Source organism: Monodelphis domestica, chromosome 7, assembly GCF_027887165.1.
Source record: "Monodelphis domestica isolate mMonDom1 chromosome 7, mMonDom1.pri, whole genome shotgun sequence".
In the NCBI taxonomy this organism is placed as follows: domain Eukaryota; kingdom Metazoa; phylum Chordata; class Mammalia; order Didelphimorphia; family Didelphidae; genus Monodelphis; species Monodelphis domestica.
In genome coordinates this window covers 265,741,240-265,885,418 of record NC_077233.1, presented here as the reverse complement: position 1 = coordinate 265,885,418, position 144,179 = coordinate 265,741,240, and the positions used below count along the sequence as shown (strand labels likewise).

The 144,179-nt window shown below is 35.7% G+C and overlaps 2 protein-coding genes across 9 annotated transcripts; one reads left to right on the top strand and one right to left on the bottom strand.

The window, feature by feature from the left end:
• Window positions 1-27,561: 27,561 nt before the first annotated feature.
• On the bottom strand, window positions 27,562-27,946 carry LOC100619033 (thymosin beta-4). Its single transcript, XM_016423787.2, has one exon. It carries the CDS (start codon window positions 27,862-27,864, stop codon window positions 27,730-27,732), a length of 135 nt encoding a protein of 44 aa, XP_016279273.1. The 5' UTR covers window positions 27,865-27,946; the 3' UTR covers window positions 27,562-27,729.
• A 17,638-nt stretch (window positions 27,947-45,584) lies between these two features.
• On the top strand, window positions 45,585-136,324 carry PRPSAP2 (phosphoribosyl pyrophosphate synthetase associated protein 2). Of its 8 annotated transcripts, none has more exons than XM_007497951.3 (13): window positions 45,585-45,846; window positions 67,784-67,939; window positions 74,207-74,325; window positions 74,514-74,665; window positions 75,065-75,117; window positions 77,517-77,583; window positions 81,802-81,974; window positions 87,057-87,172; window positions 97,927-97,982; window positions 108,896-109,044; window positions 117,811-117,881; window positions 132,814-132,960; window positions 135,597-136,324. In XM_007497951.3, exons 4-13 carry the CDS (start codon window positions 74,547-74,549, stop codon window positions 135,753-135,755), a joined length of 1,110 nt encoding a protein of 369 aa, XP_007498013.1. In that variant the 5' UTR covers window positions 45,585-45,846; window positions 67,784-67,939; window positions 74,207-74,325; window positions 74,514-74,546; the 3' UTR covers window positions 135,756-136,324. The 8 variants fall into 8 exon arrangements, with proteins under 8 accessions (XP_007498013.1, XP_007498014.1, XP_007498015.1 ...); XM_007497952.3 differs by having other exon boundaries at window positions 45,658-45,870; XM_007497953.3 differs by having other exon boundaries at window positions 45,670-45,846; window positions 67,784-67,935.
• The last annotated feature ends 7,855 nt before the right edge of the window (window positions 136,325-144,179 follow it).

The window sequence follows — 144,179 nt, the reverse complement described above, 5'->3', positions numbered from 1 at the left end:
AAAGTGTTTTAGTTTCCAAAGCCAAAGTAACTCCCAGACCTCAGTACATCTTACTGGCTGGGAACTTTTGTCTTTTTATTAGAGGCTTTGAAAAGATAAAAGTACCTTCTTTATATAAAAACAAAAACACCTTTCCAAAGGCATTTGAATTCCTAGTTTGTTGAAGATTCACCTTCTTGGTTATGAAGTAATAGAGGAGGAGTTGAGATCTTTAAGTCTACCTCCTCTTTTAAAATATCCTCCAATTAGGAATTTCAGGGGACATCCAAATAACACTGTTAGGCCAATCAGAAAGAGAGCACACTCACTATAAGAGACCATGTCTATAACTTAAAAGGCAGAAGCAATGGACCCATCTTTTATTAATAGATCACATGTCCCTGTTAGTAAATGATGTTATTCTCTGGGAAATGGCCTTATATTATTTATTAGTTAAAATTGCAGGCACTATAGATTAAAATCTTCATATCCTTTGAACCAGAGATTTCATTACCGGGATTATACCCCAAAAAGAGGCCATTGATAAGAAAAAAGGCCCTATAAACTCCAAAATATTTGTAGCATTACTTTTTATGATCACTAAGAACTGGAAACAAAATAGATACCTATCATTTGAAGAATGGTTAAACAAACTATAGTGCATGAATATAATGGAATATTACTACGCTGGAAGAAATAATATGTGTGATGAATACAAAGAAGCACAGAAAAATCAAAATGAAGTAATGTAGAGTGAAGTAAACTGAGCAAGAAAACAAAATACACAGTAACTTCAACAATGTAAATGTAAAGAACAACCCACCAAAATATCAAAAGTAAATGTAACAAAAGTTTATAGATCAAATAGAACTTTAATGAAGAGATACAAGACATCATTCCCAACCTACTCTTTTCATGGAAGTAGGAGAACCACAAGTATCACACATTGCATATTTTCATACTTTTTCAATTTGTTGATAAGTTATGCTGAATTTTTTTTCCTTTCTGCAAAAAAATATTGTCATATGGAATGGTTTTCTAAGAGGAGCTAGAAAAGTGTTACATGTGATAACTATGATGATATAAGAAAAAGAAAATATCAATTAAAATTATTTTTAAAAAACAAGCTTATCAAGCTCTAAATAGTTGAGTTTAGTGTTTCTTCTTTGCCTTCTATGTTCATTGATCCACTTTTCTACTTTTCAAACAATAACAGATGGTTTTGGTTATTGCTGCTTTATAACATATTTGAGATCTGAAATCTATAATATATTTGACATCTATTCCCCCTTCATTCCTTTTTTAATTTGATTTTTGTCAACAAATTAATTTTCTCTTCCTCCTCCCTCCCTCATATTTAAAAGACAAACTTTTGTAACAAATATGGATAGACAAAAGGGGGGGAAATCATTTTATATATCCTGAGGGTATTATGTCTCTATTAGGAAGTATTATGCTTCTTTATTGTTGGAGTGAAAGATGATGGTTGTATTAGAATTATTAAGTCTTTCAAAGTTGTTTTTACAAAGTTGCTTGTTATTGTTTAAATTTTCCTCCTAATTCTGCTTATTTCACTTTGTATTAGTTCATACAAGTCTCCCTTGGATTTCTAAAACCATTACTTTCATCAGTCCTTATAGCATAAGAATATTCTATCACATATTTATAATTTATTCAGTCATTTCCCAGTTGATCAGCACCTCCTTAATTTCCAGTTCTTTGCCTCTACAAAAAGAACCCCTATAGAAAAATGCTTGTACAAAAATATAGCCACTCTCTTTGTGGTGGCAAAAAAAAATGAAAAATAAGGGGATGCCCTTTGATTGGGGAATGGCTGAACACATTGTGGTAAATGTTGGTGATGGAATAATGAACTGGAGCAATTCCATGTGAACTGAAATGACCTCCAGGAATTGATGCAGAGTGAGAGGATTAGAACCAGGAGAACATTGTACACAGAGACTGATACACTGTGGCACAATTGAATGTAATGGACTTCTCTACTAGCAACAATGCAATGATCCAGGACAATTCTGAGGGACTTAGGAGAAAGAATGCTATCCACATCCAGAGAAAGAACTGTGGGGGGGTAGTAACACAAAAGAAAAACAACTGCTTGATCACATGGTTCGATGGTATTATGATTGGGATAGGCTCTTGAGCAATCACCCTAGTGCAAATATTAATAATATGGAAGTAGGTCTTGATCAATGACACATGTAAAACCCACTGGAATTGTTCATTGGCTCTGGGAGGGGGGTGGGAAGAGGGGAGGAAAATCCTTCACCTCCTTTCTCTTGAGAGGTCAAACCCAAGAGAGCCAGTTAACTTCCAACATACCCACCAAAGGATCATTGAAAATTCTCTTAAAGAACCTCCATGAAAATTCCAGTTTGGTGTTAAGATAACCTCTTCCATACCTCTTTCTCTAGCTGGAGACCTTCTTATAACCAAGCTTATTTACTAATAAATCCAATTATCCTAATAGTAGCTAAGGTCCTTGGGTTTATCAAATAGAATACTATAATGTTCATTTACTTATGTATATTCTATTCTAATCCATTCTACTTACAGATTTCTCTATTTCTTAACCAAAACATTTTGATGATTATTTCTTTGTAGTATAGAGCAATAACTGATACTACTAGCCCCCCTTTCTTTGCATTTTTTTCGTTAAGCAAAAGCTTGAGATTCTTAATCTTTTGGTCCTCTAAATAAATTTTGTTACCTTTTTCTAATTACATAAAGAAAACCTTTGGTAACTTGATTGATATGGCCCTAAATATGTAAGTCAATTTGGCAGTATTGCCATTTTTATTATATTGTCTCACCATCCCCGCAAGCAATTAAGGTTCTTCAAAATATTTAGATATGTTTTTATTACTATAAGGAATGTTTTGTAGTTATATTCATTTAATTCCTCTGATTGCTTTGATAGGTCAACTCACAGTATTTTATGCATTCTGTAGTTGTTTTAAAAGGAATTTCTCTATCCCTTCTTACTGAGTTTTGTTGATAATACATGGAAATATCAATGGTGTAGATGGATTTATTTTATATGCATCAATTTTGTAGAAATTATTGTTTCAATTATTTTTATTATAAGGTTTTCTAAGTAAACCATATGTCATGCAAAAAGTGTCAATTTTTTTCTTCTTTGCCCAGTTGTATTCTTATCTGTACTTATTTCTTTTCTTATCTTCTTGCTATAGCTAGCATTTCAAGAACAATATTAAAGTATTATTGGTGATAATGAACATCATTGCCTTATCCTTAATCTTATTACAAATATTTCTAGTCTATTTCCTCCTTTCATTACTATCTTTTTTCATTATTTAACTTTTCAGGGTTCCTGTCTAAATATTCCTCTCTTCCTTTTAGAGACAATTTTGCATTTCCCCTTATCCTTTATCTCTCTATTCCTACATTCCTCCATCTATTTAAGTTTCTCTTTATTTCTTTAATTAGCATTTTGTAATTGAATCTATATGGGCATTGACAGCTCTTTGATAGGTTGATTCCTAAATATTTTTGGTGTTTTGTAAAATTTTAATGAGACTTTACAATTTTATTTTCAGTTCCAAATTCTCTCCCTCTTCCTCTCACTCACTGAGATAACAAGATAAGTAGAACCTATTACAAATATATATATATAATCATGCAAAACAAATTTCTGCATTAGCCATGCCCCAATTACAAAAAAGCAAGAAAAAGAAAAACAGAAGAAAATATTTTAAAACCTGTATTTCAAGTTTATTGAATATTTTCAGCCCATCTGACATAAAATAAAGAGGCAAATCACCAGGCTAATATTGTGAGAAACCAGTATTTCTCAGCAAAGCTGGGTCATTTGATTTTCCTCCCAACCCAACACCCTTGAATGAGGGTTTTCCCCCTTTTTATACCTTAACATTGCATCATTCAAGATCCCACCCCCATAGTCAACCACCAATCCTAGGATATTTGGAAAATAAAAGATATGTCTACCAGACATCTTTCCATCAAGATAACTTTCCACCCCACATATCTGTATGTACCATACATGGTCAAGCCTTCTGCTCAGAGGGCACAACCTACAGACCTTCTGCTTAGAATGCCTGGACCTCTGAGCTATTCCTTATTGCAAAATACTGGTTTGCTGACTTATAGGAAATTACAGTACATTATTACAGAAATGACAGCTAATGTGATGTTATAGTTAAATATATTCAGTTTGCTCAATAACCTTATAAAACATAGTTACTATAATTTTATTAATTTTTAGTCACTCATTATCCCTAATTAATCATTTCCTTTGGCTAAATAGTGGTCAATTCTATCAACTTGAATCTATACAATATTACCGTTACCGTATAAGTTGTTTTTCTGGTTTTGCTCACTTTACTTTGCATCTGTTCATATGAATCTTTCAAGTTTTTTCCCAAAACTTTTTTTCATCATTTCCTACAATACCATAAGGTTCCATTTTATTCATATATCATTATTTGTTTAACCATTTCCCAATTGATAAATAGTCAAAGACTATGAATAGGCAGTTTTCAGAGGAAAAATCAAAGCTATTAATTGCTGTATTAAAAAATATCCTTAATCACTAATAATTAGAGAAATACAAATTAAGACAACTCCAAAGTATCACTTCATACCCAACAGATTGGCTAATATGACAAAAACAATTATATGACAAACACAGAAGGGAAAAGAGGTATACTAATACACTATTAGTAGAGTTCTTAGAGTGATAATAGGAAAATAGGTACACTAATTCATTGTTGGTGGAGTACATGTGGAGTCAAAGTCAGAATAGTCCAATTATTCAGAAAAGCAATTTGGGACTATGTCCAAAGACTGTGTACACCCAATATACCACTTTAATCCAGTGAGAGCACTACTAATTAGTCAAAGAAAGAAGATCAAAAAGATCAAAGAAAGAAGAAAAGGATCCATATATAAAAATATTTTTTATGGCAACTCTTTTTGTGGTAGCAAAGAATTACAAATATTTTGTAATTATTTTGAGCAGGATTTTACTATTTATTATCACTTAGATTTTTGTTATCTAAGATTGTTCCAGTCACTAAAATGCCTTATTCTAAATCTGTGAGAATAATTTGTCTATTATAGGTATTAATTTTTCTTTAAAATATTGGGTTAGAACTGTAAACCTCAAAATTCCTTAGACTTATAAATGTTGGAAATTTCACCATTGGGATATTTCATACTTGGAAAATTTCTTACTGATAGTCTATTGGAATGGGAACTCCATTGGCATGGGAGGTTCCTTCTCTTCCCTTCTTAAGATTACTTTAGGACAGAAACCCTTTGCTGAACAATGGAAAGGACTTTGACCTATGCTTAAGCATAGAACAGGAATTTCTTTGAGTCTTGATTGATTTAGAATTGATACAATGGAGATACTTGGAATAAATCTCCACCCTATTCAGTCCTAATAGGATTGAGTAAGGGCTGCAGCCTAGATCAAAATTTAATTATTCCAATCTCTACCATACTCAAGTTAACAGGATTTAGAAAGGGCTGGAACAAAGGAGTAAAGATTTAATCATTTGAAAAATATGACCTTCAACAGACATGTGCAAAAGCCAGAGACCTCTGGGCGGTCCTGGGTTAAGCGAGAGCCTCCATTGACAGGGAAATTGATGAAGAGTGATTGGTAGATGTGAGGACTGAGGGGAGGCAACTTGGATGGTTTCCTTAAAGATAGGAGGGTCTGGAGACTCGAGAGGGGGGTTGTTGAGTTTTTGGGTCGGTGTGGTTCCTGGGCTCTGAGGAAGCTTGCTCTGAAGGAAGCTGAAGGTGGGGGCCTCTGAGACTGTTTCTCCATTTTGGACACGTGAGTAATAGGGACTGATCTCTTTTCTTTGCCCCAGCTATCTAAGGGCTTGGGCCTTTTGGCCCAGCCTAAACAGAAGGGGTATTTAAGCCCTATTCCCTTCTCTCCCCTTTCTCTCTCTATATATATCTCTAATTCCTTTCTTGCTCCTATTGTAATTAAACCCCAAAAAAGGCTGACGGCTGACTTGAGTTTTTCATTTAGGAATTACATAGCTGATTCCTTGGCGACCTTAAATTAATATATATCAGTCTTTTAAAGTGATTCCCTTGTAACATTGTGGCTGACCACACGGGAGTCTAAAGAATCCTCTCAATAAAACTTTTTCCTTGCCTTTTTACTATACTGTTTCACCACTTAGTCCTTTTTAAAAAAAAAAAAAAAAACTTGGCTTAAAGACACAGCTGCTAGAACACGTGAGTATAAAAAACTTTTTCTCTTTTCTCCTTAAGTTAAATTGGAATCAGGAGTTTTTTCTTTTTCTTCCCTTTAATCTTAAGGGACAGCTGGGTAGCTCAGCGGATTGAGAGCCAGCCCTAGAGGCAGAAGGTCCTGGGTTCAAATTGGACCTCAGATACTTCCCAGCTGTGTGACTCTGATAGACAGAAAACAGCTGTTTTTAAATCTCAGCAACAGGACTCTAAAGTCCTGGCTGGAAGAACTGTTTCTAAATATCCTTTCCCTTAAGGAACAACTTCCTGGATTAAAAAAAAAAAAAAACCCTGTGGAAAGTTTGTTGCTTTGCCCTGCTCCCCACGTGTTTTGTAAAATTACAAAATATACATATAAAAATGAGTACTACATTCTTTGACAATTATATGGCAGCTGAAGAAGTAGGGGCATTGAGGAATGAAGGATACCTCCAAATTTTTATATTAATAGGTACTGTCATTTTTGTACTCCTCAATACTATATTTAGAGATGAAAAAATAAAAAATATTGAGGATAAAATAAAACAAAATGAGGATAAAATAAAACAAAATGAGGATAAAATAGAAAATATTGAGGATAAAATAGAAAATGTTGAGGATAAAATAGAAAAAAATGAGGATAAAATAGAAAATATTGAGGATAAAATAGAAAAAATTGAGGATACAATAGAAAAAATTGAGGATACAATAGAAAAAATTGAGGATAAAATAGGAAATATTGAGAATAAAATAGAAAAACTTGAGGATAAAATAGGAAATATTGAGAATAAAATAGGAAATATTGAGGATAAAATGGGAGATATGGAAGATAAAATAGGAAAAATTGAGGAAAAAATGCAAGCCCAATTAGAAGATCTAAAATGTTTCTTACAGGATCAATGGGCAAACACCCACTCTACCAGAAACAGACCTGTTTCTGAACCTTTGAATGAGGAAATTTCCTTCCCTGAAATAGAGATGGAAAATACCTTCCCTATAGCCCAGTTAACAGACTGCTTCTCTCGTGCAGTGCAAATCTTGTCTGAATTTAATCCCCAAAACCCTTCCCCTGCAATCCCAGCTTCTCATGTTCCTTCTCCTACAGAAAACCAAATTCCAATGCAAGGGAGATCTTGTCCTCCTAGAGAAACCTGTCCTTGTCAAACTGACCCACAGGTGCAAAATTCAACTAGAGGCCTGTTTCCTCTAAGAGAAGTACCTGAAATAGGACGAAATGGGGATGTGGTGACTTTAAGACATAGGATACCGTTTACTCCCCAAGAAATAAATGAATTTACACGAAATATCCCCACATATGAACAAGATCCTTTTCTAGTAACAAAAAAGATGGGAGACATATTTTTTCAATATAATCCGTCTTACAAGGACGTTGAGAGCTTACTACAGGCTTTTTTAAGTGAACGTGAAAAAAATAAAATAATTGCTCATGTCAACAAAACCCGGGGGCGTAATGCAGCACATTGGCCATCTCAGGATCCCGAATGGGACTATAATAATCCTGAGGACTATCTACAACTATACCGTTGTAGAGAGGCCATCCTCACAGCCATGAAGGAATGTGCGGACAGTACAGATAAGTGGATGGAACTGGAAAAAATTAAGCAAAAGGAAAACGAAACACCCTCCAGATTTATGGACAGAATTATCGAGTTTGGGGACAGATACTTAGATTGGGACTTAAATAAAGAGAATAGTTTAAGACAAGTTAGAAGAATCTTTGTAAATAATTCATGCAAAGTAATTAAAAATTATTTTAAAACACAATGCCCAAGATGGTCAGATATGGACCTTGAAGAATTGCGAAAAACAGCTATATATGTTTTTAAGGGAAACGAAGAAAAGGAGAAAGAGAATAATGATGACATGGAGGAAATGAAGAAAAAAATGAGATGTGTAATAGATAGGATAACTAAATTAGAAAGTGGGCATGATAATGAACCAACGACAATTGCCCCTCTCCAGAAATCCAATTATCAATCCATTACTTGCCACTTCTGTGAGAAGAAGGGCCACAAAATGATGGAATGTAGAACCTTTCTTAAGATGTTTGGAAGGAATACACAGTTTAATAATGGTTTTAGAAATAATAACTATAGAAATTATGATAATGGTTATAGAAACCAAAATTCTAGAAATTATAATAATGACTATGGAAATAACTATAATGAATATAGAAATAAGAGCTTTAGAAACCAGAATTATAGAAATAGGAATTGGGAATTTAATGACAATGCTCAAATTGAAGAAAATTTTAATGATTATACTCAACAATATATGAGAAATGGCGCTCGTCCAAAAATTACTCGAGGTACTAATGACCCTCAGAGAGGTGCCCTTCAGGGGGGTGCCCAAGGAATATCCCAAACACAATGATGGTGCCCGGGGGGGGCTGGGGCACAGGAATCAGAGGATACAACCTTTGATTTCCCAGACCCTGATGTCCTACTACCCGTTGTCCCTATCCACTGCCCTCCCCATACTAATGAACCCCATGTTACCTTAAAAGTGGGTAACACCTATTATGATTGTCTATTAGACACCGGAGCTTCCTGGTCTGTATTAAAGAGAACACCTGATTTACAATGTTATTCTATTGGCTCAGAGAATGTAATGGGAGTATCAGGAATAACCCAAAGAGTTAAAAGACTTCCTCCTAGAATGGTGTCTGTAGGACCCCTGGAGGTACAACACTCCTTCCTTTTGATGCCTGACTCCCCTTTAAATTTGCTGGGGAGGGACCTTCTATGCAAACTCAGAGCCACAATAACCTGCTCCCCAGATGGCTCATTATCATTAGAAGTACCAGAGGAATCTTTAAATTTACTCCCTGTACTTCTCTCTGAAAACCAGGAGGCAAAAGAACCTTCCATTTTTGAAATACCTAAAGATATACCGGAGTCCCTTTGGGCCACATCTTCTTCTGATGTAGGTTTACTTAAATCTGCTGTTCCTGTGCAGATAAAAACTAAATCTAGCCCACCTCCTTCTATCCCTCAGTATCCCCTCTCAAAGGAGGCAATTGAGGGTATTACACCAGTTATTAACTCATTAATAGAACAGGGAATAATAATCCCTTGCAAATCTGAATACAACACGCCCATCCTGCCAATTAAAAAACCAAAAAAAGGACCCGATGGCAAACACATCTATAGATTCGTACAGGATCTAAGGGCAGTGAATAATCATGTTATAAAGAGACACTCCGTAGTTTCTAACATACATACTATTATTTCATCTATTCCTAGCACAGCTACATACTTTACAGTAGTAGACTTGTGTTCAGCTTTCTTTTCCATACCAATACATGAAAACTCCAGGCATATTTTTGCTTTCACCTGGAAGGGCTCACAATATACCTGGTGTCGGCTGCCACAGGGTTATGTCGAAAGTCCGAGCTTATTTGAGCAAATTTTGAGCCAAGACACAGACAATATAACATTTAAAAATAGCAAATTAATCAAATATGTAGATGATCTACTCTTGGCTTCAACAGATGCAGAAACATGTCAAGAAGATAGCAAACACCTTCTTTTGGAATTGCACAAAAGAGGACATAAAATCTCTAAGGATAAAGTTCAATGGTGTCTCCAAAAAGTAGAATATTTGGGATTCATCTTGACTGCGGGTGCTCGTTATATTTCTCCAAAACGAATTGAGAACATTCAAAAATTGAGTGCTCCTACCACTAAGAAACAGCTGAGAGCAATTTTAGGAGCAACAGGGTTTTGTAGACAATGGATTCCTTGCTATGGGGAAATCACTAAACCCCTTATAGCATTAACAAAGGATTCAGTTCCTGAACCCCTCAAATTAGAGCCTGAACACTTGTCAGCTCTAACAGATCTGAAAAAGGCTATCATGTCTGCCCCTGCTCTAGGCATCCCAGATTACAACAAGCCATTTACTTTATATGTGCATGAGCGAAGAGGAGTAGCCTCTGGTGTGTTAACTCAGACTTTGGGACCTTCTCAGCGCCCAATTGCTTATTATTCTGCCCAACTAGACCCAGTAGCAGCAGGAGCACCACCATGCCTTAGAGGAGTAGCTGCTACAGCCTTACTAGTAACAAAAACCGTTGATTTAGTATTGGGATGTCCATTAACAATAATGTGCCCACATGAGATTGAAGCATTATTGGTAAAACATAGAACACAGGCATTCTCGGATCAGAGAATTACAAGGTATGAAATAACCTTATTAAATAGTGAAAATATTACCTTGAAACGCTGTTCAACTCTTAACCCTGCCACCTTGCTTCCAGATTTACCCACTTCAGGAGAACCACTACATAACTGTGAAACATTAGTGTCCATGGCAGAAAAGCCTCGAGATAATCTCTTGGACACTCCCTTAGACAATGCAGATCTGATTTTATTTACCGATGGTTCCTCTTTTATGAGGGATGGCATACGTTACACTGGAGCTGCCGTAGTCTCAGAATTTGCCACTGAATGGTCAGCTTCACTACCTTCTAACATTAGCGCTCAAGGAGCAGAACTCATAGCTCTAAAACAAGCTTGTATAATTGCCAAGGATAAAAAGGCAACTATTTATACAGATTCTAGATATGCTTTCGGCATTTGTCACTCAGTCGGGATGCTATGGCTCCAAAGAGGATTTTTAACCTCAGCTGGAAAATCCATAGCTAATGCAGAAATTATTAATGAAGTTCTTTCTGCTCTCAAACTGCCTAAAGCCCTAGCTGTAGTTCATTGCTCTGCCCATACAGGTGGCTCTGACCCTGTCTCTAGAGGAAATGACCGAGCAGATGCCGCTGCAAAACTAGCAGCCATAGAAGGACCTGGATTAATTTTAACATTAACAACCACTGATAATTTAAATTTATCACTCTCCTATAATGAAAAGGAAGTGGAAAAATGGAAACAAAAATTTAAAGCAAAACAAATTAATGGAGTATGGGTGTCATCTGAAGGAAAACCCCTGCTCCCTAGAAGTTTCTATAACCAAATTTGCCAATCTATTCATAAAAATGGTCATTTTGGCACCCAGGGCATCGTGGACTCTGTCAAGAGAGTATGGATAGCCCCTGGTATAACTACTGTAGCCTCTAAAGTATGTTCAGCCTGCCCTATTTGCCAGGCATATAACCAACATGCATATCGTGGAAAAGCCTTTGGGGGACGTCCTCTGGCTTACACACCTTTTGAACATCTACAGATAGATTTCATTACAATGCCAAAAGCTGGACGTTATAAATTTTGTCTAGTAATTGTAGATCAACTAACCAGATGGCCGGAAGCATTTCCTACGACCCGAGCCACAGCAGATTTTGTTGCAAAGATACTTTTAAAAGAAATTATTCCTCGTTTTGGCCTACCAGCACGTATTGACTCCGATAGAGGGAGTCATTTTACCGATTCTGTCTTAAATCAAATATATTCTTGCTTGGGGATAACTCCAAAATTCCATGTTCCATATCACCCCCAGAGCTCAGGCCAAGTGGAGAGGATGAATAAAGAACTTAAGACTATGATTGGCAAATTATGCACTGAGACCCATTTAAAATGGCCTGAAATTCTCCCTCTGGCCCTATTTTATCTTAGAAGCAGGCCTAGAGGAGACTTACATATTTCACCATTTGAGATGCTTTTTGGACATCCGCCTATACAGGCTAAGCCTTTCTCCCCGGCTTATACATCGCTATTAGGGGGAGATATTACTATTGCTTCCTATATACAGGAGTTACAGCACAAACTACGTGAACTTCATGAATCTGGAGCTGCAGTACAAGCTGGACCATTAGACTTTTCTCTGCATGACCTGAACCCAGGAGATAAAGTTTATATCAAGAATTTCAAGCGAACTGGAGCAACTGAACCTTCCTGGGAAGGACCATTCCAAATATTATTAACTACTCCAACATCTATAAAGATTGGAGAAAGAGACTCTTGGATTCACTGCTCACATGTGAAGAAAGCATCTTCTGCTGAGACTGATTGACTCTATCCTATCATATGAATTGTGACTCTATCTTATCATATGAATTGGAGATAATAATCCATAGACAAATGGATGTTTTTTTTTCAAGAATATATTGAATTACTGATTTTTTTCCTTATTTTTTCTTATTTCTTTTTATTTTTTGATCAGAATATTTGATTTTTTTTCTCATTTTTTTGTACTGAAGGTACACATAATTAATATTAATATTATTTTTTTCCCTGCAGTAATACAAGTTAATATATATACTCTTGCTATAATATCAATATATGCCTAAAAGCTTTAAACTATGGGAACCTGCCATTTATTGATAAAATATTATAGGACTGTGATTAATGTTTGTGTCTGATTCCAGGAAAAGGGATAAAAACAAGGAGCACAGACTAAACCTCAATAGTGCCAATAGAGCACACATGAAATATTAAAGTGAGACTCAAGGTTGCGACGCTTAACTTATGTTTAAGTCGTAGGACTTCCTTGTATCTACACTCCTTTCGAAGTACTCAAACAAGTACAAAGCTTGACTATCATGCTGGCTCCCTATATCTCTGAAGGAAAAAAAATCAGACAAGGGAATGACATTTCCCCATCAAAATAGAATTCTAATTCTTTTCTTCTTATATTATGGCAACTTCCTGTAGTCTTGGCTACAAATGGCTAAGTGAAATATTACTGCATTCTGTCCTACATACTTGTGGGATAGAAATTACTTTAAACTGGACCTATACAAGGTCTATTTTGAGTTTTTCTCATGTTTTTGATTATTTTTTCTATTCTTTTGATAATTGACACATACAACCCCATAACTGAACATTGCATTCTGAGCTAAACTTGATATTTTTTTTTTAATACTTACTTCAGGGGGGATTGTATTTTAATTTAAAATCTAAGAATTTTTGAATTTTTTTGTTTGAGATTTTATTTTTATAAAAATCCAAGACTTTTGTTTAAGATTTTACTTTTATAAAAAATTCAAAGATTTTGATTTTGTTCAAGAAAAGATCTTCAAGAAAGAAGCTTGAAACTTTTATATCCAGAGAATGAACTGTTGCAGAAAGATGCCAAAAACCTACACTTCATCAAGAAGATCAAGAATGAACTTTGGATGTGATTGATTGGACTGAACTTTTGATTGAACATTTATTGTAACATTTATGCCAAAAGGGACTGCCCCTAATTTGGCTTTCTGTCAATGCGCCTAGCAAACATTGGTTTTGCTTTCTTTTCTTTTCTATTTCCTCTCTCACTATTCTAATTTCTCTTAGAAAATTGAATATTGTGTATATCTTTAGTTAGAAGTGAATTTAGAACTACAAAATGATTATGTTAAATGATCAATGGGGAGACTAGTCTCCCAATGATCATCAGGGGGGATTGTAAACCTCAAAATTCCTTAGACTTATAAATGTTGGAAATTTCACCATTGGGATATTTCATACTTGGAAAATTTCTTACTGATAGTCTATTGGAATGGGAACTCCATTGGCATGGGAGGTTCCTTCTCTTCCCTTCTTAAGATTACTTTAGGACAGAAACCCTTTGCTGAACAATGGAAAGGACTTTGACCTATGCTTAAGCATAGAACAGGAATTTCTTTGAGTCTTGATTGATTTAGAATTGATACAATGGAGATACTTGGAATAAATCTCCACCCTATTCAGTCCTAATAGGATTGAGTAAGGGCTGCAGCCTAGATCAAAATTTAATTATTCCAATCTCTACCATACTCAAGTTAACAGGATTTAGAAAGGGCTGGAACAAAGGAGTAAAGATTTAATCATTTGAAAAATATGACCTTCAACAGACATGTGCAAAAGCCAGAGACCTCTGGGCGGTCCTGGGTTAAGCGAGAGCCTCCATTGACAGGGAAATTGATGAAGAGTGATTGGTAGATGTGAGGACTGAGGGGAGGCAACTTGGATGGTTTCCTTAAAGATAGGAGGGTCTGGAGACTCGAGAGGGGGGTTGTTGAGTTTTTGGGTCGGTGTGGTTCCTGGGCTCTGAGGAAGCTTGCTCTGAAGGAAGCTGAAGGTGGGGGCCTCTGAGACTGTTTCTCCATTTTGGACACGTGAGTAATAGGGACTGATCTCTTTTCTTTGCCCCAGCTATCTAAGGGCTTGGGCCTTTTGGCCCAGCCTAAACAGAAGGGGTATTTAAGCCCTATTCCCTTCTCTCCCCTTTCTCTCTCTATATATATCTCTAATTCCTTTCTTGCTCCTATTGTAATTAAACCCCAAAAAAGGCTGACGGCTGACTTGAGTTTTTCATTTAGGAATTACATAGCTGATTCCTTGGCGACCTTAAATTAATATATATCAGTCTTTTAAAGTGATTCCCTTGTAACAGAACCCTGTCTTTCTCCTCTAGATCAAGATCCTCACTTGACTTCCTGAACATCTTTAAACCCTATCTTCTGCTCTACAACCATAATTCTTTTTTTGTTTTTAACCCTTACTTTCCATCTTGGAGTTAATACTGTGTATTGGCTGTGTATTGGCAGAAGAGCGGGAAGGGCTAGGCAATGGGGGTTAAGTGACTTGCCCAGGGTCACACAACTAGGAAGTATCTGAGGCCAAATTTGAACCCAAGACCTCCCATCTCTAGGCCTGGCTCTCAATCCACTGAGCTACCCAGCTGCCCCTTCCAACCATCATTCTTATCTCCTCCCCACAGTAATTTTGAACTCTACCCTTAGAACAATCCTCGCCTCTGATAGGTAGTTTTTCACCTTATTTGCATAGATCCAAGCAGCTACTTTATTTCTAGGACAACTTCAATCCATGCTGCCTCCCCTACCTCTACCTTCAAACCTTCTTCTCAGCTCTCCTTTGTCACAGATTTTCACCTACTGGACTAAACTTCCATGAGAATAAGGACTGTCTTGCTTGCTTTTATTTTTATTACCAATGCTTAATATAATGTCTAATGTCTATTAAGTACTTAATAAATATTCTATCAGATATTTATTTAACTACTAGCTGCCTCTCTGTACCCTGTTATAGCTTTTAATAGTTTGGTTTATTGTGTGCAAGAATGTGCTGGAGCCAACTTAAGAGACTATGGTTAAATTCCAGTGTGACCATTTACACCTCAGAAATCTTCAAATAGTCCAAATCAGGCTTTGTTTTATTTTTTGTTGATTATGTAGGTTTAAGAAGATGGTGGAGAAAATGTTAATAATGCAGATTAAGCTTAAAAGTATACTATATAGTTTTTCCCTCCAAAGTACCAGTAATTAAACATGTTCCAGCATATGACTACTTGAATGTGATATTGATGCTGTTTTCCCTTAAAAGTCTGTTTGGGTTTGTTTTTGCTTTTTTTTTTTAAGAAGTAAATTTTAATTATCTTGCATCTCTTCTATAGCCTATCTTTTACCTGGAAAAGAAGAAAAGAGTTTTATATTGTTAGGATAAGAATTTATTTAGGTTATTCTGTCTAGTTAGAAGCAAAGTTTTCAGTTCAGAAGTAAGGATGTTTGCACTTTTGTGCTGTCCCCTTTAACTGAGGAGAAAGGTAATTGTCCATGGATCCTTTAAGGGTAAAGCATAAATTCTAGTGCAGGGAAGATTCTGGGCTTCTGTTGCTCTGGCAGCCTGGGAGAACAGAAGTGATTTTGATCTCTGGGTCTGGGAGACAGTTAATGACAGTTGAAGAGAAAAAAAAAAGAAACTTAAGGAGAAGAAAGAAGAAACTGATTTTAGTGTATTGAAACCCTGTTGTTGAGAGCTGAGATCAGAAGGTAGTATCAGAAAGCTCCTGTTTCTCTGGAAGTCAAAGAGAACAGAGGTCGCTAGACTAAGCTTTCTGGACTCTGACAGTTGGTTGCAGCTAAAGGAAAAAAGATTCAAGAAAGCTGAAGAAGAGAACTTACTATTTGTGACTAAAATGCTTAGTGACTGTGGATGTTTCTTCTCTTGCATTCTGAGAGAAGGGGTCCAGCTGTTGGGTCTATTCATGACAGGAACCACAGGGGATGCTGAAGAGCAAGAGAGCTGGTCTATGAAAAACTGTCACAGGCAGCAGTATTCTGAGAACTTGAGTGAGAAAGGGGTGCTGCATTTTGACTTGTGAAGAGTTTTATATATATATATAAAGGATTAAAAAGCTTTATTAATTAGTTTAAGTAAGTAATTCAGAATTTAATCTTTAGTCAGTTGAGAGTAGATAAGTGTAGGTTCACCTCAGTGAACAAGAAGAACTCCTGTGAGGGACAGTTGGTTCGGTTGGTTATTTAGTAAAATATTAGTGCTAGAAATTTATATAAGAGATTTTTCATTTAGTTTCCTATTTCCTACTTTTACTCTCCCTACTCTAAAAGAAAATAAATAGCATTGCCTCCAGCCAGTTCATCTACCACCTGAACCAGCTTGGCCTTTAAAGCCTTAACATTTATTATACCAATTCAATATACTAGATTTATATTAATCCATTACCAATACTAGTTTACTATTAACTATTACATTGGGCAAACCCAGTTTAATATTCCTTATTACATTTGGCCAGCCAACCAGATTGCCTCATATTAGAATTAATTATACAGTTTTAATTTACATTATTAAATATCAAGATAATAGATTTCTTTTCCATTTTCTATACAAATTTATTTAACTAACAGAATCCTATGATATAGTGTTTACATTGCAAACTTGTTTTTACATTGTAAACATTTGTGAACTTTACAAGAAGCACATTTGAGGCAGGCAGATACACACAGAGTAAAGGTAAGGGATTGGAGCAGAATCTATTGGGCTTTCATTGAGGTTAAATAAAAGCAGGCATAGCAATCATGATCTCAGAAAAAGCTAAAGCAAAATTATATCTACTTAAAAAAGATGAGGAAGAAAATTATATCTTCATAAACAATGAAGCAACAGCAATACTTAACAAATATGCACCAAATGGTATACCCTCCAGATTTTTAAAGAAGAAAGTGAATGAGCTTAAGGTAGAACCTTAAGTAGGAGACTTCAAACTTCCTCTCTCAAGACTAGATCAATCTAATAAAAGATATAAACAAGGAAGAAATAAAGGAAATGAATGAGATTTTAGAAAACTTAGATTTACTAGATCACTGGAGAAATTGAATGGGAATAAAAAGGAATATACCTCCTACTGTAAATCTTGAAATTTCTCAGACTTGTGAATGTTAAAAATTTCCACATTGAGGAATCCTCCATTGGAACAAATTCTCTACTGGGAAACATTCCCCATTTTTATGTGAGAACTTGCCAGGATCAGAAATGGGAGGACCTCTACTCCACCTGTACTTAAGACTGCTTTAGGGGAGAAAACTCCTTGCTAAACAATGAAAGTACTTGGACCCATGCTTATAATAAGGCAAGGAGTTCTTTGAGCCATGCCTGTTTTTTAGAATTGATACAATGAGATGCTAGGTACCTAAAAGGGTTGGGCAAGTTTTCTCTTAATGAGATTTGTTGACTCATCTGTGTTTTCACTGGTTCAGACTTACTGAGGAGATTAGTCGACTTAGCAGGAATTCAGATGGGCAGTCCTTTGGAAAACGTCTACAGTGATTGGTAGATGTAAGGACTTAGGGGAGGTGACATAGGAGAAAAACTCCTATATAAGAAAAAGCAGAATCTCTTGAGGAAATCCTTTTGGAGGATCTCTGATGAGGATCGCTAGGGAAGAATCTCTTGAGAGAGGCTCTGGAGAAGGGAAGCTCTTGGAGGACAATCTCTAAGGATGTCTCACTGGAGCTCCTCTGAGGGGACTCTGTCCCTCTGGAGGCTCTGGAGAGAGGCCCTTTGAAACAGTCTCTGGCTGGAAGGCTCTTTAAGGAGGACTCTGGCTGGAACTCTCTCTGGTGAAGTCAGCTGAGATGGAGCTGGCCTGCTGTCACTAGAATCCTTGCTTAGACAGACCTTGTGGTGAGTGTTAAAAGACTGACTGACTGATCTCTCTCTCTTAAGACTCAGGTCTAGGCCATGTTGGCTTAAGGCCCTTCATACTTATTTCCTTTTTCTCTCTTTCTCTCTTTTCTTTAATTCCACATTTGTATTAATTAAAATCTCTATAAAACCCAGTTGACTTGGGTATTTGAATAATTGGGAATATTTCCCTGGCAACCACCTTATATTTGATTTAAAAACCAAGACACTGTAGTGAAACATATTTTCTGCGGTCAAATTTACTCACCCTCTCTTATATCTATCACAATTTATATCTTCCACCATTTTAACTCACTACAGTTTACAACATCACTCTTTTAACTGTTACAGTTTAAGAACATCAACCATTTTAAATCTAACACTACTCAGGGTGGGTGAAAGAACAATATATAGAAATAATCAGTGATTTCATTAAAGAGAATGACAATGAGGAGACAACATCAAAATATATGGGATATAACCAAAGCAGTACTTAGGGGAAAATTTATATCTCTGAATGCTTATATAAATAAAAATAGAGAAAAAGCAGATTAATGACCTGAGCATGAAGCTTAAAAAAAAAACTAGAAAAGAACAAATTAAAAATCCCCAAGTAAAGATTAAATTGGAAATCTTAAAAATCAAAGGAGAAATTTAAAAAATTGAAAGTAAGAGAACTATTGAACTAATAATAAATACAATTAGGAGTTGTTTTTATGGAAAAATAAGCAAAATAGAGCATTGGCTAATTTGATTTTAAAAAGGAAAGTATAAAATATTAGCAGTATCAAAAACGAAAAGGGTAAATTCACCACCAATGAAGAGGAAAGTAAAGGAATCATTAGGAGCTATTTTACCCAATTATATGACAATAAATCTGAAAATGTAGGTAAAATGGATGAATATTATAAAAATATATAAATTACCCAGATTTTAAAAAGTGGAAATAGAATACTTAAATACTCCTATCTCAGAAAAAAAATTGAATAAGCCATCATTGTCTTCCCCCCAAAAACTCCCCAGGGCAAGATGAATTCACAAGTGAATTCTATCAAACATTCAAAAAACAATTAATCCCAATATTGTATAAACTATCTGGCAAAATAGCCAAAGAAGTTCTGCCAAACTCTCTTATTGACACAAATATTATGCTAAAACTGTTACAATTATAATTTAGAGGGAAAGGGAAAAGTTTATACGAAGGGAGAACACACAGTTAAATAAATAAGTTAATTAACAAGTGGGAATGATGGGGAAAGAAAGGGAATAATGTGCCAGCTTACTATTAGCCCCAGATACTAAATCTACTATAGTTATTTTCTAAACTTAACCTTGTCTAAACTAAACTAAAGTTAACTAATAATAAGTCCAAACAGGGAGCCCAGATTCTCACATAGAGTCCTTGGTGGGTCAGGCAGCAAAAATACAGCTGTAGAGTCCTTAGAAGCTCCAAGGAAGGGAGAAATTCATTTCCAAAATCACTCTGCCCACCAGAATGAGTGGAAAACTTCTCAACCTTATCTTGAGATTATTCTAAGGCAGGCTGTGCAAAGATTGGATTTAGCTATTTCCTGTTTGTAACAATGAAGATACTTAGTTTAACAAAATCAGGACTGTCTTGGGAACTCTAAATTACTCTACCCTACTTTGACTGTACTTTAGGGGAAGATAAAGTTGTAATCTCCTGATCGAACAATGAAGGTACTTAGTTCTCACTTTATAGTGAAGCCAGAACTTTAAGCTACATCAATTTTTAGATCTTAATACCAAAAGGTGTTAAGTAACTATAAAGGTTAAATTAATCACAAAAAGGTCAAGAACCTCACAAAAGGTAAACTTAACAAAGACGTGTTAAGTAACTCTAAAGCTATAATTAAATCAAAGAAGATGAGAACTAAAAGTATGGGCAGTCCTGGTGAAAAGCCTTTGATATGATTGGTAGATGTGAAAATTAGAGGAGACACAAGGATAAATAGTCTATATATTTGGGATTTTTGCTCTCTCCGGCACCTTATTGGTGGTGGAGACTTAGCTGAGATTAGCGTGCTGAGCCTCCCGGCATCTTAGCCTGGCTACAAGCTATTTGTATGGTTTGGTGGTGAGTTTTCTGGCTGAGTTTCCTCTTTTACTTTTCCAACTTTATCCCCTTAGAAGCCTCTAATCTTCTTCAGAGACCTAGAGGCAGGAATTTTAAACTCCCCCTGGCCCAGGCCAGGCAGTAGGAATCTTATATCCTCTTCTCTCCTTCTCCTTAAATTCCTTCCCCCTATATTAATTAAATTTCCATAAATTTCCAGACTGACTTGGGTATTTTATTTGGGATTTTCCCTGGCGACCAATTAACTCTAGATTTTAAGTCACAACCCTAAAATTATGTTTACAGCTGCTTGAAAGATGGATTTGTGCAGGGAGAATCCCAGAGTCATACCTTCAGTCTTGATCTCCAGGTTCAGACTCACAGTTGAAAAACTGTTTTCTCAACAGCTTAGAATTTTGACCCAACCATATCAGAATCCAGGCTTGTCAATCATTCTTTGCAATCCACTTTGCACTTTCCCTTACTACAATACCTAAGCCAGGAAGATCAAAAACAGAGAAGGAAAGTTATAGGCCAATTTACTTAATGACTATTGGTTTAAAACTCTTAAATAAAATACTAGCAAAGAGACTATATCAACATATCATAAAAATTATTTGCTATGACTAGGTAGGATTTGTACCAGGAATTCAAGTCTTGTTTAATATTAGGAAAACTATCAGTATAACTGACCATATCAATAGCAAAACCAAAATGAATCACATGATTATCTCAACAGATGTAGAAAGAACCTTCAACAAAAATACAATGCCCATTCCTATTATAAACACTATCAAATCTGGTCTCAGACACTTCCCAGTTGTGTTACCCTGGGCAAGTCACTTAACCCCCATTGCCTAGCCCTTACCACTCTTCTACCGTGGAACCAATATCCAGTATTGATTCTAAGACAGAAGATAAGGGTTTTTTAAAACGTAGGAATAAATGGACCTTTCCTTAAAATATTTAGTAAGTCTATATAAAACCATCAGCAAGTATCATCTGCAATGGGGATAAGTCAGAATCCTTCTCAATAAGATCAAGACGGAAGCAAGGATGCCCATTATAGCCATTATTATTATTTAATGTTGTACCAGAAATGCTAGATTAAGCAATAAGAGAAGAAAAAAATTAAGGGAATTAAAACAGGAAATAAGGATACTAACCTATCAATCTTTGCAGATGATATGATGGTATACTTAGAGAATCAATTGAAAAACTAGGGGAAACAATTATCAAATTGTAATCAACTTTGTCAAAGTTGAAGGATACAAAATAAACACACATAAATCACCAACATTTCCTTACATTTCCAACATAGTCCAGCAGCAAGAGATAAAAAGAAATTTCACTTAAAATCACTCTAGACAATATAAAATACTTGGGAATCTATTTGCCAAGACAAACACATGAATCATATAAACACAATTACAAAACACTTTTCACAGAGTTAGATCTAAGCAATCAGAAAAGCATTAATGACTTATGAGTAGGCCAAGCTAATATTTAAAATATGACATTCTACCTAAATTAATTTACTTATTCAGTGCCATATCAAACTACCAAAAAACTATTTTATGCAACTTGAAAAAATAACTACAGAATTTATCTGGAAGAACAAAGATGAAGAATATCAAGGGAATTAATGGGGAAAAAATGAAGGATAGTGGCCTAGGAGTACCAGATCTTAAACTACTATAAAGCATTAATTAGCAAAACAATCCGGTACTGGATAAGAAGTAAAAGGGTGAATCAATGGAATAGATTAGGGATAAATGACTTTAGCAATCTCATGTTTGATAAATCCAAAGATCCCAGTTTTGGGAATAAGAACTCACTATTTGGCTAAAACTGCTGGGAAAACTGGAAAACAATATGGAAAAAATTAGATATAGACCAATATCTTACACCCTTTACCAAGATAAGGTCAAAATGGGTATATGATTTAGACATAAAGGGTGATACTATAAGTAAATTAGGGTAACAGAATAGTTTACCTGTCAGCTCTATGGAAAAGGGAAGAATTTATGACCAAACAAGAGATAGAGATCATTACAAGATATAAAATGAATAATTTTGACTATATAAAATTTAAAAGGTCTTATAGACAAAATCAGTGCAATCAAGATTAGAGGGAAAACAACAAACTGGGGGAAAAGATATCATTTCTCATATCTATAGAGAACTAAGTCAAATGTATGAGAAATAACCATTCACCAACTGACAAAGGGTATGAATAAGCAGTTTTCAGATGAAGAAATCAAAACTATCAATATTCATATAAAAATGTTATGAAACCCTGTTGATTAGAGAAGTGCAAATTAAAACAACTCTGAGGTACCATCTCATACCTATCAGATTGATCAATATGACAGTAAAGGAAAATGATAATTTTTGGAGGGGATATGACAAAGTTGGCACACTAATGAATTGCTGGTGGAGTTGTGAACTGATCCAACCATTCTATAAGGCAATTTGGAATTCTGTCCAAAGTGCTATAGAATTATATATAACCCTTTGATCCAAAAATACCACTACTAGGTCTGCATCCCAAAGAGATTTATAAAAAGGGAGTGGGATGGCAGCAAAGGAAAGTGATAAATGTTGAAGAACATGTGGCAAAGTTGGGACACTAATACACTGCTGGTGGAGTTGTGAATTAATCCAATCATTTTGGAGAGCAATTTGGAATTATGTGCAAAGGGCTTTAAAAGACTGTCTGTCCTTTGATCCAGCCATACCACTGCTGGGTTTGTACCCCAAAGAGGAAAAAGACTTGTACAAAAATTATGTATAGCCACACTCTTTGTGGTAGCAAAAAATTGGAAAATTATGGGGTATCCATCAATTAGGGAACAATTAAACAAATTATGGTATGTGATGGTGATAGAATACTATTATTCTTTAAGAAATGATGAACAGGATGATTTCAGAAAGATCTAGAAAGACCTCCATGAACTGATACAGAGTGAAATAAACCAAACCAGGAAAACATTGTATGCAATAACAGCAATATTGTGAATGATAAATTGTAATAGACTTAGCTACTCTCAGCAATATAATATCCAGGACAATTCTGAGGTATTTATGAAAAAGAATGTTGTCTACCCCCAGAGAAAGAACTGTTGGAGTTGTAATGCAGATCAAAGCAGACAATTTTTCATTTTAGTTTATTTGGGGTTTTAGTTTTAAATTAATATATTCTTTTATAAAAATGAACAAAATGGAAATATGTTTTATGTGATAATACATGTGTAACCCAGATCAAATTGCTTGCTGGCTCCAGGAATGGGGCGGAAAGGAAAGGAGAGAGAAAATTTAGATCATATAACTTGAGAAAAACTTGTGTGGCAATTTGTTATTACATGTAATTGGTAAAATAAAGAAAAAATAAATGAATATATTTAACTATAACCATATCCTTAATCTATGTTACCTAAGACTAAAGCCTAAACAAATTGTAGACTCCTCCAAATTATAAAATGTGAACAACCTAATTAAGTCATTACATTAAAAATTATTAGAATGAGGGGGCAGCTGGGTAGCTCAGTGGATTGAGAGCCAGGCCTAGAGATGGGAGGTCCTAGGTTCAAATCTGGCCTCAGCCACTTCCTAGCTATGTGACCCTGGGCAAGTCACTTGACCCCCATTGCCTAGCCCTTACCACTCTTCTGCCTTGGAGCCAATACACAGTATTGACTCCAAGATGGAAGGCAAGGGTTTAAAAAAAAAATTATTAGAATGTATAGATTACTAGATTTTTTTGTTGTATCAAACTCTGCGACTGACACAGTATAAATGAATTATTTCATTTTTAAGGAAATAATTTAAATTGTCTTCATACTTAATTACTGAAAAATTCCACTAGGTGGAAGTATAGTTTCAAATAGAGCAAAAAATGTTTCTCCAGTGGGAGAAAAACACAGCCTTTCAAATGTAGCACCAAAAAAAGCATTTTGAATAATTTGCACTTGTAAGAGAAATGCAGCGCTCAGATCTAATATGTGGTCCTTTGCCCCAATTAATATAATTACAGAAGGCCTAGAGACTCTGTTAAATCACTCAGACAAGTAAACAAGATAGTAAGAAGTTCTTTATTTCAAAAGAATGAAGTATTGTAATTATTTGATGAAATTAAGGGAATCCACGCAGGAAATGTGTTGGGATTATTTGAAAACATTAGGAACACTACTGAGCCCATGTTTTTTAAAAAATATTATGAACTTAAGCTTCCCAAAAAAGATCATTTCTATATATCCAATGCAATGCAAAAAGAGAATTATCAATGAAAACACATCTTTCCATTTCATTCTGCTTGCTGTCTTTATGTATGTATGTGTTAAAACTGAATTAAACTCTAGTCCTGAATTTCAACAGTTTATTGATATTTACTGAAATAAGAGAAGACAGAGAGAGATTGAAGTCTTTTCTCAAACTAGCCATGTAGGTGTTTCATGGTTCTCCCTCAGCCACCGTCCTTTCACCATACTTTAAGGCTACTCCAGGCATTCTGAGCCAAAAATTAGTAGCCACTCTTTGGAGACCTGGTCTATTAATTCCTGTGGGAACTGAAGAAATAAATAGCTGCTGAGGAAGTGCTATGTTAAGATTATAAAGATGATTACATTCTTTATTTAAAACCTTCTTTCATGCTATTGATTGCGTAACGGAGATATAATCAAGGAATCCCTCAGATCTGCTGTAATGGAACTATCCCATAGAATATGTGTGGAGATGGGCCTATACCCTAGACCCTTTCTAAAAGATATTCAAGACTACAGGCTCCTAAATGGTCCCCATATAGTTCCATAATTGGACAGTGAATCATTAAGGATTATCCACTGGGGCAGAAAGTGGAGCCTACTTAAAATCCCTCCCCCTTTTTTTTTTAACCTAACAGACTTTTAGAATAGTGGTTCTGGCTTTCTCTAACTTCACTTTTCCCTTTTTTCTCTTCTCTCCTTCCTTCTTTTCTACCTTTCCTCCACCCTTCTCCTCCCCTTGCCTATTTTTCCTGGCTCTCACTATCCTTTCTTTTTTCTCATTTCCTTGACTTAAAATGATGCTGTGATGAAGATAGCCAAAGAGTCCACTAAACCTTTTGCAGCTGACATCAGGGGTTAGGCCAGGACATGTTCTCCAAAACAACCTTCGAAGCCAACAGCTATAGTGAAAACTACAAAATTCTGGAAAATATGAATAAATTAACCAGCTTGAAGAATTGAGAAATGAAAAATATTAGAGTACACATTGGTAGAAATCTGAAAGACAAGCCAGATTTGCACATTTCAGTCTAATCTAGATCAGATCACTTTAACTGAGGAACCTATAATAATTATTTAGCAGACAGTCTACAAATGGAATACTCAAAGAAGATAAAAGTCAAGTAGAAAAAATAGAGACAATATGAAAGAATTAATTAAATGTATTTTCTTTTTTTGTTTTTTACCAAAAAGATTTTCTTTACTTTCATTATTATTGTATAAGAGATTAAATGTGATATGGAATTTATCAAATTTGTGCTTCAAGTGCATAAAAAGAAGCAATGCAGTTAATCCAAGGAATATCCCAGGCTCTGAGCTTTGGATATTATGATTATTATTGCCTTTTTGGTATGTCCCTAAAACTTTTTCCTTCTGAACATTAAAATTTCCTGACTTTCTCTTATGTACTTTACTATAAGCCCTAAATAGAAGCTCAGACTCTAGTATCCACTCATTTCTGGAGTATACAAAGATAAGAGGATGTGAGTCTTCTTGTCTCTGGCTATAGCAGAATATTCCTTTCTTTTTCTGCTCTTCTGAGTGGACCTTTGACCAACTGCCCTATCTTCATGCTTCTGTTTGTATTTTTAGCACTCTGAGCCAGGGAGAGGATAAGAACTTCATAAAAGTTCTATCTAAGGGCAGCTGGGTAGCTCAGTGGATTAAGAGTCAGGCCTAGAGATGGGAGGTCCTGGGTTCAAATCTGACCTCCAATACTTCCTAGCTGTGTGACCCTGGGCAAGTCACGTAACCTCCATTGTCTAGCCCTTACTACTCTTCTGCCTTGGAACCAATACACAATACTGATCCCAAGATGGAAGGTGAGGGTTTAAAAAAATTAATCAAATACATGTTCTATCTAACTGTCTATCTAATATTGACTTATTTTGGGTGCTAGTCTCTGAGTTGTTATAATTAAAAAGTTACCATCCAGGAATTAACCTCTTAATAAGCCCCTCCAAACTTAGCTAGTCTGATCCTTGGACAAGATTCCCACAGTCCATCAATGAGACTCTATCTGAAGCTTTAAGTACTCAGTAGGAACTGCTATAATTTGAGCATCTATAATATAATCTTCAAGAATACAGGGACACCACAATGAAGCATTGGTGTAGGAATTTAGGAGGTTATAACTCTCCATGTAGCAAAAGTACTACTCTGATTCCCAATTGTTGCATGGAAGTGGTTCTGACTTCTTTTTTTTTTTTACTTTTAGTCCATCAAGGTTTATTATGCAAATTAATACAAGATGGTACAATGAATTGTCAAAATCACAATTGTTATTGAAAAAAAGATAATGTTCAGTTCACTTTACCATTCAATAGAAATCAAGCCATCAAACAATAAGGTGAAAGCACATGTACAATTCCCCTGCGACTAAGTATGAAATTCCCAATTCTTTTAACAGGCTGTATTTGCACCAATGCCATTAATTGGATAATTTTGCTTGGTGCTAGATGAAGGTACCAAGTTGCAAACCGATCTGTGATTAAGTCACACAAAAAGAATCCCAAAATGTGGAGAGAGCAGTTTCCACAATACTTAACAAGTACAGATATCCAGATTACAGGTAAATAAGGCAAATTCTAATATTAAGTAAATCTAAAAAAATGAGGTCATGGATAACCAGTACAGAATGCTAGTCATATATACAGATATTTTACATAATTGGGGATGGATGGAAATTCTTATCCTACAATAGGATTTACCTAACACACAAAAACCATGATTTTTGGCATTTATTGCTTTTTTTCCAAACAAATCCCAACCCACTTTTTTCTTCCTGCAACATCTATCTTCCAAACATACCACAGCAATACCAGCCAGGTTTTAAAACTTTTTATTTGCATATTAAAAAAATTGTGCATTCCAATAATTACAATCATTTGAACAAAAAAAAAATGGCACTCTGATTAACTGCATTTTACAGCTTGCCAGGACCTTGGTACAGCTTTGCATTTTACTGTTAACTAGATTTACTGTAGTCCCACCCGGGTTCTTCTTTTCACCAACATGCAAGCTTTTTTTAAAAATTTTTTTTTAATGCCACCAGGACCCAAATTAGCCAGGACAGGCAGATGGAAAGAGGCAGCCGGCTGGGCCTTCATTCAATTCAATGTCAGTAGTTCTTTATTCTTTTGATGTTGAAAGGGGCAGCACAGTCATTTAAACTTTATCCAACCTCTTTGCATCTTACAAAGTTAAACAGCTAAAAGTAAAATTAAGAAGGCAATGCTTGTGGAATGTACAGTGCATATTGGCCGGGCAGATTTCATTACGATTCACCCGCTTGCTTCTCCTGTTCAATTGTTTCTTTTGAAGGCAGTGGGTTTTTCTCTTGTGTTTCTGTCTTCTTCAATTTAGACTTATCGAATTTCTGAATCTCAGCCATATCTGGCTTGTCAGACATTTTTGCAGATTAAGCAGTGATGGGCGGGGCGCACGAGTAAGTCAGATCTCCGAGGTGGCAGCTCCGAACTGTAGTTCTGACTTCTTAAAGGATAAGTTAACAGAGCTCACCCTCTGGCAGTTTCTACCATACCAGAAAAGTTTCAAGAATATTCCCCCAACAATTTATATCTACTTTTCAAGGACAAGCCTAGATAAGTGAGGAGAAACTTAGAACCAATAAGCAGACCATTTCGTTTGATATAAGGTTTTTTGTATCATATGATACAAATTTTATAGAGAAAATGGAGAGATACTAATTAGACAATAATATAGGAATGCATAGCTGGTTGGATCGCCAGACTCAAAAAGTAGCTGTTTATGATTCAATATAAACACAGAAAAATATTTACAACTTAAGGATCAATGCCTATTCCTATGTTATTTAACATTTGTCATCAATGACTTGAATAAAGACATAGATGATATGTTCCTCCTCAAATTTGCAGATGATATAAAATAGAGAAGCAAAGCTAAGAATCCAGATGACAGCCACGACCTAAAAGTGTCTTGTCAATTTAGAATATGAGACTGAATCTACCAAGATGAAATTCCACAGGGTAAAATGTAAATTCTTGCTTTTGGGTAGAAAAAGATCAACTCTACTATTGCAAGATGAGTTGTTCTAAAAAGAATATGTGAGTTTTAGTGAACTGCAAGCTCAATATGAATAAGTAGTATAATATGGAAGTCAATAAAAGTAATGTAATCTTGGTCTACATCGATTGTTCCCAGGAATGGGGAAGTGTTAATACTACTGCATTCTGCTCTCATTAGACTCCTCGGTAGTATTGTGTTGTTTTGAGTGCTACTGTTTCAAAGACATTCATATGCTAGAAATTTTCCAAAAGAAAGCAACCAGTACCATACTGGGTCTTGGAGTCCATAAAGATCATTTGAAGGACCTGGAGAAGAAAACTCAGGAAGGACACGACAATTGCAGGTAATTATTTGAAGACTGTCATGTAGAAAAAGGATAAGACAATCTGTTTGACCACAAAGGACATGGCCAAGAACATTTACAGGAAGTTGTAAAAAAGTCAATTTGGTCTCGATGTCAGGAGAAACTTCCTAATAATTAAAGCTGTCCAAAAGTAGAATGAGCTGCACAGATTTGATAGACTCCTCTTCCTTGGGTATCTTCAGAAAGATACAATGCCACCATTTCTCAAATATTATGGTAGGAATTCTTTCACGTATTTATGCACAAAATAGCTACTGTGGTCCTTTCCAACTTTAAAACTCTTTGATTCTGTGATTCAATGGTGAAAGTGTTTGCTAAAGTCATGGTGGATGTTCACTGCAAAGTTCAAATGGAAGAAGGATTCTCTTTACACAATGAAGCTCTCCATATGTTCCTTTTTTTGTGAATAACATTGAGTTGCTTGCATCAAGACTCAGGATACTAGAGAGTTACTTCAAAGAGATACACAATCATCCAAAATATTTCAGCCTAACCATCTTCACAGGAAAAAAGAGCTGGATAAAGGCTGCCTATTCTCCGGACTACATAGGTTGAACGGACAATCACAGAGTATATATACATATCAATAAATATATGCATATTACATAAATGAGGGAAAGTATGTGTGCATGTGTATAGAAACAGAGACATACATTTTAGTGTCTGGTCAAGATAAACATTCAATGTCTATATAGGCATACATATATATGTGTTTAGACATGCGTATTTGTGAAATAAATATATTTCATATACACATACACGCATATATTTTATGTACAGGCATGTAAAGCATGTATGCACATGTGTATAAAAGAAGCCCTGAAATGGGACAATGAAGTGGATCTAGAATTGAATATCATGGTGAATGAAGGCTGGATTGCCTGTAAGAAACTATAAAGTAATAATAAAAAAAAGAAACAAATCCTTTTAATGACTATCCCCTTCACCTCTATCTCCCAGTTTCTTCCTGAAACAAAAGATAATCCTTTAACAACAACAACAACAGCAATAGTCCTCACAAGTCTACGAGTTCCCTAAGAATGCTTAGTGCCTGGGACATACTAGGTCAGTGATGGCAAACCTTTTAGAGAGGGAGTGCTGGTCACTGCCCCCACCCCACCTCCCAGACTAAGTGCTATACCCATCTCCCTCCAGAGACCTCATGCTGTGCCCCTCCTCCCCACACATGCTGAGTATACCCCCTACGCTTTACCCCACACAGGAGAGGGAGAAAGCACTACTGTTGGGCTGTGGGACAGAGGGGTAGGTGAAGTGAGCAATGTCCTCAGCAAACACAGAAAAGTGAAGGGAAGTGGCCCAAGTTCTCTGCTCCCCTCCAGCTATGCTGCCTGTGAGCCACTCAGCTTATCCCCTGTGTGCTCCCATTGGGCTGCTGGGCAGAGAGGCAGGGGAGCAGCTCCATCCAAGTCCCTCTGCCTTTCTAGCAACAAACTCTGGGTGTTTGGGGTGGGGAGAGAGGCTGGCTGAATGCCACTGAGAGTGTTCTGTGTGCAATCTTTGGCACTCATGCCAAGGGTTCACCATCACTGTACTAGGTGCTTAATAAATACATGTTGACTTGATTTGATTTGGTTTCTCATGAAGTTGTAAGGCTATGAGTTATGTGAATTTTAGATTTACTCCACCCACCCTGCCTAGTCTTTAGAATTTTAGCAACCAAGGAATGTATACACCCCCACTTAAGAATTAACTGTAGAGGAAGATGGCCTATGGCCAGCATGTGCTAGCAAGTAACAAATCAGAAACAACTGACTGAGCCCCTGGGCTGTCCTAAGCCAAGCTTAAGTCACCATTGGTACATGTGAGATAAGGAAGTGATGTAAAGAACTGCCTATATATTTTGCATCACTTCCTGTGATCATCTCTCACTGGCGTTGGGAACTCTTGGCGGGTTTTGATGTTCTTGTGGCTTTGGTGGACTTTGGCAGGGGAGGTCACTGGGAGGAGCTCTGTAAGTGTGGTTTAGGTGAGGCGTCTTCCCTGAATTGACCTTGGTGAGTGATAAGGCTGACTCCCCCATTCCTTTACCTCCTGAAGGCATCTCCAAGAGAGTGAATTTAACAGAGGACATGGACAAAAGTTACATAAAATGCACAGGCACAGTGGAATCTTAGTCTGCATTATTGGAAAGATGAGATCACAGCTCCATCAAGGTATCAAAAATTACTTAAAGATGACTGAGATTGACTATTCTATATAGGAATCAGATTAACTCCTCTTTTGCTCCAAAATGTGTTCAACCATTCTCCAACTGGATAGAAATTCTAGGTTCTTTCAATGTATTTTAAACCATAGGGGATTCTATAGCCAAATCAGTTTGGTGAAAAAGGACAGGTTGGAGGAACATTTTGGAGGAGGGAGACCAGAGTAGAGGGTTCATAAAAATAGGGAAGCATTTTTAAAAAGGGAGAAAAGCACCAAAAACAAATTTTATCTACTTTGGAATTTTACCCATGTTGCTATTACTCAGTCTGCCACTGAAAATCAATTCATATGCTGACCTTAGCATTCTTACTGTAGACTATTGATTCATACCTTACATGAATAGACATTTCACAAATAATAACTTAATATAGCTAACATGGGGTTAAAATGCTAAGAAACAAAAAAATAATTTCCCTTAAATAATATCCTCACAATTTAATGTACTTCCCCTGATTCGTGTAATAATCTCTTCATATCTTACAAATTTTGTATTAGTTCATTTGTATACCTTGAAAAATCTATCATTTTAATCTTGGATGGGATAAAAAAGGATATCAAGTTGTGGAAAGGAAAACTGAGACTGAGGAACTATTTTTAGAATGTTGGCAGGGGGGAGGGTGGCAGTTGGAGGAGCAGAAAGGGCTTGTGGGGTTGAGAGCTTGGAAAGGGGTCTTTGCCCTGTGCACTCTTGAGAGACAAGAACTAAGGACCAGAGCTCGGGACCCTAACCTGTGATGCCAGAGCCTTGCCTCCATTGCCCTTGCCTGAAGACAAAAGATCTCTGACATCTTTAGATCATCAATTAAAGAAAGCAAAAGAATAACAACTGCTGCTGAAGGGTGCTGATCCCTCGAACCTCCTAGGGGTCACCCCAAAGACTTTCCCATTACCTTCCCAAGAAGGATGCTAGTGACCTGTTTAGAGTAGGATAGTGAAGTGATTAGAGAGGAAGGAGGAACAGAGATGCTGAAGCAGGAAGTGACAACCTATAGGGTTTCCTATTCCCTCTGACCTAATCTCCACCCCCACACCCCTTGTTACTTGAACTATTAAATCAGTCTTGTTCTGAAGAAAACTGCAATCAGATCTAAATCATTACAGAAGTTGAGGAAGAGAGTCAGGAGAAAGAGAGGGTGTTGGGGTAGGCAGGCCATTTAGCCTTGGCTAAACAACAAAAGAGCAAACAGGGACATTCAGCCTGCCTGACAAGTAAGGCTTCTAGGGGCTTGGGCACCAGCCAAGTCCTGAGATCAAGTGAACTCCATATTCCCCCAGAAGCCTACTTATTGAGACACAGCCCCTGTTCATCCTTGCCACAACATTAGTTCAGGGGTACCCCTGTTGTATGTTTGAAGTGTGAGGGAAAGGGAGAATTATACAGATCATCTCAGCCCCAGTGGTTCTCTCTCCTCTACCACACCAACCCTACTATCCCTTCACCTCCTCCATCCCTGCACCTACCCAACCATCTTCCCTTTTACAATCATAACAAAGTCATTGGAAGATAACTTTGACTTGCTTTATTTCCTAAATAAAATCTATACAGTTCTATTTTAGCCTCATTGTATATTAACAACTTTAATGCTCTGGGGGTTTTATTTTGATGTTCAAACTTTCCTGACAATCTGTAACTAATTCTTAATGAAATTCAATTTGATTATAACTAATAAGACAATTTAAATCAGTCCACAAATACTTATAGCATCTACATGAACAAAAATATAAAAATCCCAGAAAAACAAATATATTTCTTAATCACAATTCATGTACAATTTTAAACATATCACTGTAGTGTATCAGTCAAGTCTTCCCTTGTAGCACAGGTGTGAGTGACAGGGCTACAAGAACCACAAAGAGCACAATTCCTCTCCTCCACCTTCTTTCTTTCATCTTTGGCTTTGGAGCTGGCAAAAATATATGCATGTATATGTGTGTATACATGCAAACACACATATATATGCATGTACATATAATATACATATACAGTCTAGGATAAAGTATCTACATTTTTTTGTGTCATGGATCCTCTTGGAAATTTCATGAAGTCTATGCACCTATTTTCATGAAAATGTTTTTTTTTATTAAACATTTTATCTATGGTTACATGATTCATATTGTCTCTGTCCCCTCTTCCCTTCCCTCTCCCAAAGTTCCACTGGGTTATACATATATTATCATGAAAGTGTTTTTAAATATATAAAACATAAAGGAAGCCAGTTATAGTAACATACATGTAGTGAGGCTATGCTTTCTGCAGCTTTACTTCACCTAACATGGAAGCACCTACATGGGAAACACCAGACTTGCTTCTGACAGGAGTAATTTTGAACTCCTCTCTACCATGTGGCTTGAAGAAGGAAATGACAAACTACTCTAGTGCTTTTGCCAAGAAAACCCCAAATGGAGTCACAAAGAGTCAGGCGCAACTGAAAAAGACTGAGCAACAACAAACTGCGTGGCTAGGAACAACCTCTTTCCATGGGCTTAGTAGCTGGACTAAGTTCTGTCTTTAAAATGACCAGACTGGGACTAAATAGCTCTCTCTTTCCAGTGATATCTGGAGGTGGATAGAGGAAGGAAGGATAACTATCCAGTTTTACCTGACTGACGCATTGGCATTATGAACTGACCTGGGTGGTTCAGTTAGTCTCTGTGGTACCAAGAAACATGAGGTTTGATCTATTTCCATTGTCCTTTTCAGTTCTAGGTGAAGATTGTGGAGTTCCTGGAAAAGAATTAAAATTTATGGCAACCTAGGAGGCAAGATTCCAGGCTGGATGTGACTACCAGCCTAAAAGAGAAATCCTGGAAAAACAGAATGTCTGGGAACCACAACCAAAGAGGATTTTGGATTTGTAATTTAGTGGGTCTGTGCTATATATGTGCATATATATATAAGCTAAGCTGGGAACCTAATCCTCTTGCCTTCCCCAGGGCCTGAAGTAGTGTAAAATGGGAATTAAGTCTCCTAGGTACTGGAGGTGGGGAAGCAATGTTTACAAATTTTTTCTTGCTAAATCTTTGAAATAAATATTCTTTTATAAAAGTTGATCCAACTGTTAGGTGGTTAAATGAAATTAGGATTCAAGGGACCCCCTAAAACTGAGAGAACACAATCAATGGAGGTTATAGTCAATGGCAGAGAGACTGCCCTCCTCCCCAACCTCCTTAAGGTTACTAAAGAGCCCTGGGGGTGAAGGGTGAAATAACATAGTTGGTCTTCAGATATTAGGGGCCAGTGAAGACACTGTTACAAAAATGATCAAAATATTAGAAAACCAAGTTCTCATGCTCCTTTGAAATCTACTTAAGGACCCCTAGTCTATGGGAATAAAAGTCAAGATTAAAATCTTTCTGTCTCCCAACTCTTTTATTCTCCTTGCCTATTACCTTGAGCTGCATAATGGCTACTGCACTAAGGAATGCTACCAGGTAGTATTTGGAAAGGTGAGATAGAGGGGGGGCATCATACTTCAGGGAGACTAGAATCAATATCACTTTTTTAAATTAAAAATTTTCATCTATCCTCACTTTTTCCACCATTACTTTAAATTCCCCAAGCATTAGGGTATGGGGTGTTTTTATTTTGAGGTTCTTGTAAAGTAAATACTTTGTAGAATAAGCTACAATCGTTTTCATGGTGGACTTTTGGCAAATACTTCTTATTAGTATCATAACACATGACTAAATATCCTAAGAAATATTTCTAATTGCCTCTAAACATAAAATAGAATGCCTTTCTTTGCTTTTCTAAGATGTATCTATTTCAACTTCATTCTTTATTCTGGTTTATTTTTCAGTAAGAATGTCAAATAGATGCATAATATTCAACTTCTCCAGTAAAATACCTACCACCTAACAATCACCAAGTTTCTCAACTTGGATATCATCTTTGACTCCTCAATCTCTTACCTCTCCCCCCATATCAAATCATTTGCCAGGGGCCTACCTTAGTAATTGTCTTTGTAACATCTCATATATTCTATTCTCTCTTCTGACACTACTATTACCTTAATGCAGACCCTCATTACCTCACAGCCCATTTAGTGCAATAGCCTATTTTTTTTGCCTCCCTCCTTCAAGTCTTTCCCCATTCTGGTATATATATACACCTCTCAACTGTCAGAATGATCATCCTAAAGCACAAGTTTGACCATGTCAAATGCCCACTGAACACAATCTGAGGAGATGGTCTTGGAGAAGATAGTCTGAAGTGATTGCCTTTTGGAGATAGTCTTCTGACTAGGGAAGAGTCTTCGAGAGAGCTTTGCTGGAGACTGAAGCTTGGATCATAGGCTTGGAGCTTCAGCTTAGATTCTGACTCCTGAACTACTTTGTTGGGTGAGTGAAAAGGGCTGACTCCTTTCCTAATTTCATAAGAGACTAGCTTCCAAAATAGAGGGGAAACAATAAAGTAGAGAAAAGGGAGTCCTCCTGGCTGAGGACTAATATAGGTATTTTCCCTAACCTATCTCACTTTTTTCTACTTTATTGTTTCCCCTCTATTTTGGTAAATAAGCTTCTGAATTGAGATCTAATAATTTTGGCGACCACATTATTTCATATAATTTAAGTCCAAACACTAAATTTAACCTTCACATTAAGCTATATCTAAATTAATTTCTCTATTCTAGGGACTTGAACAAAGGAAAGAAAGGGAAAGGAAAGGGACTTACAAAAAGTTGTTACAAAGTTCAAACTCAACACAATATTTGCAAGCTCTAAACAAATCAGAAATGTGAATATAACCTACCAATAATACAAAATGCAATTAAATTAAAAAGTTAAACATTCCAATAAAACTCTTCAAAACCAATTTGCTATCAAAATCTTTTAATGCTAAACTAATACAACAAACACTTCTACCTAAAAAAATAAAAATGTATAAAACTAGAAAATAGATAAAATTATAATAAACACAACCAAACATAAGCTTTTACAAAAAACACAATCTAACTAAAAAATGAACTTATGGAGCTTAGTTAGAGACTTCTGGTCAAGATGGCAGCTTAGAAGCTGCGAAAGTTCAGACCTCAGAAACCCTTCCTTACCGATCGCAAACTGAGAGCTCCTAGGACACAGAAATTCAAGCTGAACAACAGTACAGACCCGGGGAACCCTCCTCCCGGACCTGGATCAAAAGGTACGGCCCCCAAAATCCCAAATCCTAGATCACTCAGATCTAAGGGGCAAGCAGAAGGAAGGTCCCAGGACCCATCCCTCCAACCCAGAGTGCTGAGCCCAGGGCAGCAGCGGGAATTTCAGGGTCGGCAAAAGGGCCCCAGGGCTGGCTATTTTGAAGGACTCACCTTGAAAGCAACCTGAGCCAGTCTCTGGGACACCCAACACAGATTGCAGGGAAACATAGAGAGAAGGGGGAAGCCTGTAGCCCCCTGGCTGGGTCCTTCCAACTGAGTCTCAAGGGAGGTCCCAGCTTTAGGGCACCAGCTGAACCCAATCCCATCAGGAGCCCTCAGAGCTACTGAAAGGAGAGACACCTTAGGGCTGGCAAAGGGGTTGCTCCAAAGAGCTTACCTTGAAAGTAACCTGGGCCAGTCTCCAGGCATTCAACACACATTGTGGAGGAGGAGGTTTTTTTTTTCTTTTTTTCTTTTTGGCTCAGGGATCATTTGGCCCACACCAGCTGAACCTAATCCCATCAGGAGCCCTCAGAGCCCAGGGAGGCCTCAACCCCTCCCCCCTTAGAGAACAGAGTCTTCTGAAAGAACCAGCTGAATCTAATCCCATCAAAAGTCTCCAGAACAGAGGGAAGCCCAGGCTCCCCATCCACCTTATTGACTGCTGGTCTTTAAGCCAATCAAAAGCCTCCAGAGGACAGGGAAGCTCAAACCCCAAATAACTCTCCCCCAGAGACTACACCAAGAGATCTTCTGTTAAAGCTCCAAGAGGGGAGACTGATAGAAGTCCCCAAAAAACAAAGAAAATGAGAGGAACAAGAGCACAGACAAATACGGGGAGGAAAGAAGGGGTGAATTTGAGCAAACAACAGAAAAAGAAGAAAGAAACTACAATAGATAGCTATTACTCAGCAAATGTAACAGAGGGGGAGAGATCAGCAAACGATAAACCAGAAATCCCAGCGAATTGGACACAGGCTTTGGAAGAACTCAAAACACAACTAAGAGAGGCTGAAGACAATTGGGAAAAGAACTTAAAAATTAAGATAAGTCATCTGGAAACAGAGGCACTTGAACTAAAACAAGAAAATAGTGTCTTGAAAGCCAAAATCAACCAGCTGGAAAATGAGGCAAAGGAGATGAAAGATGAGGCAAAGGAGATGAAAGATGAGGTAAAGAGGATGAAGGACGATCTTCAAAGAAAATCAGACCAGAAGGAAAAAGACGACCAAAAAGCCAGAGATGAAATCCAATCTTTAAGAACCAGAATACAACAACTAGAATCAAGTGACCTCACAAGGCAGCAGGACACTATAAAACAAAACAAAAAGAACGAAAAAATTGAGGAAAATGTGAAGTATCTCATCCACAAAACAGACGATTTAGAAAATCGTTCAAGAAGAGACAATTTAAGAATAATTGGAGTACCAGAAGACCACAAAAAAAGAAAAAGCCTGGACATAATACTAGAGGAAATTATCCAGGAAAACTGTCCCGAGATCCTAGAACAAGAGGGGAAAGTGGAGATTGAAAGAATCCACAGATCACCCCCTGTATTTATTCTGACAACTGACAACTGACAACTGACAACACCAAGAAATGTTATAGCCAAATTCAAAAACAATCAGATGAAAGAAAAGATATTACAAGCTGCCAAGAAGAAGCCATTCAGATACCATGGAAACACAGTGAGGTTAACACAGGATCTGGCTGCATCCACACTGAAGGACCGAAAGGCATGGAATAAGATATTCCAGAAAGCAAGAGAACTAGGTCTACAACCAAGAATAAAATACCCATCAAAACTGACTATATTCTTACAGGGGAAAGTATGGTCATTTAACACAACAGAAGAGTTCCAAGCATTCATAAATAAAAGACCAGACCTGAAGAGAAAATTTGATGTCCAACCACAGAACTCAAGAGAATCATCAAAAGGTAATTAAAAACGAGGGGGAAAAAACAAACAAAACAACAACAAAAATTTTATAAGAGACTCAATAAGTTAAAATGATATGTATCCCTATAAGAAAAGAAGTCATTGGTAACTCTTAAAAACTGTTGCTATCACCTGAGCAGCTAGAAGAATTACACTCAGAGGGAACAGTGACAAACTGTATAGGATGAAAGGACAAGACATAAATAGATATATAGATATATGCATACATAAATACATATACATGTGTATGTGTACATATATATATACATATATATATATATGACTAGAGCTAAAAAAGAAAAGAGGTTATGACTAAAAGAAATGGGAAAAGAAACAAATGGGGATAAATTAATATGTCACAAAGAATCTCATGGTGGGAGGGGGGAGAACATAGATACACTGGAAGGGTAAAGAGGTTGGAGACAGGAAATACTCAACTCTCACGTACTTTGAAACTGACCCAAAGAGGGAAGAACAACCCAACCCACTGGAGAAGAGAATAGATTTGCGCCCTATAGGGGAGTAGAAGGGTAAAAAACGGACTGGTGGGGAGGAAAGCAGTACAAGGGAAGGAGAGGGTGGGGGGGAAATTTTAAAAAGACTTCAGGGGAAAATAAGTGAGGGGAGTCGAAAGGGAAGTAAAATAAGGGAGGGAACGGGGAGGGGGGGCTGACTATAAACAAACATTGGTATAGAAGGAAATAGTGAAAGAAGAAAAGGCAGGACCAGGAGTAGAAATCAAAATGCTGGGAAATACACAGCTAGTAATCACAACTCTGAATGTGAATGGAATGAACTCACCCATAAAACGCAAGCGAATAGCAGAGTGGATTAGAATCCAAAATCCTACCATATGCTGTCTGCAAGAAACACACATGAGGAAGGTAGATAAGCATAGGGTGAAAGTAAGAGGATGGAGCCAAACCTATTGGGCATCAAATGATAAAAAGAAGGCAGGAGTAGCAATCATGATATTGGACAAAGCCAAAGTAAAAATAAATCTAGTTAAAAGAGATAGGGAAGGTAATTACAATCTGATAAAGGGCAGTATTGACAACGAGAAAATATCTGTAATCAATATGTATTCACCAAATGGCAGAGCATCCAAATTTTTAAAGGAGAAACTAGAGGAGCTCAAGGATGAAATAGATAGAAAAACTATACTAGTGGGAGATCTGAACCTTCTCCTATCCAAACTAGATAAATCAAATCAAAAAATAAATAAGAAAGAGGTGAGAGAAGCAAATGAAATCTTAGAAAAATTAGAGTTAGTAGACATATGGAGAAAAATAAATAGGGACAAAAAGGAATATACCTTCTTTTCAGCAGTACATGGTACATTCACAAAAATTGACCATGTACTAGGGCACAAAATCATTGTAACCAAGTGCAAAAGGGCAGAAATAATAAATGCAACCTTCTCAGACCACAGTGCAATAAAAATAATAATTAGCAAGGGTACATGGATAGATAAATCAAAAATTAATTGGAAATTAAACAATATGATTCTCCAAAACCAGCTAGTTAAAGAACAAATCGTAGAAGCAAGAACTTCATTGAAGAAAATGACAATGGTGAGACATCCTTTCAAAACCTATGGGATGCAGCCAAAGCAGTACTCAGGGGAAAATTTATATCCTTGAGTTCATATATAAACAAATTAAGAAGGGCAGAGGTCAATGAATTGGGCATGCAAATTAAAAAACTAGAAAGTGATCAAATTAAAAATCCTCAGATGAGACTAAATTAGAGATCCTAAAAATCAAAGGAGAAATTAATAAAATTGAAAGTCAAAGAACTATTGATTTAATAAATTAGACTAGAAGCTGGTACTTTGAAAAAACAAATAAAATTGACAAAGTACTAGTCAGTCTAATCAAAAAAAGGAAAGAAAAAAACCAAATTGACAGTATCCAAGATGAAAAGGGAGACCTCACCTCTAATGAAGAGGAAATTAGGGCTATCATTAAAAACTACTATGCCCAATTATATGGCAAAAAATATGGCAATCTAAGTGATATGGATGAATACTTACAAAAATATAAATTGACTAGACTAAAAGAAGAAGAAATAAATTACCTAAACAACCCCATATCAGAAAAAGAAATTGAACAAGCCATCAAAGAACTCCCTAAGAAAAAATCCCCAGGTCCAGACAGATTCACAAATGAATTCTATCAAACATTCAAAGAACACCTAACCCCTATACTATACAAACTATTTGACAGAATAAGCCAAGAAGGGGTTCTACCAAATTCTTTTTATGACACAAACATGGTAATGATCCCAAAGCCAGGCAGGTTAAAAACAGAGAAAGAAAACTATAGGCCAATCTCCCTAATGAATATAGATGCAAAAATCTTAAATAGGATACTAGCAAAAAGACTCCAGCAAGTCATCACAAAGGTTATCCACTACGATCAGGTAGGATTCATTCCAGGAATGCAAGGATGGTTCAATATTAGGAAAACCATCCACATAATTGACCATATAAACAAGCAAACCGACAAAAATCACATGATTATTTCAATAGATGCAGAAAAAGCCTTTGACAAAATACAACACCCATACCTATTGGAAACACTAGAAAGTATAGGAATAGAAGGGCCTTTCCTAAAAATAATAAACAGTATATACCTAAAACCATCAGCAAACATCATCTGCAATGGGGAAAAACTCAAAGCCTTCCCAATAAGATCAGGAGTCAAACAAGGATGCCCATTATCACCTTTATTATTTAATATTGTACTAGAAATACTAGCAGTAGCAATTAGAGAAGAAAAAGAAATTGAAGGTATTAAAATTGTCAGTGAGGAGACCAAGCTGTCACTCTTTGTGGATGATATGATGATTTACTTAAAGAATCCCAGGGAATCAACCAAAAAGCTAATCGAAATAATCAACAACTTTAGCAAAGTTGCAGGATACAAAATAAACCCACATAAGTCATCAGCATTTCTATATATCTCCAACGCAGTTCAGCAGCAAGAATTAGAAAGAGAAATTCCATTTAAAATCACCTTAGACAATATAAAATACTTAAAATCTATCTGCCGAGACAAACACAGGAACTATATGAGCACAACTACAAAACACTCTCCACACAATTAAAACTAGATCTAAACAATTGGAAAAACATTGATTGCTCATGGGTGGGATGAGCTAACATAGTAAAAATGACCATCCTACCCAAACTTATCTATCTATTTAGTGCCATACCCATTGAACTACCAAAAAACTATTTTACTGAATTAGAGAAAACCATAACAAAGTTCATTTGGAAGAATAAAGGATCAAGGATATCCAGGGAAATAATGAAAAAAAAAATACAAAGGAAGGTGGCCTTGTAGTCCCAGATCTCAAACTATATTACAAAGCAGCAGTCATCAAAACAATCTGGTACTGGCTAAGAGACTGAAAGGAGGATCAGTGGAATAGACTTGGGGCAAATGACCTCAGTAAGACAGTCTTTGACAAACCCAAAGACCTCAGCTTTTGGGACAAAAATCCAGTATTTGATAAAAACTGCTGGGAAAATTGGAAGACAGTGTGGGAAAGATTAGGTTTGGATCAACACCTCACACCCTACACCAAGATAAACTCAGAATGGATGAATGACTTGAATATAAAGAAGGAAACTATAAGCAAATTAGGTGAACACAGAATAGTATACATGTCAGAACTTTGGGAAGGGAAAGATTTTAAAACCAAGCAAGACTTAGAAAGAGTCAAAAAATGCAAAATAAATAATTTTGACTACATCAAATTAAAAAGGTTTTGTACAAACAAAACCAATGTAACTAAAATTAGAAGGAAAGCAACAAATTGGGAAACAATCTTCATAACAAAAACCTCTGACAAAGGTCTAATTACTCAAATCTATAAAGAGCTAAACCAGTTGTACAAAAAATCAAGCCATTCTCCAATTAAAGAATGGGCAAAGGACATGAATAGGCAATTTTCAGTTAAAGAAATCAAGACTATTAATAAGCACATGAAAAAGTGCTCTAGATCTCTTATAATCAGAGAGATGCAAATCAAAACAACTCTGAGGTATCACCTCACACCTAGCAGATTGTTCAACATGACAGCAAAGGAAAGTAATGAATGCTTGAGGGGATGTGGCAAAGTAGGGACATTAATACATTGCTGGTGGAGTTGTGAATTGATCCAACCATTCTGGAGGGCAATTTTGAACTATGCCCGAAGGGCTATAAAAGACTGTCTGCCCTTTGATCCAGCCATAGCACTGCTGGGTTTGTACCCCAAAGAGATAATGGACAAAAAGACTTGTGCAAGAATATTCATAGCTGCACTCTTTGTGGTAGCCAAAAATTGGAAAATGAGGGGATGCCCTTCAATTGGGGAATGGCTGAACAAATTGTGGTATATGTTGGTGATGGAATACTATTGTGCTAAAAGGAATAATAAAGTGGAGGAACTCCATGGAGACTGTAACAACCTCCAGGAAGTGATGCAGAGTGAGAGGAGCAGAACCAGGAGAACATTGTACACAGAGACGGACACATTGTGGTACAAGAGAACGTAATAGACTTCTCCAGTAATGGCTTTACGATGTCCCTGAACAACCTGCAGCGATCTATGAGAAAAAAAAAACAAAAGAAAAAAAAACTATCCTCAAGCAGAGGACAAGCTGAGGGAGTAAAAACACCGAGGAAAAGCAACTGCTTGACTACAGAGATTGAGGGGACATGATGGAGGAGATACGCTAAATGAGCGCCCTAATGCAAATACCAACAACAAGGAAATTGGTTCAGAGCAAGGACACGTGATATCCAGACAAATTGCGGGAACCTAGGGAAGGGGTGGGGGGTGGGGGGGTTTGGGGGGGTAGGAAAAGAAAATGATCTGTTTCCAATGAACAATGTATGAAAATGACCAAATAAAATAATGTTAAAAAAATTAAAAAAAAAGAAAGCATCTTAATAAAAAAAAATGAACTGATGCAAATGCATTAAAAAAATCTAATCTAAACAATTCAAAACAAAGTCTTTTTATTCTAAATACTATTGCTGATAGTTCTTGTGGATTCCTTATGTTTTAGTTCCTTTTGTATCCCCAGTGCACATAGTAGGCACTTAATAAATGTTTATTGATTGCTAATTAATTGATTTAAGTTTAGAGATGAAAGGGACTTGCTTTCATTTAATCCGGGTGTTTTCAAATATATTTTGCTTAGAGTACAATATTCTTTGCTGTGAGCAACTGAGGTACACTGAACCTTTAAGTTGACAATAAAGGATAGTAGTCGGGCCTCCAGAACTATTACCTGGGTCTTGGGATTGTTTTTCTTTTTTTTTTTTCCCTCTTCTGTCACTTACTCTTTCTTTTCTTCTCTAGGGCTCCCATTAGGGGAAGTCACTTTGCCTGACCAAGCTGGGAAGAACAGACAGCAAGTTGATTTAGTTTTGTTTTTGCTCAGATGGTTCATAACAGTAATGATAAGCTCAGACCACATTGAATTGATGGTGGAGGTCAAAGTAGGTAGTTTATAGTTGATGTTTTAAATAGATATGTGGAGAGCAGAATTTAGCTGTACATCTTTTGAAATTCACTGAGGCATACTTTGAGAAAGAACAACTGGTTTGTCTAACTGCCAGAAGATATTTTATAAAAGCAGAAATAGACCCAGAGGTTAAATGACTTGTTCAAGGTTATCGATAGAACAAGTGGCAAAGCCAGAATTTGAACATAAGCTCCTTTAATTCCAAATCTAGTACTCTGACTATTCCCAGTTTCTCTAGGAAATTATCATCACCACAGTCAACAGAGGATGAATATGCCTTGCTTTTTACAATAGGGGAATGTAAAAGGGTACTAAAGGTTCCATTTATGGTCTTGTCTCTATTACTATTAGATCCAAATAGTTGTAGAACCCTGTTCAGAGGTAAAGAAACAGGCTAACCCTTAATCTTAAGGAGCAGGAAAAGATAACATGTTCTCACACACACATACTGGGTAGAGCAGAGGTAAAGGAAAAGTCTACCCAAAGTACTATATAAGAGATTTAAAAGAGGTTACTTAGTATTTGTTCTTTTTCTGTTTTCCCTTTTACTTTTAGTATTACTTTAAAACATTCCCTTATTTAACATTATTTTTCAAGTGTTTTGAGTTTTCCATTGGGGGGAGGGGGGCTGTATCACTAAATGATCTATCTTATTAATGTTGAACTTCAGAAAAGATCATGCCATCTTGTTGATTTCCACTCTCTCATGAGAATCAAATGAAAGAAGTAGTAAATGCACAGGTTGGAATACAGGAGGAAAAAGATGAAGCAGAGATCTAAATAGAATGAATTTGTTGACCACAGATGCAGTGATATAGAATACCAGACCCTTGGTCAAATCTACCTGAAGTCTTGGGAAATTATCATTATCTGCTTTCTGTCCGATATAGAATTTTAGCCACCATTTTACTTCTCCCAGCCAAAGAGCTTTCCACATTTTAAAGCTATTAATCCTAAGAATCATGAAAACCCAAGTAAAACAAAATGCATTTTGCTGCTTGCTCTTCCCAGCTTAGTTTACCCATTTGACCCTAGAGATATTGAGGACCAATTGCTTTCTTTGTGGTTCTTTGTAGGACTTGCATAACAAATCACTTACTTTTGGGGGTTGAGGGAGAGGGAACCAACAGAACTCTAAGGAAGAAAAAGTCTGTAAGAGGAGTTCTTAACATTTTTGCATGTCATGGACTCCCCAAAATGAAAAAAAAATTAAGGAAATGCTAAATTTTATTTAGAGGTTAATGAAAATAGTCCCCCCCCCCCCATCCAAGTTAACAGATTGAAATTTATACATGACCTCCTTGGGGGTCAACTGATCTAGAAAGCCTAGTTACTATTGTACTTTGTTCATTTTGGTCTTGCATTTTAGCCAATTCCCCTTCACTCATTCTCTAGTCCAGAACAAGGTAGTATTAACCATACTATATTAGAGTGTGGTATTATTCAATTCAAGCCCATCTCCAGATTCTCCACCTTTCCTAAACTCCTTCTCCCATTCAACTTTCAGCGTCCCTGCTCCTCATTTCTTTCCCTTTGCTTTTCCTATGAAGCTTCCTATCTTCCTTCTGTCTCCTGTCATTCCTCCAGTACCCTCGTCCTTCCTTCCGTTCCTTCTTTCCTTCAGTTCCCATTCTCCTCTCTCAGGCTCACTACCTCCTCCTTCCTTCAGGCCATCTTTGCTTCCCCCTAGCCCTCATGAGCCTTCTTCCTCCATCATAGCTCTCTCTCTCTCCCACCCATGAGCCCTCTTCGCTCCCCCTCCAGGTTCCTTCTTTTCCCGCGTCTTTCCCTAACTCTCTCCTCTTCTTAAACGCCCTCTTCTTCGTGGGGGGCCCCCCTCCCCCTTCCCAAGTGTTTTCTCCACTCCCCTTCCCACCAACCCCAGGCTCGCGGACTGTCTAGGGCCGGCGTTGGGGGCGGAGCCCCCTCGCTCCCTGGCCCCGCCCCCGGGTCTCCGCTAGCTGAGCCAGCGCCGCTCACGCACACGGATCCGCCATTTTGCTGTGAGAGTCGCCAACTGGGGACCCGGTGCTTTCTCGCTCGGGTGGTGGCTGCGCCAGTGGCAGCATCTGGCAACTGGGCCGGCTGGGGGTACGGCGCGAGGCGAGGCTCAGCGGAGGCAGCGCGGGAAGGACCGTCCGGGAGGACAGGTGACTGGCCAGGGACTGGGACAGGTGCGAGGCTGAGGCGCTCCTCACTTCCTAAGATGACTGAAGCCGGGGCTGCGGCCGCACCCCCTCCCCTTCTTCCCGGGCTGGGCCGAGCCTTGGGGCAGGGGCTGCTCTGGTCTCTCCATTCCCTGGAAACTGAAACTAAGAAGAGGAAGGGAGTGAGGGTCCAATTTACTATTCTAGGAGAGACAGCCGTCCTTCCTGTTCCTAAAGAATGTGGGTAGGGGTCCCCTTTGCCGAAATGCCCCACCCCCGAACCTCCTGGAATAGTAATAGCTGGTATTTGTATGGTTCATTCAGCGCTTTCCTGGGGGCTGGATGAGTGTGTGTGGGAGTTTCTTCCTCTGGACACTTCCTCATTTTTGGAAGGTCCCTGATACTCTAGGGGGGGTTAGGCTATCCTTGGGAGAAAAACGCACATTTATCTAGGAATTTGAGCAGATTCTCTTGGAAGATAAACTCCAGCATGGCTAGGAAATCGATTCACTTATGTATTTTGTATCCCCAGGCCTTGCTCTTAATAAATACTTGTAGATCGATTGACTTATTAGAAGATTCTAGGTCTGGGGTTCTTAACCTTTTGAAGTTGTTTACCTCTTTGGCAGTCTCAAAAATTTTGGATTCCCAAATAATGATTTTAAATTAAATGTATAAAATAAAGTATATAGTATTAAAAAGACATTTTAAGATTTACAAAATACTTGATACAAAGCATCCTATTTGGTCCCCGAAACTACCCCGGAAGGTAGATTCTATTATTCCTATTTTTACAGATAATAAAATAAGTGTCTGAAGCCAAATAGGAAGTCAAAATCCAGTCAGTGCCCTATGAACTGGGCCCACCTACTGGGTGGGCTTTGAAAATAGTTTCATTGAAATAGTTAACAAAATATATTTTTTTAAATAGTTCACAGGGCCTCAGGTTCCGGGTAACATCTTGAAAGTGTGAAGATAAGTGATGCTCCCTGAGCTTTGCTCTACATTTTACCCTTGCTGTTGCTTCCTTTAAGCCTGGTTTCAGGTTTGTTTTTGAACCTCAGCATCTTTCTGCAATGGTTAGCTAAGTAGACAGTGGTTAGTGCTGGAGCTCAAATCAGACTCATCTTACTGAGTTCAACTCTGGTCTCAGATACATATTAGCTTTGTGATTCTGGGCAAGTTATTTAACCCTGTTTGCTTCTCAGTTCCTCATCTGTAAAATGAACGAGAAGGAAATGGCAAACCACTCCACTATCTTTGCCATGAAAACCCTAGAGGGGCTCATGAAGCATAGGGGCATGACTGACTGAACAACAGATCTTTCTGGGAGTCTTTGGGGTCACTCAGAGTATTAGTAGCTTATGTTTTGTGGGCTCCTTGAGTGAAATTCTCAAGGGAATTGTCCATGAAGTGTGAGGCATTGGGAAAAAAAAAAAGATGTTGATATATGAACCAGACTGAGTCTTCATTTGCTATTGACTATAACATTTTTTATACTACAATTTTTACTATATAATTTATATAATATAATTTTTACTATGTAACTATAATTTACTGTAATTTTAAAATTTAGCCCTGGTCTTTCTATGAGAGCTCAAAAGCATTCTCTCTTGAACTGAAAATGAATCAGCTTGGGGAGACAAGGACTGAAAACAAAAACAAAAGCAACTCTTAATTTTAATTCTCTGACCATACCACAAGTGGTATTTTATGTTAACTTGAAAAAACATGTTTTTGTTTTCCTCTTAACACTGTTCTCTTGCATCATTTAGATGACATCCATGATAATGGTCGAAATGGCCAAAGGATTCTCTAAATGGCCAGTTTGCTAGAAATGAGCTGCTCTTTATATAACTAGTGAGGTACTTAGTATTCATAATCAGTTACCTGGAACATTTGAAGTCTTTCTAACTAGGTATAAACTGCCACAGACTATTCTTTCATGACAATAGCCTTTGAGAACGCAGGAATTAGAATAGTACTTTGTGGAGAAAGTTTCATAATAATGAGTGGTAATTCTGTTTAGCAAATAAACATTTTACAAAATATTTTCTCCCACATCCTTGTGAAGTAGGTAGTACAACTCTTTCTGTATTACAGATGAGTTATGTGACTTGCTTATGGTCACAGTAAATACTAGAACTATAATTCAAATCCAATTCAAATTAGCATTTTTTCCAGGATGCTTTACTTGTGTTTTAATACTAGATATTACTCTTAAATTACTTTAAAATTATTTTATTAGGTTTTTATATTTTAGTTAGAAACTTTAATAAGTACCTGTTTACTTATCCAGTGGTGAGAAAAAAGAATTTCTTACAGCTAAGAGTTTACATTGTATCAGGGAAACATTATATACTCCTATAAAAAATACAAACTATATACAAAACAAAATAGAAAGTAATTTGAAGGTATACTAGCAGCAGGGAAGGATCAGGAAAGCCTTCATGTATAAGTTGGTGTGTGAGCTGAATATCGATAGGAGCTTTCTTTTTATTAGTGCCTTTTTTTTTAATATCACATATTTCAGATATATGACCCTTTTTCCATGACTCATATATCTAAATTTTTGTTCTTTTATTACCACTAGTAGACTTCAGTAAAGATGAATATGAAAATATACAAAGAACAAAAAGGATAATTGAAACTGAACTTTTGTATATTCTTTTTCTTTATACCACAAACAGCTTTTTTGGGAAGTATAATTCGAATTTAACATTTAACATCGAATTAACCCATAATTGCTTTGCCTGATGGTGCCTCTTCAAAATGAACTTTTCTTCTGCTTACTTTTAAATTCATTTATTTATTTATTTATTTTTATAAAAACCCTTACCTTCCACCTTAGAATCAGTACTGGATTCTAAGGCTGAAGAGTGATAAGGACTAGGCCAGGGGTCCCCAAACATGTGGCCCCCTGAGGCCATTTATCCCCAACCACACTTACTGAAGGGAGACCTTTTTCGTTGGTGGTCAGTGTAACTGAATGAGAATGAGGTGCTGCCCAAAGAATTATATAGCTGCACAATGGAATGGTGAGTGGTGATCTGGAGGAGGGGATTCCCCACTGTGTATACTGCTGCCCAGTATAGTGGTGTCAGTGATGGGCCTGTGCAGGGTGTAACAGGCCCATCCCAGCCTAGAACTGCAGCCTCCGCTATCCCAGACAGTGGTATACCGATTTGTTCATAGTTTTTTTAATAGTCCAGCCCTCCAATGGTCTGAGGGACAGTGAACTGGCCCCCTGTGTAAAAAGTTTGGGACCCCTGGACTAGGCAGTGGGGGGTCAAATGACTTGTCCAGGGTCACACAACTAGGTAGTGTTTGAGGCCAGATTTGAACACAGGACCTCCAGTCTCTGGGCCTGGCTCTCAATCCACTGAGCCACCCAGCTGCCCCTTGCTTACTTTTCTTTTAATAATTTATTGATGATCTCTTTTTAAAAACTCAGGTCTGGCACTCTATCCACTATGCTACCTAGCTATCCCAGATCTTTTCTTTTTTTTTTAAGGTATTGCTGTCACTCCTTTCACTCTTCCACAAATTCCTCTCTTCCCTCCCAAGAAAAACTAAAAATCCTCCCTTTATAGCACAGGAATAGTCATTCAGAACAAATACATGCATTATCTGTGTCCAAAAATGAATCTCTGTAATCCGTTGCTTCTCTGCCAAAATGTGAGAAGCATAATTCATCATCTTTCTTCTGGAGTAGTAATTGGTCATTATGTTGAACAAAATTCTTGTCTTTTAAATTATTTTTCTTTATACTATTGTAGATCTTGTATAAATTGATCTCTTGGTTCTTGAGCCATCCCTTATACAAGATTTTTAAAAATAGATGACAAAGCAGTTTACCAAAATTAACCAACATTTTGACTATGTGACAGTTTACATAGTACTTCACACCCAAATGAACCTCCTCATTTCAAGGGAAAGGAGAGGGGCACATTTTCTTAGCTCTTTTTCAAGACGAACTTAAGTAATGTTTAGTTTTGATTATTTTTTCTATTTACATTGTTCCAGTCATTCAGTTTTCTTTTGCTCTGCATCAGTTTGTCTTTCTATGCTTCTCTGAACATTGAGTATATACGTTGTTTCTTTTGATCCAGTGATATTACATTTTTGTATCTCAATTTGTTTAGCTGTTTCCTGATTAATAGGCAGATACTTTGTTTCTAGTACTTTACTACCCTCCTATAAGTGACATAGATTTTGAGAACCTAGCTATAATTGTTTTTGTATAAATGGTACTTTTCTTTCATTGACCTTTGAGTATATGCCTAAAAATGGGATCCCTAGGTCAAAGGACGAGGTATGGACAGAGTGCATTCTAGGCATGGCAGAATAGTAGATGGAATGTTGACTGGAACAGAGAAAGAAGGTTGTAATATGTAACAATCCTGGGATGGAGCTAGATTTTGAAGGGTTTTAAATACTTAACAAGGGCATTTGTATTTTAGTCTTAAAGTAGTAAGGGAACCAGTGAAACATTTTGAGCAAAAGAAGTGATATGGTGAGACTTGTTTTAGGAATTTCACTGGCAATTGTCTTGTATAAAGGATAGATTGGTGAGGTAGAAGATAATGTAGGAAACCAGTTTGGAAGCTATTAGAATGGTCCTATTTAGAAGTGATGAATACTTGAGCAACTGGTTGCTGTGTGAATATATTGGAAAATGGGGTAAAGTGGGTGGGGGTTGGGAAGAAGTGTTAGATTTGGCATCTGAGGACCTGGGTTCACATTTCAGTCCTGGCTCTTCCTGTCTGAATGACCTTGAGCGATGACTTCTTTGGGTCTCAGTTTCTTCATCTGTAAAATGAGAGGGCAGGATTAAATGGCTTACACTTCCAGGTCCAAGCCATAACCAAGGACAGAGGTATTCATTACAGAAAAAGAGATGTAGGTTGTTGGAGAAAAGACTTGAGTTCTGTTTTAGATGTGTTACTTGTTGAGTTTGAGATGCCAGAAAGAGAATTCAATTTAAAGAATTCAAAAGGCAATTTGATGTGGAATTGCACCTCAGGAGAAGTGACTCAGTATAGAGATATATAGGTGAGTCATCTGCAGAGAGATAATAATTGAATCCAAATAATTGTATCCAAAAGGACTCTTGAGATTAACCAAAAATTGTAGTGAGAGAAGAGAGAAATGAGCCCCAGACATAGAATCTTTGGGTACAAACACTCTTGGAATACGGATATTGATAGAGAAAAGGAAATGAAGAACTGAGTAGTTAGAAAGGTAGGAGCATCAAGCCAAAGCCCTATGAAGAAAATGCAGAGAGGAGAGAGTATCCAGAAGGAAGATGATTAATGATGTTAAATGCTGCATTAAGAAGTTAAGAAAGGTAAAGACAGAGAAAAGGCCATTGAATTTGGCAATTATTGGTTTTGTAGAGAGCAGTTTTATTTGAATGGTAAGGTCAGAAGTCTTGATTAAAAGAGATTGGATGGGATGTCTATGCTCAAAGAGCATAGACAGCTTTCTGAAGAATTTATGAAAGGGAGGAGTAGCAGGCCAATAATTTGAGAGGGATGGTAGAATCAAATGTAGGGTTGTTTTTTTTTTTGAGATTTTAGAAATTGATATGGAGAGATTACTGTTTTAAGAGAAGATAAGGACAGAGAGCACTGGAGTTAGGCAATCTATTGAAGATTTAGGAAGAGATCAAAGGTAAAAAATTGAGAGACTGACCTAGGAGACATGAGGCCATTTTGCTTGGAGCATAGAGTGTGGGGAGGAGTAATGTTATTCTCCCCCCCCATCCCAATTCTACCAAGTCCATTCTGTAACCATAGCTCCTTTCATATTTGCCCCCGCCTCTCAGTTCACATAATTTGATCCTTATCACTTCTGTCCAGATTTCTTATTATCTTTTTAGTGTAGTGAAAAAAACGCAGTGGCTCAGGAGTCAAGAGGACCTGGGTTGAAATCTTATCTTTGGTGCTTACTATATATGTGACCATGAGCAAGTCCTTTGGACTCCCTAAACCTCAGTTTTCTCACATGTAAAATGAGGAGTTGGACTAGGTGTCTTCAGAAGTTCTTCTCAGTTTTATAATCCTGTGATATTCCTCCTCTCCTTTGTTTCAGTCTTTGAGGATAAAGTCACTCTCCTTGTCTTTGATAAGATTTCCACTAAAGTAGAGCATGAGGCCTGGAGTCAGGAAAAATAGAATTCAAATCCAGCCTCAAGACTTACTAAACAGTATGACCCTGAACATATCACTTAGCTCTATCTGTCTCACTTTCTTCAACTGTAAAATTATAATGATAGCATTTCCTTATAGAATTGTTGTGAGAATCAAATGAAAGAATATTCATAAAGTGCTTAGCACAGTTCATGGCATATCTTTGGCATTTAAATAGTTGATCAAAATCATTAAGACCAAATCCACATGATGGCCATATCAAAAAATGTATGTCTCTGCCATGTGTGTCCATTATCATTCTTTCAGAAGGTTGGTGACGTTTCAACACTGGTCCTCTGGAGACATGGTTGGTCATTTCATTGGTCAGAGGCTGTGTTTTTAATACTTTCAAAGTAGTTTGTATTTGTAATATTGTTGTCCTTGCATAAATTATTTTGGTTTTCCTAACTTAATTTTGCATCAGTTCCTACTACCTAGGTTTCTATGAAGTTTCATTAAAGCACAGTAATCTTCCATTACATTTAAATGCCATATGGATTAAGCCATTCTTTTATTGTTGAAGAAGTGTCAAGGCACCCCCTTAGAGTCTAGTTCTTGCTCCCCTTTCATTCTTCAGAATCATGAAGTTTGTTTTGTTTATAACTGTTTCTTCCTAGGAATTATTCTCCTTTAAAAGCCCCATCTTTATTCCTGGTTGTTTCCTTGTTAAAGTTTATGTTTTTTTGTCACCAAATTGTGCCTTTTCAACTCTTCTTTGTACATTTTGGATGAATTGGTGAGTCATTTTCAATTGTGTCAGATTCTTTGTAATTTCTTTTTGAGGTGTTCTTGGCAAAGGTACTGGAGTAGTTTGCCATTTTCTTTTCCAGCTTCTTTTCCAGATGAGGAACTTGAGACAAGTTAGGTTAAATGACTTGCCCAAGATCATAAGTCATATTTGAATCCAGGTCTTCTTGACTACAGGCCTGACACTATCCACTTGCCACCAAATTGTTTCTTTCAGATGAGAGCCTCTCCCTAATTATCACTTTCACCTCTGAAAAAGTTGTTCACCATAGTTGCCCAGATTTTGCTATCTCTCATTAGTTTCTGTGTTTGTAGTAGTATATATTTTTATTTATAGACTACATAGAGACTACAAGGTCTAGATTTTGACTATAATATTCTTGGGTACCTTCAATAAGAGGCTTTTTTAAGGAGTTGCTTTATATTTTTTCTTTTTTTTTTCTTTTGCCCTTTGGTTCTAGTACATGTAGGTGGTTTTATTTTATGATTTCTTGAAATATGGTGTCCAAGTTTTTTGTTTGGCCATTGTTTTCAAGGGTTCTTAAATTATCTATCCTTGACCTGTTTTCTAGTTGAGTTTTTTCTTTTAAAAAATTTTTTTCTTTTTTTAGTTAATTTATTTTTATTTTAAAACATTTTCCCTTGTTTACGTGATTCATTTTTTTCTCCCTCCCCCTTCCTGGAGCTGATAAGAAATTCTACTGTTATACATGTGTTATCACTTGATACCTATTTACATATTATTCAATTTTGTAATAAAGTGATCTTTTAAAACCAAAACCCCAAATCATATACCCATATAAACAAGTGAGAAATCATATATTTTTCTTCTGCGTTTCTACTCCCACAGTTCTTTCTCTCCATGTGGATAGCATTGTTTTTCCTAAGTCCCTCAGGACTGTTCTGCTTAACTGCATTGCTACTAGTAGCAAAGTTTCACAATCTTTCAGTTTGCTCATTTCACTTCTCATCACTTCATAGAGATCTTTACAGTTTATATAGAAATCAAATAGTTCATTATTCCTTATAGCACAATAGTTTGTGATTTTCATAGTATATACCTTATATTTTCCCATTTCTTCCAATCCTTTAACTTTGTCCTAATATTTGCTTTTTGTCTCACAGAGTTCTGATTGCTTCTTTTGGGGAGTTTTCTACCTTTTGGTCTAAGTGATTTATTCATTTTTTCCATAAGGGCTTTAGTTACATTTTTAATCTCTTGTCTCTATTCTTTCAGACACTCTTATAGTCCTTGTGTCAAGCCATTTCCCTCCTTTTCTTCTGGGTTTTTACCTCTTGGACTTCTCTTTACTTATTTCTTTGTTGCATTTGTTTGTTTTCTTATGTATATACATATTCCCAGCCTTAGTTCTTAGATTGTGTCCTTTGTTCCAAGGCCTGCCTCTCTCTTTCGTGTTTTAAATGAAAAGAGGGACTCTTGGGGCTAACATGTGGAGGCTATACATTCCAGGCATGTGTGCTGATAAGTACTAGGGCATAGAGATAAAAGTTTGACTAATTCAAAGAGTTTAGTAGTTATAAGCCATGAGACTGGAAAAATAGATTAGGACTAGATTGTGAATTTTTTAAAAAGCTAGACATGATATTTTATTTAAAAGCAATAAGAAAATACTGGAGTTGATTTAGTAGAAGAGTGATATAGTCAGATCTGTGCTTAAAGAAAATTCATTGCATCAATGTGGAGAATGTTTTATTGGAGGGGGAAGACTAAGTTCTAAGGTGCTAAATGACTAAGTAGTAGATAGAAGGGGTTGCATATGAGAGATGTGTAGACAGAAGATTTGCCAACTGATTTGTTACAGGGAATGGAGAAAAATTAGGAGTTGAGGGTAAAGTTACAAACCTGGGAAACTTGGAAGAATGGTAGTGCCTTTGACAGAAATAGGGAAATTTAGAAGAGGATGGGTATAGGAGAAAAGATAAATTCTGTTTTGGTCATATTGAGTTTGAGATGTATCTGGATATCCAGTTTGAAATGTGCAATAGGCTTTTGGTGAAGAGGAATTGAAACTCCTAGGAGAGACTGGGCATCAATATATAGATCAATGAGTCATCTACATTGAGAGGATAATTAAACTCATGGGAGTTGATGAGTTTACCAAGAGAGAATATTGAGAGAGAAGAGAGCCCAGGACAGAGCTACCTCGTCTTCATTTTATAAATATTTCTATTTACTTATAAGTGCATGTGAACAGAACCAGAATAATTTATGCAATGATTTTAATGATGCAAAATTATTTAAGAACATGTTTTCCTGTTAGAATTTAAACTTTTACCTCTGTTCTGTTGCTTAGTAAAGTGCATGGCACATACTGAATATGAATAGCAAGTACTGAATTAGGTGCTTGCTGATTGATTGATTCTAGTCACCCAGATTTTTCAACCTAGAAGTATTTTCTCTATTAAGGACTTAGGGGGGCAGCTGGGTGGCTCAGTGGCTTGAGAGTCAAGCCCAGAAATGGGAGGTTTTGGGTTCAAATCTGGCTTCAGATACTTCCTAGCTGTGTGACCCTGGACAAGTCACTTAACCCCCATTGCCTGGCCCTTACCACTCTTCTGCCTTAGAACCAGTACACAGTATTGATTCAAAGACAGAAGGTAAGGGTTAAAAAAAAAAAAAGAGAACTTGGCAAATTCAATAAATATGGATATTTTTGAATATAAGGAACAGAATAGAAAAAAAAGAGAACTACATATGGAAATGTTGTAAATCTTAATTTTTAAAAGTATATATTAACTTGAATGTTAAGTGTGTACATAAAAAAGATATAGCATGGAGAAATGGATAGAGGTTTGGTGTTAAAACTTCAAATCCTGCCCATGACACATATTAGCAATGAGACTGACTGGAGAAGTCACTTATCTTTCTATGTTGTAGGCAACTCTTTAATACTTTAAAAATTGTAACATTTAAATAGTGGATGCCATAAACTGTGGCAGTTAATAGTTGAAGATATAAATTGTAGTAGATATAAGAGTGGGTGAGTAAATTTGACCGCAGAAAATGTTTCACTACAGTGTCTTGGTTTTAAATCAAATATAAGGTGGTCCCCAGGGAAATATTCCCAATTATTCAAATACCCAAGTCAACTGGATTTTATAGAGAATTTAATTAATAATACAATGAGTAATCAAAGAAAGAGAAAAAGAGAAAGAAAGGAATAATATGAAGGGCCTGAAGCCAACATGGCGTAGACCTGAGTCTTAAGAGAGAGAGATCAGTCAGTCAGTCTTTTATCACTCACCACAAGGTCTGTCTAAGCAAGGATTCTAGTGACAGCAGGCCAGCTCCATCTTAGCTGACTTCACCAGAGAGAGTTCCAGGCAGAGTCCTCCTCAAAGAGAGATCCAGCCAGAGACTGTTTCAAAGGGCCTCTCTCCAGAGCCTCCAGAGGGACAGAGTCCCCTCAGAGGAGCTCCAGCAAGACCTCCTTAGAGATTGTCCTCCAAGAGCTTCCCTTCTCCAGAGCCTCTCTCAAGAGATTCTTCCCTAGCGATCCTCATCAGAGATCCTCCAAAAGGATTCTCCTCTCAAGAGATTCTGCTTTTTCTTATATAGGGGTTTTTCTCCTATGTCACCTCCCCTAAGTCCTTACATCTACCAATCACTGTAGACGCCAAAGGACAACCCATTCTAAAAACACTGCTGGGTCGACTTAATCCCTTTAGTAAGTTTGAATCAGACAAAACACTGCTGGGTCAACTAATCCCCTCAGTATGTCTGAACCAGAGAAAACACAAGCTGAGTCGACTAATCCCCTCAAGAGAAAACCTCTGAATAAGTTTTCACCTCTTCACGGTACCTAGCATCCCATTGTATCAATTCTAAAAACAGGCATGGCTCAAAGAACTCCCTGCCTCATCATAAGCATGGGTCCAAGTACTTTCCTTGTTTAGCAAGGAGTTTTCTCCCCTAAAGCAGTCTTAAGTACGGGTGGAGTAGAGGTCCTCCCATTTCTGATCCTGGCGAGTTCTCACAGTCAAAATGGGGAATGTTCCCAGTAGGGAATTGTTCCAATTGAGAATTCCCTGATGGGGAAATTTTTAACATTCACAAGTTGGAGAAATTTCAAGATTTACAAAATGCAGAGAAAATGTTGACCTGCATTGGTAGGCATAATTTACTATTGCAATGAAATCATGAATCCAGATCCTTTATATATATTAAATTTAATTCTGTAGTACCAACATTGCTTTCCTTGAGTCCTTTTAACATTCTTTGACTCTTTTTAAGGTATTTTTAAAATTTTATTAACTTTTTTTTTGGGGGGGGGTTATCTCTCCATTCCAAGACAAAAGAGGAGTAAAGCCTAGACCTGAGTTGGTGAAGCCATGGCACAGGTACAGGGATGGTAAGGGGAAGGCTGCTCCCCTCCCCCTCTCCACAGCACCTAAGCCTTTTTTTTTTTTTTTTTTTGCATGCCCAGCCCCCCTGTCCAGGCTCCCAGTGGGAGCCCTTCCTCCCTCTTCTGTCTCAAGTAATTGTAGGAAGGGAGGGTTGATCTATAGGTAGTTTGAAGTTGCACTTTGGGCATTTAATCTTGAATGCTTCTGGCCTAGGCAATTGGGGTTAAGTGATTTGCTCAGGGTCACACAGTTGGATATAGCTGAGGTAAGATTTGAACCCAGGACCTCCTTTCTCCAGGCCTGGCACTCTATCCACTGACCTACCAAGCTGCCACATATTAGCTGTATTTGAAAATATATTTCTTATTCTGAATATCATCTCTTTGCCAAGTGATGGAAAACATGACTTAATCTGATCAGTTTTCTGGAGTTATGATTTCATTCATCAAGAGTTGTTTTACTTTAGATCATGATAGTTAAGTTCTCTACATTCTGCTCACTTCACTCTTTATCTGTTTATACAAGTTTTCCCAGTTGTCTCTGAATTTATTTATATATATATATATATATATATATATATATATATATATATATAATTTACTATTCAGTTTCCCAATTGATAGGGTTTCAAGTAATTGTAGGAAGTAATTCAAGTAATTGTAGGAAGGGAGGGTTGATCTATAGGTAGTTTGAAGTTGCACTTTGGGCATTTAATCTTGAATGCTTCTGGCCTAGGCAATTGGGGTTAAGTGGTTTGCTCAGGGTCACACAGTTGGATATAGCTGAGGTAAGATTTGAACCCAGGACCTCCTTTCTCCAGGCCTGGCACTCTATCCACTGACCTACCAAGCTGCCACATATTAGCTGTATTTGAAAATATATTTCTTATTCTGAATATCATCTCTTTGCCAAGTGATGGAAAACATGACTTAATCTGATCAGTTTTCTGGAGTTATGATTTCATTCATCAAGAGTTGTTTTACTTTAGATCATGATAGTTAAGTTCTCTACATTCTGCTCACTTCACTCTTTATCTGTTTATACAAGTTTTCCCAGTTGTCTCTGAATTTATATTTATATATATATATATATATATATATAATTTACTATTCAGTTTCCCAATTGATAGGGTTTTGTTTTGATTCCAGTTTTCTGACACAACAAAAATGTGGCTATTGATATTTTTGTATGTATGAATCTTTTCTTTAGAGCCATCACTATAAAAGGGTTTGCATAGTTTAGTGGCTTTTTGTAACATCCTTTTTTCACACGAAGAAGTGGCCCTTTTTCCCTAGTCAAACACCTCTACAGGCACAAGTGATTCCATTCCATCCCATTTTTTCTAGCAACTTGCCCTCCATCATCCCCAATCACTTTTCTTCAGCTTCTTCTTATCTACTGGCTTTCTTACTGCCTGTTAAAATTTTTCAAACAACCATTTACCCCATAGTTATTGTCCCATAATTCTCCTCCCTTTTGTTGCGAAAGTCTTTGAGAAGGCTGTCTATAAGAGAAGCTGTTGCTTTCTTTCCTTTCATTCTACAAACTGACTTCTGATTTAACCATTCAATTAAAATTACCAATGATCTCTTAATTATCTCTGAATTTAATAATCTTTTTCCACTCATCATACTTCTGTACCTCTTCAGTGTTTGACATTGTTGATCACTCTCTTCTTGATACCTTCTCTATATATTTCTCTCAACACTCTTTTGCCATGGTTCTTTTTCAACTTTCCTGACCCACCCATCTCAGTCTCCTATGCTGAATCTTTGTTCGAGTCATAACCTTCTTTCTATAATATTTCACTTTGTGATCTCATCAGTTCTTGTGGATTCATTTATCATTTCTATGCTGATTCTCAGATCTGTTTATACAGATCTTAACTCCTCTCCTAACCTTTCCTCCATCTCCAAATACTTAGTGGATTACCAGTCTTATAGACATCTTAAACTCATTATGTCCAAAATTGAACTCATTATCTTTCCCCCCAAATCTTCCCTATTTCTGAATTAATGTATTATTAAAAGAACTAAGGTACTCTTCAGAGAAATAGGGAAATTTGCAGGAGAGGTAGGTTTGGAAAAAATAATATCAAAAAAATTTTTTAGATATGTTAAATTCTAGATGACTAGAGGAGATGCAGTTCAAAATGTCCATTTGGTGATGAAGGGGAATGCACCTCAGGAATAAAACTAGAGTTGCCTATATTAATTGAGAAATTTTCTGCATAGAAATCATAACTAAAGCTGATGGAATCACCAAGATAAAAGAAAATATATATGGAACCTGTAAGTACACCCATAGTTGGGATCAGGCAATCATACAGTAAGCTTTTATAAGGTGCCTACTATGTGCTGGGCATTGGAGGATATAAAGAAGGTCAAAAGACAGCCCCTAATCTTCCTGGAGCTTATAGTCTAATGAATCTGGATCACAGTATGCAAACAGTAAAAAAACAATATGTATAAAGGATAAATTAAGAGATAATCAACAGAGGGAATCTAATGGATTGGGATTTTAGCTGAGATTTGAAAGGATCTGGGGAATCCAGGAAGCAGAGATAAAGAGGTAGAGAATTTAAGGCCTAGGAGATAGCCAGTAAAAATCTAGAGTAAGGAAGTGAAACTCTGTGTGTGAGGAATAGCACAGACTGAAATGTCACACTGAATTATAGAATATGTGGGGGCAAGGGAGAATAAAGCATAAGATGACTGGAAAGGGAGATTACATTGGTCAGGTTATGAAGGGCTTTAAAAGCTAAACAAAGGATATTACATTTGATCCTGGAATTAATTATTAAAAATTAAAAATTAAAAAATTAAAAAGCCACTAGAGTTGTTAGAATTGATGGATGACAGTCAAATGTGGGTTTTAGTAAGATCAGTTTTACAGTTGGAGTTTAGAGAAACTAACAAGCCAGCTATTGCAGTAGTCTAGGTGTGAGTTTAAGAGATCTTACACCAAGGTGGTAGTAGTGTCAGAGAAGAGAAAGGGGGCACTTAAGTGAGTTGTTTGAAGGTTAAATAGACAGAATTTAAGGGAATTAATGAGAAAACAGTACAAAGGACAGTTGCTTAGCAGTACCAGATCTTAAACTGTATATAAAGGAGTAATCATCACAACAATCTGGTGGTGGATAAGAAATAGAATGGAATAGACTAGGGATAAATGACCTCATCAATCTAGTGTTTGATAAACCCAAAGATCCCAGCTTTGGGGATGAAAACTCACTATTTGACAAAAACTGCTGGGAAAACTGGAAAACAGTATGGCAGAAATTAGGTTTAGATCAATTATACCCTATAACAAGATTTAAAATGAGTATATGATTTAAACATAAAGAGTGCTATAAGTAAATTAGGGGAATGTAGAATAGTTTACCTGTAAGATCTATGGAGAAGGGAAAAATTTATGACCAAATGAGAGATTAGAGAACATTACAAGATATAAGATAAATAATTTTGAGCATGTTAAATTTTGAAAATTTTGTACAAACAAAACCAATGTAACCAATATTAGAGGGGAAACAACAAACTGAGAAAAATTTTTTATAACATTTCTCTGATAAATGTATAAGAATATAAGCCAATTGACAAATGGTCAAAAGATATGCACAAGCAGTTTTCAGATGAAGAAATCAGAGCCATCAGTCATCATATGAAAAAATATTGTAAATCTCTCTTGATTAGAGTAATGCAAATTGAAACAACCCTAAAGTACTACCCCTTACTTATCAGATTGGCCAATGTGACAGTAAAGGAAAATGATAAATGTTGAAAGGGATGTGGCAAAATGGGGACACTAATGCATTGTTAGTGGAGTTGTGAACTGATCCAGCCATGTTCTGTAGGGGCAATTTGGAACTATCCCTAAATGGCTATAAAACAATGCATATCTTTTGATCCTGTAATACCACTACGAGGTCTGTACCCCAAAGAGGAAAAAAGGGGAAAGAGGGAAAGACCTGCTTGTACAAAACTATTTGTAGTGTAAAAATTAAAATTAAATCTCAACAATGAAAATATTATATTTTAGGTGATTTATTAATGATCATTAGAATTCAAGGAATAAAGACCATGTATTCATGGCTGATTAACCCATTTAAAATCCCTGTGCTTAGCTTACCACCGCCACCATGCTGGCTGCAAGTCCAAGAAAGAGGCCCAAGAGTACTGCCCACTTGCTAATATCCTCTGTCTACAGGATGTATGTAACGACAGGAAGTCAATGAGCTCCCAGGAAATGTAGTTATTTTTTAGGGTAACAGATTTTCAATTCAATTTCAATTTCAATTTCAACTATACTTATCTCTCCAATGGATCTTATAAACATAACCAACTTTGAAATTACAATAATTTGGGGATAAAAGGAAAAGAGAACAAAACCAATGATTGCTAGGCACATTGACAAAAATATATTCCCCTCTGAAGAGGGTGTTGAAAAACACAGGGAATACTTAGGGATGCATGACTGAATTATGAGGTATATGAATCAATTGGCAAGAGAAATCAAAAACATCAAAAAAATTCCAAATAAAAGAGAAAATAATTTGTGGATGAAATATAGACTATCAAAAGTCTTATGTGTAAAAATTCTAAGTAAAAGAAAATAAACCTATAACAGGTCCTTGAATCAGGGCCTAATTAAAATGATTTCTGTCCCACAAGTCTGTAGGACAAAATGCAGTAATATTTCACTTACCCATTTGCAGCTAAGACTACAGGAAGTTGCCATACTATAAGAGAGAAAAGGGACTGGATTATAGGAGCAAATGGGAGCCAGAATAATCAATGTCATGTATTTAATAGGGTGTGTGGTACAAGGAAGACCTGCATTTAACACATGTTAAACAGCTGCAACCTCAAGTCTCACACATGATTAAATCCTTGTGATCTTTGCGTAGAATGTCATCAATCCACATAGGATTGGCTTGGTCTTTTTGAATTTGTGCTCTGTTGGTACTATGCAAGTAGCTATGTGCTTCTTTGGCACTGTGCAATGACTCTTTGTATTCCCTTCTCCTGGAATCAGACAATCATTTAGTAAAGTCCCATATTTTTTTTTTAAACAATCAATGACATCATTTTTAGAGTCTAAAGCTTTTTGGGTATGTATTAATATTATAGCAAATATATATTTTAACTTATATTATTGCAAAATCAAAAAAGTTAAAGAGAATCTTCTCAGTGTAAGGGTAAATTTAGGGTTGAGACTGAATATAAATTTAATTGGTCGCCAGGGATTTAATTAAATCCCAAATAAAATACTCAAGTCAGTTTGGAAATTTTATGGTGGTTTAATTAATATAGAGGGAAGGAATTAAGAAGAAGAGAGGGGGAAAAGGTTATAGGATTTCTTCAACCTAACCTGAGTCAAGGGGTGTTCAGAGACCTTCCAGCCACGAGGCCTCCTCCAAGATGAGGGGCTTCCTGGGAGGATGGCGTTTTTTAGGAAACTAAAGGAGAAAAAAAAGAATCGGCCTAAATTCTGAGAGAGCTCAGTGAAGATGCCTCCCCTGAACTAGGGTACTAAGCTTCTCCCAGTATTGTATCAAGGACGCTCACTGCCAAACCCATACAATAGATGCAGCCATGCCAAGATGCCTAGCACGCTGCCACCAGCCACGTCTCTGCCACAAGAGCCAGAGCCACCTCTCAGTGAAAAAAACCCGGAGAGAGGAAGTGATGCGAAATATATAGAGCGTTTTTTTTACATCACTTTCTACATCTCACATGTACCAATGGTAGCTGAAGCTTGACTTAGAACAGCCCAGGGGGTCTGTCAGTTGTTTCTGATTTGTCATTTGCTAGCTCATGTCTGTCATAGGCCATCCTTCTCAATGCTTAATCCTTAAGTAGGGGTGTAGATATTCCTGTTTTGTTAGACCAAGCAAGGTAGAGTAAATCTAAAATTCATATCAGTACTGGTGACATGCCCTTCAGATACAAAAAGGAGAGAAAAAAAAATTTTAAATGGAGATATATTGCACATGCAAGCGAAAATAATAATTAAAAAGTTTTATAAATCAAAAATATATAGCTTATAATCATTGACACACTGTGTCAGCTAAGAAAGGTAGAATACAAAGGTTTCTCACCAAAAATGAGATCCATTTCCTTTTCAAACTTGGCCATGATCCACTAACAATTTTTTATAAAGAACAGTAGTATAGCATGTAATACACATTCATGAAGTATCAAAATCCCCAAAGTTATAATAGTCCATTTTATGACAATAGCAAACAAACCCACTATCATAGTTTACATGAGTCTGCTGTATGACATTTAAAGCTAATGGATACTTGTCACAGGTTTTTCAGGTGTAGTAATCTTTCAACCTTGGTTGAGATATTTTTAAACAAAGTAAAACTTATTTGGGTCTAGAACATTACTAAGAAATCTAGATTGTTCTGGTGGAAGGAAATTAAACTGAAGAGTTTCAAATGAGAGATGGGAGCCATCTAGGGATACCATGCCCTGGGATCAACTTCCCTGCTCCTTTGGTATGAGACTGTTTTATCCCATCCATTCACATTTTTGCAAATGAGGGAGGTGGGGATAATAATTGTACTTCAATTCTAAAATGTTTCTAAAAAGTTTCTAAAATGGACCCTTTCTCGCTTATTATAACTCAGAGGGAGGCAAAATTACCAGTCAGAGATGTTGAAAAAAAAAATTTTTTTTAATCTTGTCTAAAGACCCCTTAAAATCAATTTGAGCTCATTAAATTTACCAAAAGTTGTTAACCAGGTTGATGGAGTCCATCCATCATCTGTGTGACAATTTACAAAGCCAAAATGGAAGAAAAGGCTGTTTTTATATGTTTTTATATATTCAATAATATTTGTTCATTAGAGTTATAGGGGAAAGGTAACCGAATATATCAGTAGTTAAAACACAGTCGATTAAACTGATTCAGTGTAACAGAATAATATTGAATACATCAATATGTGAACTTAAAACAACAAAATTAAATCTTAAAGCAGACAATCAGCAAAATACAATAAAATACAGAGACTTTCATAAAGCAATGTAGTCTGAAAAGGCTTAAAATTTTCACCTCTAGTCTCTTTAAAGTTACTTTCTCTGTCCAATTCCTTTTGTCAGATCTGTGAGATTTCCCATATCGAGGGATAACATGAGTTTGAGGAATCTCAGACTGTATGAATCTTAGAGACTGGGCAGGCCCAATTGGCAAAGGGTTGTAGGGAGATGAATTTCTCCCCTGAATCTCAGGCAAGATAAGTGAAAAGATCAGTACACTCATGAATGGTAGAAGCTGTTTGAAATAGGCAGGGTACTGCCATTTCAAAAAGTATGCCATGCTAGTAATTTACTTCCTGTTTGGAAGAGTACTTCCTTCTCCCCCCCCCAACCCCCCAGGTAAAATACCAGTTTCCCCAGCCATGTAGAGAGCTATGGCTGGAGATCAGGAGTAGGAGCAGGTAGTATCAGCAATAGCAATGCGAGAGGCAGCATTGCGGAACTGAGCAACATGGGCTCTAGCAGATGGGCAAGAGAAGCTTATCTCTTCTGCTTTAGGCCCCTGGCTAAAAATAGCCTGGCCAGTAAGGAGGGCAACCAGGCAAAAAGTAGGGAAAGAAAAAGGCAACAGCTCCAAAGAGAGGGTGGGTGGATAGGTGGGGTGGGTGAAAAGCCTTGGCAGGAAAAACATGGCTTAAAATTTATCTAGGCTATCTTAAAAAAAATGGAATTTTTCTCATCCCTTTGTTACAGTCAAAAGAGTGTTTGGCATAAACTGTGACAGATAAAAGAGTGGTTGCCTTAAATTGTGACCACGGAAATATGGTTTCAAATAAAAAATATAGTGGTTGCCAGGGAAAATTCCCAAATATTAAATACACCCAAGCTGGGTTTTATAGAGATTTTAATTAATACAAACTAAGGAATTAATGAAAGGGAGAGAGAGAGTAAGAGGAAATAATGAGAAAGGGGCTAGACCAGCCTAGGCTTAATGCCCTAAGAGAGAGATCAGTCAGTCTTTAATCCACTCTCCATAAGATTTGTCCTAAGCAAGATTCTAGGGTTCAGAGAGACCCACCAGTTCAGCTCATCAGCTCAACTAAGTTCAGCCACCGAGCCCTTACATTCAGCTTTGGTAAGCTGCTCCTTTAGAGAGAAAGTCTCTTCAGAGAGTTTTCAGAGAGAGATTCCAGCAAGAGTCCCCTTCTCTCAGCTTCTGACCTCCTTTTAAAGAGAATTTTCTCCTATGTCACCTCCCCTGAGTTCTCACATCTGCCAATCACAGTAAACATTTTCCAAAGGAGAGACTATTCTTAATTCACACCTGAGTAGACTAAACTTTTGAGTAATTCACACCTGAGTAGACTAAAACCTCATACCTCTTTTGTTAGGCTTTTCCCTTGCTGGTTTGCAAGTTGCCTGACCTTCATAGGTACTTAGCACCTTTCTAAAAATAGACTTAGCTTAAGGCTTTTGCTTCACTATAAGTATGAGTTAAGTACTTTTTCATTGTTCAGTAAAGAGTTTACAACTTTATCTTCCCCTAAAGTATGCTTAAGTATGGGTGGAGTAGAGTTCTCACATTCCTAAGTCCCTTCATTGTTTAAAATGGGGAATGATCTTAACCAAGTGTCCTGAAGTAGGGTCTGAGAATTTTTAAGATTCACACCTTCTGGTTGTTAAATATGTAAAAATTAAAATTAAATCTCAATAATGAAAATATTGTATTTTAGGTGATTTATTAATGATCATTAGAAATCAAGGAATAAAGAGGATACAAAATAAAGACCATGTGCCCATGGCTGATTAGCCCTTCTAAAATCTCTTCACACACACACACCCCTTAGCTTACCACTGCCACTATGGTGGCTGCAAGTCCAAGAAAGAGGCCAAAGAGGACTGCCTACTCACTAATATTCTGTCTACAGGAAGTCAGTGGGTTCCCGGGAAATGTATTTCTTTTTTAGGGTAACAGATCTTCAATTATACAGTAGTTGCTCTTTTTGTAGTGGCAAAGAATTGGAAATTGAAGGGATGCCCATTAATTGGGGAACAATTTGTGGTATATGATGGTAATGGAATACTATTATTTTTCTTTTCTTTTCTTTTGGCACTTTTACCTTTCATCTTAGAGTCAACACTGCATGTTGGTTCCAAGGCAGAAGAGTGCTAAGGGTTTAGGCAGTGGGGGTCAAGTGACTTGCCCAGGGTCACAAAGCTGAGGCCAGATTTGAACCTGGGACCTCCTGTCTCTAGGCCTGACTCTCAATCCATTCAGCCACCCAACTGCCCCCTGATGGAATCTATTGTTTTATAAGAAGTGATGAACAGGATGATTTCAGGATGATTTGTGTTTTTATTTTTGGGTTTTGGTTTTATATGAGTATTCACTTATAAAAATGTTTTGTATCATATTACATGTATAGCCCAAATCAAATTGCTCACAATCTTGGAAGAGGGGAGAAAGGAAAACAATTTGCATCATATAATTTCAGAAATGTAGAAAATTGTTCTTCCATGAAATAGGTAAAATAAAAAATAGATAACATTAAGCGGTGAGATTGTATCCAACAAAGGAAACAGGAGTGGTCAGAGCTACAAAGAGCAGTGTCACAAAAAATTTCAGAAAAAGTAGTCAGCAATGATAGATTTGCAGTGCCAGATGCAGAGGTCAAGAAATTAGTACTGAGACCATCGAGTTGGAGAAATGGATCACTGATAACTTTGTAGAAAGCAATTTCAGTTGAGTAAGGTAAAGAACCAGGGTTTACAAAAGAGTTGAGGAGTAAGAGAGAAAATGAAGGCAATGTGTATAGATGTCTTTTTTTCTAGCAGTTTGAGAAAGAGACATAGGATAACTTAGAGAGATTGCAGTAAACTTTTTAGGATAGAGTTCAGGTTTTTGGGCAGTCATGAAAGGAATCAGTAGATAAGGACAAATAGGTAAGACCTATTAAAGAGAAAAAAAGATGATTGATACTGCAATCTGCGTAAGATGATAGGAGGAGATAGAATCTAGGATACACAGAAATTGTGGACTTTGGTTAGGAGAAAGTTCACCTCTTTGCCAGAGTGGAGTAAAGGAGAAGAGAATAGATTTTTGTCAATGGATTTTGAGTAGAGGACAATATTATTGTTCTCTAGGGAATGACTTCTATTTCTCCTATTTGCCTGGCCATTCTAAAGTTGCCTTTCTGATGATCATTTTTTCCCACTATATGCATGAGTGTTCTCCAAGCATCTGCCCTGGGTCAAATCAAGTTAATTCAACAGGCACTGTTTATACACCTTCTATATGCTAAACTCTGAGTAGACAAAGGCAAAAACAGTCCTTGCTCTCTTAAGAGGTCACATTCAGATGAGGAACAATTATGTGCAAACAATATCCATATAGGATAAAGTGAAAATAATTAGTACTAGGAAAGCATTCTGGAAGGAAGAAAATGCCAGGCATGGGGAACAACCAATGAAAATGCCCAGAGTCAGGAAATACAATGTTCTAGACTATTAGAATTACTGGATTGCAGTGTATGCAAGGGGTAGGAAGTAGTTGAAGGAATTAGGCCATTAAGAAGATTGAAAAGGTCTAAAGGGCAAGATTAGAGCTTTAAAAGCTTTCTAAGATGTTGTTTCTGTTCTCCACAGAGTTCCTGAGTACTGTGCTCTGTCCTAGTTGTTGCCATTCCCCAGAACTTTTAAGGGACATTGAAAATCCCTGGGTACTTCTGTGGCTTTCTGAACTCCTGGGCTTTCCTCGAGGATGGGCAGAAGGGATCTCTGTTCTTTCTGCAGCTGAAGTAGGTATGTGGGAATTGGCCAGTCTTGCTTCCTGACAACCATCTTTGCTTTAGTTTCCTTTCTCAAGCTTTTGAAATCATGGTTAATTGTTGACTGCTTTAAACAGTTATTAATATTTTCAAAATTGTTTTCCCTTACATTATTGTAGGCATTAGGTGAGTTTTTCTAACCTGGTTTTGGTCACTTCACTGTGCATCAATTCATTCAAATCTTCCCAGGTTTCTCTGCACAAATTTCCTTCAACATTTCTTATAGCATATACCCGCGTGCATGTGTGCGTGCGTGTGTGCGTGCGTGTGTGTGTGTGTGTGTGTGTGTATTTTTAAACCCTTATTTTCCTTAGAGTTTGTTGATTGAGGAAAAACAGAACTATTAAATATTCAGAAAAAGCCACTCTTTAATTAAGAAAATGGGTTCAGTGCTAAATTAGGCCTCCACACAGAGCTGCAAGCTACATACATACCTATGCAGAATCCTGAAACTTGGGACTCTGGTTGCTCTGGTCACTGACCCCTGGGAGCTGCTTCACTCCTAGGAACCATTAAAGTGGGAAGCTTAAATACCTTTCTTGGGGAACTTGGGGACTGAGGATGTAAGAGATAATTGATTGGCTTTACAATGGTGACAAAGGAAAAGGAGGAGTTCCAGACATGAATAACAGTGAGGGGCTGATGCTTTACAATGTACACCAAGGGAAAGATCCAGTCTAGGGCTGGGCTACTTCCAAAGGATTTTGGCCTAAGGGGAGAAACCATTGAGAGAAAAGAGATACTTAACACCTGATGGGATTAGCTATTCCTGCTTAAACTACTTTTAAGATCTATTGTTAGGCTGAGACTAGTGAAGTTAGACTTTCCCTCAGAGAGAAACTCATGTTACAAGGTCAAATTGTGGCTTTCATCTTCAAGCTAACTAAACTGGGGGTCATGGAATCTGACTAGCCTACAAGTTTGGGGGTTTCCAGATTCCATGTTGATATGTTGATACCAATTATAAAATGTTGAGTAAACAAGAATAAATTCATAATGGGCCCTTATACAGGTCCAATTTAAAGTAATTTCTATCCCACAAGTCTTTAGGACAGAATGAAGTAATATTTCACTAACCCATTTGCAGCCAAGACTACAGGTGGTTGCCATACTGTAAGAAGGAAAGGAACTAGAATTCTATTTTGATAGGAGCCAGCATGATAGTCAAATTTTGGTACTTGTGTGAGTACTTCATAAAAATGTAGATATTCAAGGAAGTTCTATGACTTAACGTATGTCAAGTGTCTCAACCTCAAGTCCACATTAGTATTTCCTGTGTGCTCTTTTGCCACTCTTCAGGTTAAGTCTGTGCTCTTTGTTTTTATCCCATTTCCTGGAATCAGACACAAACATTAAAAATAGTCCCATAACATTTTATCAATAAATGGCAGGTTCCTACAGTTTAAAGCTTTGGGGTATGTATTGATATTGTAGCAAGTATATATATTAAACTTATATTACTGCAGAGAGAGAGAGAAAAAAAGAATTTAATTGTATGTACATTTAGTACAAGAAATGAGGAAAGGGGGGGAAATAAAATATTTTAATCAAAAGAAAAGCAATAATAAAAAATAAGGGGAAAAGAAGAAAAAAATCAGGAACTCAATGTGTTCTTGAAAAACAGCATCCACTTGTCAATGGATTATTATCTTCAATTCATGTGATAGGATACAGTCAATCAGTCTTAGCAGAAGATGCTCTCTTTACATGTGAGCAATGAATCCAAGAGTCCTTCTCTCCAACCTTTATAGATGTTGGAGTAGTTAGCAATATTTGGTATCGTCCCTCCCAGGAAGGCTAAGTTGCTCCAGTACGGTGTAAATTCTTAATATACACCTTGTCTACTGGGTTCAGGTCGTGAAGTGAAAAGTCTAGTGGTCCGGCTTGTACTGCAGCTCTGGATTCATGAAATTTACGCAGTTTATGCTATAATTCCTGTATATAGGAAGCAATAGTGGTATCTCCCCCTAATAGTGATGTATATGCCGGGGAGAAAGGCTTAGCCTGTATAGGCACATGTCTAAAAAGCATCTCAAATGGTGAGATGTGTAGGTCTCCTCTAGGCCTGCTTCTAAGATGAAATAGGGCCAGAGGGAGAAAAGAAAAAAAAAAGAAAATCCAAATTTACTTACCTGAATAGCTGATCAAAATAAGCTATTAAAAAAAATAGTCACAGTAGAAAAAATTTTAGGAAAGTTAAGAAGATTGAGGGTATTTCGTCATACCGACGTGATCAGCCAAACTGTAAAGGGTGAAATTATGGTTGAGACTGAAAAAATCTAAATTTAAACGTCCTTTTCCCAGTTGATGAGTATCCCTTCAGTTTTCAGTTCTTTGCCTCCATAGAGATGCTATATACTGCTATATACATATTTTAGAACACATAGATTCTTTCCCTTTTTCCCAATCACCTTGTAAAAACCCAACAGTGGTATTGCTGGTTCAAAAGGGATACAGAGTATTACAACTCTTTGAACATAATTCCAAATTGTCTTCCAAAATGATTGGATCAGTCCACAGTTCCACCAACAGTGTTTTATTCTTCCTCCCACATCTGCCATTTCATCCTTTTATCATTTTAATAAATTTTATAGATGAGATTTTAAAGTAGTTTCAATGAGCATTTTCCTAATAAATAATGACAGCATTTTTTTATATGACTATATCTTTAATTTCTTCATCTGAGAACTGCCTGTTCATATCCTTTGACCATTTATCAGTCAGGGAATGGCACATATTCTTTTAAAATTGACAGATTTCTCTGTGGTTTAGATATGAGATCTCTATTGAAGAAACTGTCTAAAAAATTTTTTTTCCAACTTAACTGCTTTTCTAATCTTGGCTACATTAGTTTTATTTGTACAAACACTTTGACATTAATGTATTAAAAATTATCCATTTTACATCTTATTATACTTTCTATCTCTTGTTTATTCATAAATTCTCCTAACCATAAGTCTGATAGGTACTAAGTTTTCTGCTCTTCTGATTTGTTTATGATATCTCTTTATATGCCTAGGTCATATATCCATTTTGATTTTATCTTGGCAATGGTATAAGATATTGGTCTATATTTAGTTTCTGCTAGACTGCTTTCAATTTTCCCAAAAATTTTTACCAAATAATGAATTCTTATCCCTCAAACTTGGAATTCTTTGATCTGCATCAGACTCCCAACAATTCCTTCTTTGGTTGTGAATAGTATTTTTTATTTTGAGTCCCTTCAGATTATCTTTGAGTCTTACATTGCTGAAAATAGTTTAGTCCTTCACAGTTGGTCATCATGTAATATTTCTGTTACTGTGTAATGTGTTCTGCTGGTTTGGCTCACTTCACTTTGCATCAGTTCATATAAACCGTTCAAAGTTTTTTTGGATTTGTCCTGTTTGTCATTTTTTATGGAGCACTAATATTCCATTATAAGCATACACTACAATTCTTTTTAGCTTCATTGATGAACATCCCTTAGTTTCCAATTCTTTGCCACTACAAAAACAGCTGCTATAAATATTTTTATGCAAGTAGGTCTTTTCCCCCATCTTTGAGCTCTTTGGGATATTGATCTATTAGTGGTATTTCTTGGTCAAAGGGTATGCATAGTTTTATAAAAAGCCCTTTGGACATGGTTCCAGATCAAGTTTATATTCTTTTGGGAAAAACAATATAATCATAGATAAAAATCACATAAAAAGTAAGGTATTTGAGGATGATTGGAGCCAGTAGCATTTGGAAGAATCATAGTAGACCTCTATTTGAAAGTACTTTGTGACAAACAAATTCAATTAGAAATAATAACATTCTTTTTAAGATTATATTGTCAGGTAACTAGTAGAGTTCTTAAACCTTTGCTTCTGAGCACACGCCTGTTTTTGTTCTCAACAGGTAGTCTCTCCAGTTCTTTTTCTTAGCTTTACCTGATGTTATACTCTGTTCAAATCCTATTTTCAAGTAAAGCTCCCCACCTTCTCTGTGCCAATTTTTCTTTGATAGGCAGCCATTTAAAAAAAAAATTATTGATGCCTTTTTAAAACATCATCTTAGTTTTCCCCAGTATCCTTCCTCTTCCTTTTCTTAGAAAGCTAGTTCCATATAATGATATTTTTTAAGACAGAAAGAAAAATGGGGGAGTGGGTATCAGCACAACTCATCAACATATTGAAAAATATTTTGTACATAAAGTACAACACTAATGTGCAATGCCCTTAGATCTCTCACCTTTGAACGAGTAGTTTGGCCATTGTTATATATCTCTTTCAAACTATATTTATCCCTTATAATTTTTCTATTCACTTTTTTTGGTAGGTGATAGTTTTTTCCATTTACATATTTTTTCATTGTGCATATTTCATTAACTCTCTTTAACTCCACTTTATAATACTTCTTGTAAATCTTTCCATGCTTCTCCAATGAATTGTTTACTCTAGCTAAGGAGGGTATACTTGTTATTAGCATTTTCATCTTTCTTTCAGCATCTTCAACTTTCATTGAGAACTCTTAATCTTATTCTATGTACTAATCCACCTACTACAAATCTTTCTTCACAGGGTACATTCACTTTTAAAAAGTGTAAAATAAAGTTTTGGGTAAATTGAAAAAGCATCTTAGATATTTAAGTAATAGCCATGATCGCTTCTAAGAGCTCTAAAATCTTATAATCTCTAAGAAAGATTTACAATATAGTATGTCATAACAATAACAAAATTTTTAGTGACTCTTGCTACCACAGCTAGGCAAAATAGACAATTTAGAATAGAAAATAAAATTTAGTTTGGCAGAATTATCAGTCCATCATTTTCAAGTAGCAGCTGTGAAGATTATGCACAAGGACAATATTAAAAATAAATTTTATTAAGTGAAAGAGGAAGCAACCAGTTGTGCCAAAGGAGTTTTTCTCATTTCATTATATAATTTAACCAGTGATATTCATCACAGTACAGAGAACAGAATACTATTTGTAAGATTTCTCCTCTGTTCCCCATTTAACAGAGCCAGTCCTAAATCAAAATGAGAACATTTTCTGGACATCAACTATTTCAGGCTTTTTAAACTGATAGGAAACTTTGAGAGCTCAGGATATTTGACAATGTTCTTGTCTCTAGAATGTTTCCATTTTAATTATAGGACAATCATAGTTGATTACGTATACAAGGCTGTATATAATATTTTCCCCAATAAGCTAGTAACAGAATCTATTCCTTGTTTTGAGTAACTAGTAATTAGTAAGTATTAGATAATTTGTTACAGGGTACTAAAAACATAATTTACTTGTGGTTCAGAGACATTTTAATAGCTCTTTGGGCATGGCTCCATATTGTTTTTGAGAATGGCTGAGCCTCTTCACAAGGACAGGAGAAATGGATTAGTGTCTCAGTTTTTCCATATCTCCTCAAGAATTTGTCATTTTTCTTTTCTGTCGTATTAGCCAATCTGATAGATGTAAGATAATACCTCAGAGTTGTTTAAATTTGCATTTCTTTAATCAGTAGTGATTTAATAGTAAGGTTTATGAGATGCAGCTTCTGCGACTCCTTTTCCACCACCATTTCCTGCTATACACTTCTAATATACTACAATTATGAAGAAAAATTTAGTTTTTCCACCTTTTTTCTTATTTCTTCCCTAGGGTGTTCCTTTCTCCCTCCTTTTTGGGGGGTCTTCTAAAACAAACAAAACAAAACCCAGCCTATTCCTCTGTGCAAATAGAAATTTGATACACTTGAACTACATTTACCAGCATCCTTTTAACTTATGTCCTCTCTTTGCATCCTGATGTTTGGGAAATGTATTTTGCTGAAACCCACACTGTGGGGCTTTTTGGGCTTTTGCTTTGGTAAAGTGCTGCAGGTGTGGGTCTTGGAAGGAACTCCTTTCTCACTTTTTTGTTACTAAATCCCATATATTTAAATAACTTGGAAGTATTCATTCATTTTACTCTGTCACCTCCCTTTTGTCTTTATTAATTCATTCTGTGACCTTCATAGACAGTAGCATTCTGAAGATGCGGTTTTCTTTGCCATTACAGTGTAGATATTTTCTCTTTCCAGCTCCTTAAATTTATCTTTCTATGGTCACATTGTTAATGAATGACAGAGATGTTCTATATTTATAGATTAAGTAAATCTATGATATATATGCATTTTATTCATCAGATGGTATGTTTAGATAACTTGATCATCTGTTTGTGGATAAATCAGTTTAGGACCTTATTTTTGATGTTTTCTATTTTTCATTATTAATCCAGGAAGAATTTTGGTGTTAGAGAATGACAGCAACTCCATTCCTGAATTCGAATATTATTCTACAGTATTTAAATTCTAGCTGCTGGTTCAACTGAGCTTTTCTTTAAGCTCCTCTTTTCTTGTAAGTTTATAATTTATCCTTCATAGTATTGAGAAATAATAGTATGATATTACAGATATGTAATGAATTTGGTAGCCCTAAAGTCCTGATGAATTTTCATCTTAAATTGGCAGTCATGATTTGTTATAAGAAAATTAAGTATTAATTATATGTAGTGATTCTAAATATACTATATATTTTTTTTCCAGTACTCTAGAAATTGAAAAACCAAGGAGGTTTTGATGTTTTGTGTGGCACCTTCTGAATTAGGAACCATCATGAATGTACCTAAGGGTGGCCTGGTATTGTTTTCAGCCAATTCCAATTCATCTTGTATGGAACTTTCAAAGAAAATTGCTGAGTGAGTATTAAATATGCTACTGGTGTGTATTCAATAAATTAAACAGTGGGTAAACTAGCTTTAATATTGTTTGAAATAAATATTGAAGATGAAATTTTTAAATTTTGATATGCTTATTGGTGACATTTGAATACTTTTGACTTTTTAAACTTCTACATATTCTGACATTTGGGTAAAATAGGTATTAAGGTTATTTGGAAAGATTAGTCTCTATGAAAACTGATTTTATAGTTTGTATTTCAATATAATTTTAGAAAATTTATTTCCTGTTATATTTATATTTTAACATAATCTTTTAAAAGGTTCTATTTAATGTTTGATTTTTTATGGATTAATTTTTAATGACAAGAATGTTGGTTGAGCTTTTTGTTTATTTAACTTTTCTCTTCCATTTTATAGGCGTCTAGGGGTAGAAATGGGCAAAGTTCAGGTTTACCAGGAACCAAACAGAGGTGAGCAATCATATTATGCTCTTATCCTATTAAATTCTCTGTAACATATTTGATTCGCTACAATTCCTCGAGGCTTTGTCATTTTGTTAGTCTTTATGTTAACAACTGATAGAATATTTTGACTCAATTGGAAGCCACTTCATCAAGATGGGTTAGAAATCTACAAGCATTTTTTAAGTGACTTGCCCTGTTTCTGGCACTGTGTTGAGTACTGGAGATACAAAAACAATAATTAAATAGGTCCTGGACCTCAAGAACTTATATTCCTTTGGGAGAGACATATACATAAATAAGTGTGTATGAATTTTTTTAAAACCAAACCTACTATTTCTTCAATATAGGCTAATGCAGATTAGCAACTTTGTAAATTATTTTGCAGAGTTGTTTAGGGTATCACAAGGTACTAGATAATAGAACCTTAGGAAGGTTCCATGAAGGTCATTGAGGCCAATTTCACTTTACAGTTGAAGAAACTAAATCACCAAGAAGTTCAATTCTTGAAGGGGAACCAAAAGCTGGGAGAATGAGAGTGTAAGGTCTAAAGATTAAGGGGAGAAAAGACATAGATAGAAGAAACACAAGACACACAGAGATCATCAGCATCATGTCAGCTCCTCCTCAGAAGGTCAGAGAGATTGAGTGAGTGAGCTGAACTGATTTGATAAGTTTGGTCCATGAACACTTTGCTCATTAGAGTCAGCTTTTGAATACATCTTTAATATCTTCATGATTCGTTATAACTGAAACCCTTCAGTTATGACTTTTTAAATGCCCATTATTTCCTTCCATGAAATTATGTCAATTCATAATGTCACCATTGGTATGTTGGAATTTGTTTTCCCTCCTAATTTGGATAATATTAAATTTTATGATTTTAAATGTATCAGTTTAGTAGATATAAGATATTTTACCTTAAAATTATTTTTGTTTGCATTTGCTTGAGCATATCTTAGTTTCTATCTTAAAGTCTTTCTTTCTCTCTTGGTGTTACTAGTTTCCATGGGGTTAGCCGTTATCACTATGCAGATAATTTCCTAATCTAATCTCTCTATTTCCAATCTTGCTCAGTTAGATGTCCAGTAGCTCTCCTAAATTCACCATATTCAATACATAATTCACTATCTTTCCTCCCAAACTCTCTTCTCTTCCTAAAATCCATGGGTATATTTGGGAGTCCCATCATCTTTCCTGTCACCCACCTTTGCTTCCTCAAAATCACTTTTGACTCTTCCTTTTCACTACCCATATCCAGTCACTTTTCATATCTAATTGACTCTACCACAACTAGTTGTGGTCTGTTGATTCAGGTAGACCTTAACTTTCACCTAGAATAGTATCCTCCTAAAAAAGGTTCCTGATTGGTTTTCCTACCTTATAGTTTCTTCTCTCCATCCCTCCTCCACACTGCTGCCAAATTAATATTCTTAAAGTACAGGTTGGCTCCAGAGGCTCCTTTTTTAATTTTTAAACAATTAAAGCCCTTCATAATCCTGTTGCATGCAGCCTGTCTTAAAATTTTTTATTGTTTATTTTGAACTAAACAATCATCAATAAACATACAAAGAACAAAAAAGAAAATTGTCAATGAAGTAATGAATTTATCTTGTAGAATCGCTATTTTGCTTCAAGGCACAGCTCTCCTTACCTTACAGGATCCTCCTGATGGGTCCTGTCCCCAACCTCTAGATGCTCATTCCCTTCCTTCCAAAAGTTCTTTTGCATTTTGTACATAGTTTGAATTATCAGTGTTATGTTTTTTCTCCCCAGTAGATTATGAACTCCTTAAAAGCAAGGATTATTTTTTGTTTCTTTATCTCTAAGCACCTAGTACTGATACCTGGTGCTTGAACATTCAGTGAATGAATACATTTAAACAAATTTTGAGAGTTATTAGTAATTTATGTAACATAGTAACTCTAGTAACACTTCTGTGAAATACTTTTGTTTTTACATCCTGGAGAGTTCCAGCCTTTTTCTTTCATGTGATTGGAATATCATGATATAATTAAATATTCAGGGATGTTATAGGAAAAGACAATTGCATGCTCTCCTTCAGAAGTCAGAATCTTCTCTAAAGTAAAAATGGGTAATTGAGTTAACAGTCTTCCTTCTTAATGGGGATGGGGACTAGACTGTGATTTCATTGATTTGGGAGCTCTTATAGATGAGCAAACTCCCTCTATTATTCAGATTGGCACATTCTTTGCAACAATATGTACCTAAATTTCCATAGAAGTGCTAACGTTATATCTTATGTCCATCTTTGTTTAATATAAATATTATGATACTGTAATCCTGTAAATAATTTGTCATGCTTAAATTTTCTATATTACATAATAAGAGATTAATCCCAAAACTATTTTTTAAGATAGTATTAATAAAATTATTTTTTTTTATAGAAACAAGAGTTCAAATTCAAGAATCTGTTAGAGGAAAAGATGTTTTTATCATCCAAACTGTTTCAAAGTGAGTAATGACTGACATATGTGTTTTAGTTACTACTTTGTTTAGTATTGTACTATAATGCAATAATAATATTTGTTTCTTAGAGGAATTATGACTTCTGTTTTAAAAAATGGAAAGAGACAAACTACTGGGGAAAAGATAATACTATTAAATAGATGTGGTTTGCATTAAAAGGAGCTTACATGCTGCTTTTGAATATTGTACTATAATTTTATTTAAATCATTTGCTTTTTAAATTAGTCAATATAATGTCAGTTATTTGGGATAGCATTTACTAATTATAATGTATCATTAACATCTTTTGGAATAAATAACTAGAACTTGAAGGTAAATAAGGTTGTTTTATTCTGTTTTATTCAAAAGCAGAAATGAAGGCAACTGATTACTTATTTCTTATTTAAAAGCATTCTTTTAGAGGTGTGTATGCCTTAGTAATGGGAAAAGATTACAAAAGAATGCACTGAAGCAATTTGTTTTACCGTGTTGCTATACTTGATCCTTATTTTGGATTTGTTTTTATGTCATCATTCAAAATATAGTTATGAAAGAGTGACTGCAATGTATCTGATAGTTTGACTTTGGAGTTTAGACCTATCCTTTTGAAACATTTATATAGGATAGTTTACTTAAAGCCATTTTTCTTTTTTTGTTGTTGTTGTTGTTTCTCTCTGGATACACATTTACCCTGTGAGGATAGTGTTGAGTGTGAGGAAGAAATATTTATACAAAATGGTTTTAATACCATTTTAGCTTATTTTAGAGAGACTAGGTAGGTCTTGTAACAAAATTCTGTTTATATGTATAGGTGTTTAACTTTTGTCCTGACCTTTCATTCATTGGTTTTGTTTTGTTTTAAGTTTTACATATTTAGCTTTGTGGTAATGCAGACCAGCAATTGCCTCTTTAGGACAGATAGAAGTTCTTAATCTCTTACATGGGATTCGGGGCAAAAGCCAATCCGCAGGGAGTGAATATCGTAGGATAAAAGTTTTTAACTGTTTTTGTTTTATGAACCTCTTTTGCAGTCTTTTGAAAACTACAGTTCCCTTTTCAGAATTTTTTTTAAATTCATGAAATTAAATACATAGCATTATAGAGGAAACTGATTATATTAAAAGGGTTATCAAAATATTTTTAAAAACATTGACCTCAACTTAAGAACCTGGAAAAGACGGTCACTCCCTCTTTCTACCTACTTTTCATTCTCCTTCCTATATGACACAAAGACAAGTTCCTATATTAGGAGTGATGCATTTATCTTTTTATTTAATCAAGACCTGAATAATAGCGAGCGTGGGACTCCCTGTTTAGAAGACACTTACCTTACATTTATGTAGCATGTGTGTTGTCTTTGTTTATTGTTATATGCAAGTATGGACATGTGGCAGATGGAATAAAGAAATTAAATTAATTAAATAAGAACTTCTTAAAATAAAATAAAATAAAATTTTAATTAATTTTATTTATTTAATAAGAGTAACAACATAAAAATAAGATCCAGGCATCTTTGGAAGACCTACGATTTAAACTGAAATATTATGATGTCCAACCAAATGCTTTCTCCCTATGGTGTTTTTTTTTTTTTAATCTCTACCTTATATTTGTTCATATTTCCAAATCTTTCTAGAGTTTTTCTTTAAATTTAAGTTTTTTCAACATTCTATTATTTTGGCTTTGCTTTTATTTTGTTTGATGTATTAATCCTGAAGTCAAAACCAACATCTTTTATGCCCTTTAATTTTCTTAATATATTCAATTTCTTTGGCAATCTTTCATGTATTCTTTGGGCTCTACTTAACCTAAGTCTGCTAATACAGCTGTTCTGATTTTTAAAACCTACTCGGAAAGTTTACTTAGGGTTCCCTTAGAGATCATCAGAGTTGCTATATAGATGTCTGTGCCTTACCTTACCCTGCAACATTTTCCTTTATGTTCTTTACTGAATTTTAGACTCTTCTGCCTATACCTTACCCTGCAACATTCTCTTTTACATTCTCTCTGTTTTTTAAAATTAGTTATTATCCATGACTTTTGTGGTTTTTTTTTTTACATTACTGTGGCTTTCACTAGAATCCCTCCCCCATCCCCTCAGCCATCTCATATAATAGTATTTTTAAGCCAAAAAAAGAGGGAAAAGTCTTGAAAGGTTTTTCAGTAACTTCAGTATATTGAAAAAATATGAAAATGTTTGCAATACTAGCACCTATTGATCTCTCAGCTGTGCAAAGGGTGAGTTGAGAATACCCTCTCAGATCTTTTCTTTTGAGCCATACTTTATCATTTTTTAAGATTCATATTTATTTTTTACAAATGTAGTTGTTCTTTTAATTTGCATAGCTGTAGTTACAGTTTATATTGTTTTCTTAACTCTGCTTAGTTTACTCCGCTTATTTTACTCTGTATCAGTGCATACAGATCTTTCTATGAGTTTCTGTATTCATCACATTCTCAATAACTCCATAATATTTTCTTACATCAATGTATCACAACATGTTTCACCATTCTCCAGTCAATAGGCATCTACTTTTTTTCCAGTTTTTCCAGTCCAAAAAGTGCTGCTATAAACATTTTTGGGTATATGGGGACTTTCTTATTAATGACCTCCTTGGGTTTGTAAGCCCATTTTCTGGGTCAGAAGTTATAAACATTCTAATCATTTTATTCACCTAATTCCAATTGTTTTACCAAATGGTTATACTGATTGGCAGCTCTATCATCAGTACATCAGTGTGTTATAACCTTTTCCAACATTAGCTATGCAATCTTTTGTCATCTTTGCCAAGGTACATGGTATGTGGAGGTCCAATGCCAGGATTGTTTTGATTTGTGATTCTATTAATAGTGTTTTGGAGCATTCTTTCATGGATTAATACTTTGTAGTTCTTCTTTTAACCATGCTTCTATTGGAGTATGGCTAATATATTTATTCATTGTTTACATATTCTGTTGGGGAATACCTATGTCTTATATATATTTATTCATTATTTATATAACTTGGATACCCAACCCTTATCAGAAAAATTTGATATAGATTTTTTTATATGATTTTTTCCCCCTGATTTAACCACATCCTGATTATCCTAGGTACACTAATTTTGTCTATGCAGAAGCTTTTCAGTTTCATGTAAACAGAGTTATTCATGTTTATCTTTTTAATTTGCTTCTTTTTTTTTTTTCTAAAAATACCTTTCTTAAGGGAGCTGGGAAAATAGGTATACTAATGCTAGTCCATTTCTCTATTTTGGAGAACAATCTGAAACAATGTCCAAAGGACTAAAAAATTGTATATCTTTTGACCCACCAATACTGTTACTGGTCTCTACCCCAAAGAAACCAAGGCAAAAAGGAAAAAATTGAAATTGGCAAAAATATTTGTAACAGCTCTTTTTGTGTGTCAAAGAGTTGGAAAATGAGGGGATGAGCATCAGTCATGGGAAATTACCCAACAAGTTATGGTGTATGAACATTATGGACTACTATTGTTCTATAAGAAATAATGAAGGTAATCGTTTCAGAAAAACCTGAGAAGACATATAAACTAATGCAAAGTGAAGTGAACAGAACCAAGAGAACAATCTACACAATAGTAGCAATATTGTAAGGATCAACTATAAAATACTTAGTTATTCTTATCACTACAATGACTCACCACACCTCTAAAAGGACTTATAATGTAAAATGCTCTCTACTCCAAATAGAAAACTGATGGACTCAGTCCAGATTATAGCATTTTTCCTTTTATTTTTTTTTCCTTTTTTCCTCCCGAACTATGACAAATGCAGACATGTTTTGTTTGACTTCATATATATAAAAAATATCATAATTCTTGCCTTCTCAATGGGTGTGGGAGGGGCTGGCAGAAAAGAGAGAATTTGGAACTCAAAATAAAAATAAATGAATAAATAATAAGAATGCATGTTTTGCTCAGAGCCATGAGAGGTATGTTTCTTTCTCTTCTAATTTTTTCGTAGTGTGATCTCTAATATTAAGATCATATATCCATTTAGTACATATTGTCGAATATGGTATAAAATGTTGGTCTGAGCTTTCCACAGACTGCTTTCCAGTCTTTGTTTCTTTTTTGTTTATTAGAATTTAAGTCCCAGAATAGTAAGCGCTATTTTTTGGTACTCTGTAACCATACAATATTAATAGACGTTTTATTGAATGCTATTGAGTAAAACTAGAAATATAAAACTAGGAAATCTTTTATTTCAGGGATGTAAATACCACAGTCATGGAACTCTTGATCATGGTGTATGCTTGTAAAACATCCTGCGCCAAAAGCATTATTGGAGTGATTCCCTACTTTCCATACAGCAAACAATGCAAGATGAGGAAAAGGGGCTCCATTGTTTCTAAGTTATTGGCTTCAATGATGTGCAAAGCTGGTAAGACCAATGAATGTTTAACATTTTTCCAGGGTTGTTTTTGTTGTTTATATTTTCTAGTTATTACATTTTTATATCAACTTTGTAGAAATAGAACAAAAGATAGTTACATTGACAAACCTTTCAAAGTAGCAATAATAAAGGATTTTCTTTTCAAAGAAGTGAATAAGATATTATGTAACAAAGAATCCTCAACTTTGCTGACCATCTTTGTTGGGTCTTTCATTCAGTTAGCATTTCCATGAAAAACAGAGGGAAGAAAATACTTATTTTTTGCATTCTTTTAAAATTTTGAGTTCCAAATTCTTTCCTTCCCTCCCATTCCTTCACTCCTTCAGATTTTGCTAGTTCTTGAAATCAGTTCATATAAAGTCTTGGTTAGCCAGGCTAATGGGTGGCATAACATGTAATTCAGTAGTTTGAATTTATTTCACTTCTTTTCCTATGTATCTATTTATAGAAATTGTTAAATGATAAAATAGATCATTTGACTTCCACCTTTCTCTCTCAAATCAGTGTGGTGTGTTCAATGAACATCTGTGTGGGAGTAAAGAAAAGATCAAAGAGTAGAAAGAATAGAAACATACTACCTTTGAAGAGTTTTTGCACCTTCTTGTTATATATATTAAAAAAAAATAACCCTTACCTTCTATTTTAGAATCAATATTGTGTATTACTTCTAAGGAAGAAGAGCAGTAAGGGCTAGGCAATGGGGATTCAGGGACTTGCCCAGGGTCATACAGCTAGGAAGTGTCTGAGGTCAGATTTGAACTCAGGTCTCTCATTTCTCAGCCATTCTCTCAGCCACTCACTCATTTCACTGAGCCACATAGCAGCCCCTCATTTTATATAGTTTTATTCAGTTTCTCTTATACTGAACTATTTTTATCTTCATCCCTTTTCTACTGTTTCTTCTTTTCTTTCTTTCTCTCTTTATCTTGTCTGGTCTCAAATCTATTTTGCCCTTCTTATTCTATCTTCCTTTTTGTCATGTCTGACTTCTGCCCTTTTCTTATCCCTTCCCCTCTTATTTCCCTGTTGGTTAAGTTACATTTCTATACACAACTGAATGTGAATATATAGTCTTTCTTTCAATCATTTCCAATGAGAGTAAAGTTCAAGCATTGCCCTTTACCATCCCACCATTTCCCCCCTCCATTGTTAAAGTTCTTCCTTGGGTGCCTCTTTTATGAACTGAGAAAAATTTTACCCATTCTACCTTTCCCTTTCCCCTTCTGACACGGCATCTCTTTCTTACCTTTCACTTTTTTTGGAAATTGTTCCAACATAATTGACATACTGTCTATGCAAATTCCTTTTCACTGCTCTAATAATGAGAACTTTCTTAGGAGTTAACATATATCATCTTCCTATTTAGGAATATGAAGTTTATTTATTTATTTATTGCTATTTTTTAATTTGAAAGATATTCAACCATTTATTTATTTTCTGAGCTTAAAAATTTAATTAATTAATTTAGAATATTTTTCCATTGTTACATGATTCATATTCTTTCCCTCCCCTCCTCTTCCACTCCCCCCACCCGTAGCCAACGTGCAGTTCCACTGGGTTTTACATGTATCATTGATCAAGACCTATTATATTATTGATAAATGCACTAAGGTGATCATTTAGAGTCTATATCCCCAATCATATCCCCATCAACCCATGTGATCAAGCATTTTTTTTTCTGTTACTACTCCCACAGTAAAGTTTAACTATTTAAAACCTTATGATTACTCTTTTCTGTTTTATTATCTTTTTATGAATTTTTTCCTTTGTCAAATTTTCTGTTCATCTCTGTCTTTTCATCAGCAATGCTTGAAAGACCTCTATTTAATTAAATTTCTATCTTTTTTCCCAGAACTTTTTAAACTCAGTTTTTCTAGTCAGGCTTTTCTTGTTTATAATCCTGCTCCTTTTACTTCTGAAATATATTTCAAGCCATAAGGCCTGTGTGTTCTGACTATGGTTCTACAATATTTTAATTGTTTTCTTTTTTTTGTTAAACCCTCACCTTCCATCTTAGAATCAATACTGTGTATTGTTTGCAAGGCAGAAAAGCTGTAAAGGATAGGCGATGGGGGTTAAATGACTTGCCCAGGGTCACACAACTAGGAAGTATATGAGATCAGATTGAGCCTAGGACATCCCAACTCTACACCTGGCTCTTGTAAAGGGGAAATTAGGTTAATTTTAAAAGGGTTGGACTTGATTGTTTAAGAGTGTGGTCACCAGAAATTTAATTAATTCCAAAGAGATTTTATTTACAATTTATTTACAAAATGTAGAAAGAGTGAAGTAAGAAATCAGAGAGAGGACAAGGTAAGAATTTACTCCCAGCCCCTGGGCAGGGAGAGTTAGTTCTTAACTTGAGGGGCCTTGGCCCTTGTAGCCAAGGCCTTGGGGGATACAGGGAGCCTCTCTCAAGAGGATAAGTCTTTCCTGAGGCCGGTCCCTTCAGAGAAAAACCAGCAGTTAAGAGTCGGCTTTTCACTCACCATGTGTCAGTCCAGTCTGGAACAGGGTTTCAGTTCCAGTCAGCAGATCAAAGAATGAAGAATTTCCCTCTCTCACAGGAAGTTACAGCTCCTTTTAAAGACATTTTGTCTTGCATCAGTTCCTGTGCTTTCCCCTAATTCCATGTCTACCAGTCACAGTTGAAGCGCTGCTCTAGAAATGCCCAGAAGGCAGTCAGTTGATTCTGATTTCTTACTCACTATCGCAGAAGTTGGTCACAGACCTCCCCACTCAAGTGTGAATGGGGTGTTTGCACCTTTGGTGATTAAATCTAAAATGGGCAGATCTTCATACTCAACATTTAATTAGGGTGTTTGCATTTTGGGGGATTAAAATCTAAAAATAGGCCTGGGTTATAATTTAAATCTTCACAATCAGGGGAGAGTTAATTAATTTCATTTTCACAATCAGGGGAGAGTTAATGTTAATCTTCACACTCTCAATCCACTGAGCCACCTAGCTCCCCCTCCAGCCCCACCCCATTTGCATAGTTTCTTTCTGATTGCTTAAAATATATTCTCTTTGACTTGGGAGTTCTGGAATTTGGCCATAAAAATCTTGAGAGGCTTCATTTGGGGATCTCTTTCAGGAGGTGATTAGTAGATTCTTTCATTTTTCTATTTTTCCTCTTTAGATCTAAGCTATAAGGCCAGTTTTCCTTAATAATTTCTTAAAATATGATGCATAAGGCTCTTTCATTCATCATGGCTTTCAGGTATTTAATCATTCTTAAATTCTCTCTCCTTGACTTATTTTTCCAGGTCAGTTTTTCTGATGAGATTATTCACATTTTCTTACTTTTTTCCCCATTCTTTTGACTTCGTCTTATAGTTTCTTGTTATATCCTCCTGGTCCAGGAACAGTGACCAGGTCTTCTGCTCTCTGGTGGCCACAAGTCCTAGGTTCTCTGGCTTAAAATTCTGACCATGGTCCCTGATCCTTTGTGACTGACTCCCCATGATTCCTCTCTATCCTGGAACTATGACCTAGAACTGTGTATGGGCAGTAGAGTTGCCAATTAGTTCAAGCTGTATCCAGTGCTAGCAGAGTCCCCTATTATCTCTTCCTCACCAATTGTCCAACCCCAATCCCACCCTTCACTCCCCAACAATCTCTAGGCTGAGAGCTCCTGAAGCTACTTCTGATGTTGCCACTGCATGTGTGGGCTCTGGATAGGCATCCACCCCAAAGGTCACACTCAAACTTCCCCTATCAACCTCCTCAGTTTTCTTAGGCTGGGAAAAATGTCTCACCCAGTCCTTGGCTCTGCCTCTCTAAAATTTGATTTGTGATTTTATTTTAAAGTTATTTAGATGGGAATGTTGAGAGAGGTGTGTGGTCTCTAATCTGTCATTCTACAAAGATAATTCTTTTCATATATCATGGCCAACTCCTAATGATGTTATCTCTGCATTTGAATTTCAGTCTCCCATCATTTTACTTTAGTACTTTGTTAAAATTCTATCTTCTGGTTCTTCTGACTTCTAGTCAGTATAGAAGGTTTAAAATTAATGAATCTAAAGGGACAATAGCAGGAAATAAGATTGCAGAGGAGAACCTGAAAACCACATACAAAATGTCTAAAGGAGCAAATTTTACAAATCATATCATTATGAACTCAAATTCATATCTTAGTGGTATGTACTGAATCAGCAGAAAATATTTAGACACTGTGGCTGAAGTTTTTTGGATTATATGATACATAAATCTCAGACAAGTTCTAGACCAGCAGAATACCAAAACATGTTGATAATTTTGAGGTGATGAGCACATGCTCACTATAAAGTTTTATTGAAAACTTTTGAGATTATTTGGATATATTAGCAACGTAACCCCAATGTGGCACAGATAAAATTTCATCTTTCTTCAAAAACTCTACAATAATGTTACCACAGCAGCCAGCCCACCCCTTCTCCCAAGCACTTCCATAGTCATCAGATCCTGGCTGCCTAGTGTTTCCAGTTCTAATGCATGGTTTTGTTAGTGATTGTCTATGCCTTTCTCCCTCCCTATTCTGTTCCCCATGCTTCCTACCTCCATTCACCATTCCCTCCTCCCATCCATATGCTTTCTGCCTCTATACTCTTTTCACACTTGTCTTGGTAACTTCTGTGCTTAAAGTGGGATTGCAACCCCACTTTCTAATACTAACATTGGTTCTCCTGGCAAGTAAAAAAAAACCCAGGCATGCCTGCTCCCTATTTCATATTTAATAAATTAATTTTTAATTCATTCTCTCTTCAATGGTTATAAATGAATTCATTCTTTAAGGCTGCACCTAGGAATGAGGTCTTTAATAATGGTTAGTAATTTATTTTTATTTCAAAATTAAACCTTTGAAATGGCTTTTATTTAGCTTATTATGAAAATTATAGAGTAAAGAATTTGTGCTTGTATGATTATTTGTTTTCCTAAATATTATCTTGGATATTTTAAAGATTTTTTTTAATTCGAAAGAAATAGATATGAAATCTAAAAGAAGAAACTATACTAAATCCTTCTCAATGCTAGAGTATTATTAAATGGTCTATTTGTGAGCCTATATCTGTTTTATTTTCAAAGGTTTGACTCACCTTATCACCATGGATTTACATCAGAAAGAAATACAAGGCTTCTTCAATATTCCTGTTGATAATCTGAGAGCTTCTCCGTTCTTGTTACAGTATATTCAAGAAGAGGTGAGTTAACTTAAGCTTTTTGATTAATCTTTTAGAAAAATATCTCTAAAGTTGAAAGGTAATTTTTACCTTTTGTGGGCTATTAAACTACCAATTGGAAACAAAACATTTTATGTTGGAGTTCTGTTCTAAAGTTTTTCATTAAAATTGGCATTTTTTACCTGATTTTTAAAAATAACTTCATAGATTTTATGCATTTAAATTTTTATTTAAATTGAAATTAAATTTATTCTTCATTCACCACTTTTTTTACTCTTATTTCTGGTTGAAATTTTTAGAGTACACATAGGAGACCACAATTTTTCACACATATCTGATTATAAGTAAAATCTTTTGAATCTTAGAATTAGGAAATCTTTTTCCTCTTGAATGTTAGTAGCCTATAGAGATCCTCATAAATGAGTAACAATTTAGTTTTTAAAATATAATCAAACAAAAAATATCTCTCTAAACATTAAAAGGGAAGAATATCTAACTAATACAAGAAATAATAGAAACATTCTTTTTCTTTATTATTGCCAGCTAGCAAAGAGGAAAGGAAAGATACAAAAAGGATACAGGGAGAGAGATGGATATATAATGAAAACATAAAGATGAAGACAGAGGTGGAAAGAGATGTAAAAAAGCAGAGACAAATTTAAAGACCCACTTCCACATGCAACATTAATTAAATTTATATTATGCTTTAAAGCTTACATAATATTTTCCTCACAGCCACACTGTGAATTAGTACAGATATTTTCCCAGATTTATAGATAGATGAGAAATCTGAGGTTCAGAAAGGATAACTTATTTTGCCCAGGTTTAGGTGCTAATAAATGTCAGAGTCAGGACTTAAACACAAAATCTCCTGACACATTTCTTCTCAGTTTCATAGAATAATATCTTCATCTCATGACCTTCTGAATATTTTCACTAAGCATTTAAAGTTGAGTTGTGTTTTGGTAAATGTAAATAATCATTCTTCTTGGTATTTCTCCTGTATACCAGAAGAAATTGGGTAGAGAGGGCTTACTCATTAATGGAACAATAACCTCACCAAATTCCATTTTCAGTTTTTTTTCTTTCTCTTTCTATATAGATTTATGGCTGTTGAGCAAACCTATTTTCTGGATTAAAGGTCTCTTGTTTGTGTTGCTTTGCCAAAATTTCACCAGAGCTTAAATTAAATTTCTCTTTGATGTTATGGGCCACAAGTTCCTATTTCAAGTAGTTACAAATTAGGATGATGCTAAAAAAAATTTGAAGATTTAATTGTGCATTAGATACCACTTAAATCTTAGTGTAATTTTAAGTGACTAATGCTGAACACTTAAGATGTTTGGGACACCATGTATGAATACATTTAATTCAACTAGAAATTCTCCAAAAAGTTTGTTATTTGACTTAGATTTTCTGATATATAATTTGAAAATTGTTCATCATTTCTGATTACTTGACATTGGTCCCAATGTTTTTTTTTAAACCCTTACCTTCTGTCTTGGATTCAATACTGTGTATTGGTTTCGAGGCAGAAAAGTGGTAAAGGCTAGGCAATGGGGGGTGTGTGACCTGCCCAGGGTCACACAGCTAAGACGTGTCTGAGGTCAGATTTGAATCTAGGACCTCCCGTCTCTAGGCCTGGTTCATAATCCACTGAGCCACCCAGCTGCCCCCCAATAATATTTTGTTTTAATAAAACTCTCTCTCTCTCTCTCTCTCTCTCTCTCTCTCTCTCTCTCTCTCTCTCTCTCTCTCTCTCTCTCTCTCTCTCTCCTTCTCTCTCTCTCTCTCTCTCTCTACATATATATGTGTAGATATATGTATGTATGTATGTATGTATGTATGTATGTATGTATGTATATATGTATGTAGTCTTGCATTTAAGACCTGAAAGTTACAGTTCCATACCATAAAACCCTAGGGAAACTTCAAAATTAAAGAAATAATTTGAGTTTCAGTAATTTTATTTTTCATTATAATATATTTTTCATGTTTTGTATAGTTAAAGTTTTCATGTATCAACATTTTTAAAACTGGAAGTACATCTTAAATTTCTTTTAAAAAGATGAATATTGGTAGCTCATACTTAGCAATATTTTTTAAAATAATTTATTATAAAGTATTAGACATCCATTCAACCAGTTATACTTGCTTTACAACCATTTACATGTAAATATTTTAATGAATGGAATGTGGTAACTTTTTACACATTCTCTAAATCTTTAACTAGTTTCTTTGTTCCCATTTTTATCTTTATGTGGGCTGTAGGTAAAGCTACTCTTGTCTTTTGGGAGTTTTATAATTTTCATTATTTTGTTAAGAATTTCTAAATTTCTTTGTATTTCTTATATTCATTTTAACTTACTTGTATTATGATATTCTCTTCTTGTTAACATACTACAGCTTATTTAACCAATCTGTTATCAAGCATTTAGACTATATCCAGTTTTTTGTAATGACAGATAAATTGGCCCAAAAAGAGAAACAAAAGAGTGCTGTAGTATCATTTCACCTACACCACAGGTATCTTTTTTTTTTTTGGTAACCTCCCTTAATATATATTTCCAGTGAATATAGGATGAGAGGGTAAGATTATTTTTTGTCAGTTTTGTAGAATGAACTTTGAAATCAATTTTCAAAACATTCTACTATTGCTCCACAGACCTGCCCACATTGCTTTTGTTTTTGCAGTTTGTTGGCCATTTAATAGTACCTCAACACTGTTTTAAGGTTAAGTGTTTTTTTCAAGTGATTATTGACAGTTTATTTTCTCTTTTGGGATAAATTGTTCACATTACCTGGATCATTTATCATTTAGGATTCTTTGTTTTGTCTTTTTAACTGTTAAAGCCATGTTTTGAATCTTTCAAAAATGCCATAAATGTTTTCCAATTTTTTATCTTTGTCTTAATCCTATTGGGTTTTTTTAAACTACTGTTTTGTCCTTAATGATCTCTTGTCTATTTAACAAAATCTGTCATCTTCTTTCCATAATTGAGGTAATTAAATCCAGTATTTTTTTTTATTGCATATTTTTTGGTTTTTACATTACTTAGATTTTCTCATGGCCCTCTCACCTTCCCCCTTTACAAAGAGACATCCTAAAAAACAAAAACTTTTTTTTAAGAAGGGAAAAAGAAGAGAGAAAAAAGATGACGCAGGTTAAAACCTAATTTTAAATAGCAGTTACAAGTTTTTCTGAGACTTATATAATATACGTACACATACATAAATATATATATGCCTTTATATGAAATGGGGGCATAGAATATATTTGCATACGATGCACATTTAAGTGATATTATCTTTGGTTACAGATGATTCTAAACCAGGGTTTATTCAGTGTTCAGATTTTCTCATTTCCCTTCCTTTTCAATAATTTCTCATTAGACTTATTAGAAATAGGCAAAAGATAGGACGTCAAGAAAAGAAAAAGGCAGGTATAGATAGACCTTTTGTTATACTCCACCCAGCCAGCTACAATTTAAAAAGATCCTTTAAATTTTAAAAGTTACCTCTCTTGTCCTGTCTTGTATTATTCTGTCCTGTCCTCTCACCATCTGCTAACTTAATAACACATCAAATCTAGGATTTCCAAAACAAAACACATCTTGTGTCTCAAATTCCCTTCTCTGCAATTGAAAAATCAAACATAATTGCTGTGGCTTCAGAGCCCATGGACACCCCACAACTGGTCTGGGGAATACTGAGATCCAAGATGCTAAAATAAGAAATATTTGAAGCTTGCCAACCACCCTCCAAATAACTGCAAAAGAACAAAAACACCTCAAAACAAATGCCAGAGCAGCAGAGCCACTAGAAGGGGTAAAACAGTACTCCAGCCCAGAACTCTGTGGGAAGTTGGCAAAGAGCACTCATCTCACTAGAGAGAGAGCTTTAGAAACCTTAGTAGAACTCAAATGGGATATAGCACAAATGGCAGGGAAAAAGCAAAGCCAGCTCTGTGCAAACTCAGCAGAGTAAGAGGAGAAACCAACTGAATAGAAAACAAGTAGGAATGAGAGGAAAGTGGCCCAAGAAGGGGGCCTTGGCAGGATTAGGCAGAATCCAACTGAAACCACCTGAGCTAAAGAGCTACAAACTGCCTCTGTAGAGGTCTCAGAGACTGAGACAGCTGATCTGAACCCAGGCACAATAAGTGTGAGACAATTCCTCTGCCCCATGAACAGAGAGCTAAACATTAGCATATAGACAAAATCAAGGGAGAAAATAATCCCCAAATCATCAAAAGACCAAAGAAAAAACCCGAGAAATATCTCAGCAAGAGAGGTGACCAAAATATAAGCTCAGAAAAGTTGAGCACTACAAAAATGAAAAAATATATGAAGCCTCAAAGGAAAATGTGAATGGTTATCTAGCCCAAAATGCCCCTCTGGAAGAGCTCCAAAAAAGAATAGAAAAAAAATAGGAAAATTAAAAGAAAAACTAGAAAATAAAATGAGAAAAAATCAATAACTTAGAACAAAAAACTTAGTGAAGAAAACAGTTCTCTAAAGAAAAAGAAATGCAATATCCTAAAAAGGAAAATAACTTCCTAAAAAAGGAAGTAAAACGGCTCACAGAAGAAAATGACTCCCTAAAAATTAGAATTCAACCAATGAAAACTAATATTGTAGAATAGAAAATAGAAACAAATAGAAATAATAGAAAATAGAATAGAAGAACAGAAAAAATAAGAAATAGATATTGAAAGAATCCACCAATCACCTTCTGAACGAAATCCCAGATTTATAAATCCCAGAACAGTGATCCTTCACCTATCGCATGAGTTATGCTCCAGAGATCCCCATGATAGGTGAAAATCTGAAATGTAGTGACATTATATTTATATTTTAAAGCTTTATAAACCCTGCGCATTCTCCTATAGGCCTTTTCCACACTGTTATAAACACTGAACTAATCAGTGCCTAGGAGCTTTTCATTCTATCAACCAATAGTGTGCCATGTATAATCTCATGTTGACAAATTTGCACAAATGGTAGGGGTGAACTGTATTTCCATTATGTACAGTATCCTATTCATCTGCAAATTTCTTGATGTAGTGAAAACTCAGTGATACAGAATTAGATTTTTTTTTAAACCCGCTGGACAGTGTAGCTCCAATAAGTGAACCATGATATAGCAAGGGATGACTGTACTGTTAATAGTCAAATTCCAGAATTCCCAAGACAAGGAGAAAATATTACAAGCAGCCAGGAAAAATAGTTTAGATATGGTGGCACCACAATCAGGATTGCACAGGACTTGTCAGGTTCTACATTAAAGGATCAGAAGGTATGGAATATGATATTCCATAAAGCAAAGACTACAACCAAAAATCACCTATCCAGAAAACCTGGGCATAATACCCCAGGGGAAGAAATGGACATTTAATGAAGTAGAGGAGTTTTAGGCATTCCTGACAAAAGAGCTGAAAAGAAAATTTCAGTGCCCAATTTTAACATTCAGAAGAAGCATAAAAAGGTAAACAGAAAAAACTGTGAGGGATAACTAATCAAATCCCTACATGGGAAAGTGGTAACTAGAATACTTAAGATTTCTATAGTACAAGAGATGTTTAAAATACTTAATATACTTAAAATAATCAAGGGAAACAATGGGTTTAAACTAATTACTAGTAAGATGATGATAACTTAAGATGCTTAGTATGCTATTTGATGATTGTAAGATGCCTAAAGTACTTAGAATACTTAAAGTACCAAATACAGTCAAGAACTTTGTCTCTATCAGGGCAGTAGTATATAGGAACATATGTAGAGAGAGTAGGGAGTAAGTTGAATAAAACAGGATCATATTTTTAAAAGTCAAGGGATAAGAAAAGAGGAATAAACTGAGAAAAAGAAAAGGCAAAAAAAGTTGGAGTTGATTTTCTCTCATGAAGAAGAGGTAAATAAGAATCAATATAAGAAGGTTATGAGGAGAGACAGTGCTTAACCCAGTACTCTCATCAGAATTGGCACAAAGTGGGAATAACATCCATATTCAGGTTTAAAAGTCTTATCTTATAAGAAATTGGGGGGGAAATCTTTATAGCAGGTCTCTCTAACAGGGACTTCATTCTCAAAGATTACAAAGCATTTCCCAAATTATAGATGATCAAACAAAATGTATAAGCAATTCTTTGATGAAGAAATTAAAACTATATTTAGTCATATGGAAAAATGCTCCATATTTAGAAATACAAATTAAAATAACTAATGTACCACCTTACACCCATTAGAGTGGCTAACATAACAAAAAAGAAAAATTATAAATATTAGTGGAGACATGGGAACATTGAGATACTAACCCATGACTGGTAGAACTTCAAATGAATACAATAATTCTAGGAAGCAATCTGGAGCCATAGCCAAAGGACCATAAAACTGTATATACTCTGACTCAGAAATACTACTACTAAGAAGATTAAAGAGATTAAGGAGAGGGGGAAAGAATCTACCTGTACAAAAATATTTATAGCAGCTCTTTTTGAGGTGGCAAAGAACTGAAAACTGAACGGAAATCCATCAGTTGGGAAATAGCTGAACAAGTTGTGTATATGCTTAAAATGGAATATTATATGTTATAGAAATGACAGACAAGATGATGACAAAACACCTGGAAATACTATATTAAGTAATTCACAGTGATATGAGCAGAACAAGGAGAACAGTTGTCCACAGTGATATTAATATATGATGATCAGCTGTGAATAACATCTATTACAAACAAGGCAAAGATCAAAAAAGAATTTCTAGTACTGAAGAAGGAACAATTTCCAAATGCATATTGAAACATATTCTTTACTTTAATTCCTCCTTAAACTTTACTCTAGTGTAGGCAATGTGTGTATTCTTTCACAACATGAACACAGAAATATGTATTGTATGATAATATAGATATATTCTATATGATATTGCCTGCCTTCTTGGGGAGGAGGAAGGGTGGAAGAGAGAAAGCATAGATTGCAAAATGTCAACAAGCAAATATTTATATATTTACTGATATGTAATCTGGAAAAGATAAAAAAGTATTATTTAAATTTTTTTCTAGAAGTTAGCCTTCTATAGTATTTGCCTGAGACTATAAATTCCCCTTTTATAGGGACTACATATCTTGTGAGAATAGAGTAAAACCTTGGTTGATTTTTTTTTTAATGGAAATATTTAATTTTTCAAAATAAGCAATTTGTTCTGGCATTTTCTGTACCATAGTAATTACATCCTCTTCCTTAAGATGGCCCCAAAATATTTCAGTGAGACTGGACATTAAATATAAAGGCTTAATCAGGGATTATAGATGTCAGAAAGCCCAATTAGAGAATAGTGCCCTACTTTTTCATTCACTTTTTTCTTGGTTTTAGTAGAATAGAAAGGAGAGGATTTGGAGCTCTTCAGAAGCTGACATACAGATTAAGGACAATGGATTCAAAGGGGAGGAGTCTGCAGCTACTTAACATAGGAATTAGAGTATCCAGTTCAGGATGACCCTGAGTCATCAAAAAGATGATATTACATTTGGCATATGTTCTTTAAGGTAGGAAATTGTATAATGCATTTTAGTAAGAATTTCATTAAAAGTTGCTAGTTTTTAGCATAGTTCAACATGTAAAAGGATACTTTTCCTTCAAGGTAACTGATTCTTAAGTGGAACACTTTCTTTTCAACAATACAGGGTTAATGACGTCTTGGTGTAGCTTTCCATTTATGTAGTAGAGTTAGGCTATAATTTAACAAGGTCTGGCTTATATAAATTTATTTGGTGAAATCATATTTGGCCTTTTCATAAACTAATCATAAAGTACACTAAAACTTTAAAATATCATTTTGAATAGTAACAAAGGAGTTTTAATCGGTGAAAAATCTTAGTTGTAGAACTTTATTTTTTAAAGAAAATAAAATAATTTGAAATTGGCTTATAATGTGTTGTCTTGCCAGATTTATTATAATAAATGGTATTTTATGAGAATGTTGATTTTATATGACTAGATTCTACTGAAGTGGTTTTAGAAATGTTTTTATGAAGAAATTTTTTAAAAACAAATTAAGCATTCCCTAATGTGCTTTTATTTTTAATGACAATTTTGTAGAAGAACCTTTTAAAATTAAAACTGAAAACCATTTAGAGTAATGTTCTTAAATGTCAGCACTATCAGCTTAGCAATGTAATATCATTGCTTAATATAGTCTCCTTCAATTTTTATTATGATTATGCATTCATGTATAAATATTATTTGTTCATAATTATGTTATACATCCATATAGAAGAGATATAATAATTAAAAATAATTATAATCAGATTATACTGTACTTTTAGTTCTTTTCCTTCTGTTATTTTATATAGCTCTTTTTCTCATTTGGCATTCTTTAAAATGTTTTGATTTTTTTAAAATATGTTTTTATAATCCAAAGTTTAAAATTTTTTTTTTCATGAAACAGAACCAGCCCAGTCTCAATTTAACTAGTTTAACAAAAAGTTCAAATGACAAACTGCAAAATGGATTTTTACTGGCCATTTTGTGTTTCTCTAACCAAAAGACAATCTTCATGGTTCTCGGTGTCCTACAGGGATTATGGAAAACTGTGTATGTGTATATAATAGATATTTATATGGATATTAACACAGTTTTTAATTTTATATATTTGCACATAGTATATGTATATATATATCTTTTTACTATATATACTCTCTCTATATATATCCATATATACACACATACTAGATGTATCTTCACACTGGTTATCTATACATTAATTAGCCATCCATTGCAGTTATTTGCCATTGGTGAATCTTGATTAATTCCCAAAGTAAAGGTATGATTTATAAAATATTTCTGCAACTTCATTTTAAGCTCTCTACTCATCATCGTGATTATGAAGACCTTCAGTGTTTATTTTATGCAGCATATTTAAGGGATCATATTAAATAAATTGCTTGATATATATTAAAGGTATATGTGTATGTTTAGCTTTTAAAACTAGCCATTCCATTAATAGCTCTATTGGAGGTCTCTTAAGTTATGTAACTACTATGAAGAAAGCACTTTAATCAATATGAATATAAATTGTTACCTGTCATAAAGACTATGCCAGTGATGACAAACCTATGCCATGGGTGCCAAAGATGGCACGCAGAGCGCTCTCTGTGGGCACTCCGCCACCCTCCCTCCCCCCATCCCCGAACCCCGACATCCTTCATCCCCCCCCCCCCCCAGTTTATTACCAGAAAGGCAGAGGGACTCTGCAGAGCTGCTCCCCTCCCCCTCTTCACTGTTTCTGATGATGCCATTTTTTTTCACATCTCCCACCCCTCTGCCCAGCAGCCCAATGGGGGCAGGGGGGAAGGTGGGCAACTTACAGGCAGCACTAGAAGGGAGTGCTCAGGCTGTGACCCTTCCCCTCTTACACTTGCTAAAGACATTCCTTACTTCATTCACCCCTCCATCCAGCAGCCCTAACCCTATGGGGGAGGGGCACAGGCACAGCACTTGGTCTGGGGTGTGGGCGGGGCCCAGCATTCCATCTCTGAAAGGTTCACCATCACTGCTATATACTAATTAATTTATCTCTATAGGTGCCCCATAAGCTACCATTTAATATATTTTCTTTGTCTATACATGCCTAGGGAAATATTAAAAGTAATTAAATTATTATTCATATACATATGTGTTCAGATTAAATTTTTTTTCATATTCTATTAGGGCAGTTATGAGGGTTTGTATATGGAGTTAGATGAGTGTTGAGAATTTGTGCTATAAGACTAGAACCTGGAGTTTTGGCACCTGCTTAAAAAGCATAGGAATTTTGCTTTAACTAGATGAATGCTTATATCTTATTAAATAAGAATCTAATTCCTTTTTACTAGTTTAGTGCTTCATGCAACGTTTTTTGATAGTGAAGTGAAAGATTTGTGTCTCTTCAGCTGTGACCAGAACAGGAGTTAGGGAATTCTAAGTATTAGATAGCATACAGAGAGAACTTAAATTGAGTATGGAAGGGTATGGGGTAGAATGTTTCTTCTCTTATTTTACCATCCTCCACACCTCTGCTTTCCCACCTTTCACAGTTCTCCTGCATTTGTGTAGTCTTTCCTAGTTACCAGTGGGGTGGACTATTTTGCTTCTTTGGGGAATAACATGGAAGGGGGATTATAAGTAGATTTACAAATGAGTCTTCTGTTTCTTTCTGATCTTAATTCTTAGTCTCCTGACTTTTTGCTTCCCAATTTCTAGATGATATAGAAAAGTACCTTTCATCTGTGAGATTTTTTTTTGATTGTAGGAATGTAAGATAATTGTTAATTATCAGAATGATCAGTTTTCTCTCATGGCAAATGACTGACTTATAATGAACCCACCTTTTCATGCTGTCTTTAAATGCCAAAAAGTTACTAGAAATAAACTAAGTTCATAAGATGTGTGATTTTTGACTTGAGTGGGAAATTATTATATCTGGTTTTTAAAGTATTCTATATTGACATAGAGTGATATTTTAAAAAATAATTCCATCTATTAATTGTCTTATTACTTTTTAACTTAAATATGCTATTCAAAAAGTTGTTTTTTGATGCAGGTCTTTTTTTAGGTGAAAATTTTCTTTTATTTTCAAAAGAGAAAATGCATTTTAAATATTTACATTCTTAAGGATACTTGGTGAAGCTTTAAATAATTAGATAGCATCCTTTATTAATTTTTTATTGATTGCTGAGATATTAGCTTGAACAAATAAATAATTGACATGGCAGTAAACAATGACATTTGTTATTTGCCACAGATCCCAGATTACAGGAATGCAGTGATTGTAGCCAAATCACCAGCTTCAGCCAAGAGGTAGGTAGGATCTTCTCATTTCTCTTAAGGAAGGAATTAATAGTGCTCATATGGTGCCATGCAAATTACTTGGGATGAAGTAAAATAATTAAACTTGTTGACTTAGAATTAAAAAAAAACTTTCAATGTACAGTAGAACTTCCTTTTGCTGATGTTACTTATTTTACTTGAATTAGCATCATCAACAGGATTTGGGCATATTTTTTTTAATCCATCATAAAATGGCTCTTATCACATTGGATATTTAGCATACCTTGAAACAGTTGATTTCTAGGATTTTCCTATAGGTTTTTAATAATGTTGAACTCAAAAGTAGTTTCCAGACCATTGAAACATGTGTATCTCCTTGTCTTAGATAAATTTATTAAACTTTCAGTAAGTGTGGTATAGTGAGTGCATAGTCATGGCATTTTGTTCCAGCGCTATTTGGGAATTTTTGTTATTTTTGAGAAATTCTGCCTCTTAGTATATCAATATTTTTTATCATTATTAATCATTCCCTCAATAGATATCAGACTTGCAGGACTAATTGAAGGGAAAAACTGTCCCCCAAATTCTGGGGGGGCTACATAGAGGAAATGAAAGTATTTTGTGGTCTGATGAAGACACTAAGAGCTAATAGGCTCACTTGGACTTCTGACAATTATTTTGGGAAAAGTGAGTTTCATCAATAAACACGACCCTTTCTTAAGGTTCTATACTCTGATCTTTGTGTTGCCTTGTTCATGACAAAAGTTTCATTATTTTTTCCCTTCATAACAGAGAGCAAGGTCGTTCCTTGCTATTTTTATTTTTATGAACTCTTAATATATATCTTCTGTCATACAATCGATATAAAGTAATAGTTCTTAGGCAGAAGAATGGTAAGGGCTAGGCAACGGGGGCGCTGACTTTCCCAGAGTCCCACAGCTAGGAAGTATCTGAGATCAGATTCCAATCCCTCTCTAGGTCTGGCTCTCTATCCTCTGAGTTACAATAACTCCTCACCCCCAGCCCCCATACGCCTTTTTAAAAAAATAATCTCTTACTCTTCTTCAAACCTCAAAAGGCCTGTCATACTCTGTACCAGCATTGGTGAAGTTGGCACGCATGCTGTGCCAGCACACGAGAGGGGGAACTGCTCTGCGCTTCCTCCCTCTGTTCTCTGGGGTAATGTGGGAGGCTTATATCCAGCTTGAAGTTGCCGTTTGGGCATGCAAACTTGAAAATATTCACCAACACTGCTCTAGAGGAACCATTAATGATCCTTTGAGCTACAGTGTCTTTGCTTGTTTTCCAGTGATTGATTAGACTCGTAAGCAGCAGTCGTTTTTCAGTTCTTGGAAGTGTCTTTTGTTTCAGATTGTCCTTTCTTTTATGTTTCAGCAATTATTCCTATTCGTTGTGGACTTCAGTAATCCTTGACATATTTGAGTTGCCCACATTAGTAATGGCTATAGTATCTCAAACAGTCATTGAAAAATGCTCTTTAAAAAGTTACAGGGGGGGCAGCTGGGTAGCTCAGTGGATTGAGAGCCAGTCCTAGAGACGGGAGGTTCTAGGTTCAAATCTGGCCTCAGACACTTCCCAGCTGTGTGACCCTGGGCAAGTCACTTGACCCCCATTGCCTACCCTTACCACTCTTCTGCCTTGGAGCCAATACACAATATTGACTCCAAGACGGAAGGTAAGTGTTTAAAAAAAAAAAAAGTTACAGGGCAGCTGGGTAGCTCAGTGGATTGAGAGCCAGGTCCAGAGATGGGAGGTCCCAGGTTCAAATCTGGCCTCAAACACGTCCTAGTTGTGTGACCCTGAGTCACTTGACCCCCATTGCCTAGCCCTGACCATTCTTCTGCCTTGGAGCCAATACACAGTATTGGCTCCAAGACAGAAGGTGAGGGTTTACAAAAAAAAAAAAGCTACAACTTTTTAGTGTTTTTTGTTGTTGTTTTTTTTTAGAAACATTTCATTCTTAAAACTATAGAATTAAAAACAGTGAAAATGAAACACTTGCATATGACATGGAATCCAGTATTAATCAAGGCTGATAAAGCCAGCTTGATTCAGTTTCATTTGGCCAAGGTCAGGTGTTTGGAGTGAGACTAGCACAAGTAGAAGTGATTAAGCTTTTATAGAGCACCTACCATGTGCCAGGCACTATGCCATATGCTTTATAAATATTATCTCATTTGATTCTCACAACATCCTTGTGAAATAGGTGCTGTTATCCTCATTTTATGATTGAGGAAATTGAGGTAACTGGATTGAGTGAGTTTTTCTAAAGTCACATTACTAGTAAGTGTCTTGAGTGAATTTGAACTCAGATCTTCATGACTGTTGGGCTTGGCATGGCCATTACTGAAAGAAACCATCGTGAATTTGTCCAGCAATTCTGGAGAACAATTTGGAACTATGCCCAAAGGGTTTTTAAAGAATGACTACCCTTTGATCCAGCCATACCATTGCTGGGTTTGTGACCCAAAGAGATAATAAGGAAAAATACTTCTACAAAAATATTCATAGCTGCACTCTTTGTGGTGGTAAAAAATTGGAAAACGAGGGGATGCCCTTCAATTGGGGAATGGCTGAACACATTGTGGTATATGTTGGTGATGGAATACTATTGTGCCAAAAGTAATAATAAAATGGAGGAATTCCATGGGGACTGGAACGGCCAGGAGCAGAACCAGGAGAATGTTGTACATAGAGACTGACACACTATGGCACAATCGATTGTAATGGACTTCTCTAGTAGCAGCAATGCAATGATCCAGGACAATTCTGAGGGACTGATGAGAAAGATTGTATCCACATCCAGAGAAAGAACTGTGAGAGTAAAAATGCAGAAGAAAAACATTTGTTTTATCACATGGTTTGATGGGGACATGATCAGGATTGTGAAGATTAAATTTAACTCCCCTGCCCATTTTTAGATTTAATCACCCAAAGTGTAAACACCCTACTTAAAGTTGAGTGGGGAGATCTGCCTATTTTTAGACTTAATCACCAAAGGTGTAAACACCCCATTCACACTTGAGTGGATGACGTCTGTGACTCATGTATGTAGTATTGGGTGATGAATCAGAATGAAACTGACTTCTCCTGGGCAGTGTTAAAGCAAAACTTCAACTGTGATTGGTAGACGTAAAATTAGGGGAAGGCACAGGAAGTGACACAAAAGAAAGTGGCTTTAAAAGGGAGTTACAACTTCCTGAGTGCAATTTTTACTTGGAGTTGAACTTCCTATGAGAGGGAGTTCTTCATCTTTTGGAGTTGAGACTCGAGAAGAATTTGCTGACTGGACCTGAGACCCTGTTCCTGGTGAGACTGTTCATAAATCTCTTCCTTTGGACTGACACGTAGTGAGTGAAAAAAGCTGATTCCTTTGTGGATTTTTCTGAAGAGACTAACCTCAGTAGAGACCTATCCTCTTGAGAGAGTCATCCTCAGTTCTTCAGCTACAAGGGAGGAGGCATCTCCTGTTAAGGACTAAACTCCCCTGTCCAGGTTGAGCCAGGGGTCATAGTAAATTACTTAGTGCTTAGGCTACATATCTTACCCTGTCCTCTCTCTGATTTTCTTACTTCACTCTTTCTATATTTTGTACATAAATTGTAAATAAATCTCTTTGGAATAAATTATATTCCTGGTGACTCTATTTTAAATATAATCCAGTCCAACCTTTTATATAATTAACCCTTTTTTTACCCTTACAGGATGTAGATTCTAAATGATCATTCTATTGCAAATATTAATAATCTGGAAATAGGTTTTGAACAATGATACATGTAAAACCTAGTGAAATTGCTTGTTGACTGTGGGAGCAGAGAGGAAGGAGAGGAGGAAAATAATATAAATCATGTAGCCATGGGAATATATTCTAAATTAATTAAATAAATTTTTGAAAAAAGAAAGTGACAAAAAATGAGAAGCTGAAGTACATGCATTTATATGGAGGCCAGATGTTTTTCTAGTGATAATTAAAGGATCTTGTAATATGTGTGTTTCCTATTTGACCAATAGTATACAATTTTTAGTAGGATATTTAAGCTTTATATTTTAATTTAGTAGTGGAATTGCTGATTTTAGTTGTAGAAAAGAACAAAAAAAGTGAAGTCACCAATGTGGATAGAGAAAATAATGTTAATATTTTTATTCCTTTTAATTAAAGTGCTTTTAATTTTCCTATAGTTAAATGCTTCTTTTGCCCTGGAATTTTGTACATATACTAGCATTTATGAAGGAGGGCAATTAAATAAGTTAAATTTTAATCTTTGATCCTAACCATGTTCAATTACTGAGTGCCAAAAGGGAGTTTCAGATAGCAAGAACATATCAGAATCTCTGTGTGAATGTGTGTGTCCACAAAATTATTTCAGATTACAATAGTTGAGAATAATTAGGGCATCTTCTTTCTGTAGCCTTCCCTTTTGTAATAGTTCTTCTTATAACTCATAAGAGCTTCAGGTATAACTAATAGAAGTAACTCATACTATAAGGTTTATATAGTATGATCTCTCAGTAAGATCCTGAACAGCATCATATAATGAAAAGAGTACTTGATTGGGAATCAGTGGACCGAAGTTCAAATTCAGACTTTGCTTTGGACTGCCAATGAGATTTTGGGCAAATAATTTAATGTAACCTAGTTTATGGTTTCCTTACTTATAAAATGAGGGAGATATTTTAGTATCATCATATAAAATGAAAACTCCCTTCATTTTTTTACATTATTGATGACCTCCAAATATAAAGTAGGGTAGTTAAATTTATAGAACACTTGCTTCAAAGTCATTATGTAACATTAATAAAAATTTCAGTTGGTGTTTTTTTTTATTCTGGTTATTTCACTATTGACTTTAGACTGGATCTGAAACCACACTTCCTAGTCGGGGCCACACAGCTCCTGTTTGCGTCTTTATTCAGTGCACATCTTAGAGCTTTTGACTTTTTCATGACCTGGAGACTTCTTTCCCTATCGTAGATGCAGTGGATAGAATCTGTGTCCCAGCACTGGATAATGAATAACAGAGATGTCAGTTGGCATATGTTTTTGGTCCTTGAATAAGATCAGGTCCTTCTTTGCTAGATCTGGGATCTCTTCTTTCCTTGGTCCACACTGAGGGCAGGTTCCCATTAAGTTTTTGGAGTAGAAGGGTTTGGATAGTCCCCCAACTCTAGTATCCATAAATTTCTTTCCATATTCCATAAATATATTTCCCAATGCCAGTCTGGTTATGAAAAAATGTTTCTGATTGTTTTTTCTTGGATTGTTAGGCACGGTATCTATTATTTATTTATTTTGGAGCTTTGAGGAGTAATTTTGGGAGAGTTCAATTGTAAGATTTCCTTCCACTCAGCCATCTTGTCTGGACCATTTCTTTTTCTAGCTTATTTTATAGATGAGGAAACAAAAGCAAACCAAGTTAACTGCCTCCAGTCATACTGCTAGTAAGTGTCTGAAGCCAAATTTGAACTTCATTCTTCTTGATTCCAGGTGCAGTAGTCTATGCACTGCTCCACCTAGCTGCCCTGAGTTTGCTAAGGTTATAATCCAAAGAAGTCATTGATAGAGAATACATATATATACATATATATATATATATATACCAAAATATTTAAAGGAGTGCTTTTTGTGATAGCAAAGATTTGGAGATAAAAGTAGTTGTCCATTATAGGACAGCTAAACAAAATTTGGTATATAAATGTACCACAATTAGCAGTTACAGAATGTTACTGGATCATTGGGGAATGTGATGGATACAGAGGGATGGCAAGCTCTACACAAAAGTGATACAAAATATAGGCTAGAGAGCCAACAAAACAATGTGAGAAATGATTTTAACAAAGGCAGTGGAGAGATGTCACACACACATATTAAAATTGTAAAATTATGAATAACAAGTATGACTTAAAGAGTTATGAGAAGTCATTAACTCTACTGCAGAGGTAAAAGCTCCATGGGTGTTGTACACTGCACATATTTTCACTTGCCCAATGTACTGCTCAGTTATAATAAGGGCAATTTGATGTATAATTTTTTTAAAAGCTTTTTCAGTTTTTCTACTTTTGCTACATGATTAATAAGGAAATATGTTTTCCATAATTTTGCATGTATAATTGTTATCATACTGCTTTCCTTCTCAGTAGAACTCAATATTTTTTTAAGAATGATAAAAAATACAAATGAGTTGGAATTAAAAAACCTATTAAATCTAACAATTGGTCATTCCCCCAAAAAACAACTTGACAGTTTTTAGAAAGTAGACATTCTTTTAAGCTGACAAAGGTGCGTGATAAAATAAAAATGTGATTTTTTTTTTACTCATACCATCTGATAATTAATCTCATCCTTTATATCTTTCTTTCCTATTATTTTATTCATTTATTTATTTGTTTATTTTTAGATTTTTTTTGCATTAAAATTTTTTTTTCATTTAAAGTTATTTAGTCAATCTAGAACATTATTTTTTTTAATTTTATTTAGTCATTCCAGTTCCAAAGGAATTCCTCCAGTTTATTATTCCTTTGAGCCCAATAGTATCCCATAACCAACAGATACCACAATTTGTTCAGCCATTCCCCAATCAAAGGGCATCCCCGCATTTTTCCAATTTTTTGCCACCACAAAGAACGCAGCTATGAATATTCTTATACAAGTCTTTTTCCTTATTATCTCTTTGGGGTACAAACCGAGCAGTGCTATGGCTGGATCAAAGGCCGACAATCTTTTAGCGCCCTTTGGGCATAGTTCCAAATTGCCTTCTAGAATGGTTGGATCCATTCACAACTCCACTAGCAATGCATTAATGTCCTGACTTTATTTGGGATTTTTTCTTAGGGAGTTATTTGATATCTTATTCAATTTCTTTTTCTGATATGGGGTTGTTTAGGTAGTCTGTTTCTTCTTCTGTTAATCTAGGAAATTTATATTTTTGTAAATATTCATCCAAATTACCTAGATTGCCATATTTATTGCCATATAATTGGGCATAATAATTTTTAATGATTGCTTTAATTTCTTCATTAGAGGTGAGGTCTTCCTTTTCATCTTGGATGCTGTCAATTTGGTTTTCTTCTTTCCTTTTTAATTAGATTGACTAGTACTTTGTCTATTTTATTTGTTTTTTCAAAGTACCATCTTCTAGTCTTATTTATTAAATCAATAGCTCTTTGACTTTCAATTTTATTAATTTCTCCTTTGTTTTTTAGGATCTCTAAATTAGTTTTCATCTGAGGATTTTTAATTTGTTCACTTTCTAGTTTTTTGATTTGGTTGCCCAATTCATTGACCTCTGAACTTCCTAATTTGTTAATATATGAAGTCAAGGATATAAATTTCCCCCTGAGTACTGCTTTGGCTGCATCCCATAGGTTTTAAAAGAATGTCTCATTGTCATTTTCTTCAATGAAATTATTAGTTGTTTCTATGATGTGTTCTTTAACCGATTTTGTTTAATTTCCAATTAATTGTTGATTTGCCTCTCCACGTACCCTTACTATTTATTATTTTCATTGCATTGTGATCTGAGAAGGCTGCATTTATTATTTCTGCTCTTTTGCACTTGTTTGCAATGTTTTTATGCCCTAGTACATGGTCAATCTTTGTGAATGTACCATGTGCTGCTGAAAAGAAGGTATATTCCTTTTTGTCCCTATTTATTTTTCTCTTCAAATCTACTGACTCTAATTTTTCCAAGATTTCCTTCACTCCTCTTACCTCTTTCTTATTTATTTTTTGATTTGGTTCAGGTCTCCCACTAGTATGTTTTTTTTTTAAATCTATTTCATCCTTGAGCTCTACTAGTTTCTCCTTTAGAAATTTGGATGCTATGCCATTTGGTGCATACATGTTGAGGACTGATATTTCCTCATTGTCTATACTGCCTTTTATTAGGATGCAATTTCCTTCCTTATCTCTTTTAACTAGATCTATTTTTACTTTGGCTTTGTCAGGTATCATGATTGCGACTGCTGCCTTCTTTTTATCAGTTGATGCCCAATAGATTTGGCTCTATCTTGTTACTTTTACCCTATGTATAGCTACCTTCCTCATGTGTGTTTCTTGTAGATAGTATATGGTAGGGTTTTGTTTTCTAATCCAATCTGTTATTCACTTGCGTTTTATGGGTGAGTTCATTCCATTCACATTCAGAATTATGATTATTAGCTGTGTGTTTCCCAGCATTTTGATTTCTACTCCTGGTCCTGCCTTTTCTTCTTTCACTATTTCCTTCTACACCAATGTTTTGTTTTTAATTCTCACCCTTATTTTACTTCCCTTTCTACCCGCCCCTTCTTATTCCCCCCCTTATTTTCTTACAGTCTTTTTAACTACCCCTCCACCCTCTCCCTCCCTTTTTCTGCTTCCCTCCCCACCTGTCCATTTGTTAACCTTCTGCTTCCCTTTAGGGCGCACATCAATTCTCTGTCATAATGTATTTGATTGTTCTTCCCTCTTTGAGTCAATTTCAATGCACGTAAGAATTGAGTATTTCCTATCCCCAACCTCTTTACCCTTTCTGTTATTGATATTTCCCCCCTCCTGCCATGTGCTTCTTTGTGACATATAAATTTACACCATTCTGTTTCTTTTCCCATTTCTTTTAGTATTAACCTCTTTTTTTAGCTCTAGTAGTGTGTGTGTGTGTGTGTGTGTGTGTGTATATATATGTATATATATATATATACACACAGATATATATGTATTTATGCATACATATATCTATATACATATTGAAGTCTTGGCATTTCATCCTATACAGTTTGTCACTGTTCCCTCTAAGTATAATTCTTCTAGCTACGCAGGTGATAAGAACAGTTTTAAGAGTTACCAATGACTCTTTTCTTATAGGGATACATATCATTTTAACTTATTGGGTCTCTTAATAAAAAAAGGGGTTTTTTTTGTTTTGTTTTTCTTTTTTCCCTCTTTCTTAATTACCTTTTGATGATTCTCTTGATTTTTATGTTTGGGCATCAAATTTTCTGTTCAGGTCTGGTCTTTTCTTTACAAATGCTTGGAATTCTTCTATTTTGTTAAATGACCATACTTTGCTCTGTAAGAATATAGTTAGTTTTGCTGGGTAGTTGATTCTTGGTTATACACCTAGTTCCCTTGCTTTCCCGAATATCATATTCCACTCCTTTTATTCCTTCAGTGTAGATGCAGCCAGATCCTGTGTTATCCCCACTGTAGTTCCATGGTATCTGAATGACTTCTTTAGCAGCTTGTAATATTTTTTTCTTTGGTCTGATAGTTCTTGAATTTGGCTATAACATTCCTGGGTTTTGTCAATTGGGGATTAAGTACAGTAGGTGATACATGAATTCTTTCAATCTCCACTTTTCCCTCTCGTTCCAGAATGTTGGGGCAGTTTTCTCGGATGATTTCCTGTAGGATGATGTCCAGGCTTTTTCTTTTGTCATGGTCTTCTGGTAGACCAATGATTCTTAATTTGTCTCTCCTGGACTGATTTTCTATATCTTCTGTTTTGTGAATGAGATGTTTTATATTTTCCTCGATTTTTTCATTCTTTTGATTTTGTTTTATAGTTTCCTGCTGCCTTGTGAAGTTGCTTGCTTCTAATTGTTGTATTTTGGTTTTTAAAGACTGAATTTCAACCCTGGCTTTTTGGTCATCCTTCTCCTTCTGATCTTTCATCTCCTTTGCCTTATTTTCAAGCTGATTAATTTTGGCTTTCAAGACACTGTTTTCTGTTTCCAGATGACTTATCTTACTTTTTAAGTTCTTTTCCCAGTTGTCTTCAGCCTCTCTTAATTGTGTTTCGAATTGTATTTTGAGTTCTTCCAAAGCCTGTGTTCATCGCTGGAGTTTCTGTTTTTTTGCTTGCTGTTCCTTTTGTTCTATTTGTTCTTTGTTCATTGCCTGGATATAAGCTGTCAATTATAATATCTTTTTTCTTTTCCTGTTGTTTGCTCATATTTACCCCTTCTTTACTTCCTGTAGTTGCCTGGGTTTTTTGTTCCTCATTTTTTTGTGGGTTTGGGCTTTTCTGTCAGCCTTCATCCTTGGAGCATTGTCAGCAGTCTGTGGGGGAGGGGTGTTGGATCTTGAGCTTCCAGGCCCTCTAAAGGTATTGATGAGATTAAGCTCAGCTGAGTTGCAGAGCTGGGTGTGCCCCAAGGCCAACACTTGGGGAAGGAGGGGGAGCAATATGGAGTGTCTCCACTGCTGCAACTAGCCTACAGGCTCTGTGCTTCTTCTCCAAATACTTACCCACCTTCTGTGTTTGAAGTCTGAGCTTGGTGGAGCTTTGCCCGCAAGGTACTCCCTCCAGAGCACCACCCTTTCCCACCCAGTGGTTCCAGCTACTACTGGAGGCTCAGTGCTCTAGGTGGGGGAGGGGTCCTTCTTCCTTACCCTTAAACTGGAGTGTTCTTGAATTCAGGCTTTTGGGGAGTGTACCTTTTAAGTTGAGTCCAGCAGGAGGGTTCCTTGGCTCTGTTCTTTTGTTAAGTAATGATTTTTCAGTACCTTAGGAGTATTTAGTTTGTAATCAGTGAGGAAGGGTTTTCAGATGTCCGATCTTTTGCTGCCTCTCTGCCACCATTTTGACTCCGCCTCCCTACTATTTTTTAAAATAATTTAAAATTTTGATTTTTCTATGGGGAGAAAAGATAGTAGTTGTCTGACCTCAGACTTGGCCCTTCTGACTTCTTCCATTTTCTCATCTATGAAATGGTGATAATAATAGTAAAAGCTAATCTATAATATGGGGATTGTAATTATAATAACGTACCTCCTATGATTGTTGTAAATATCAAATAAGATATTTGTTAAATTCTTTGCAAAATTTAAAACACTATATAAATGCTATTTCATTTTCCTATAAATGAAAATAAACTTTTTCTAAGCTGATACTATTTTAGTGTTGAATGGCATTAAATTTATTCTCAATATTTGCTTTTAGGGCTCAATCCTTTGCTGAAAGACTCAGATTAGGAATTGCTGTGATTCATGGGGAAGCTCAGGATGCCGAATCTGATTTGGTGGATGGGAGACATTCCCCACCTACAGTCAAAAACATAGCTGCTATACATCCCAGTCTGGAGATTCCCAGTAAGTTCAGAGACTTGTCTCATTTCCTTCTCATCCTTTTTTCTTAGTAATTTTTTTTCAAGGAAATGTTATATAAAAATATTTTGTTCTTGTAAATGCTTTGCCTAATACTTATCCTTTTACTATCATTGTGGGAGGCATGCAAAAATATTGGTGTAGTCTCTATTTCCTAAATTAGCCCAGAAGAAAGGTTTTTATATATTTACTTCATACTGAAGAAATTTTTTTGTACCCCTTTTTCCATTTGGTCAATTTTGCTTTTTTTTTAATGCTAATAATGCATTTATTGGAATGATGCTACAATCAGGTTTTGGTTCAAATCTAATATTGCAGTTATAATTGCTATTATTCCATATTGGGAGCCCTGCAGTCCCTGGTTTCCACATGGACTGTGTCAAACAGCGTGGTCTTGATGGTTCCCGGGAATTCCATTTTACATTTAATATGAAAGGACTAATAAAAAGCCATTTTTCCTGTGAGTAAAGGGATAAAATGCTTTTGAAAATCAGTGTTATCTCAAATACAAGAAAATCACAAGTCATTAACCCCTAAACTCATAAATTTAAAATTTCAATTTAGAAATCAGTAATAGTAATATTTATTCATAAGTAACTGGTCTTAGTCCTGAAATATTTGATATGCTCCCATGAGATAGAAGACCTGCAATAGTTTTGACTTTAAGATTTCTAAAATCGTATTACTATTCAAATAAGGGGGGAAAAACTTGGAAAGTTTAGAACAAATAACCTTGAAAAAGCTAGTAAGCAATTATAACCTTAACTGAAATTTCTTTATTCTATTAACCAGCATTTGCTTTCTTTTAAAAGTAGATCACATTTTCAAATATAATACTGTGCTGCTTTGATTCACAGTCTTATAATTCTCATTTACAAGAATAGGAACATTAGCTAGTTTTCTTAAGGTTATAAAATTGCTTCATGATTAAACTAGAGATGAGCTAACATTGTCAGATATGTCTATCCAGTCTAATTGTCAGAATTATGTCTATCCAGTAAATGACATTGCTTTCCATAGTAGGTCAGCATTCAATTAACATCCAAATCTATTAGGTGTTTCATTGGTAAAGATAGCTTTCACATTTGAGAATTAGCATCTTAATTAATTTATGCTGCAACATCTCTATTCCCTCTATTTACTTTGTGGGCTGGGAAAACGTTAAGTTTTTAATACTTAGGCACCTTCTAAAAATTTTTTAAAAAGAAGTCAACAGTACATGTTAAAAGGAAATAGACTATTAATAACACAAAGTTGGGAAGGTCAAATAATATATTCGCCTACAAAATCAAGATTAAAAAAAAATGGCAAGCTAGAACATTGATATAAATCCCACAATATTCTGTTTATAGGGATAGGAATAAGGACATTCTTGGGTTTTTCAAACTCAACTTCATCGCAGCCAGACAGCACCATGACTAGAGTGTAAGACTTGGAGTTGAGAGGAGCTACATTCTAATTTGACCTCAGGCACTTCCTAGCTATGTGACCCTATATAAGTCACTTAACCCCAATGGCCTGCCCCTTGCCAGTTCTGCTTTTTAAGGAGTTCTCTTTAGACAAATTTTTTGCCTCTTTCACCAGTTGACCTACCTCGTTTTGTTAACACTTCTTCAGAATTTTTTTGTGCTACCTTTACCAAATTGTTGATTCTTTTTTAATGATTTTCCTGTATCCCTCTCATTTCTTTTCTCACTTTTTCTTCTACATCTCTTATTTGATTTTTAAAATCCCTTTTCTGCTCCATTAATTCTTTTTGGGCTTGAGACCAATTCATATTTTTCTTGAAGGCTTTGGATACAGGAGTATTATCTTGGTTGTCTTCTTCCAAGTTTGTATTTTAGTCTTCCCTATCACCAAAATAACTTTCTCTTTTGAGTTTCTTTTATTGTTTGCTCATTTTCCAGCTTTTTTCTTTTCTTTTAACATAAAAAATTGCTCAAGTTGGGCTCAGTAAGTGTGATAAAGGGAGCACTATTCCAAGCTTCAGGTTCTTTTTGCAGCAGCCTTCAGAGGGGACCTGTGTAATTTTTAAAGGGATTGTGAGGATTGTAGAGGATACATAAGGTAGGTTTTGTAACAGGGAATGGAGGGGTTGAAGGGATAGAGGGAATATGGCTGCTGGTGAGGTAAAAGGAGAGGATTACCCCCTGCCGAGAGGCAAAAATGGGGTTCCCGAGAAATGGGCAACCTATGGTGGGTGTGAGGGGATGTCTTCTCTATTGATTGATATTTAAGATATCCCAGAGCATCAGGTAAGCATGCACCCTGCTGAGGATCAAATGTCCCCTTGGACCAAGTTTGCCCAGCAGGGGTCCAATAAGGACCCCTTGTGGTTGAATGGCTGTCCTTAGGTCCCGCTCCCTCTGTGTCCCCCTGAAATAATCCTCTTATCTGACTGCGGTTTATTTAAATAAAGATGAATTTTAATAATAAGTTTGGATTGGGGAGGTATCAGGGAAGAGGGAATCAGGATTTCCCTAGCTTGGGTTTGAGTCTCTCTTAGGTTTTGAGTTGAGGCTAGGTCTCACAGGCTGGTGGAGGGTTTCTTTTATTCCTGTCTAAGTTAATCTGTGCTAGTTTTATTAAGTTCCAAGTCTTTAGCAGTAGATAATAAGCAGAAGTAAAAGTTCTGATCTTTAGAGCTGGCTGGATCTGTCTCTTTGGCTGATACCCCTAAAGACTGGCCTTCAGTTCAAACCACTCCCCTTCAATCCTTTTTTTCGATGACACGATCACCGGAATCCATGTAGAGCACATAGTTGGGAAAGATCCAGGAATGGAGGTACTTCTATCCGGAGACAGAGAGTGCTCCTTCCAATCTGAGGGCCAGGAAAGAGAGACTTTTTAGAGCAATCCAATCTTATTGCACTAAATATTCAAGAAAGGTGTTTTTGGGGAAAACTCAAAGGAATAATTTGGGATTTAGATTAGTTAAGAAAAAGAGTAGATGGAGTACCATGAGAAAAAAGATGTCTATACTAGGAACAGAAGTTAAGACCTAAGGTTTCATGTTGAGGAGCATGAAGAGAGATGTTCAGATTGGGTCACGATATTGAATGATTGAAAGGACATTGAATACTAAATAGATTAGATTTCAACTGTCATCTTTTTCTTTGAACTATTGAAAACATGTAAGCATATTAATTTGGTCCTGTATAGATAGGTAAATGCTCTCTGATCACACTTTGGCTTTGACTGTTTCATGTCAGTCCTTCAGTTCATCTCCAATTCCATGTCATACTCAATACTTTTTTCACTCAAGCCCTCGTCTCCATTCAACTATTTTTTCTCTACAGATGACCCAGCTACTCTACTGAATAGTTTAAACTTTTTCTTCCCATAGCCAACACTTCAGGATATCTGTGACTTTGTTCATCCTTTTCACCTTCTACCCGCTAAATGGACCTAGAGAAAGGCAGGAATCCATGCTGATTGGACCCTCATTACAGCAAGGCAATCCTACTTTTCTCTGATTTGCTAACTCATTCTTCATAGTAGCAGTTATTATGTTTTATGTTATTGCTCTCTCCTTGGTTCCCTTCCTACCTGGTTAACCTCCCCTCTGCATCTTTTACTTCTGCCTTAGCCCTTTTTTTCTTTTTCCTCTATACTATTTCAGTTGACTTTATCTGGTCCTATGAGTTCAATTATCATCTCTAGGCAGATGATATCCATATTAGTATATATACAGCTTTAGTGCCTCTCCTGATCTCCAATCCTACATCCCCTTTCACTTTAGATACTTGTCTCATAGGCCCCACAAACATGTCCAAAACAATTCATTTTTTTCTTGCAATTTTTTCTTGTTTCTATTATTATATTCTTAAGTACATCTCCTGTGCACTGACATAGCTACCATACTTACTTGGGCCCTCATCACTCGGATTGAGATTATTTCAGAAGTTCTCTAAAATAGTTTTTCTAGCATAAAATAGCATTAAATTTCTACTCAGCTGCCAAAGTGATTTTTTTTCCTATAGTATATATCATCTCCTCTGCTCAAACTCCAATGATTTCTTATTACCTCCTGGATTGAATATAAAATTTGTATGATATTCAAATCCTTTTATAATATGGCCCCTTCCTACCTTTCCAGTCTTCTTAAACCTAACTTGCAAGTACACCTTACACCCCCAACTCGCTCCACACTTAAGCCACACTGACCTTATAGTTATATATATATATATATATATATATATATATATATATATATATATATATATATATATATATATATACTACTTATAGTTCCTTAAAACATGACAGTCTCTGTGCCTTTGGCTGTCAGTTGTTCTTTGTCATTCTCTCATTCTTCACTTCTAAGAATGCCTGCATTCTTTCAGGACTAAATTCAAAGATTACTTTCTATCAGTGACCTTTCAACTAGTTCTCCTAATTGAGGTTACTTCCCCCCTTCCCCCCCCCTGCATCCCCCCTGCATTTACCTTCTTTCTACTCTTTCTACTCTGTGTGTATATACATATACATATATACATATATATATATATATATATATATATATATATAGAGAGAGAGAGAGAGAGAGAGAGAGAGAGAGAGAGAGAGTACTACCTTTTTTTTTAAATGTATTTTTTCCTCATTAGACTTAACTCCTTGAGGGCAAAATCTTTTTGCCTTTCTGTGTATCTCCAGCACTTAGAATAATTCCAGGCATAGTCATTTCTTTAATAAATACTTATTGACTGTTAACTGTTTAACTTTAACCTTCTGGTACTCCTTGTGGAAAACAGTTTCTTTATTTACTCTCTTGATACCCTTTGTACCCTTTGCTTTGTTTAGGATTTAATTTCCCTTTTTAATTTTCTCTTCCCTCTTCCCACCCCATTTCTTACCTTTCTGTTAGCTCCTTCTATAAGTCTGGCCTTAATGGGTTTTTAGGTATGGAGGAGAAAGGGGGTTTAGAGGGAAGGGATGAAATATGAATTCAGGGGAATCTGACAGTTTTAGATAATGGTGGTCTTTCACTTCTGACTTTCAAAGCTTTATATGATTTCCTGTTGCATTTATTTTCAAATACTTGATGTCCTTAGGCCAGGGTTCTTGGTTACTTCAATTCTTGTTTTGTGTTGTTTCTCTTTATTCAAAGATAGTTTGTTTTCCTGGTGACACATAAAAACAATTTTCAGCATATGTTTTCCACAATTATACGAGCCAAATTGTCTTTCTCCTCCTCTTTCTTCCCCCCTCTCAGAGATGGTAAGCAACTTGATCTGGTTTGTAAATGTAGAATTATGCAAAATATACTTCCATATTAGTCATTGTTATAAGAGATACTCCTATAAAACCAAACCCCCAAAATAAAATGATAAATAAACCAATGGAAAAAAACAGTATGCTTTGATCTGCATTCCTATTCCAGCAGTTCTGTCTCTAGAGGTGGATAGAATTCTTTTTCATAAATCCTTCAGAATTGTCCTGGATCATTGTATTGCTGAGTGTAGCTAAATCTTTTACAGTTGATCATCTCACAGTATTGCTGTTAACTGTGTACAGTATTCTCCCGGCTCTCCTTATTTCACTCTGTGTTTTTCTGTAGATATTTGCAACTTTTTCTGAAATCATCCTGCTTATTGTATCTTATTGCACAATAATATTCCATCACCAACACGTACCATAATTTATTTAGCCATTCCCTAATTGATGGACATCCCCATAATTTCCAATTCTTAGCTACCACAAAAAGAACTGCTATTAATATTTTTCTACAAGTAGAAGACTTTTTTTTGAGGTTCATATATAATTATATTATAGGATAAATTCAATGTTTTTATCAAGGTGTACAGCTGGCCAGGTGGCTATTAAGCATATACCTACTTTTAGTATCAAAGGATCACAGATGTGAAGATAGACGTGCCTGACCTCAGCAGCCATATAGTCCAACTTCTTCATTCTACAATGAGGACACTGAGAAACTTATAGTTTGGAAGACCTTAGTTTGAATCCTGCCTTAGACACTTACTAGCATTGTGTTCCTAGGTGAGTTGATTAACCTATCTTAGCCAAAATTTCCTCATTTATAAAGTGAAGATGATAAGAATAGCACCTACTTTGCAGTAAGCATCAAGTTAGTGTGTGTGTGTGTGTGTGTGTGTATATATATATATATATATAAATGCTTTGAAAACTATAAAAATTCCATACAAATGTTAGATATTATTGTTATGATTGTTATATATGGAGCTAGAAGGGAACTTTTAGGCCCGTGTTGGTGAACCTATGGCATGGGTGCCAGAGGGGGCTGCTCCCTTCCTCCTCTCCACATGTGTCCGAGGACATTTCTCATATGACCTGCCCCTCTGCCCAGCAGCCCAATGGGAGCACTTCTTCCCTCAGGCTCACATGCAGTAATTTGGGCACTTGGTCTCTAAAAGGTTTGCCATTACTGTCATAGGCTTTCTAGTCAAATACCTTTTCTTTTATTATGAACTTGAAAAACAACAAACACGAATATTTTAAGTTACAAAGAACAGAAAAAATGTTTTGTTTGAAACTGAATTTCTATTACGTAATACTTTTAAAAATTATACATTAAATTCATCTGATAGTACCCACACTATATACCGCTTGTCTGAATCATTTTTTTTCCCAGTGGTTCCTTCAGTCACCTCAGCTCAGTAAACAGAACATAGTAGATAATAGAAAAAGGACAAAGTCTAGAATCAAAGGCTATTGAGTTTGAATTCCATCTTTGTCATTTACTATTTACATGATGACTCTGGTCAATGGAAATTGCAATCAGAGGCCCCACGTTCAAATCCTACCTCACACTCCCTTTTGAGACACTGAATAAGAAATAAACTCCCAAGTTACAATTTTCTCAACTTGGTTTGAGGTTCAGATGAGCAAAAGTGAAAAAAATAAAAAAGACAAACAACTTGTTGGAGGAGCTATGGAAAGAGAGGCTCAAAATGGGAAGCAATTTGCTTAAAGAAATAGAATTGATGAGTCCTCAAATTTCATATTATAAGTAATACAAAGCTGTTCTCCCTCTTTGCACTACCAATATTCTCTTCTATTTAGCCCCACAAAAAAATCTTTCCTTAAAGACTTCTATTGAACATTTCTAGTCTAGTCTGTAAGATTATTATTTAGATTTCACATCAATTTATTTTCTTTTTCAGTCTCAAATAGTCTGTCTTTTACCTCTATTAACCCTACCTGAAAAACTGAAATGGAGGTCCTAGCGTCCTAGATGTTATATGGGGGAAAAAAACCCAGTCTTTTGGATAAGGGGAAAGAATCTTTTAAAAAATATTTATTTTATTTAAACTATCATTATTAACTTTATTAATTTTTAAATGATATTGGTATCTTTTTTTTCTTCACCTATATTTCCCATCTTCCTTCCTCTCCTGGAGAGCTAAAACAAAAAAAGAGAAAGAAAAAACAGTTCAGCAAAATTAAGTAATACATCAACCAAATCTGGTATAATATATGTTTCCAAACCTGGTCCCCGTATTCTGCAAAGAAAGGAAGATACATTCTCGTTTCTTTTTTAAAGGCCAAGCTTTGTTATTATAATTTCATAGCATTCAATTTCAACTTTGTTTTATTCTTCTATTTGTAGTATTGTAGTAAAAGTATATCTTGTTTTCCTGTTCTGCTTACTTCACTCTGCATTAGTTTCATTCTTTTCTGTATTCATCATATTCATTGTTTCCATAATATTGCCCTATAATATTTCATTACATTCATGTAGCACAATTTACTGATTAGTTTCAAGGGTAGAATTCTTAGGAGAGTTCAGATAACTCAGGATATAGCAATCATTCATTCATTCTTTCAGATAGAAAGCATTTGTTAAGTACCTTTTATTTTTCAGGCATTATTCTATACAAAGACAAAAATTAAATAGCCTCTGCCCTTCTCAAGTAGTTTAGGGGAAAAAAATCACTAATCCACAAGTTATTTACATGTGTAAAATACTTTTTACTCTGTCAAGAATTATACTAGCACTGGAGACATCAAGAAAAAGTATAGTGGGGAAGAAAAAAAAAACAAGGGAAACCAGGAACAGCTTCTTAAAGAATTCAGCTTGTGAACTGAAATTTGATAGAGACCAGTTAGCCTTTTATGTAAGTTGAGAGAAGAAATGTTCCAGGCATGGAAACAGCTTAATTCAGCTTTTGAAAATAATTTTGTCTCTTTTAAGAGCATAGGGGTAGCTTGGTGGGTCAGTATAGATTGACAGGAAGTTCTAAACACAAATCTGGTCTTAAATAATTCCTAGCTGTGTGACCCAGGGCAAGTCACTTAACTCTTATTGTGGAAGGTAAAGGTTAAAAAAATTATTTTTTAAATAAGTGTCAGAACAAATCACTTTTGGAATTTTTTTTATCTAGAAACTAATTAAAAGAATAAATAATTAAATTTGTATTTCTGGGAAACTTAAGGGTTTTCCTCATCCTACTAATAACAATCTATTGAAAAAATATATATTAATATATATTCACACATATTTAAAAAGATGTATTTGTGTATGTATTAATTTATATCCTTAGCAAAAAATTCTAATGCATTAAAGAATGGGGAATTTGATAATCAGTTTATTGTGCTGATTCTACCATTACTTATTTCATTCTGTAAAATCACAATTCTAATAAATGGAATCCATTTTTAATACAGAAAATTTTCTTGAGGAAAACCTAACATTTATATATCAATATATTTCTTGCTTTTTCCCTAAAGTTCTGCTTTAAATTCTTGCTTTTTTTTTTCTTTTATCAGTGCTGATTCCAAAAGAAAAGCCACCCATCACAGTTGTTGGCGATGTAGGAGGAAGAATAGCCATTATTGTGGTATGTGGGCCAAGACCCTTTATAATTTAAATATTATAGACAGAATTATTTTATGCCTAATTTCATTAATGAATTAAAGGTTATAAGCATATGTAATAGATTAATGTAAAGTCCTACTCCAAATGCCTTTTTGAGTGTTGTAGGTGACCTTGGGCTACTCGAGTGATACCACTTTGGGAAATCTTACCAAGCAGGAAAAGTGTGTGGTCTGAGGACTAACCCAGCTAAACTTGTGGGGGCTCATTACTCACTTGAATGTAGAAATTTTTTGGCTCTACTAACACATGAAAGCCATCTATTAAGTAATAAAAGGATTGTAATCAATAGTAGTACCCACACTTATGAAATGATTGATCCTTATATTGCTGAAGTCTTAAGAAAATAAAATAAACAGGAAAGTGAGAAGAATTGGTGTAGAAATGTTACTAACACTACTAAATCCTACAAAAAGTAAAATAAAACACAGATGACAGTTATCTAAAAATTATAGAACTGTGTAAAAATTTCCTTTCCCCACAATAATTTCTTTAATTCAACATTCTTTAATTCAACAATGAATTCAATAATTGATTAAGGACAGCTACAGTAGTTTCTGAAGCTTTTGCTTTGTGGAAAAAGAATAATTCAATCTTAATAGTTGCTGCTGTCTTAATGTTTTGTTTTCATGGTAATGAATTTTTTAGTTTTATGTAATAGTGATGGTCATGATTGATTGTTCTTTTAAGACAGCCTTGATTATGAAGCAGCATCAAAAACCCAAAGAGGAATTGACCAATTCCTGTCAATTAGCTCTATAAATTTGTCATTAAAAGTATCCTAGCAGGGATAAGTCAAGTAGCAATATAGATTTTGCATATCCTGCAAAATCTTTTTATCTCCTTTTACATCTCCTATTCATCTTCTCACTCCTATTCTACTCCCTCTTCACTATTCCATATTGACTTATTTGATTATCATAACTTTTTTTACACTGAAATGAAATCTTCAATGATTAGAGTTTAAAAGTTCAGAATTCTTTACTTTAAAATTTTAAAGTTGAATGTCAGTTTACTGAAAAATAAGTGGTGAGACTTCCCTTGAGATCCTGCTATTTTAAGCTTTTATCTATTTTTTCAACTGCTAAAAGAATTTTATCTCAGTTGTTTGGTCATATTTCTAGACTCACAGAATTTACAGTAAGAAGGGATCTTAATGCCCACTTAACACAACCTGTTTCCAAAAGAATTCTCTCTATTACATACTTTAAGGAAAATGATCATCTTTTCTCCTCTTAAAGCCCTTCAGTGAAAAGGGACTCATTGCCTTTTGTATTATTCCACTTTGGGGCATCTCTGATTGTTATGAAGTTTTTCCTGAAGTCAAACCTAAATTTTCCTCTTTGCAATTTCCACCCGTTACCCCTTGGACCAAACAGAACCAGCCTAATTCCACATTTCTATGATAGCCTTTTCAGTATTTTAAAAAGCTATTGCATTTCCTTTGAGTATTCTCCACTTTCTTTAACTAATTGATATGGTATGTACTCAGAACCATTTTCCTTTCTGGTTGCTCTTTGAAACACTCCAGATTATCAGTGTCCTTAAACCTTTTGTTCTCAGAACTAAACACAATAGAATTACATTTTTGGTCTGGCCAGAATAGAATTACTGTCACCTCCTTATTCCTGGAAGCTCTTTCTTTCTTAATGAGGTCTGATGTTGTTCTGGCTTTTCTGAAGTCCATATAAGACTGCTTACTTTATGGAGAGGGTAAGAAGAAGGAGAAAGAGATGGGGAACTTAATGGCAAGAATAAGTGTAGCCCATTCCAGAAATAAGTTCATTTTGGCTATATCTGAGGGGAGGTCAATATCCCTGTCAAAAGAACATTAACTTAAGTTGATGTATACATAAATATTTTTTATATGTGTATGTGTATATGTCTATATAATCTGAGTTTGTGTACTCTACAGTGTAATATAAATTGTAACTTTCATAAAGATAAATTAAAATCAATATGTGAAAGGCTTAGGAGTTTGGATTTTACTTCATCAGCACTGGGGTGCTACTAAAGGCTATTGACCTAGAAAATTCCTTGTAATAAGCAGGGTTTTATGAAGATTGACCATGGACCCCGGGATACAGCAGTGGGAAGAGACACTGAGATAAATCAGTCAACAAGTATTTTATAATTGCCTATTGTGATAGGGGCTGGGGATACAAGTACAAAAAGTGAACATTGTCTACAGAAAAGGAGCTCAGGACTGTAGTCAAGTAGGGCAAGGTGATAACAACCTGCAGGAGGGTCCTTAAAAGGAGGTTTAGTTCAACTAGATAATTTGATGGTGGCAGGTAAGGGGAAAGTCAGACTGAGAGAAAGACAAAGATAACCTCTAAGATTTGAAGCTTTAGCATCTGAGGGAATGATGATACTAGTAACAAACAGAATTACATCCACAAAAAAGGCTTATTTTGGTGAAAAAAGATGTGTAGGATTTTAGCAAGTTCCAAATCCAAAGCTTTATTTGTCTTTATTGTTGTCTGTTTATTAACTTTATACACTCAAAAATTTTCTAAACTCTCAAGTTATTCAGACGGATGCACTTTGGTGAAATAATTGTTTTAATATAATGAAGATGGCCTTTTTATTTTGTTTTATATACTCAAACTGAAGTTGAACAGCCATAAAACGTTCATCTGTCACCTTTGAATGCTTAGATTTTTATTCTGTCACTCCTATCAAACCTACCTTTCATACATAAATAAAACTATTTGAGATCATCTAAACCTGTTCTTCGGGGCTCTTAGATGATACAGTGGATAGAGCTTTCGGTCTGGAAGTCAGGAAGACTCCTCTTCCTGAATTCAGATTTGGCTTCAGACACTTCCGTAGCTGTGTAACCCTGGGCAAGTCACTTAATCCTGTTTGCCACAGTTTACTCATCTATAAAATGATCTGCAGAAGGAAATGGCAAACTACTCCAGCGTCTTAACGCCAAATGGTGTTATAAAGAGTAGGACACAGCTGAAACAGCAGGATAACAACAAAACTTGTTCTTGTTCTAGGGGGGAACAAAATAAATCATAGCAACATTGTATGTGCCACATAACTCAGTCATGTATAAAATGGCCTCTGGAAATGACTAAATGCCTTAGGATGGAGTGCTTCCTAGTAAATCTTAGCAAATCTTTTGCACTTAGTCTGTAAGCATTATTAAATGTCTGCTTCCTGACAGGCTCTTTGTGAAGTGCTGTGGATACCAAAAAAAAATCCCTGCCTCCAGGGAGACTACATTCTTCTGTCAGAAACAGCAGATTACATAAATAAGATATACAGAACAGGGACGAAATAAAAGATAATTTTGGGGGAAAGGAAAAGGAACAATTCCATGGAGATTCAGAAAGTCTTCATGGAGAAAGTGACACTTCAGCACAGTTTGAAGGAAATGGGTTCTGAGAGGTAGAGATTAAGAGGAGTCTTTTCTGGGCATGAGGGACCACCTAGACTAAGATATTGAAATGAAAGATGGAACAGAAAGAAAGTCCATTTGGCAGTACTGTAAGGGATGTGAAAAAGAGTCAAGCGTGAGAGTTAGCTAAGGCCCAGATTGTGCTCTGGTTTAAAAATCAGATCAAAGAACATTTATTTAATGCTAGAGAAAGGAAACAAGCATTTATAAATGCCCACCATGTGTCATCCTTGAAGTTAGATGCAATTAATTATCCCCATTTTATAGCTGAGGAATCTCATAGACAAAGATTAAATGACTTTCTAGGATCACACAACTCATCAGAATCTCAGGCAAGATTTAATTCCAATCTTCCTAACTCTCTATCCAGTGCATTATTTACTACACCATCCAGCCCTTGGTACTAATTGAATAGGGAGGACGTTCTTACCTGGATAAACTGTGACACCTATTGTTTTTTATGTCTCAAGAAATACTTAATTGATCTGAGATCACCAAAGTTAGTAAGTAGTAATAAAATAGCTAAAGTTTTGTGGATATACATTCTTCAGGCTTGCTGTGCACACAGTCAAGTTATAAAATAAGTAAAGTTTAGTCAAAGAGCAAGAAAAAAAGTCAGAATGTGCTTAAATCCAATATTTTTAGATTGTTCATTTTCATGTTTTATGCAAAATGAGGGGAGGGGGGAGAAGAATGGTATCTGTTTATCAGTCTCTAATTGAAGGTCATCTACTTTAGTTAATGAAAGAAATTAATACATCCTTGCCAGGACCTAGGTGATAACCACCAAGAGGACCAGATTAGGAAAGTGCTATTAAAAGTATATTTTGATTAAAAATCCCACTGCTTTGTTTGGCATATACTCCAGGGAGATCCAGAATAAAAGATACGGTCCCAGTACCCCAAAATGCTGATAGCACTTTTTATAGCAGCAAAGAAGTAGAATCAGAGTAGATGCCCATTAACTGGGAAATGGCTAAACAAATTATGGTTCATGAGCATAATGGAATGCTTTTATGAATACAGAGAAATGATGAAGAGTAAAGTAGCACAAGCAAGAAAACAGAAATTTCCAAGAAATTAGTGTGACTACACCAAAGTGAATGGAAAGAGCATCAGCAAAAGAGGTGAAAACTGAATGCTATGAAATAATAATGACCACTTTGTCCTGTGTGCCCTCCTTCCACCAGTGAAAAGGATGAGAATGTATCTCCTTACTTTCCTTGAGGAAGTGGAGAACTATCTTGATTGACATGTTTGATTAGTTTTGCAGAACTGTTTTTCTCCCCTATTTTAACTCTGTCTAAAGAAATGACTTTCTAAAAAGGAAAAGGAGGATTTATATATTTTGAAATATAAGTGATACAAAAACAAAAAAAAAATTTTTTAAAGAAACCATGTATTGAAAATATAGACACTTTTCTTATTTTTATAGTCAATGTTCCATCCATGCTACCTTTAGCCCTTTCTGTACTGCATATCTGAATCTCCAGACTTAGTCCTTGGCAGGTTTATTGCTGAGACAGGAAAGTTTTGTTTCTTTGGTGCGGAGCTTCTGTCTCCCAGCATTATCACAAAGCCATTTTCTCTTCTCATGTATACAGCCTATCTATAATTCAGCCCATTTCTTCCCACTACATTATTCCAGCCCACAAAGCAGAAAAGATTTCAAGTTGTGTTATCCTCTGGTCTCTCTCTCCATCTTTCCCACAAAAATAGCATAAAATACTTTGTCAATATATGAGTAAATACTCTCTTTGGCATGAATTATTATCTGCTAAGTTAGCTTTTTTATAAATGGAAAGATTAGTCTGCAGTGACCTTTTCATGATGTAATCCTAATTTTGTCTTCTAGATTAATTTAAAGTTAGCTTAGAAGTGGCAAACAGCTTATTATCTTTTTTGTCACCCCTTTTGTGGAGTGGGGGGGGTATGTTTTTCATCTTTCATATGTCATTAACAATGGTTCATCATTCCTCTCTGCCAGTCCTTTCAGTACCTGAAGATATTGATCATGTTACTGACTTTAATTCATTGAAGATAACCTGGTCCCTATTATGCATTTTTGCTCTTTTTTTCCCAAGGTGCAGGTCGTCCCCCTTAGAGAAAACAGAAACAAAGTAACATTGAACTAGCTTCTTTCTGATCTCATTTTTTGTTCGATTCACTTAAGCAACATTTATATCCCTTATTTTTACGCAAACATAACCAAAAAAAAGCAACCAAATAACCCATCCATTTTGTTGTCTGGAGCTTTCCTTGCCAATGTCGGATTTTTCTGAGCTTTAGCAAGCCTGGCACTTTTACAGGATCACACTCATTTGAGTCCTGATTACATGTGCTCTTGCTTCCATTTTATCTATGTCCTTTTAGAAATATTTGTTTTTATATACGTAGTGATCTCTTCAGATAGCACTCTCTTTTCATCCTGCTGGAATTGTTTCCTAGTGTAATAAGGGGGTATTTTGGGGATGGGATAAATGAACTACTTTGGGCCAGTAACAAAGGGTTGCACTGTGAGTGAAAGGGCAGTCTTGCCCAGGCCTGAGCCTGGTCTAGGGTCCAACGCACAGACCACCCAGTCACAGAGAGGCAAAAGTCACTGGACTTTGTAATTTATTGTTAAAAGAGGTTAGAAGGGAAAGGGGAATTCCTATGACCAATTTCTATCTAATGATCCCAGGAACTAAGCCTTTGTGAGAAGGGTCTTCATAGAGTTAGATTGATTGATTACCCTTATTTTCCTCTCCCCTCTTACCTAAAATCCCCAAACCTAAAGTCTGGCTATCCTGCACAAATCCAAACCTCTTTTGATGGTTACTTGAGGTATTGGTCTATGGCAGATTAGATAGAGAGGCCCAGGGGCAAAGATCCCAAGTCCAGATGGACTCAGATCTCACCCACTGACAGCTGCAGATGACTGGATGCTGTTTCAGGCTAGATTCAGGTTCAAAGATCTTCTTTCAAGGGAAACACAGGTATTAACAGCAAGGACAGGTACAGGAACTCCACCAGGTATTTGCCAGCAAATCCAGGTGTTCAGTTAGCAAACCCCCAAAGAGCCTCGTAGCCCCTGACTTCTTAGCTCAACCCTCCTTTCAAGATTCCAGAATCTTTCCCTGTTGGTCTCATGCCTCTTTTCTCTGCAAACTTATTTCTTCCTTATAAGCACTATTGAACTTTAGAGTTTTATTCCTGAGAGTTTCCCATTTCTCTTGGGTCCTGTCTTCACCTGTAGGATTATAATCCATAGGGTCCTACCAGTCAGTCCTTTAAAGTCTAAGTTCCCAAAACCCAGGGTCCTTTCTTCTCCTATATCTCCAACTCTAGTAATGAGCGGTAACTTCTCCACCACCTTCCTAGCATTTCTGCCTCAATTTCTAGCATCTGTCCTTGTTAATGACACTTCATTGGTTTCACCTTATGGAAAAGGTTTGAAGTTATTATTAGGGCAGGGAAAAACTTCTTTGCACCTATGCTTTGGACTAAGAGAGAGCCGCACGCAGATGTTTAGGTAATTGAGTTTCCATTTACTGCCTGTTGTGAGCTGTTTCCTAAATTCCTCATCTTTTTTCTGCTTTCTGTCAAGGTATGGTCTGTTGTATATAGTGACAAAAATAGCATGTTTCTCCATTAATCTTTACTCAGTGCTCTCTATCAGTATACTTTACTGCTCTTATACTTCCCCATATCCTGTTTGTTTTGAATAAGTTGTTCCCATTCAGAGCCATGTTCATGAGTTTCATCCTTCCAAATCTGAGTGATACTCCATTCAACTAAAGTTAAAATTTCTCTCCTTAAATTAGAATCTTGAAAAATATTTGAAGCACTGAATCTTATCACCAACTCCTTGTATTTTGTTTCTTATGAATTTAGGAGTGTTTCAACTACTGTTTTTCCTCCATTGTAACTAGCTACTCTTTTTGGCATACAGTTTGGTGGAGATATATCTATATTCGAATACTAATTTCTAATGAGGAGCCTTCATTTACATACCCTTGGTTCTACCAGCTGACCCAACAATGAGGTCTGATGAATTTAAGTTTTGTTCTACCATTGTTACCAAGAGATTTTATATAAACAAAGATGTTTCTTTTTTCAAGATACTTTAACTCAAAAACAAATTACTTTTAAAGTATAAATGAGTTTTAAAAGTAACATGTAATAATATAATTTCAAAAATTAGCCTTATTGTTTTATAATCTTTTAAGATCTAAACAGTTAGGCCCCATGTACCTAGAGAAGTTTTTATATATTGATGCTTATTACAAAAAGGTATTATAACTTGAGTAATGTGCTAAGTGATTGGCTTTTTGGTTCCCTTTTTATTTCCTCTCAAGTCTTTGGACCTTTAGAAATTTTCCTTTATCTTCCTATTTGGATACTCCTTTATTATTTTTTTTTCTTTGAGTTACCATATGCTAATTTACCTTTCTACCTTTGTCAGAGAGAGTAAAGGCCTGGAGAAGTTGTGTTTGAATTATATCTCCTCTATAAATTCTAAATTTATAATTAAAAAATATATTTAGAATATTTTTCCATGCTTACATGATTCATGATTTTTCCCACCCCTATTTACTCCCCCCTCCAGGAGCTGACCAGCAATTCCACTGAGTTATACCTGTATCATTGTTCAAAACCTATTTTCATGTTATTCATATTTGCAAAAGAATGATCATTTAGAGTCAGTAGGAATTTTACCAAATTCCTTTTATGACACAAATGTGGTACTCATTCCAAAGCCAGTCAGAGAAAGAAAACTACAGACCAATCTCCTTAAACATAGATACAGAAATGTTAAATAGAATGCCAGCAAAAAGATTCCAGCAAGTTACCACGAGGTTATTCACTAGGATCACGTGGGATTTATACCAGGAATGCAAAGATGGTTTAATATTAGGAAACGTGGTTCAATGGGGATATGATTGGGGATTTTGACTAATTGATCATTCTTTTGCAAGTATTTTTTTCTTCTTTGTTTCTGCTCCTACAGTTCCTTCTCTGGATGTGGATAGTGTTCTTTCTCATAAAATCCTCTGGATTGTCCTGGATTATTGCATTGCTGCTAGTAGAAAATTTTATTCACTTATGCCATAATTTATCACTCTGTATCAATTCCTGGAGTCTTTCCAGTTCACATAGAAATCCTCCAGTTCATCATTCTTTCCAGCACAGTAGTATTCCATCACCATCAGATACTACAGTTTGTTCAGCCATTCCTCAATTGATGGACACTCCTCATTTTCCAATTTTTTGCCACCACAAAGAGTGCAGCTATTAATATTTTTGTACAAGTATTTTTCCTTATTTTCTCTTTGGGGCACAAACCCAGCAGTGGTATGGCTGGATGAAAGGGGAAACAGTCTTTTAGGGCCCTTTGGGCATAATTTCTTATTGCCCTCCAGAATCGCTGGACCAATTCACAACTCCCCCAGCAGTGTTTTAGTGCCCCAATTTTTCCACGTCCCCTCCAACATTTATCACTTTCCTTTGCTGCTATATTAGTCAGTCTGCTGGGTGTGAGGTGGTACCTCAGAGTTGTTGATTTGCATTTCTGATTGTAAGAGATTTAGAACCCTTTTTCATGTGCTTATTGATAGTTTTTTTTTTGTTATCAAGATTTGTTGCTTCCCTTCTAATTTTGGATGCATTGGTTTTGTTTGTACAATGACTTAAAATTTAATTTAACCAAAATTATTCATTTTACATTTTGTGATATTCTCTACTTCTAGTTTGGTCTTAAGTTCTTTTCTTTCCCATAGATCTGCCAGGTATACTACTATTCTATGTTCACCTAATTTACTTATAGTTTCCTTCTTTATATTTAAGTCATTTATCCATTCTGAATTTATCTTGCTAGAGGGTGTGAGATGTTGATCTAGACCTAATTTCTCCCATAATGTTTTCCAATTTTCCCAGCAGTTTTTGTCAACAGTGGGTTCTTGTCCCAAAAGCTGGAATCTTTGGGTTTATCGTATACTGTCTTGCTGAGGTCATTTACCCCAAGTCTATTCTGCTGATTCTCCCCCTTCTGTCTCTTAGCCAGTACCATAGTGTTTTGATAATCACTGCTTTGTAGTACAGTTTAAGATCTGGTACTGTTGGCCCCCATCCTTCACATTTTTTTCATTATTTCTTTTGATATTCTTGATCTCTTGTTCTTCCAAATGAACTTTGTTATAATTTTTTCTAATTCTATAAAAAGGTTTCTTGGTAGTTTGATAAGTATGGCATTAAATAAGTAAATCAATTTGGGTAGGATTGTCATTTTTTTTTAAACCCTTACCTTCTGTCTTAGAGTCAATACTGTGTATTGGCTCCAAGGCAGAAGAGTGATAAGGGCTAGGCAATGGGGGTCAAGTGATTTGCCCAGGGTCACACAGCTGGAAAGTGTCTGAGGTCACATTTGAACCTAGGACCTCCCGTCTCTAGGCTTGGTTCTCAATCCACTGAGCTACCCAGCTGCCCCCTGTGTCATTTTTATTATGTTAGCTCTTCCTACCCACAAGCAATTAATGTTTTTCCAGTTATTTATATCTAGTTTTAATTGTGTTGAAAGTTTTTTAGTTGTGTTCATATAATTCCTGTGTTTGTCTTGGCATATAGATTCCTAAATATTTTATTGTCTATGGTGATTCTAAATTGAATTTCTCTTTCTAACTCTTGCTGCTGATATGTGTTGGAAAAATATAGAAATGCTAATGATTTATGTGGGTGTATTTTGTATCCTGCAACTTTACTAAAGTTGTTGATTATTTCCACTACCTTTTTAGTTGATTATCTAGAATTCTTTAAGTAGACCATCATATCATCCACAAAGAGTGGTATCTTGGTCTCGTCATTGCCAATTTTCATACCTTCAATTTCTTTTTCTCCTCTTTAATTGCTACAGCTAGTGTTTCTTATACAATGTTAAATAATAGAGGTGATAATGAGCATACTTGTGTCACTCCTGATCTTATTGGGAAGGCTTCTTACTTGTCCTCATTGCAGATGATACTTGGTTTTAAATATATAGTTTATCAATTTGAGGAATGGCCCTTCTATTCCTATACTGTCTAGTGTTTTCAGTAGGAATGGGTGTTGTATTTTGTCAAAGGCTTTTTCTGTATCTATTGAGATAGATTTCTGTTGGTCTGGTTATTGATATGACCAATTATGTGGAAGGTTTTCCTAATACTAAACCATCCTTGCATTCCTAGTATAAATCCCACGTGATCATAGTGAATAATACTCATGATAACTTGCTGGAATCTTTTTGCTAGTATTCTATTTAAGATTTTTGATTCTATGTTCATTAAGGAGATTGATCTATAGTTTTCTTTCTCTGTTTTTGGTCTGCCTGGCCTTGGAATGAGTACCATATTTGTATCATAAAAGGAATTTGGTAAATCTCCTTCTTTGCTTATTTTGTCAAATAGTTTGTATAGTATTCAGATTAGTTGTTCTTTAAATGTTTGATAGAAAATTCACTTGTGAATCCATCCAGCCCTTGGGATTTTTTCTTAGGAAGTTCCTTGACGGCTTGTTCAATTTCTTTTTTCTGAGATGGGGTTAAGAATTCGATTTCCTCTTATTAATCTGGGCAATTTATATTTTTGTAAATATTCATCCATTTCACCTAGATTGTTATATTTATTGGCATGTAATTGATGAAAGTAGTTCTTAATAATTTCCTTAATTTCCTCTTCATTAGAGGTGAGACAACCCTTTTCATCTTTGATACTGTTAATTTGATTCTCTTATTTCTTTTTTTTATTAGATTAACCAGTACTTTATCTATTTTATTTGTTTTTTCAAAGTACCAGCTCCTAGTCTTATTTATTAGTTCAATAGTTCTTTTACTTTCAATTTGATTAATTTTCTCTTTTGATTTTTTAGGGTTTCCTGTTTAGTTTTTATCTGGGGATTTTAAATTTGTACTTCTAAATTTTTAAGCTGCAAGCCCAATTCATTAATATCCTCCCTCTCTATTTTGTTGGTATAGGCACTCAATGATACAACCCCCCCCCCCCTTACCCCTCTCCCAGTACTTCTTTGGCTGTATCCTATAGGTTTTGATATGTTGTCTCCTCATTGTCATTCTCTTTAATAAAGTCCCTAAATGTTTCTATGATTTCTTCCTTGACCCACCAGTTTTGAAGAATTAAGATTAGTTTCCACTTAATTTTAAATTTGCATTTCCATGAACTGTTGTTAATTATAATTTTAACACATTATGATCTGAAAAAGTTGCATTTATGGTTTCTGCTTTTCAGTATGTGTTTGCAGTATTTCTGTGCCCTAGTACATGGTCGATCTTTGTATATGTGCCATGTACTGCTGAGAAGGTATATTCCTTTTGTTCTCCAAATATCTACTCACTCTAATTTTTCTAGCACTTCATTTACTATCCTTCTTTATTATTTAATTTTTGTTTCTATTATCTAGTTCGTAAAGGGGAGGTTGAGATCCCCCACTAATATGGTCTTATTATCTATTTCCTTCTTCAGCCTCCTTTAATTTTTCCTTTAGAAATCTAGATGCTATGCCATTTGGTACATAAAATGTTTAGTAATGATATTACTTCATTGTTTATAGTACTCAGAAAAATTTAATTTCCTTACTTATTTCTTTTAATCAGATCAATTTCTACTTTGGCTTTGTCTGGTATGATTGCTACTCCTGCTTTTTTACTTTAGATGTTGCATAATAAATTGTGCTCCAGCCTTTTAACTTGAATCTTTGTCTATTACCCTGCCTCATATGTTTTTCTTGTTAACAACATATAGTAGGATTCTGGTTTTAATCCACTCTGTTCTCCATTTCGGTTTAATGGGTGAGTTCATCTCATTCACATTCAGCATTATGATTACTAACTATATATTACCTTCCATTGTATTATCCCCTTTAGATCCTGCTCTATTCCCTTTCTCTTTGTTCTTCCTCACCAGCATTTTGCTTTTTGTCACTGACCCTATTTCCCTCTCCTTTTAATCACACCTCCCCCCTCCCCCCTTGTTATGTTCCCCTTCTACTTCTTTGTAGGGTGATGAAATTCTATACCCCAATGAGTATACTCGTTTTTCCTCTCTGAGCCAGTTACAATGAGAGAAAAAAGTTTAAACATTGCCTCTCACCACCCTTATCCTCCCCTCTCAGTATTGATTTTTCTTGCTTCTTTATGTTATATAATTTATTTATCTCTCCTTTCCCTTTTCACTCAGTGCAACCCTCTTTTTCAACCCTTAATTGATTTTTATGTATCATTCATATGCATATATCATACACATATCATTAAATATCATCACATTTGCATATATATCATATCATCATATACATCATTATAATCATTATAAACATTTTGACCTTAATGAGCCCCTTAAAATTTCTCTTCCTCATTTACTTTTTTGGGCTTCTTTTGTGTTTTGTGTTTGGACTTCAGATCTTTTGTTTAAGTCTGACTTATTCCTCAGTAGTGCTTGGAAACCTTCTATCTTATTGAGTCACCATTTTTTCCTCTGAAAGAATATATTCAGTTTTGCTGGATATATGACTCTGGGTTGTAAACCCAAATCTTTTGCCTTCTTGAATATCATATTCCATGCCTTTTGATCCTTTAAAGGAGAAGCCACTATGTCCTGTGTCATACTGATTGTAGTTCAATGGTATTTGAATACTTTCTTTCTGGCTGCTTGAAGTATTTTTTCCTTGTCTTGGTGGCTCTTGAATTTAGGTATTACATTTTGGAAGTTGTCATTTGAGAATTTATTTCTGGAGGTGATCTGTGAATTCTTTCAATTTAAGTTTTATTTATTTATTTATTTTTTTTGTGAATCTTTGGGCAGTTATCTTTGATAATTTCTTGTTCTATGATGCCCAAGGTTTTTTCTTTATCATGGCTTTCAGGTAGTTTAATAATTCTCAAATTGTCTCTTCTAGATCCATTTTCTAGGTCAGTTGTTTTTTCAGTAAGATATTTCATGTTTTCCTTTTTTCATTCCGTTTATTCTGCTTTATTGTTTCTTGATTTCTCATTAAATCATTATTTCTAGATGGTCAGTTCTGATTTTTAAGGCCTGGTTTTCCCCTGTCAGTTTTTGGTTCTTTTTCAAGTGGCTCACTTCTTCTTGCATCTTTTCATTTCTCTTCCCCACTTTTCCTCTGCCTCTCTTAATTGGTTTTTGAAGTCTTTTTTGAGATCTTCCAAACTCTGTCCAATCCATATTTTTGTTTTGGACTTTGCATGTGTTTCCTTTGTTTTCACTGCCCCCTTCAGTGTTTGTACCTTGTTCTTTCATTTCATTAATATTCTTCAGAGTTAGGTGCTTTTTTGTTGTTTGCTCATTTTTCCTATCTAATTATAAGTAGGCTTTGTTTTCTGGGAAGTTGGGGTACCCTCTTAAATTTCCATCCTTCCTTGATGCTGATGCTATTTTCAGCTCATTTTTGGGGTAGTTATTCATTTACCAGATTGTTTGAGGGCTGAGAGCTGAGTGAGTCTCCTCCCCCTACTGAATCAGTTGACCCTTGAGATACTGATAATTTAAAGACTTTCCTAAGGCTTGGGTATAAGCTTTTGATCTCACTCTGCACTTGAACTGTTCAGGAGCTGATCAATTTATAGCACTAGGCTTAGGCTCAAGTTTTTGGTCTCTGTATGTTCCTGATCTAATTAGGCACACCCTTGATTTCCATGTCCTAGAGCTCTGCCCTTAGTTTGGGGCAAAAATATAGGGGAGGGCTGTGAACTGTGCCCTCACCCCAAACTATGGATTATGTCTTCACCCCAAGCCTACACCCATCAGCCCCCTTCAGTCCAGATTGCCTTGGACTGGGACTCCTGACTTCTCCACAGGTTTGAAATTTCAAGGGGTATAAATTGGCTTGTGCTACAATTTACCCCTAGGCAGACTCTTGGGGTCTGAATGTTAGTTTGGGCTTAAGTTCAGCAGATGGGGGGTTGGATTAGGAGGTGGGGATGGGGGTTGTGGTTTGTTCTTGGCTTGCTCTTCACTCCTTGCTAAGGCCTCTTGTTGGCTCTGCCCTCCTCTCACCTCTATTCCTCAGATGGACTCTGCCTACCTGTTGGGTTTTTCTTTTCTTGAGAGTTGTTTTACTCTGTTTCCTTGTTGGTTCTTTCCTCCTATATTTGTTTTGTGGCAATATTTTAATCTTGGTTGGAGAGGATTTTCATGGTGAAATGGAGTTGTTGCTCTAGTTAATCCTCCATCTTGGCTCCATCCCTGGAAGTACAGTCTATTTGGTATTTCAAATAAACATGCCATGTTACTAAGTTAAAGTAGTGCATGTTTGTTCATGATGAGATGTAACCACTATAGCCAGCTCATGTACTTTATTATATTAAACATTTATTTTAAAAAAAATTTGCACAGACTGCTGTATATACTGTCTAGATGTTGCATAAAATAAGCTATTTCTAAATTGTCTGATTCCATATAAAAGAAAATACTAATTCATTTTTGTTTTGTGTGTAATTTTACAGGATGACATTATTGATGATGTTGACAGCTTTCTTGCAGCAGCAGAAACACTGAAGGAAAGAGGTGCTTATAAAATCTTTGTGATGGCAACCCATGGTCTCCTATCCTCAGATGCTCCTCGATTAATAGAAGAATCTGCTATTGATGAGGTAAATTTACTTCACAGATTCAGAATAGCATTCCAATATTTTGCTACATCTAAATTTGAACTAGATAATGTGGGAAAGTTTGTACTATTCTGTAACATATTCAGAATGCATTTAAGTTTTTGGTCATGTTAATATTTGGCAAGAGTTATATTTAGGGAAAGTATTTCTCTTCTCTTGGCCCAACATGCCTATTATACAAAACTGAGAGAAGAGCACTAGTTGGGATAAAAGTCACTGTAGAGTAATCTCTCATTTATTATAACCTTTTCCATCATGCAACTGAGAAACAGAAGGAAATTTTTTTAAAAGATCTGAGCAGCTGAATTAGATGTCATAGAACAAAGCTTATGCACTTGGAGAGCCACTTGGACCCTAGAGCAGACACTTACCTGAATGTTTGATCCGTCTCTAACAAGTTTCCTAACAAACAGCAAATTAGTAGCTACAGTTAAGGAAGGATCATCATTCTGAAATGCAGTTTGTAATAATGCTGTATAAATATCTTAAGCGGCTATGCACTTTGAATCGAGATCTAATTATTGCTAGTATGATGCTAAGTCAGAGACAGAAAGTAAAATGCCATATGCATAAAAAAAATAGTTATGGCATTTCTTTAGAATTAGAAACAAAGAAGAAACTGTCATAAATTGGTGGTACAGTAATAGAATAGAATAAGAAAGATTCATAAGAAATATGAGATTATATGCACAGATTCAAAATGAATTAAGTAAGCAGAAAAACACTATAAATGGTAGCTACAAGAATGTGAATGGAAGGAACAAAAACTAATTAACTGGATCTTATTTGTTTATAATCACCAAATTTGTCTGAAAAGAAGAGCTAAAAAATATTGGAAAGTCCGGGGACTATGGACAGATGAAGACTAGCCAATTGAGAGGCTACTGAAAATAGTCCAAGGGAGAGAGGGATCATGAAGGCCTGAACTAAAGTGATTGTGCTATGAATGGAAAAATGGGAATGAATGTGAAATATTGAGGTGGTATAGATTAGTCCACTGATGGCTATGGTGATTAGGGAGAGGAGTAGGTCGAGGATGACTTCTGGTTTGAGAGGCTGGTTCCTGGAAGAATGATGGTTCCCTTGACAGAAATAATGAAATTAAGAAGAGGATACAATTTGGGGCAAATAAATGAGTTTTATTTGTGTCATGTCGATTTTGAATGTCCATAAAATACTTAGAGTTGAGGGACCAAAGTTTGAATGGTTTATGGGTAAAATAGATTCAGATGTTACCTGTGTATAATAGTAAGTTGAATCCGTGATGAAATCAACTGAGAACGAAGAGAGAAAGCAGCAAGGACTTTTAGGACCTATCACTGAGGTATGTTTAGACTGAGCAGGACATCAATGAAAATCTTACGAATTAAGCCAAGAAAGATCAGTCTGATCTAAAGAAAACCATAACAAATGCATGAAGGACAGGATCCAAAAGTGGCGTGCAGTCAAAATTGTCAAAAAGCTGTAGAAGGATCAAGAAGGATGAAAAAAAGACCCTTGGATTTAGCAACAAAGACTTTGTGACCTTAGATAGAGCAACTTCTGTGTATTAACACACAAGCCCAGATTGCAAGGGTTTGAGAAGTGAAGTGGGTAGTAAGAAAGCACAAGCAACAAAAATAGACAGCTGTACCTGTAGACCCCTGCCTCTCTACAGACAAGAGGGGAGTATGCTTCATTAGTTTCATGGAAACAAGATTAGTCATTGCATTCAAAATGTATTTTATGTTATTGCAGTCATTGTGTAAAAGTATGTGATTGTCTTCGGGTCACTACTTCTTACTCTGTATCTGTTCACATAAATTTCTTAGTGTTTCTCAGAATTCTTCATATTTATTTTTTACAGTGCCATAATTTACCTTTCATATGCTATAATTTATTTTACTATATCTTTTTTTAAATTTATACTTTTAATGCCATCCCATTGAAAACATCAAGAGGTTAACTCACAAAGGTTGATAAAATAATAACAAAATTCATTTAGAAAAACAAAACATCTAGAATATCATGGGAATGATAGAGCAGGGATGAAGGGGGAATAGTACTTCTAAACCTCAAATTACAAAGCATTTGCTATGTATCTTAATAGGCACACACTACATTTCCAGTTTTTTTACTACCACAAAAAGTGCTGATTGGACTATTTTGGTATACTTGGGACTTTTGTTGTTTAAAATACTTTTAATAAGGCTTCAATAAAATGATTTTAAAATATTAAAGTCTGGGGCATTAAACTTCAGTTGTTCAGAAATTTGTTTTCCCACTCAAATATTCTCAGCACCTATTTTTTTAAAAAAGAGTCAAACAGAAGGAGAGATAAAAAGGCTGCTTTTTTCCTTGCCTCCAGAGATTCTAGACATTCCTATTTAGTGTATATAGCTTCATATCTTAGTTTATTGGGGGGGGGGGAGAGGAATGTATGCACCTTATATAAAATCTTAATGAAAAAATTCTGGAAGTGCTTGTTCGATCACTGCAAATTTGACAGATATAAATAAGCCTGGAAGATGCTGGTATACTGTCACTAAGATTACTCCTAGGGAAAAAATAGGAGGTATTGCTTGAGAACAAATTAATTAATTTTCTCAGATGTATAATTGGTTCATTCCTTTTGGCAGGTTGTGGTTACCAACACAATTCCACATGAAATACAGAAACTTCAGTGCCCCAAAATTAAGACTGTGGATATCAGCATGATTCTGTCGGAAGCCATTCGCCGAATTCACAATGGAGAATCTATGTCTTATCTGTTCAGAAACATAGGCTTGGATGACTGAGCTTTTTTCTTTTTCTTTCTTCTTTCTTTTTTTTTTCATTTAATGCTAACAAGGGCCAAACTGGAAATGTATAGAACATGTACTGTGAAGTATCATGCTTGTTCTTAAATATTACAAAGGGACCTTTTTTGGGGGGTGGAGGGAGGTTATGGGTTTTTTTCCCCAATTTCGTAATCTATGAGGATAGACCAAATTTTTAACAGGTGGGGTTGGGGAGGGGGACTTTTTGTGTGTAACTTTTTAAAAGCACATTCCCAACTCCCTTGTGTTTAAGAACAGAAAGGGGGAAAAAAGATCTAGTAGTTTAAGTTTAGCTCACTATTTAAAGACAATATTTTAAGCTCATAAATTACCCCTTTTCCAAAGTTGCTTGATTCAGATGGTTTAAGATGTTAATGAAATGAATTAATCTATGTGATATTTGACCTTTAAAAACCAAAAGGACTGTTGTACGCAGTGACATTTTGTAGAAATGCTTTTATAGAAAAGCATATGGAATATTCATCTGTATTTATTTTCTGCAACAAAAGGAATAAAGAATTTGTTGTGTGAGGTTTTTTTTAAACTTTTATTGTGTACCATTGGTTTGCTTACTAAGATATAGCTCCCCAATTATAGTGATGACAACTTGTACTATTAGTCGTTCAAGGTTTATTAAGCAGTTTGCTTGTGTCAACCTTCTGAGTCAGGAAGTACAGATATGAGCTATGTGTTTTCAGGTAATGAAACTGAGACTCAAATGTTGCAACTCCTCCAGTCATGCCACTAGTAAGGACTGTGGCTAGTGTTCAGACTCCGGTTTCTCAGCTCCAGCTATAACCATGTTTCTACCTTCAGATAGGTGTTTTCTGTATTCTTTTACGTAAATAAAATATGAGGCTTTCTGAAACTACTTTTGCAGTATTAAATAAGTTTAAAAATAGGTTCTTCTTTTCTTCATTCTGTGCAGATTTCCAACCCTTTCATAGAATCCTGGAGTGTCTTAGCATTCATCATTTGACAGCCAAGGAAAGCACTGAGATCTTATCTTTCATACACACCTGTTTCTAAGACTATTAACAGGAAGAATACTCTGATTAATTAAATACTGTTTCATAGTAAGGCAGTAGCAACATTTTTAGGTTTTTAAAACTAAATAGTTTTTTTTTTAATTAGCAATAGCTTATTCAAAACAATTTTTTGGCAATATGTTCTTTCATCCAAATTATGTTTACTTTTCATTTTATTTCCAGGAGAATTTAATTGAAATTAAGTTGGTAAGAGTTTAAAATGTTAATTATCACATCATTTTCCTCTCAAACACACAGACATTCCTATTTGACTCAGTTTAAAGCCCTGTTTTTAAAACTACTAAACTTTTTTGGTTTTAATACCCCATGGGTCCCAGTGGACCCAACCTTTTTCCATTCTCAATGACTGACATTTTTTGTTTGTTCCTTTTTTTTTTAAAAACAATTTAAATTTTATTTGATTTTCAAATCAGAAGAACCAAGCCCTCTCTCCATTCTTTCCCCTTTTTTGTCAGTTTGTTGACATGGATTTCTTCCCATATGTTTCCTTAGGGACATTGGCTGTGGTTTGCATATTGTTTCTTCCTTTCCAAAGCTTGTTCCATGAGCTTTTTTAGGGCAGGACCATCTTCTTACCTTTCTTTGTATCCTCAATACTTAGCATTTAAATGCTTGTTGACTAACTACTGCCAACCACTTAAGAAAATGCCCAATGGAAAGTAGCTTATTCATTGGCGATGATGATGCTTTTGTCAAAAACAAGCAGTTCTGGAGCTTTTCTTTGCAAAGTCAAAGATTTATTGTGAGGATTAATGCGTGCGTGCGTGCATGTGTGTGTGTGTGTGTGTGTGTGAGAGAGAGAGAGAGAGAGAGAGAGAGAGAGAGAGAGAGAGAGAGAGAGAGAGAGAGAGAGAGTAAGTGTGTGTATTAAAGACAGATACATGCAATCTGCTATATGGTCCAGGAGGTACATTCAGGGAATATTTTGGTATAAGGAAAAAAAGTGACACAAGAAACTCAAATCTGGAGCTTGTAAATCTTGATCCTCCCTTTTGGTACCAAATAAGTCCTAATTAGCTTTATTTTTCATTTTTTTAATTTTTTAGAGTATTTTTCCATGGTTGTATAGTTCATGTTGTCTCCCTCCCCTCTTCCCGCCCCCTCCTAGAGCTGACAAGCAATTCCACTGGGTTATCATCACTCGATACTTATTTCCATATTACTCATTTTTGTAATAGATTAAAATCACAACCCCAAATCATACACCCACATAAAACAAGTGATAAATCATATGTTTTTCTTCTGCATTTCTACTCCCACAGTTCTTTCTCTCAATGTGGACAGCGTTCTTATCTCATAAGTCCCTCAGAATTGTCCTGGATTATTGTATTGCTGTTAGTAGCAAAGTCTGTCACATTTGATCATCCCACAGTATTGCTGCTACTGTGTACAGTGTTCTCTTGGTTCTGCTTATTTCACTCTGCATCAGTTTACATAGCTCTTTCCATCTCTTTCTGAAATCATCATTCCTTATAGCACAATAGTATTCCATCACCATCATATACCACAATTTGTTCAGCCATTCCCCAATTGAGAGTCCCATTCTCTTTAAATGCACTTTTAGTTTGGATGGGATACTACAAAAAATCCCAGGTTACCTTATGCAGAAATAAAAATGCTATGGAGAAGGGAATAAGCTTTTCTGTAGTGTGAGGCACTGGGTTAAAGCATTTAATGAATATCTCGTCTGTTCCTCACTACAACCTTAAGAAGTGGGTGTTATTACCCCCATTTTATAATTGAGGAAACTGAGGCAAATAGATGTTAAGTGTTTTGCATAGGGTCACCTATATAGTAAATGTCTTTGAACTCCAGGCCCAGTTCTCTTATCACTGGACCACTTTATTTTGCTAATGCTCTGGAGAAAATGAAAATGAAAGGGCTGCCTAGCTGTGTGACCCTGGGCAAGTCACTTAACTCCCATTGCTTAGCCCTTACCACTCTTCTGCCTTGCAACCAATACACAGTATTGATTCCAAGATGGAAGGTAAGGGTTTAAAAGAAAGAAAGGGCTGAAATATTTTTTAAACTGAACATAAGGATAATAATCATGAATTGTAACTAGGAATTTTTATATTTGGGGCTAAGTACCACAAACTTTATATCAGGTAAGTAGCATTCAACTATATGTTTCCTTGGAAAGGGTAGTAGGGCATGTATGTTATCCCAGTGGAATAGCTTGTCAGTTCTGGGAGTAGGGAGGGAATTGGGGTAAGAAAAATCATGAATCATAACCATGGAAAATATTCTAAATCAAAAAAAAGGGTAGTGAGACGTCTCTAGTGAGAGAAAAGACAAAGGCAGCTGCTGGGGAAGCTACTATGAGCAAGAGGGAGTGATTCTATTTATGGAAGGCAGTAGCTCCACTCAGCCCATCATTTAGTACCTTATTTTAACTGATCTATGTTGAAATATGTTAAGTATGGTCAAAACCCCTAACTTTGGCACCCCAGACAAATTCCTAGTTATCTTGCCCTAGATAAGAGTTCTGAGAAACTAAGAAAGAATGAAAGCAAATGATTAATTGCAAAGCACTTGAGAAATAGAAATGGTAAATTGTTAGTGTATTTTAGACTTAAACAAAGCTTAAGGTCATTGGGGCGAAGGCAGACATTGAACTCATTCCCAGAGCATAGATAGCTTCATTATCTTCCCCAGCTGCTCATCTGCACACTGGAGAGATTTTATGAAATGTACTGGATGGGCTCTGTTAAGTTGCAGTGCCTTACTAAAGGACCCCAGCTCTAAATCAGAAAGAGTAGTAAAAAAAGAAGATACTCTTCCTCTCTTTCCATCTGGGAAATTAGAAACATCAGAGCCAAAGGCCCCGAGAGAGCAGAGCTAGAAAGACGTCTGCCAATTAAAGAGAACGTTAGTACCAAGCTGTCATGTGGAACTGTGCTCTCGAGCTGTTATTGACCCAGCAATTTCACTACAAGGTGTCCATTAGTTGGGGAATGGCTGGACAAATTATATTACAAGTATATGATAGAAATAATGAAAGGGATGCTTTTAGGGAAATCTGGGAAGACTTTTATGAATTGATGCAAAGTAAAGTGGGCAGAACCAGGAAGATAGTTTTTACAATAATAGCAACATTGTAAAGACAAGTTTGAAAGAAACTTACCAATCTAATGATCCATCACAATTCCAGAAAGCTCAAAATGAAACATGCTATTCACCTGCTAATAGAGAGGCAATGCACTCAGCACAGATTGTAACTTTTTTAAAGACTTGGTCAACATGAGAGTTTCTTTTTTTTTCCTTGACTTCAATGGAGGATTTGTTCTTGTTTTCTAAATTGGGGATACAGGAAGTACTAGAGAGAAGAGAAAGTGGATCTGAAAATGAATTTTAAAAACTATAACAAGCAGAATCTGAGGTGGTAAAAAACAAAACAGCAACTATTTATTGAAAATCAAGCCCAAGGAGTCCAGGAGATCAGCCTGTTCATGCCCTGTTACAAAGCAGGCAAGCTTAGCAGTGGATCCATGCAGCTCTATCCAATACCAACACTTCCACCTTTCAATAAATTTTGTGAGCAATTTTTGGCCAGAAAGATCATCAAGGTTTTTTATTTCTAGAGATGAGAGTTCACTTGGACAAATATGTGCCCTGCATGTGACACATCATCACCATACTTTTAAGTTTGTGTCTACTCTCCTTCCTTTCTTCTCCAGACTATATATTTGTGGTTTGGAGGGTGTAACATTTTATAACTTGTGTTGGCTATGCCATTTGAGTTATGCCTTTGTTAAGAGCTAATTAAGTGTGCTGGCTTATTGTTTATGAGAATCCTACTGGTGAAGGTTCATGACCCATAGGAAGAATTACCCATAGATTTACCCCTTGAGTACCATCTCTGGCCACACAACTATCTGTAGGAATACAGGTTAAGGCCGTGCCTCTAGGAAATGTTACAACCCAATAGAATCCGGCTATTTTGTATTGGGCTTGGGGTTTGGGGCAGAAAGGCAGTTTAAGATCTGAAAATTTCACACAAGCATTGACTTTATTTCATTTATTTATTTATCCACTCATTCATTCATTTATTTATTCATTCATTCATTTATTTGTTTGTTTATTTATTTATCTATCTATTTTTTAAAACCCTTACCTTCCATCTTGGAGTCAATACTGTCTATTGGCTCCAAGGCAGAAGAGTAGTAAGGGCTAGGCAATGGGGGTCAAGTGACTTGCCGGGTCACACAGCTGGGAAGTGTCTGAGGCCAGATTTGAACCTAGGACCTCCTATCTCTAGGCCTGGCTCTCAATCCACTGAGCCACCCAGCTACCCCCCAAGCATTGACTTTAAGTGCCATTTTCTCTACTGCCCACAGGGACATATGTTAATAAGGTTACAGTGTAACCGAAGTAGTTTGTTTTGAGGTTTAGTTGAGTTACTTGATACCCAGGCTGACATATTAACACATTTGTGAAAGATTGAGTGTTTAAAAAAGCACCAGTTGAATTCTAATTAAACCACTTCCAGAAAACCTGAGGGAAAGTTTATTGGAAATGAGTTGTCTAATCATACACTTAGACATGCAGCCAGTGCCTGACCCAGGCTGAAATTAATATTCAGTTAGATGAGGCATTTCATCTGTGTCGATTAAGACCTGTGCAATGTTGGGGAAGTCACAAAATCTATCTGGACCTCAGTTTCTCCATCCAATAAATGAGAAGGAGTTGAACCAAAACACTTTTGAGCTCCTGTGATATGAATAAAAGTCAGACTTGTAAATAGGTGGACAGCAGAACCCTAAATCTAATAGCGAATGAAGCCAGAGTAAGAGTGGATGGGGTGGGGGAATCTTCAAATTTAGGACTAAAGAGAGTCAGAAGTGGTCTTACTGATTGTCAGCAAAACAAGAATGGGTTTGCTTTTTTAATGTCCCTAAACAGAGAATCCAATAATCTCACAACTAATTGAATTATTTCAATGCCAAGTTCTTTACTTTGCTGGCAGAGTGAGTCATTTAATTTTCAAAAGCCAGGAAGGAATGACTTCCCTCAAAAATGACAAGATTTTCTTATGCCTTGACTTTTTTTGCCTGTGTTCTTCCTTTTGTCAGGGCTCTTCCTTTGCTTATTTAAATGTTGTCCTCAAGAAATGTCATGTCTAGCAAGCATCAGCTCAACAGAATCAGGGGCCCCAAAAGGTGGCAAGGAAAATGACACAAACAATTGGGAGTCAGGAGGGCTAGAGGCACTGAAAGCAACCAGAGGCACTTTATTGGAAGTTACTTTATTGGAATCTACGTTTATATGTGGGGGAAGCAAGCTGAGAGCTTAGGTAAGCTTTCACATACACAATGAAAGATGGCGATCAACTTATGATTTACAAGGTGCTACAATGGATTTGGTTTAACTCATCAAATCTAGACCGAGTATTCTATAGGTTATAAATCAATATGTCAGTATGTAACCATCTAACCCAGATTCCCAGAGGATGAATACATCTGTAGTTTTGTAAGAACATTCAGTCACAGCGGGAGGAGTGGAAAGGAGGGGTTGCAGGGCTATGGCCTTGGTTTTACTGAGGGTCTATGTCCTCCAGAGCTTTGTTCCATGGAGGTCCTTGGACTTTACCCGCTACAAAGAAACATTTTTCTTTTAAAGATTTCTGATAGTTTCACTTCTTTTTGGTATACCCATTGCCATGTAAGGGGGTGGGGTGAAGGAAGGAGTGTTAAGAAGCTAAGTTATCTTGTTGCTTTTCATAAGTTCAGAAGTCTGAAACTAATGACTGATAGTGATGATGATGATGATGATAGCAGCTAACATCGTGCTAAGTGCTTTACCATTATTATCTCATTTGATCATAATAATCATATCAAGTAGATATTAGTATTATTTTCATCTTAAAGATGAAGAAATTGAAGAATACAGAGGTTAAGTGATTTGTCCAAGGTCACAAAACTGGTAGGTGACTAAGGTCAGATTTGAACTCAGGTCTTCCTGACTCCAACCCTGGCACTCTATTCTACTATGCCATCTAGATACTTGTATGTTTGTGCCTCAAGAAAAAGATTTGTGTGCTCTCTCTCTCTCTCTCTCTCTCTCTCTCCCTCCCTCTCTCTCTCTCTCTCTCTCTCTCTCTCTCTCTCTCTCTCTCTCTCTCTCTCTCTCTCTCTCTCTCTTTCTCTCTCTCTCTCTCTCTCTCTCTCTCTCTCTCTCTCTCTCTCTCTCTCTCTCTCTCTCTCTCTCTCTCTCTCTCTCTCTCTCTCTCTCTCTCTCTCTCTCTCCCCCTCTCCCTCTCCCTCTGTCTGTCTCTCTTTAGTAAGGTTCAGGATCCAAAATGGAGTACAAGGAAACACTGCACAAGTAGCAAGACAGAAGCAAGATAATTTTATTGAGTGCTCATACAATGAGGAAGGGTAGTCAAGGAAGCTGGAAATAGGTCAGATCCATTGGAACCCAGCTCAAGGAAGAATCAAAACCAACAAAATCTTGTTCTTATTTGGTATACCCCAAATAGGGTATACCAAAAGAGTATGACCAGGCATTGAGAGGATCAAGTGAGGAACCTAGAACTAGGGACTGGTGCTAATTCACTTACCACAATTTGTATAACCATTTTCTTTTCTTTTTTTTTTAAACCCTTACCTTCTATCCTTGAGTCAATACTACGTATTGACTCCAAGGCAGAAGAGTGGTAAGGGCTAGGCAATGGAAAAGGGGTTAAGTGACTTGCCCAGGGTCACACAGCTAGGAAGTGTCTGAGGTCAGATTTGAACCTAGGACCTCCATCTCTAGGCCTGGCTCTCAATCTACTGAGCTACCTAGTTGCCCCCTGTATAACCATTTTCCCATTTAATGGATCTCAATTTGATTGGTTTATGTTTTTCTAGGGTTTGTATGTATGCGTTTGTTTTGCTGCCTCCAAATATGCTGCTCTGACTATTTCAGCATATAGAAGACCTGTCAAATAAGACCCTCAGTAAAGACAAAAAGTTCCTTTGTCCACCTATAGGGCATTTTAATATTCAATTAACCACCAATTCCTTAAGAGTCTTCCCCTTCCCCCCCAACCAGTATAGTAACCAATAGTCCCCAATGCCATGAATGTAATGGAATATTATCAGGGTGTAAGAAACAACAAATGCAAGGAATTCTGAGAATCTCTGGAAAATAAATTCTAACTGATGCAAAGTAGGAGAAGCAGACCCAGGAGAACAATATGATAACAACATTTAATGTAAATAAGAACACTATTAAAAAGTAGTTGAAAAGGAAAGCTTAGTGGCCCAAAGGATTGAGCCAAGCCTAGAGATGGGAGGTCCTAGTCTCAAGTCTGGTCTCAGACATTTCCTGCGACCCTGAGCAAGTGACTTAATCACCATTTCCTGGC

Excerpts from the sequence above, each read along its gene's own strand:
- LOC100619033 (XM_016423787.2), bottom strand. The coding sequence starts at position 27,864 with ATGTCTGACAAGCCAGATATGGCTGAGATTCAGAAATTCGATAAGTCT.
- PRPSAP2 (XM_007497951.3), top strand. The coding sequence starts at position 74,547 with ATGTTTTGTGTGGCACCTTCTGAATTAGGAACCATCATGAATGTACCT. Across the intron at positions 77,584-81,801 it reads ATCATCCAAACTGTTTCAAA|GGATGTAAATACCACAGTCA; the intron begins GTGAGTAATGAC and ends CTTTTATTTCAG. Across the intron at positions 109,045-117,810 it reads TCCCAGTCTGGAGATTCCCA|TGCTGATTCCAAAAGAAAAG; the intron begins GTAAGTTCAGAG and ends TTCTTTTATCAG.